Genomic DNA, 141831 nt, shown 5'->3' with positions numbered 1-141831 from the left:
CTTTCATAGGGGTCCCTAAAGGGCAATATCTGGGTGGGTGCCCTTTAAAAAAAATCTGAAAACTCTCCCATTCCCAGAGGGCAATTCTATATATTAACACAAAATCTCTCGAAATTAGCCTTAACCCCGACATTGAACCCCCTCTCCCCACCCCATTCTGGAAGTGCCTCTGGTATGTAGGTTTCTTGTAATTGTATTTTCTCTGCTTGTTAATGAACTCACTGAGGCAGTACTCCTGGAGAGAGAAAGATTTCATTTGTCTGGGGCTGAGAAGGGAGATGGGGGTTGCCAGAGCTAATGAGAAATCAATGCCTTGTAATTGCTAATTAAATGAGCTTGGCTCTCTCCTGGGGCTATTAGTTGGCTGGCTGGCCCTTGGGTGTCCACAAATTTAATTATACTCTTCAATAAACACCTGCAGCAACCATCACCCTATGGTATCCCTGTGGGGGAAACCGAGGAGAAGCAGGATCTTCATGTGTGTGCTGAAACCATCAATTCATTTATTGATTAATGCATTGTTTTATTCTCTGATGCCTTTATTGATTCAACCAATGTTTATTGAGCACCTGCTGCGTGCTAGGCCCCGGTTTAGGTGCCAGGGACACAGCTATGAAAGATACAAACACAGTCTCTGCCCTCATGGAGCTCGCAGTGTAATGGGGGTGACAGTCCTGTAAACAGTTAACAATAATTGAAGTAAGTGCTGGAGAGAAGATATCCCAGTTCTATGAGGGTGTATAATACAGACTTGGTAAGGATGGTGGTGAGGCACAAGGAAAGTTTCCCTTGATGAAACGAGGCTTGGATAAGAAGGCAGAGGGAGCCGTGGGGTGCTCTGGGAGGCAGAGTGTTCCAAGATGAGGGAGCAGCAAAGGCCAAGGTTCTGAAGTTGGAATGATCTCAATGTAAAGCCTGTGACTTGATTAGGATGTGGCAGAGAACTGGGGGTGAGCCTCCATGATGCCACAACTCACCTACCAGGCACAAGTTTACACTTGTCCTGTAGTTGGTCCATGGAACTGATGGCAGAGTGGGAAAGAAAATAAATTATTCCTGGAATTTTTATTGACAGGTCTCAGTAGAATGCTGGTATAAGGAGGGCTTCAAACACCATTTCCTCATTGATTCCCAAACCCTGGGTTCAGAGTCAGATATTTTGTATTTTAGGCCTGTGGGGGGGGAGGCATATGAGTGGCATGACCAACACCGTGCATGGCACATTGCTATGTAATCATGGAGTGCATGCCCCTATCTTACTCCCTCCCCTGCTCTTGTCTCATGGAATTAGCCAGGTCACCCCCCTGGGGGGAAGTGATTCCTCCCTGGCCCCCATCCCCCCACAGTTGCTTGTCCATCTCAGGTGGAGGTTGATGGGAGTCCACGCTATGAGGAAGCTGTGACTTGTTGTCATCATACACCAGAACAACAAAATCACTAGTCTTCCACGCAGCACTAGACCACAATTGCTCCAGTCTTCTTTGCTACACTCTACCCTGCATCTGAGACCTACCAACCCAGCTCTTTTCCCTCACCTGAGCCAAGTTGTAACACATGGGCTTCTTGCTTCTCCACTGCCTCCTGTCTTCCATTCCTTGTCCTCCCGGGGAGAGGAATGGTTTGATCTCCAAGGGCCCAGCTCCCACCCATGAAACATAGAATTTGGAGTTGGAAGGATGTGAGGTTGACTTGCAGGTTCACCCTTGGCCTGAGACCCCTTGGGCTGGTTATATACCTGTCCCTTTCTGGGTCTCAGTTTCCTCAATTGTCAAGTGGATGTAATAACTCCCATGTCCTGAGGTTGAAGATGGCATGATATAATATATGTAAAATGATTGACACACTGTTTCTCACGGAAGTCTAGAAAAAGCGCAATAGTGTCATCTTGGCAGGCACCCGTTCCCCCACAATCCTATGGATTGGTCATTTTCCCTGTTGGGTGTTATAGACTTCTGTGTGCGGTTTCATCTCATCTGGAAAATAATGCGTTGAAAAATCCATTAAATGAGGGGCAAGTCTCTAGAAGCGTCAGACCCCTCAGGCCACCCTCTGTTCCCCCTCACGGTACAGGGGCTCTCCTCAACCTGGGGAGCTGTCCGGCGTCCTGGCTGAAGTGAAGCCGGCCGGGAGCCCGCTCGGAGCTGTCCAGACCCTTGTGCTGAAGCGGATCTCGGGTCCCTTCCAGGACCCCGAGAGGCGCTGTCCCGAGCCTCAGTGCTGAAATAAGAGCAAATTTCCTCCGTGGTCATCGGAGAGCTGTCTTCAGCCTCGGTGCTGAAGAAAACTTAACTTTCCTCTCTTTTCCGGCTCAACACACTCCCCTCCGTTTTCCATTCCTCTGACTTTTGGGAACCCGGCCGCCAAAAATTGCTTTCCTCTCCGATCCTCTTCCCTGGGGCGCTTTAGCATTGCAAGCGGGGAGACTCGGGGAGGTCGCAACTGGGACTCAAACCGGCTCCTTACCTTGTGGCATGTCCCCAGAACTTACCTCCCAGGCAGTCAGCCAGGTTGGTCCCTGCTTTCTAGACCGTCAAACTTCTCCGTCTTTGTCGCTTTCTGGAAAGATGTCCATACGCTGACCTGCAAATCAGCCCCATCCCCGAGGTACTGGGTCCCCCAAACCATCCCTCCTTCCACGCAGCTGAGGTCCTTCCCTTGTGTGTCTCACCTGCTTCCAGTGTTGTGGGCAGATGCAGGTGTCCAGTGACTGCCGAGGCAGGGACTGCGCTTTTATGGGCTTTGGGGAAGGCGGGGCACCGGGAACCCAGGGAGGGGCTTTGCCAGCGGGCCAATGGGACTCCGCCTCGAATGCAGCTCCAAAGATTACCTCATAGGCTGTGGCCTCGGCTTCAGAATAAAAGGCTGGCATCTGCCCAAAATCTGGGTTCGGGTTTTCTGGAGGGGGAGGGGGCGCTCATTGTAGTCCCCAGGATCTCCCTACTCAGCCCAACCCCCTCCTGGGCCTCTGAGCTCCCTGTCAGCTTAGGAGCTCGAGCTCAGTTAGTACTTATTTCTCCAGCTTGTGCTATTGCTGGATCAGGAGAGAGAAAGCTGGTAAATTGTGATGGCGGGGGGGGGGGGGGGGGGGAGTGGGCAGGGCAGGTTCAGAATATTTAAGCCCAGTTTCAGGTTGGGAAACTGAATGTAGGGCTCACAGGAGCCTGGAGCAGAGGTGGGACTCAAGCCTAGACCTTCTGATTCTTTGACTTAAAACCTAACTCATAACTTAGTTTATTGTTTTGCTTTACTGAGTAGACTCTGAGCCAAAAAACTTCAAGTCCAGATTTTTCTCCTTGCTGTGGGACTTGGAGCACAGTTGAACCTCTCTGTGCTTCAGTTTCCTCGACTGTAAAATGGTGATAATCATAGTACCTTCTCAGAGCATTGTGATGAGGAATTAATGCTATGATGTAGATCAAAGGTTGGAAATAAGTAATCAGGGCCAGGACTAGGGTGAGGGAGGGACTTGCCTCAGTTACAAGATTTAAGGGGGCACCAAAAAAAACCTCAGTAACCAAAATAAATAATATTTCAATTCAGTGTTTTAAAAAAATCCACAATGAGCAAAATAGCAACTTTTAAAATATATATATATATCTTTATTGATTTCAGAGAGAAGAAGGGAGAGGGAGAGAGATAGAAACATCAGTGAGGAAAGTCATTGATTGGCTGCCTCCTGCACGCCCCCTACTGGGGATCGAGCCCACAACCCCGGCATGTGCCCTGACTGGAATCCAACCATGATCTCCTGGATCCTAGGTCAATGCTCAACCGCTGAGTCATGCCCAGCTGGGCTCAACATTTTAAATAAAGACAGGATCTGCATTCCTGATTTTTCCTTTTGCCTCACGCTCCAATGCAGCTTGGCATGACATTAGAAATAATGTCTGGACCTGGTAAGGTTTACAGTAATGCAGCTATTGTTATTCTCTGAGAGTTTCCATCCGTTTACTCAAAACACCTTTTACTATATTAGGCATCGCGAGGGAGGGGGCACATCTGTGAATTCAGCAGCTAACCTTCCTTTAGGGAGGGTGAAGACATGAGAAAGTAGCTCTTCTCAAATGTAGTTTGCATGACAGTAAAGGGGCTGGTGTCCCAGCTGGTGCTCTCCCCAGTATGAAAGTCCCCTAAAAGCTGCTTATCTTGTGGAATTCAAGCTCACGCCTGCAGATCACCCATGGATCCAGGAACATCAGATAAGGTTTGCCAACAAAGATACCCAAACCAAGGCTTAACTCCATCGATGCGCTGGGGGAAAGTTCAGTCAAACCCATGGGGAGGGGGCACAGAAGCTGTTCGGAATTCTGACACGTAGCAGGTACTCGACAAATTCCCTGTCAAGTGCATACTTGTTTGAAACGCTCGAACTCCAGCATAGTGCCTCCCACTCAGGGCTCGCTCTGGCCCCACAGTCCCAAAGGGGGGGCAGGGGGCTTGCTATGGAGGGAAGGGGAAACGGGGGCAGCCTGGAAGTGGCTGCTTGTGTATTTGTCCCCTCCTTTTCCCTTTAAGCTTTTTATTTTGGGAAATAAAGTCAAGCCCCCAGAAAAGGCGCGAGATTAGTGCAATGCACTTCCAAACGTGTCATCTTTACCTAGGTTCACCGGCCCACAGTCCACATTTTGCCACGTTCACTTTATCTTTGCCCTTTTTTTCTACATATGTCTTTGTCTGTCTTTGTAGCAACCATATGAGTGGCAGACACAACGCCCTTCACTCCTAAATACTTCAGCATGTGTCCCCCGAGGGCAAGGACAGTTTCCTATGTAACCATAATGTGATACAACCACGAAGTTAAAATTGTGCCAGCACTACTGTCTAAAACCTAGGCCACATTCCAGTTTCACAGCTGCCTCAATACTGTCCATTATGGCTCTTCGTCCCAGGGTGGCATCCAGCTCAGGATTGTGCAATGCGTTTCATTGTCCTGTGTTTCCCATCTCTTTGCGAAGATGCGGGTTTTGTAGCGACAAGATAACTCTGTCTTGTTAGACCCAGGATTCTCCTCTTCACTCAGAGATCTGACTCACTCACCCACTGTGTTCAACAGGAGTGTGCACCACACAGTGTCTGGGCCCCCTTTTTCCTACAACACAAGCTTATTTAGAGGATTTTTAAAAATATGTTTTTATTGATTTCAGAGAGGGAGAGAGAGCTAGAAACATCAATGAGAGAGAAACATGGGTCAGCTGCCTCCTGCACGCCCCCCACTGGGGTGGGAGCCCAGAACCCAGGCATGTGCCCTGACCAGGAATCAGACCATGACCTCCTAGTTCATGGGACAACTCTCAACCAACTGAGCCATACCGGCTGAGCTAGAGGATTTTTTAAGTCATTTCTCCCAACATTCTGGAAAGACATGGCCAGAAATACACTCCTCAAACCTACTTTATGCATTCCCTCTACAACAAAAATATTTTTGAATGCTTGCTATGTGCCAAGCACTGGGGATACAGCAGGGAACAGAGCTGATCTCAATTTTGTCCTGCATTTAGTGCAGAAGACAGTAAACAACTACATAAAGGAACAAAATAAGCTCACACAGTAATGACAGCTAGAAGGAAACAGACTGGGGGATGTGATAGAGCAGAAGTCTGCAAACTTTTTCTGTAAAGAGCCAGAAAATAAGTATTTTCTGCTTTGCAGGCCAGCTGGTTTCTCTCCTGGCTACTCCACTCTGCTGTTGTAGTTCAAAGGCAGCCTTGGAGAATATATAAATGAATGGGTGTGACTGTATGCCAATAGAACTTTGTTTTATTTTTTAAATATCTTTTTATTGATTTTTAGAGAGAGAGGAAGGGAGAAGGGAGAGAGAGAGAGAAATCTTGATGAGAGAGAAACATTGATTGGCTGCCTCCTGCACACCTCCTACTGGGGGTCGAGCCTGGGGATCAAGCCAGCGACCTCTTGGTGCATGGGTCGACGCTCAACCACTGAGCAACACTGGCTAGACCCAATAACACTTTATTTATAAAAATAGTGGCAGCTCACGCTGGCCGGTGGGCTCAGTGGTTAGAGCACCCGCCTACATACTGAAGGGTTGGAGGTTTAATTCCTGGTCAAGGGCACATACCTGGGTTGTAGGTTGGATTCCTGCCCTGGTCAGGGTGCATGCAGGAGGCAACCAATCCATGTGTCTCTCTCACATCAATGCTTCTCTCTCTCTCACCCTACTTCCCTCCCTTCTGCTCTCTCTAAAAATCAAGGGAAAAAATATCCTGGGGTGAAGGTTAACAACAACAAAAATAGTGGCAGCTCGTTTGGCCTGAGAGCCCTAGTTTTCTAGTCCCTGCCTAGAATGTGACTGACTGGTGAGAGATGCACAACTTTAGGCTGGGTGGTTGGGGATGGTCTCTCTGGGGTGGGCCCATTTGAGCTGAGACCTGAAAGATGAGAAGACAGCCATGGGAAAATTTAAGGACAAATATCAGGCTAAACGGTGAGTTCATTGGGTTACTGCTTGTAGGAACAGTTAGTTCCTAGAACCTGTGGGGGGGAGGCGGGGCAAGCCCTGAAGTGTGTCTTGGAGGGTGATCAGGGTGGAGGGCTTGTAGGAGATATAGTCAGAGAGAGGTGGCCAGGGACCTGGTCATTCAGGTCAGGAGCAGATCATACAGGAAAACCTTTCCCCTTTTTCCTTTCTCTCCCTTCTTGAGCTTTTACTTTGTGCCTGACTTCATGCCAAACACTGCACATGCCAGGTATTCCTAAGGCTTCAGGACAACCCCATAAGAGAGCTATCAAGTAGTCCCCATTTTGCAGATGAGGAAACTGAGGATCTAAATAACTAGTCCAAAGCCACCTGCAAAGCAAGAGGCAGAGCTGGGATTTAAACACAGCTCTGTCTCTTGACTCCAACGCTCATGCTCCGCACCACTCTCCCAGCCCCAACATTGCCTTCATTTGTGGTCTCCTTTGTACCTTCTGGAGAGCAGAGAAAGCCTTTACACCTGGGCTTAAAGATTCTCCTGTCAATCCACCTAAGCTGCAGAGCACGTGTGAAATGCCCTGTTTTACAGATGTGTCAGGGGCAGCCCCCTTCCTCATAGACCCCGGTGATCGGGGGCTGGAGCTGGGATGGGGACCCCTGTCTGCCGACTCTAAGATCTCAATTCTTGTCATCTGTCCATTCCTTCCCCTTCCCCTTCTAGAGTTCCTCATACATACATCATTCTCCCCACACAAAATCTTTTTTCTTTTTTTAAAACTTTTTGAAGAATTCAGTTTTAAAGCCAGGTATATTGAGGTATAATTTATATACAGTAGCATTCATATTTTTAGGTGTACAGTTCTATAATTCTTGACAAATGCAGTTATGTATCCAACACCATAGTAAAGATACAAAACAGTTCCCCCACCCCAAAGAAGTTCTCTTGTGCCCCCCATAGAGCCTGTCTCCACCCCCATCCCTAATCCCTGGTAACTGCTGATCTGATCTCCATCATTATAGTTTTGCCTTTTCCAGAACACCATCTAAATGGAATCACATGGTGTGCAGCTTTCGGGGTCTGGCTTCTTTCACTCTTCACAATGCATTGGAGCTTCATCCATGTTATTGTGTGTATCAGGTATTAGCTTCTTATTGCTGAGTAACATTCCATTATGTGGGTGGAGTACAGCTTGTTTAGTCATTCACTAGTGCAGGGACACTGGGTTCAGGGACATCTCTAGGTTTGGGGGATTATGAATAAAGCTGCTAGAAATATTCACCTACAGGTATTTGTGTGGACAATAGGTTTTCACTTCTCTTTGGAAACACCTAGGAGTGGGATGCCTGGGCCATATGGTAAGGGTATTTTTGACTTTTAAGAAACTGCCCAACTTTTTCCCCAAAGTGGCCGCACTACTTTGCGTTCCTGTGAGCAGAGGATAAACGTTTCTGTTGCTCTGCATTTTCATCAGCACTTAGTATTGTCGGCTGTTTTTTAGCCACCTAAGCAGTGTACAGTGTCTTCTTTTAATGCACAAGGTAGCATTCTATACATACCTTGCAGAACATGCTGTTTTTCACTTAACAGTACATATAGGAGAACACAATCCTACATAATCCTCAACAAAAAGTCTAGTTGGAAAGGCAGACACTCCCAGGCTATTACAGCTCAGAGTGAACAAAGGTGTGATGGAAGAGACTCAGGGTACTGTGGGAACCCAAGGGAGTCACCTGCTCCAGTCCAGGTAGAGGAAGATGGGGGACAAACCAAAGAGGGCTTCCTGGAAGAGGCGCCGCTGTATAAACTGAGACCTAAGGCTGAGAAGGAGTGAACTGGGTGAAGTTGCAAAAAGTGTGTTTCTGATAGAAGGAACATCATGTGCAAAGGCCAGGAGAAGACTCTGGATTTGGCACATTTAGACTCAGGACCACTTGGTTTCAGAGCCATTCCTCCTCTTGCCTCTTCTGCCTACCTTTGGGGCTAACTGGTCCATTTAAACAGAGGAAGTGACCTTCCCTTGCAAACACTGGCACCTTAGGAGGCTCCATTCTGCCTTCCAGAATAATCATAGTTGGTGTTTTTTAATCACTTACTGTGCCCTTGCTAACTTGAGCTCTGCCCTTGTCATCTCACTGAGAATCTCAGCTTCATAGACAGTACCCTTTGCTCCGTTTCCCCCCCTCTGGCCGGATTCCTAGGATCTGCAACATTTGCCTGTGTCCCAAGAGAAAGGCAGGTGCAGGTGGACAGAAATGAATGAGTCTCATTAGAGAATGTCCCCCACGAGGCTCCAGTTAGGAACAGTAGCTAATTATCTCCGGGGATAATATGCCAGCAATGAGCATTAATTAATAGCTCATCACAGTAGGAAAAAAGGTTTAGGAATAAGGGTCTTGGGTGATTCTTCCTACTTGTTCCTTGCCTGATACACACGCGTAGCCCCTTCCTCAACCGTTACTATAGAGACCTCTTTCCTGCCACCCTCATAAGCATTTATAAATCAAGACTGCACAGATGGTGGCCTCAGCAAGCCTGTTGTTCTCTCTTCTAAGGACAGTTTCTGGAGCCCTGAGGATTAAGGAAACAGGGCTACTCTAGACAACATCTGCCTAGGTCTGAAACCTGACTCTGCAGCCCAGGCAGGAGGAGATTAATGGAGGCATTTACTTGGAAGGGGCAGAACACACAAACAGGACCACACATAGGTCACCCTCCTCGCCTGAGGCCTCCAGGGAATCCCTAATGAAGGTCTCAGTCCCTGCCCCCAATGAGAATCACCCCAGGCACTTTAATACTTCAGGGAGAGAGGAGAGAATCTCACAGTGTGTATCCTAGAATTATTGCAATAATACCAGCTAGTGTTTCCTGAGCATCTATTTTGTGCCAAGCACTGCACATTTTATGTATAATAAGTACATACTGAAACACTATATATAATAATTATTATAATGCTGATGCTCATTTATTTGTCTAAAAGCTTTATGTATCATACAAGGGCAAGGACCTTGCCCGATTTTATCCCACTGTATCTCCCAATGCCCAGAATTGATAGTCACTGAATAAATGAATGAATGAATGATCTAACTTACTTCTCACAGCCACCCTGCAGCATAAGTACTAAATCCCATTTTTTTGGACATGGAAACCAAGGTTCAGAGAAGTGGAGATATTCCCCCAAGGACACTCAGCAAGTAGAGGGCAGAGGAGGAAGCTGAAAGGAGGTTTTCCTATTACAGAACTCCCTGACCCTCATTTGGATAAGGCCCAGAGAGGGAAAGTAACTTTCTCCAGTTCACAAAGCATGTCAGGACCCAGCCTGGACTAGAATATGGCTCTTCCATCCCTCTCTCCGGCACTCTTTTACTTGGCTCTCCCACATTCCCTTGCAGCCTTAGCAACAAGCACAGTGTCTCACAAACATTGGGTCCCAAGAGTAGATATTAATGGATGATGCTGTATGTACCAGGTTCAGGCCTTCCAGAACCTTCTGCAACCCTTTTCAGGTTGTCTGCGGCAATCTTACATCTGTCTAGGAGGCCAGGACATAGTTTTGTCCCTGAGGAGGAAAGGGGAGCACACAGAGGTCAGGCTGCTCGCCTAAGTTCACACCAAAGAGAGTCGCTGGCTGGGGCTGGATATTTCCCCCAAAGTCATCCTGCTGCTCCCTGAATGACTCCTCTCACACCTGCCTGTTTCCAAAACCAATTTTCTAGCTTTCCTGTTGGTACTCTCACCCTCACAAAATCTTCTCAATAAAATCCTTTTCTGTTTTTTGTTTGTTTTTTAATCTTAGTGGTTTCTTTTCTTTTTTCTTATTTTTAAACATGTCTTTATTGATTTCAGAGAGAGGAAGGGAGGGGGAGAGAGAGAGAGATAGAAACATCAATGATGAGAGTCATTGACCAGCTGCTTCCTGCACATCCCCTTCTGGGGATCGAGCCCACAACATGGGCATGTGCCCTGACCAGGAATCAAACCGCAATCTCCTGGTTCATAGCGATGCTCAACTGCTGAGCCAAGCCAGCCGGGCAAACCCTTTCTGTTTAAGTAATAATGCCAGCTACCATTTATTGAGCACCTGCTAGGTGAAGGCTCTCTCTACCTCGTCCCATCCTTACAGTAACTTCCCAAGCTTGGTGCTATTAGCCCCATTTCTCAGAGCTGGAAGTGGACACAGAGAGCTTGAGACACTTGCCCAGGCTCACACAGCAGGGAAGGGGGGAGAGCTGTTGTTCAAAACCAGAGCCCCCATTCGTAGCCACACTGTGTGGTTGGTGTGTGTGTTCTGCGTGGGACCAGCTCCCACTCTCCAAAGGGTGGCTCTCAGGCTGCAGAGTCGATGAGAAAAGCCAGGCCTCTGTAGACCTGGTTCCTGTCCAGCCCTGAGTCCAGGAAGAACCTTGAATGAACACTAAACAATGTGTTCTCCATTCTCAGCTTTCAGAGGTGCTTCATGTATTGACAAAATTCCTGGTACAACCCTTCCCAGCAGTGGTGCTTCCTTTGACTGCCCATCCTAGCAGTGGGGGAAGAGACAGGAGCAGAATTCTTGGCAGCCACCGTGGTGGGAGTAAGATGTGTGGGTGTCAGGGAGGCCACTCCTGCCATTTGTAGAGACAGGAGAGGTGGGGAAGAGGCAATCAGTGAATAGAGGCTGCCAGGCCCCCCTAATTATTATTACTCCCCCTAATAGTAGGTGCAAAGGGAACAGCAGTTGCAAAGGCCTGGAGGTGGGAGGCAGTTTTGGAGAACCTGAAAGAAGTTTAGATCCACCCTCTTGTCCACTGAGATCCTGAGCCACTTACTGTGATCAATGATGAAGTTGGTCCTCGGAGCCTGTGTTCTCTGTAAGGAGGCTGAGGACTCAGACCCACAGCAGGCCAGGTACACAGTAGGTGCTCAATTAATGTTTGTTGATGAAAGAATGAACAATGCAAAGAACTGGAAGGAATTTAAGAGATCAGCCAGCCTAGGAATAAAAAACTCAAATTCATGCAGGGGTGTTTCACATGAAAGTTCCCAGTTTGGGCTCCTTAAAAAATTTTATGATGATGATGATTATTATTATTATTGTTCACAGTATTACAGATGTCTCCCATTTTCTCCCTTTTTGCCCCCTTCCAACCACCCCAGCCCCCAATCTGGGCTCTTAAAAAAAAATCATGCAAGGAAATAAACTCCAGTGGCTGCCTATCCAATCTCTTCATTTCATCTGTGGAAAAAAACCGAGTTCAGAGCTATTAAATGACACTTGAAAGTCCCACAGCTCATAACTAAGAGCTGGGACCGTGATGATAACGAGCTCCTATTTATTTAATGCCTACTGTATGCTTCACATACAGTCTCTCAATAAATACTTACAACTCCTGGGGGGGAAATATTGAGATCCCCTATTGTTTTTGTTTTTTTAAAAAAAATTTTATTCATTCTAGAAAGAGAGGAAGGCGGGTAGAGAGAGACAGAGAGAGAGAAGGAGGGGGAGAGAGAGAAATGTCGATCTCCTTCCACTTATTCATGCACCCACCGGTGGTTCCTTCTATGCACCCTGTTCGCAGGCCCAACCCGACGCGAGCGTGGCGGATGCAGGCTGCGCTCTAACTAACCGGGCCGGGGCCTGTTCTGTTGTTTTGTTTTTTAACTGAGGAGGAAACATAGGCGCAGGGAGGGTAAAGGACTCATCTAAAGTCACCGGCGGTAAATGGCAGAGACTGGATTCGAACCCAGTTTCCTCAGAGCTAAGTCTTTTTATACACTCCCTTCAAGAGCATTTTCAGTAGTACTGTGCAGGAGGAAACTGAGACAAAGTGGAATGTGGGGTGTGTGTGTGTGTGTGTGTGTGTGTGTGTGCGCGTGCAATTCAATACAGCCAACAGCGACTGAGCCAGTTCTTTGAGACCCCAAATGTTAAGAATTAAACCCATTGATTTGATTCGCGCCCCCAAATCCAGATTTACCCACGCCGGAGGCTACGGTTTCCCACTGGCACTGCAAGTTCTCCACCCCTCCTGCTCTACAATAAGTGCACGCAGTAGGCGCTTAATGAGCTCTTTGAAGGAGGTTTTGGAAGCGGCGGCGAAGCTGCGGGCGGGAGAGGGTTCTGCTTCCCTTCCCTCCCCCCTCGGCTCCTCCGGGCCTGCCCAGCCCCCAGCCCCCAGCCCCAGCCCCAGCCCCGGCCCCGGCCCCAGCCCCAGCCCCAGCCCCAACCCCAGCGCACCCGGAGCTCTCCCACCGCAATTACGGTAATTAGCTCGAGCCTCTCGCCCGCCCTCCCGGGAGGAGGAAGGGAGGCGGACTTTGGCCCAGGCTGACCTGCTTCCAGGCTGGCCCTCTGATTGGTCCACTCTGAGCACGTGGTGCACGCGGTGGACTTGTTGCTGGGCATCCCTGCGTTGCCCGGGCAACGCCTGCCGCGTGTCCTCGCTGCCAAGTGCCGGAGAGAAGTGGCTGTGCAGAGGGTCTGGAGACTTGGCAGGAGAGAGAGGAGGGGGGATCGGGAGAGGGAGGCAAGCTGCTTCTCTCCCCTAGCTCTTCCCAGGCCCCAGGCCCCAGCCCCCAGCCCCCAGCCCCCAGCCCCCAACCCACTAGCCATGAGGCCCCCGTGGACCTGACATCCAGGTGGGTGTACACAGCAGGTTTAAGGTCACAGACCCCGCCAGGGGGCACGCACCCCGCCAACACAGACTGGACCCACGCTAGGGACTTCCCCATGCGCAGGCAGGGTACACAGACAGAACACATATATACAGATCTTGCTTTAACAAGCAGTTGCTGAAAAGCCCACCAGGCTCAGAGCCTGTGTTCAGAAAGGCAGAATGTCAGACAAGACAGAGATGAGACAGTCCCTGTCCCCGAAATCATCAGCCTCATCACAGTTGCCCCTACACCTGACCACTTCCACGTGCAGTGCCTCAGCCAAGCACTTTACTTGCATTTCATCTTCATTACACCCCATTTTATAGATGAGGAAACAGGCTCAGAATGGGGCCAGCTTAGAGGCAGGGACCTAGCTGGGAGGCAGGGACTCCACCCTCCAGGAGTGTCTATTAAAGCCCAAATACTAATTCACTTTATAAAACTTACTCTAATAATCATGATAATGATAATAATGTATTAGTTAGCTATGAACTAAATTACTACAAAACTTAATGGTTTAAAAACAACAATATTTAACATTTTAATATATACATCTTATTGTTGTCACCTTAAGAGACTTGACACCTCTGAGAAAAACGCTGATCTTTTACATAATTAGGATACAACAAATGCATAAAATTGAACATGGATTCAATGTTATTATCCAATATATAAAACATATTCAAATTTTGCTGACCATCCACATCATGTCCTTTATAGTATTTTTCTTTTTTGATCTGGGATATAATCAGAACCATATGTTGCATTTGGTGTTCCTGTCTGAATTTACTCTCTTTGTCTTCCATGACATTTGGAGAGAGCTGAGAAGTTATTTCACAGATGCTTTTGGTTTGGATTTGTCCTGTGGTCTCTCTAATTCATTTCATTCATTCAACAAACACTTATTGAGCTCCTACTGCATGTCAGATGCTGGCATCCCAGCAGCTAACAGGACTTCCTGGTTGTGTGATAAAACTATCAAATGGATGGGTGGCAGTGATGCCTTGATATGTGCAGCCCTTCCTGGCCAAACATCTGGCTCTATCATACACAGGCTGTGTGAACCTTGCATTGGACACTTTCCCTCTCTGGGCTTTAGTTTTGTCATTTGGAAAATGTGGCTGATGCTAGTCTTAACTACTTATAGGGGTTCTGAAAATTCAATGGCACCACACATGACTAGACTGGTAAATACTAAACGTACAATAAACAAAGTTAACTCTTATGATTTCTATTATCCTGTGAATCTAGTTCACAGTTTCTCCTCCTCCTTGGCACTGCTGACATTGGGGCCAGGTTGCTCTGTGTGTGTGTGTGTGGGGGGGGGGTCCTTCCTGTGCATTGTAGGATGCTGAGCACATCTCTAGCCACTTGATAACAGTAGCAGCCTCCCCTAAGTTGTGACAACCACAAATGTCTCCAGATATTGCCCAGTGTCCCTGGGGGAGGAGAATCACCCCTAGGTGAGGATATGTGATCTATGATATATGACTTTATAAAGAATGATGATGACTGTAGCAATCTAAAATTAGGAGATCAAACACTCCAAACCCACACAAGTAAGGGTTGAGAGATGCTAATGAGTCTGAAGTCCCTTTCTAAGCATCTTTGAGCTTAGGATGTCTAGTTTCACAAGGGTAAGATTTCCTAAGCTATGGTTGGACACTTCATTTGCCGCCCAGCCTGCCTGGGCCCCTGGAGCACCACCCTTGGCTCACTGGCTGTGTCTCCGTGGGTCTGTACGTCTACCCACCCAGCCTCTGACGCCAGCAGCCAGCCAGCTGCCGTGAGAACAGGGGCTCAGGTTTCTGCTCAGGGCAGCTGCTGGGACACCCTTCTAGGCAGGTGAGGGGCTTGGGAGTGAGTCCTTTCTGATGAAGACCGAGCCTGATAATCCTTGTGTCACTCTTGCCCCTTGCAGAGTGTCCTAGCTCACTTGTGACAGCCAGTTCAGGGGCCCAAGAAATGGAGATTCTGAGTGGGTAGCCTGTCATATAGAGTTGTGTTCCATGAGTCTACCTAAATCAGTGGTAGTCAACTGGGTATGGGGGCTTTGCCTCCCAGGAGACATTTGGCAATGCCTAGAGACATTTTTGGTTGGAGGTGCTACTGGCATATAATGGGTAGAGGCCAGGGATGCTGCTAATATTCTACAATGCACAGGATGGCCCAGCCACAAGCAAGACTCACCAGTCCCGAATGTCAATAGTGCTGAGGTAGAGAAACCCTGGTTTGTGTTAGGAAAGAGACTACATCTCTACACACATACCCATCTTCAGCCATGCACGCGCGCGCACACACACACACACACACACACAACCATTTACCATTGCATTTATTTCATCTTTTCAAAAACAATTTTATTTGTTGTCTTTTTCTTATTACATCAGTACATATTCCCTGTAGGCAGTTTAAAAATTAGAGAAAAATACCAATGAAAGTGAAAGTCACCCACAACGACTCCATGCAGACAAAATTGCTGCTAACAGTTTTTAATATCCTCCCCAGCCCTTTCCCCAATGTATCTGTGTTCTCACTCATATGTTTACAAAAATGGAATCATCCAGCACATTATTTCACTTAATAGATGGGAAACATCTTTTCATGTCTTGAAATTCTCTCCTACGTTAAATTTCCTAATACAGCTGCCCCACAGTTTTAGTAACAAGTGCCCCATCATTGGAAGTCCTGGTTGTTCGCAGTTTAGAACTAAAGCAACTTTGTGATAGAGCCCTTTGGAACTAAATGTCTGTGCACATTCACATTTATTTCCTTAAAATAACTGGTTAGAGGCAGAATTGCCATATCAGCAAGCGGGCTCATTTTAAAGTTGTTTGTTTTTTTTTTAATGAAAACTTATCTACTACCTACAACTGCAAGGCAGTTGATGATTGCATTATCAACTACAGTGCAATTTGAAAATGCAGTTTGTGAAAGAACTTAAAGAAGGACGTGAAGAGGAAAAGTAAATGTTTCAATTATTCCATCACTTAGTGCAATGTCTCTTGACAGTTTGGAGCACACCCTGCCAGAGGTTTTTCTATATGGACACAAACCTATGCTCATAAATTTCACTTCTATAAAATATGAGGTCACCTGTTCTTAACCATAAAATCCTCTTTAAAACGAGTAAAATCATCTTTGTTCCCTCTTTTTTCAGTCCTAATGACTTCAAAAGCCTGGGCCCACCTGATTCTCATTTTTCTGTTAGTTATGTGACCTCAGGGTTGAAAATGTCCTCATTCATTTGTTCATTCAGCACATATTTATTGAACACCTGCTGTGTGCCAGACATTGTTCTAGATGAGGGGTGAACAAGACAGACAAACATCCTTGCCCTTATGAAGTTTATAATCTAAAAAGAAAGGAAGACAGACACTAACTAAACAAGGAAGCATTCTAACACAGGGTGTTGGAGAATAGTATAGGGCAACATGAGTGAATGTATAACAGGTGACGATGGTAGGCTTTCCTACAGACATGTGAGCTGAGACCAAAGGATGGATTGACACAACTAAGAGACACAGAGAGGAAAGAATGTTCTGGGAAGCGGGCACAGCATGTGCAAAGGCCCTGAAGTATAAGGGAACACAGCCCATTCTAGGCACTGCAACCAGGTCTGTGTGGAAAAAAGTGAGAGATGGAGGATCCTGGTAGGAGATGCCCCTGGAAAGGTTCTGATTCTGATGCTGGCTGGAACTAAGCTGGGTGGGTGTGAGGAAGTGAGATTTGGGTTAGGAGCAGAGAAAGTGCCCACGGGATTCCCCAAGATTCTGGCCTGTGAGGCAGGATGGATGGTAGTGAGACTTGATGAGGGTCAGGTTTACAGGGGATGGATCATGAGTTCAGGTTTGGGTTCATCAAGGTATCTGTTAATGTTGGGGGTTTGAAGGGGGTCAAGAAGTCAGGTGAGAAGTGGTGAGGGCAGGCACAGGTAAGGGGAAAGGTATCCTAATGGCCCAAGCACCTGCTTTGAGACCTGGTAAACCAGCCCCAAGTTCCCCACCCCCGCCTCCAGGACCCCCTTCTCTTCTCCAATACTAGAATAAGGCAGAGCCTGGGGAGGGGTCTGTGAGGGTTACAATTGCAGGCAGACCTTGGTAAGCTCCTTTCTCTCCCTTTCCAGAACTTTGAATATATTTCTATGACTATTAAATCCAAAGCCAGAAAATCTTATACCAATGTAGCAAATGTTTTCTTCAGAGAGAGAGGGAGAGAAAAGAGAGGAGGGGAGGGAAGGGGGGGGGAGAGAGACTGGCAGGGGCAGACACATCCTCCTGAAACCATGGTGACCACTACGGCTTAGGAGGGGAGTGCTGATGATATTAATAATAATTCTCTGTGGATTTTTCCAGCATGAGTTATTATATGGGCAAGGCAGCATGTGCATGCATGGGTGTGGCTGTGTGTGTGTATATTTGCAGAGGTGTCTGAATATGTGTGTGTGTGACTGTGCATGCATGGGTTAGAGGTATGATTCTGCGTGTGTGTGTTGCGCATGGGTATGACTGCAGTTGTGTGCAATTTTCCACAGGAGTTTAGAGCTGTGTATGGGCAGGTGGTGAGTCCCATGTGTGTCCAAGTGTTCCTTTACATGCATTTGTGTAATCAGTTCTGTGCACCTGTGGACTTGTGCATGTGCCTGCATTTGTGTAGGTATTTGAGTCTGATTGTACATATATGTGCATGCAATGCTGTGTGTGAGCGACTCATGCACTTGGATACAGGTGAGTGTTCCCATGTGTGCATGTGTAGGTCATGTGTGTGTGATTCTAGAGTGTGTATGCACACATTTAGGTGCATGTGCATGATGGGAGTTTAAGGTAAAAATCAGGAAATGGCCCTGGGCGATTTGCTCAGTGGTTAGAGCGTCGGCCCTCAAACTGAAGTGTCTCAGGTTCAGTTCTGGTCAGGGGCATGTGCCTCAGTTGCAGGCTCAATATCCAGCACTGGCTGGGGCATGTGCAGGAGGCAATGGGTCAACGTGTCTCTCACATCGATGTCTCTCCCTCTCTCTCTCTCCCCCTTCCACTCTCTCTGAAAAGCACTGGAGCCCGGCCGGGCGTGGCTCAGTGGTTGAGCATCAACATAGGATCCAGGCGATCGGGGTTCGATCCCCAGTCAGGGGCGTGCAGGAGGCAGCCGATCAGTGACTCTCTCATCATTGATGTTTCTCTCTCTCTCTCCCTCTCCTTTCCTCTCTTTGAAATCAATAAAAATATATATTTTTAAAAAACAACCCAGTCTGAAAAGCACTGGAAAAAATGTCCTCGGGTGAGAATTTTTAAAAAATCAGGAAATGAAGATCTATAGTCTAAATAAAAATATTGTAACAATGTTAATCTCCTGATTCTGAGAATCTTTCTAGAGTTATGCAAGAGAGGGAGGGCACACAAGACGGCCTGTGCTTATTTGCAATTTCCTGTGGAACCTGTAATTATTGTTTAAATAAAACGTTTTAAAATCTGGAACTGAGAAACACAGATTTCACACATTTTTGTGTCTCCTTAAAACAAGCAGGAGAAAATGCAAAAAATCTAAGCAGCCAACCTATGATTTTTTTAAAAGTAAGATCTCTGAGAGTAGGGTTGATTTTTCTAAGTCTCCCAGGTTGGGGATGGAGACTCAGGCTCATGAGTGTTGGCGGACAGGGGGCTCGAGTGGGGGTGAGGAGACTCAGACCCAACCCAGGCAGGTGCAGCCATGTGGTGACTCAGGAGGACCTGGGAGGGGACTGGGGACATATGGAGTGAAGCACAGGATCAGGTGCATTAGCGAATGCGCGGGACTTCACAGGTAAAGATAGGAAATTTAATCAAGGTGGAGTGGAAAAGTCAGCGGCATTAAATATCTTGGGGTGTTAGGGGAGTAAGGGCAGAGCAGTTAATCCCTAGGGGTGTCAGGTTGTCTGACCACCTGCTGCTGTGGGGGTCCTCCCCAAACTCCAGGGTCTGGAGTTGAAGGGGGGGTGGGGAGGCAGAGACATGGAGATGCAGAAAGAGAATAAGACAGGGAGGGAGAGAGACAGAGGGAGAGAGAAACAGAAAAGCAGAGAGACAGAGGCAGAGAGACACAGAGACACACTCAGAGAGAGACTGAGACAGAGAGTGAGAGACAGAGAGACAGAGACTGAGATATAGAGACAGTGAGAGATACAGAGACAGACAGGCAGAGACAGACAGAACAACAAGAGAGAAACAGAGAGACAAAGGCAGACAAATAGAGACAGAGGAAGGGACATAAAATGATTTAAACTTTTGCCGCCTCTATTAGGCCATTGTCTGCTTGCTTAAAAGGATGGATCAATTAATTGGTCCATTCAAAGGTCTTCTCTCAGCAGGCCTGTAATGTGTCAGTTATGTACTGCTCTGGGACAAACTGCCCCAACACTTAAAGGCTTAAACACCTTATGATTTCTCATGGTTCTGTGGTTTGGCCGAGCTGTACTTGCCTGGGCACATTCATGCAGCTATATACACAGGGCAACTGAGCCGGTCTAGAAGGTCTAAGATGGTCACATCTACATGCCTGGGGCCTTGAGGGGTGGCCTGAAGGTGGGGATCTCTCTCTACATGCTGTACTGCTGGGGCTGGAAGCCTCAAAACCGCATTTTCCAGAATCCCTTGCAGCTAAGCTCTGGATGCAGTCAAGTTCTGTTAATGCAATATAGTCATACAGTGGTCTACGCAGAGGCTGTGTTTCTGGCACACCTGTGCTATATTTCTTGGCAAGCACGGTGGTGATATGGTATAAACAAAGGTGTGAGGGTCCAGGTATCATTTTTGGAGGGCATTAAAAGGCAGGGCATGAGGGAATCTAGTCTTGTTGCTATCCTTAGCAGTGGTTGACCAATTAAACCTGTTTGAGATCCATTTTCTGCTACTTGCAACCCAAAGAGCCCTAACCAAAGGTGAAGTCTTTATGGGTGGATGTTTTACACAGAAGAAAGCAAAAAGATTAAAGAACAGAATTTCTGTGAGATCAGGTTCCCAGCTCAATCAAAGCTAAAAAAGCAATAATGCTGGAGCAAGTGGAATAGCAGAACCAGAACGGCCCTCAGAAAAACAGTGCTTGAATCACAGCAGGTAAACTGAGTCCAGCAGGGGCAGAAGAGCTTGCCAAGGATCGCACAGTGCTTCCATATGAAGCTCTTCTCCTCCCAGTGGCTCAGGGGAAAGGTGTGGGAGGGATTGGGGGAAATTTCTGGGTGTGTAGACTTGCGACTAGAACAGGAATAAAAAAATGAGTCATCAGCAAGATGGTTGAGAGGCAGAGCCCTAAGTTGTCACTGGTCTGAAAAGGACCAGCTCTAAGAAAGGATGGAGAGATGTACAGACATCAGGGGAGATGGTGGACGATGCCTTTTTTCAAACCCACAACTCAGTCTGAGTTTCCGGATGAAGAGCACACAGTGGCTGATGTTGCCAGGGTCCCAGGGCACAAAAATTACCTCCGTGACGCCTACTTTGGGAGCATTAAGATTTTTTTACTCATCTTCATCCTATATTCACCACCCTTTTCCTGCTTTATTTATCTCCTTAATATTTAACACCATCTAATATGATATAGTTTATGTACTGACACTGTTTCCTAACTGCCTGTCCCACTACAGTGTAAACTACAGCAGGGCAGTGATTTTTAATTGCTTTGTGCTCTGCTGTATCCCTATAACAGTACCTGGTACAATGTAGGCACTCAATAAATATCAATTAAATGAGTGAGGGATTCATTTATTGATTATATGTGTATATATTTATATGTATAATTCGATATATATATCATTTAGCCATGAGAAAGAAGGAAAATCCTGCCATTTGTGACAACATGAATGGATCTTGAGGGCATTATGCTAAGTAAAATAAGACAGAGAGACAAACAATGTATCATCTCACTTATATGTAGAATCTAAAAAAGCTGAACTCAGGCCCTGGCTTGGTAGTGCAGTTGGTTAGAGCATTGCCCAATCACCAAGATTGTGGGTTCAATCCCCAGTTAGGGCTCATACAAGAATCTGTTTCTCTCCTCTCTCTCTCCTTTAAATCAATAAATTTTAAAAAGTTTTTTTAAATTAGAAAGCCTAACTCACAAAAACAGAGTAGAATGGTGGTTACTAAGGCCTGGGGGTGGGAGAGTCACAAATTTGCAGCCAGTGGATAAATAAGTCCTGCAGATCTAATGCACAGCAGAGTGATTATAGACAACAATACTGTATTGTAAACTTCAAAATTACTAAGAGAATAACTAGATCTTTTTAAAAAAAATTTTTTTGTTTTAATCCTTACCAGAGGATATTTTTTCCATTGCTTTTCAAAGAGAGTGGAAGGGTGGGGAGAGAGAGAGAAACATCGATGTGAGAGACACATCAATTGGCTGCCTCCTGCACTCGCCCTGACCAGGGCCGGGGATCAAGCCTGCAACTGTGGCACATGCCCTTGGCCAGAATCGAACCCCAGACCCATCAGCCCACAGGCAGATGCTCTAACCACTGAGCCAAACCTGCTAGGGCAAGACTAACTAGATCTTAATTGTTCTCAGCACAAAAAAGAAATGGTAATGATGGAGGTGGTAGCTAACCATGGTGGTCATCATACTGACACAATGTTACTTGTCAATTATATTGCAATAAAAAAAATTTTTAAAGACCTTATTTAAATTTCACTAATTGCTCTATTAATGTCTGGCACAATACATTTTAACTGAACTATATAGATCTAATTCAAATTTCACCAGTTTTTCCTCTTAATGAGATTAATATTATTGAATTATTAGCCCTTTTATTAAATTAAAATCATAAAATTAATCCTATTAAATATTAATGGGATTCTGGTCTAGGATTCCTCATAGTCTCCTCCAGTTTAAGACAGTTCCTCAGTCTTTCCCTGTCTTTCATGACCTTGACACTTTTGAAGAGAACTGGTGAGATATTTTGTAGAATATTCCTCAATTTATGTTTGTCTAATGTTTGCTCATAATTAGACGGAAGTTATGCATTTTGGGGAAGGAAACCACAGAAGTGACGTGTTTTCAGTGCAGGTATATGATAATATGTCTCATCATTGGTGATGTTAACCTTGATCCCTGGGTGATGGTGATGCAGACCAGGCCTCTCCACTGGGAAGCTACCATTTCCCCCTTTGTCATTCATAAGTATCTTGGGGAAGATACTTTGAGACCATGCATGTATGGGCATGCTCAAACTTCTGCTCACTGATTTTAGCATATGATAGATTTGGAAGGTCAAGCCCACAGAATGATTCTCAAGTTTCTAATTTAGGCACTGTGGGTACCCATCCATGTCCCCTCAGACCACCCCAGAAGTCACCTGCTATCAGTTCCTGAATCTTGGAAATTGAGGGTGTTCTCTGGTCAGGATACTGAGCTTGGCCAGCATGTGTGTTTGTGGGGGGGACCAATGCCCCAGCAGGGCTCCTCAACCAATGGGACATAGCAATTGATGCATAAAGGGAGGGACAACTCTGAGAACACACGATGTAGTCTCTCTGTCACCAGCAGGCATAAGCGTCTGTTGCTCACAGTGATCACTCCTGCATCACCCCTCCCCTGCCTGGTCTCATTCCCCACCTTCTCTAGGGGGGTTTCCTCTGCTCCCACTCAACTATTTGTTCCCAGACTCTGTCCCAGGGGCTCCTGCAAAGTGATCAGGGCACTCTCATAAGTTCCAGCTTGGATTTGGGGATTTTTAAAAATAGCTTTATTGAAATACAATTCACATACCATATAATTTACCCCTTTATTTTTTAAAAAATATATCTTTATTGATTTCAGAGAGAAGAAGGGAGAGGGAGAGAGAGAGATAAAAACATTAATGATGAGAGAGTCATTGATCAGCTGCAGCCCGAAACCCCAGGCCTGTGCCCTGACTGGGAATCAAACCTGGATCTCCTGGATCCTAGGTCGATGCTCAAACCCTGAGCCACACCCTGCTGGGCAATTCACCCCTTTAAAGTATGCAGTTTATACTGGTATTTTTTTCTGTTTTTAGTATAGTCACAGAGCAGTGCAACCATTGCCACAATCTAATTTAGAACATTTTCATCTCCCTGAAAGAGACCCTGTCCTCACTGGCAGCCATTTCCCCTCCCCCTCCCCCAGCCCCTGGCCACTTCTAACCCACTTCCTGTCTCTGTAAACTTGTCTGTTCTGGACATTTCATATAAATGAAATTATACACACACCGTGTGGCCTTTTGTGTCTGGCTGCTCCCAGTGAACATCATGTTTTTAAAGTTCATCCATGTTGTAGTAAGTGGTGGTGCTTCACTCCTTTTCATGACTGAGTAATATTCCAGTGTATAGATGGGCCACATCCATCTGTTGATAGGTATTTGGATTGCCTGCACTTTTTGGCTGTTGTGAATAGTGCTGCTGTGAACATGGGTGTCCACATTTTTGTGTAGGCTGGGGCTGCAGACACAGTCATTCCATGAGAAGTGCCTGAGGCCATGTGCAAAGGTCTTTGCACAGGACTTGACACAGAGGAGCAACACACATTTTCATTTGTCTTGGGTATAGACAGAGTGGAATTGCTGGAGCATGTGGCAACTTCACATTGAATTCATTGAGGAGGGGTACGCTCTCAGCTGCCCTGCCGGTTATGACCAATGTCTCTAATGGTCTATTTGTTACAGAATTGCTGGTTCGCCTTTCCCACCGGAAGGTTAGCGCCAGGAGGACAGGGACTTCTGTTTTTTCACTGCTGTACCCCCTGGGTCTAGCCCAGTGCTTGTCATACGGCAGGTGCTGGATAAATATTTCTTAAGTCAAAGAAAGGAAATGAGGCCTGAGGAGAGCTTAGCACAGTGCCTGGTACACCCAATACCTGTAACTACTGATTTTACTGCCAAATGCCCCGGGGGGGGGGGGGGGGATGCCTGGGCCTGGACCTGGACCTGGGCCTCTCTCTCTCTTTTAACTTTAAACCTTTTTATTGAGTTGTTATCTGGGTTTACATTATTATAGCAAGAACATTTAGCAATTTGGCCTATTTTTTAAAAATTTGTTCATGAAATAATATTTTTATTAAAATAAAAGAGTAGCTAAATGGATCTTTTCTTTCTACATTTAATGCGTTAGGTTGCTTCCAAGTCATGGGCCTCTTTCTCTTTTTATGCCTGGCTGTTTGGGTCTTTCTGCCTCTCTCTTTCCCTCTCCCTCCCTCTCCCTCCCTCTCTCTCTCCCATCTCTCCTATCTCTCCCTCCCACTGCCACCTTCCTTTATCTGTCTCAGCCCCTCTCTCTCATTGCTCTCTTCTCCCCCTGCCACCTCTCTTTCTCTGTCCTGTCTCAGTTCTCCCTGGCTCCGTGCCCATTCGTTATCTTTCACGGATCTCGTGCACGTGAATGACACACCCGCTCACATGCACACTGACTTGGCCACGGGCATTGCCCTCTCTCCCTCCTCTCTTGACTTTGTCTGTCTTGAGCTCCATCTTGTTCCCTCTGTCCTGCTTCTCTCTCTCCCTTTCTGTCCCCGTCTCTGCCTCTCTTGGGGTTCTCCCTCTGGGCTCCCTGCCCACCTCTGCGCCCTTTAAGTGGCAACAGGAGGGATCTGCAGCCCTGTAGGTCTGGGGACACCCCCCAGCCCTGCGCCCCAGCCCTCCCCACGGTTGCCAGGGCACGGGCGGGGCGGGGCTTCGGGTTCATTACCCTAATGTGTCTGCCAAGGGCACCCAGCTGGCCCTGGAAATGGGCCACTTAAGCCTTTTGGATCTAATGGCAGCCCATGGCCATTTCTCCTGACTGCTTTTCGGCTGGGCTGGGGGAGGGAAGGGAGGGGAGGAGAAGGGCAGATAGGGGAGGTGGGGGACTGGAAGTGAGAGGGGGAGGGAGGAGGAGAAGTGAGGGAGCGTAAAGTGGGAGCTGCAGCTCCATTTCGGGTCTGGGGCGTCTTGGGAAAATGCTCTGGGCTGGCTGGAAGGGGAGGGAGGCTGGATCCTGGACTTGTACACCTCAGGTCACCCCAGAGGCACACAGACCCTTGGTCACAGGAACCCCCATGCTGCTCAGGCACTTCTTGGGACCCCCCAGGCCCCTGGGACACTGTCCCACAGGGTCACATAGGTATACCCCAGAACCACAGACACGCAGGCTGGGGCCATGGACACAGTTGTCCCAGGAGAAGTGCCTGAGGCCACATACCAAGGTCTTTGCACAGGATCCAGCACAGAGGAGCAATATACACGAGACACAGCTCAGCCAAGCACACACACAGTCACAGACACAACGACACATGTCTACGCACACAGCATCACGGGCACACAAACATGTGTCCATACACATGTTCACATGCATGGTTACTTGGTCACAGGCACAGTACACATGAATACATGTTTACATGGACATCAGCATATGTTCTTATGTCCACACAGTGCTCTCACATTTGTGTGCAGACACAGGCACATGTCCACATGTCCACATATGTGATCACAGACACGTGTACACACATCCACACACATATGATCACAGAGACATGTTATAAGTACACAAAGGGACACATGCCCACTCGCACAGGTCACAGACACTCATCACAAATACAACCACACACATACTCACAGGCATATGTCCGCATGTCCACACTCAAGCACACATGGTTACCCATGGTCACATGTCCACACACACGATCACAGATGTCAGAAACACAACCACACACTGGGACACAGGCCCAGAACCCTCACCTATGGTAAGAGACGGGCAGGTCATAGCACATACACTCACACTCACACTCACACAAGGCATGAGCAAACTGCTTCATGCACACAGCACCAAGAGGCATGGAGAACTCCAAGGACACGCACTCACAGGTGAATAAATGGTCGCCCAGCCACGCGCACACTGACAGGCTGCATATGCATCGAGAGCACGTAGCTACCGAACCCCAATGCGTGTGGATTGGGAATTCACCTTCACACACACTTTCACACCCGTGGTCAGGCACAGACTGTCATGAGAACACACACAGACTCACAGATTTGCGGACTGGCAGGCTCACGCAGATACTGACACCACAGTTACAAATGACACACCCAGCCGCAGCCAGCCATGTTAGGGCCTCTCCGGCCTCCGCCCACGCTCATGGCCACGTGGTGCCGGCCAGGAAAGCCAGCCCAGCATGGCCCAAGCCACCAATTTTTCCCGGAGAAGCTGGCCATCTGACTTTTTATGTAAAGCCATTTACCAAAATAAAATAAAAATAAATAAAAAATAAAAGAAAGAAACTGTGCAGCCCAAACTAGCAGAACTGATGATCTAGACCCAGCCTCCAATTTGCAAAGAAACTCCAGCCACAAGTTGGGCAGCCCCTTGGCTCCTCTGAGCCTTCACCTTCTCGTCTAGAAAATTCGATCATAGCAGCCCTATTTGGAGAACTGCCGCATGATGCTGGCTCCTGCGCTCCCCATCCCCCCGTGCCTGCTGCCTCTGCCTGCCTCTGTCCCTGGATTTCCCTGTCCTCTGCTGCCGTCTTGCCCCATCTCAATCCTTCTGTCACATGGCACACACCGGCCAGGAGACGGCAGGGAGGCGCCTCTCGGCTGAACTGAGTTCTTGCAGTTGCTCTGGTTTTGAAGACTCAGAAGTGGTGTGTGTGTATGTGCGTGTCTGGGCATGTTTGCGTGCGCCTGTGGGTGTACTGGGTGTACTGGGGGGAGGGTTCTGGGTTTGAGACTAGCCTCCCCCATGCCAGGAAACTGAAGTCTTCATTTCTCTAAATGGCCTTTTGTGTTGAGCTAGAAGCCTCTTCATCCCCTTTCTGTTGGTGGAGCCCCCATCCAGGAGCCCCCTTCTGTCTTTTGGGGTCACACTGACTTGACTTCGAGTCCTGGCTGCAACTTCTTGTTCTGTGACTTTGGGCACATTGTTGGCTCTCAGTGCCTCAGTTTCCTCATCTGTATACTCTTAATAGTCCCTATCAGGCAGGGTGGTCCCCTTCCCCCCTCCCCCCCTCTTTTCTCTCCCCCCTCCCTCCTGTCACTTTAATTGGCTTTTATGGTCCTGAATTCACTGGGCCTCTGCACAGCCCTGCAAGGTGGGACTGGGCCACAGCTTCCCCCACCGCCTCCTGCCTGGTTAATTGGAGGGCTCCATTGTGGAGAGGTGGCCCCCCAGACCCTGCCCCCTTCCTGCCACTGCCAGCTTGCTCACGCAGACAATGCCTGGAGCCCATTGTCCTTAAGGGCTGCTGTAATTTTGTCTAATTCAGCCTGGGAGACAGCAATTAGAGCTAATAAACAGACCCCTACTCCGCTTAGTCTCACTGGCTCCCCAACCCTGCTTCCCTCCCTCCCTGTCACCCAGCTCCTCTACCTTCTCCTCAAACAGGGGAGGGCCAAAAGAACAGAAAGGCCCTCCAAGCCTCAGTTTTGCCCTCTAGGAAGTGATTATGAATTTGGTCCCAGACTGTGTCCACCTGTCTGCTCTGCAGTATTGGGCTGGGCAGCCTGACTCTCAAATCAGCCCCTTTCCCCATGTCCTTGAGATACCAACTGGCCCCCTCCCTCCCTCTGGTCGCCCTGCCTTCTCTCCTCCCAACCCACCTCCCTTTACTCTGCCTCAAATGCAAGGTCAAGTTTTGTGAGGAGGTTTGGGTGGGTGTTCCAGGGGGTCAGGGTCCTGGCAGGACAGAGCTGGCACATTCTAAATGGGGACTGGAAGAGAATTCCACACAGGGTTCATTGACTTAGGGGTGTGGGCAGGGCTAAGGGGAACCAACAACCCCCCACCTCCCCAGTCAGGGCCAGTAATGTATGAGGGTGGGGGTCATAGGGGTGAGAAGAGGGAGCAGATAAAGGATCTCCAGAGAGACTCCTAGGAAAAGTCTGCGTGTCACCAGATATCTGGGCACCCCGTGGCCCAGTCAAGCTGACACATAAGATTAATCCTCGCATAAAACCATTCTTCATGAGGAAGTAGCTCATTCAACCCTTCACGACACCCTGACTTCACAAACGAGAACCTGAAGCACAGAGAGGGCTAGTAGTTTATCTGATGTACAGCTATTAAGTGGCAAGCCTGAGGTTTGAACTCAGGTGCCAATGCCTGTATGCCTAACCACTAGGCTATAGTGCCTTATGGTATGACTACTGAGCAAATGTGTAGACTCTTGGGCAAGTCGGCCTTACTTCCTCAAACAAAGGAAAAATATTTCTAGAAGGAAGTCAAGATACTTTCATTCATTCATTCATTCATTCATTCATTCATTCATTCATGCAATTAATGTCTTTCCTGAACACCACAGGTTGTGTACCGTGGACAGACCAATGGCTAAAACACATGGACCTGGCAAGGGGAAAAGTAGAAATAGCAAGATTTCTAAAGGGACAGTCTGTATAAGTTAGTGTTTCTCTGCCCAAGTGGGGGCAGGTCAAAGGGCAGTTAGGGAGAGGGCCAGGGAGCAACAGGTGAAAGGGCAGGTCTTCAGCACCACTGACCTGCTAGGTGCCAGGCACCTGCCCTGAGAAACCCTTCCTGTGCATCATTGCCCATTTAGTGCTCACGACACCCCAGGGGGCAGGTGCTGTCATAACCCCACTTTGTAGATGAGAAAACTGAGGTCAGCACCGGACGCTGTGACACCGGCCCAGTATCACAGGTGGCGCCCAGCAAGCACCAGCTGTGATTGTTGGAATGCCTGTCTTCTATTTGCTACATGACCCTCCAATGATGTGGCAAGTGAAGGAGGGCAAGGAGCCATCTGGTGCACAGATATCGTGCAGCAAAGGAACTGGAAAGTTTGGCTGACGACTTATAACGTGAGTTGTCATGTGAGCGCTCAGCCTGGCCAGCGGTTGGAGTCTTTTTCATCCTGGACTCCAGGAGGGCATCAAGGGCGAGAATCCCCGTGTGGATCTGAAGCACTGAGATGTGTCCGTGGGATGACACAGTCAATAGCAGAACCCACACTGGTGTCCTCACCCAGAGGGGCCCCGGGGCCACATAAAACTCACCACGAATGCTCTGTATTGGGCCAACCCTGATGGTTAGCCCTTATATTGTTTAATTCTCCCATTCCCCTCCATGAGAAAGCACCGCTATCTCCATTTACAGGTGATGAAGTTAAGGCTCAGAGGGGGAAAGCCAGCTGCCTAGTGTCACACAGTGAGGCTGAGTTTACCAGGACAACCCAGAGAGAATGGGAGAGAAACCCAGTCCTGGGGCAATTCCAGTAGGTTCTGGAGCAGGGAGGGGGCGTGAGTGGTGGTGGAGACACCGATGTGGGGAATAAGAAGAGTTTTCTCCTATCCCCTCCCCCTCCACCACTCCCCCTCTGATGTCCCATCTCTCCCTACATTTAGCCTTGTGCAGAGCTAAGAATACTGTGCAAAGTGGCCTCGAGGTGCAGGGAGGTGAGCACCTGAGAGAGAAGGCAGGAGGCTGGCAGGGAGGAAGTGTCACCCCTCATGCATGGCCCCCAAGTCTCCCCTTTCTGTGGCTTCTGCCAGCTGCCTCCTTTACCATTCCTGCATCCACATGGCAGAAATAAAAAGACTGCTTTGTCGCCATCTCTTGATTGAGAAAGCCATTTCTGTATTTATAGGCACTGTGTATTTATAGACGCTGCTGACCTCAGTTTTCTCACTTACAAAGTGAGGTTTAGAAACCTGTGTTCTGGAGTCAAGCAGCTAGGGTTAAAATTCCCACATGCCTACCCTGGCCGGGGAGCTCAGTTGGTTGGAGCGTCGCCCCCATACACTAAGGTTGTGGGTTCAATCCTAGATCAGGGCACATAGAGGAATCAACCAATGAATGCATAAATAAGTGGAACAGCAAATTGATGTCTCTCTCTCTCTCTCTCTCTCTCTCTCTCTCACCCTTCCTCTCGCTCTGAAAGCTGTCAATCAATCAATAAAAAATTTAAAAAATAAAATAAAATTCCTGCTTTCACCGGCTATCCAGCTGTATGGCTTCACCTCTTTGGGCCTCAGTTTCACCATCTGTATAATGGAATTAATAATCACACCTCATAGGGTGGTTATGAGGATGAAATGCATTAGAAGAGTGCCCAGTGCCTAGCAGGTCTTCAATAAATGTTGTCTATTATTGTGGACATGGTGATTGAGGTATGTGAGATAGAATTTAAGGATCCACAAATGGCAAGAACTGGAGGTGGACTCCAGCATGGCCTCAGACAAAAGGTATTGTTTTGTAAATCAATGAAAATGACAAAGATGTGGTGGAGTTAGGAGTTTCCAGCTACTGCAAACCTCGCCTGGTAATCAATCAAAGAATTGTAACCATGGCATTGAGAATAAACATGATTACTGTCCTTTTGACACCAAGGGAACAACTAATTTAAGTTAAAGTGTTTGTCAATAGCAAAAATTACTCAGCTGACGTAGGGCTGTTGCAGAGGGCCAGTGAAGTTAGTGAGGTTGTTTAGTAAATCTCTCTTGCTCTCGCTCTCTCCAGCACACAGCTCCTAGAGTAACTGAAATCTGAGCCTAAGTTTCCCCAACTGCAAAATGGGCATGAGAGTCCCAACCCCCCTCGGCTCGGTTATAATAAAGAAGTGATTGAAACACCTAGTAGGGACCTGGCACCTTAACTGTCATTGTCTAACTACTAGTTAATTAACTCATTAACTATCATTATTTTCGGAGCTATTTTTTCTTTGGAAAAGTGATACCAGCTCACAGAAGACATCAACGATACAAGAAGTGCCTTATTTATTTTTTTTAAAAAGACTCAAAGCAGATATTCTATATTCTTACCATTTTCAATGGACTTTAATTATGAAACTAACATTTGGCTCATCCAAATTCAACAAGACAAAATGGTATATAATGGAAAAGCGAGCCTTCTCCTACCTGTTTGAAAAGATTCCATGGCCTTTTATTTTATTTTTAGTTATCTCGATGACTTCGAATATCATCTGTGTAGAAGGCAGTCTCATCTAGTTACTGCTGCAAATGACCTTCCTCGTGGTGTCTCCTATTTGACTCTAGCAATTTCCCAAATGTATTTTCACATGTCTTCCTGTGCAAAGAAAGAAGCCCCATCTGTTGTTTGCTTTTTTTTTTTTTTTAACTTTAAATGTCTTGTTTGGGGGTGCTCTTTCCACATCAGCACATTCCCCTTGCTCCCTCCCTAACTCCACCATGTTCCTGTTACCGGTTGGGGACCAGCTGGTAGTTTGTGGGCTCTTGACTTCGTGCAGGAAAGATTTCACAGTACGAGTCTAGGTGATTTTGAAAGTATGTTTATTAAAGCTGGGCACAGTGAAATGAAGGAAGGGCTTAGGATAGAAGCAGCGGCAACAGGAGAGAGCCTAGGCAGGGCTGCTTTGGCTTTTTTGAAACGTTATAGGAGAGAAGTGAGCCACACTGGGCTGCATGAACTCACTAAGAAGTAAAAGTAATAGTGACAGAAAGGAGCCGAGGCTGGGCTGCTGTTAGCTCACTGGAAAGTCAGAGAAGACGTGGCCTTGGAGTGGGGCTCAGGGGGTGAGCTTGGGAGGAGCTGCTGTTGCCCACTGCTCCCCTCGTTGCAAATCTCATGGGGATTCTTAGAGTTTAGGAGAAAGAGAGCAGAGATAAACACCTAAGGGAGAAAGGCGTGGGTGTGCTCTAGAGAGTGTGGGCTGGGTCTTTTGTCTGAAGGCTTTTTATCTTCCTTTAGCTGGTGGGAACCCTAGGGGAGGTCTCAGGGGAGGCTCTTAACAGAATATTCATTAGATTTCCAGGTGTGCCCTTCAATATGTTGATTAACCAAAATGTGTGTATAAAGGGGTCAGGGTTATTTCCTGGTTAAAAAAAAAAGTCATTGAAGAGGGACTGGGACCAAGGCTGGTCTGCCCCAGAAGGTCTTTAATGTGTAAACCATTTGCTCCTAAGTGCCCTTGGGAAGGGAAGATAAAACCTTGTAATTCATTAGCTGCCTGTAAGTTTCTTAAATTGTTTGGCATTTAGTTATTTTGTCTCAATTTCCCTTATTCCACTTGTCAAGGCTTCTTACTTTCCCTAGCTTCTTACTTTCCTGCCTCATTCGGGGTGTCATTCTTTATCTAAATGAATTGTAGAACAAAAGAGGTTTTGTTCTTAAATCCATGACTTTCTTTCCCCACATGCTTTTCTGTGTTTGGGATAGTTTAGAAAGTAGAAACTCAGCTTGTATAAAAGTGGATGAGTGGAAAGTCAGTCGTCCCTCCCCTGTGTTCCCATGCCCTAGCCCCAAGTTTCCTCACCCAAAGGTCATAGCCAGCCACCCCTGCTGCCCATGTCATGGATTCCTTCCAGAGATGCCAAGCCATCCATGTTTCTATCTATCTGTATATCTATCTATCTATCTATCTATCTATCATCTATCTATCTATCTATCTATCATCTATCTATCTATCTATCTATCTATCTATCTATCTATCTATCTATCTATCATCTATCTATCTCTCTATCTATCTATCTATCTATCATCTATCATCTATCTATCATCTATCTATCTATCTATCTATCTATCTATCTATCTATCTATCTATCTATCTATCTATCATCTATCTATCTATCTATCTATCTATCTATCTATCTATCTATCTATCATCTATCATCTATCTATCATCTATCTATCTATCTATCTATCTATCTATCTATCTATCTATCTATCTATCTATCATCTATCTATCATCTATCTATCATCTACTATCTACCTACCTATTTCCTTTTTGGGTCGTGATTTTTATAAATAACCACATATGACATACACCTCCCCAAATTGCCCCAGCTCAGAACACAAAAGGCCTCCCCACTCATTTTAAGGCCTCTCCAAACTGTAGGTGGAGATTTGGGATGTTTATGTTCTTTTGTCCAGAAACCAGTTGGGCTACTGTGTCTTAGTATACTCATGACCCAGAGTAGGCCCAGGCCGATGTTTTTTCTAATGGTTGGTTCTGATTCATGGCCTTTTATTTTACTTGTGGGGTGTCTTGATCACCTTGAACTTCACCTATGTACTAGGCAGTCTAGCCTTGTGCCATGGGTTTGGAGCCAGACCACTTGGCTTTGAATCTCGGTTCCGTTACTTATAAGCTATGTGACCTTGGCAAATTACTTAACTTCTCTATGGCTCCTTGAGCATGTTACTAACCTCTCCATACCTCAGTCTCCTCACCCATTAAAAGGGGATTGATGATGCTGATAGCACCTGTATCATGGGTGCTCAATGAGTTAAAAATGTGACATTTTCTTTAAACAGGTCCCAGCATGCATTTCCAGTATTCCATGCATGTTATTCTCAGACACACACAGGGATCTGATGCATCTAGCCTTTGTGAGAAAAGCTCCCCAGACTGGAATCATTGAAAATCTATGCATTGGCCGGCCAGTGTGGCTTAGTGGTTGAGCACCCACCCATGCACCAAGAGGTTGCCAGTTCAATTCCTGGTCAGGGCATGTGCCTGGGTTGCAGCTCCATCCCCAGTAGGGGACGTGCAGGAGGCAGCCTACAGATGTTTCTCTCTCTCCCCCTCCCTCACTATCTCTCTAAAATCAATAATAATAATAATAAAAAATATATTTTGAAAAGAAAGTCTATGCATTGACCTTCTTTCCTTCCCTTTTCCTCTTCCTCCTTCCCACATTTGCTGAAGACTCCAGATTGGCTTGACACCTGCTAGGACAAGCCAGCACCCCTGCCTGCCGAGGCATCCTGTTTGGGGACAGAGACACCTCTGCAAATACTGGGATGCGTGTTGGGGGAGGGAAGTGTCTGACTTTGAGATGCTGAGGTCTGGGGCTCAGAGTGGAGCTGGAAGGATGGGGTGGGCGGCAGGGAGGGGTAGTGTTGGGGATGGGGGCACTGCGGCCATGCTCCTGCTGACACCTAGTGGAAAGACAGAATTATCACCCTTTTCATGCAAGGTACCTCTCTGAGTGTGTAGCCTCCACCAGAAAATCTAACTGACCTCATGAGCCTCCACACTGTGTCCATCTGTGGGCTATCGTGAATCATGCTGCTGAATGTCTATGAACAAGTTTTTGTGTGGATGTATGTTGTCTATTTTCTTAGGTGGACACCTAGGAGTGGACCTGCTGGGTCAGGTGGTCATTCTATATGTAACTTTTTGCGGAATCACCAGATTGTTTTCTACAGCAACTGCACCATTCTACATTTCCACCAGCCATGCATGAGGGTTCCAGTTTCTCCATATCCTCACCAAAACTTATTGTCTGTCTTCTTGATTATAGTCATCCTGGAGGGTGTGAAATGATAAGTCTGGTCGATATTAGGTTCTAAATATCCCTCAGAACAGTCCCCTCATCACCAATCCCAGCTTGAACTTCTGCTCTTGTCTGTCCCTGCACCCCTCCCAAGTTCACAAAGTAGATGGTCAGTAAATACGTGTTCAATGAACAAATGGATGAATAGCTGGATGGACAGATGGGATAATATGTAGCTGTCAAAAATAATGTTACCAAAAAATAAATAAATAAAAACGTTACAGAAGGATGTTTAATGATGAGGGAAGTTGTGGTCAGCAGAATAATGCCACCTCCCCAAGTCCACATCCTAATCTCTTGAACCTGTGACTATGCTCCCTAATATGGAAAAAGGACCTTTGCAGATGGGATTAAGTTAAGGATCTTGAGATGGGGGATATTATTTTTTGCATAATCCGGGTGGGCCTGATGTAATCGTAGGGGTCCTTATAAGAGGAAGGCAAGAGAGTCAAAATCAAAGAATGAGATGTGACAACAGAACCAGAAGTTGGAGTTAGTGCACCACCATGAGCCAAGGAACGCAATGGCCTCTAGAAGCCGGAAAAAGTATGGGACTGAATTCTCCTCTAGAGCCTTCAGAAGGAGCCAGCCCTGCCCACACCTGGATTTTAGCTCAGAGCAATTTTTGGACTTCTGACCTCCAGAACTGTAAGATAATAAACTTATGTTGTTTCCAGCCAGTGTTTGTGGTACCTTGTCATAGCAGCAGTAAGAAACTAATACAGAAGTACTAGTATATATTGCTATGTGCCAATGCCCTCCTGGGCCATATTGGGCTCTGAGGCAAAAGGGAAAATGTGTGCCTCTCAATATATGCTTTATGTAATTTTTAATGGTTAATTTCCCCCCCAGAAGTAGATTTTGAACATGTTATAAAGTGTTAGCTTCCATTAAATGCAGGAAAGTAAAATTATAATAAGTTCTTAATGTTGTGAATTTCAATATACCTACTTTAGGTTTCAATACCTTTTTAATAATGTTCTGGGGGAAAAGAGCCATTAAAATAAAAACAGGCATAGAGAGGCGCAACTTTTTGCACTGAATCAGACTCCAGTATGGCTTGGCGAGGCATTGCTGAAACCCGTCTTGATTAAAATTTTTGGCATTTTATTCATTATGGAGTTATTTTGCCATTCATTTGACATTTTAGAATGGTACATTAAATATTTATCTTGATCACTGAGTTTTTTTGGAGCCCCCTTAATTTTTGTTCCTGAGGCCAGTGCCTTACTCCCCTCGTCCTAATTCTGGCCCTGTGGAGAGGCAGTTGGATACATTTTACAGCAGTCTGACCCGAAATTTTTGCCATAACCTCCCTACCCTCTACTATCTTAAAAAAGGAAGTGAAACTTGGTCTAAAATGCAAACAAGTTAGCTCTCGGTTATGAGATGAAAAGTCACTTTAATTATCTTCTATGTCTGACTTTTTTTTTCCTTCAGAATTTCCTGAGTGTAGTGTGTAGACAATAAAAGTACTTCACTGAAAGTTCTTGTAGAAAGTAGTCTGGGCTGAAGCAACATTGTAAATATCTGTATACACTTAGGTGATATTTTCAGTAAACATGCTAAGAGCCCGCCGGGCTGTGTGGCTCCATGGATAGAGCCTGGGTCTGCACCCTGAAGGGTCCCGGGTCCTTTCAGGTCAAGGGCACCTGCCTGGGTTTCGGGTTCACTCCCCACCCGGGGCGGGGGGTGTGCGGGAGCCAACTGGTCACGTGTCTCTGTCACACTGATATTTCTCTCTCTCCCCCACCTCCCTCCGTCCCGCTCTCTCTGGAAAGCAATGGAAAAATATCCTCCGGTGACGATTAGCAACAGCAACAACAAAAAGATTCCATGAGACAGAACTAACGAAATATGAGTTTTAGCGTGGGTTTGAGAACAGTTTTTGCCTTGGATTGTTTTAATGGGACGTGTGTTAGCGATAAAGTAATAAAGGTGTCTATTGGATGTTTTCCGCCCCCCAGCTTCCACTGCATCGAGCGGAGTGGTGAGTATTTAGGGAAAGCGGAAATCAGCTCCGACCGCAACCCAGCGATACAGTATTCATGTCGGAAACTATAATGTAACAATTTTTGTAACATCGCCTATGTAATCACAAAAGGTCTTGCCCCGATGGTTTCCGCACGGGGCCCGTTATCACGTTCACCTCACCCGCGAAAGGTCTCGTTCCACGCTCATTTTTTTTTTTTTATTACAGAACTTTAGGATTTACTTTAAAGTAAATTGTAATAGAAATTCCGGGTCAGTGATTTTTCTTTTTTCTTCCGTCTCCTGTCTTTTTAGAAATTATAGAATTCTAAAAGTCATTTCAAAGTCAATGTCATTGAAATTCTCGCTGGATTATTTTTACCAGAAAACTTCAGGAGGCGAGTAAAGGGAGAAAACTTAACCAGCCGGCTTGCGTTGGCCGGGAATCGAACCCGGGTCAACTGCTTGGAAGGCAGCTATGCTAACCACTATACCACCAACGCCCCGCCACCGGGCCTCGCCGAGCGACTTTACTAGAAAATGCCCCGGATTGGCTGGGTGACACCGCACCGCGTCGGGATGTCTCTGCCCCGCAGCCCCCGCGCGCGGCAGACGCCGCCCATGGGCTGCTCCTCGCCGCCCGCGAGGGCCGCGCCCGCGCCTCCCCACAGCGCCGCGCGAGCCTCGGAGCCGCGCCGCCGTGGCCAATCCCAGGCCGCCGCCTGGGCCGCTCGACTTCCGGGTCAAAGGGTCCCGAGCCTCCGAGTCCCGGGTGTCCGCCTCCTCCGCTGTCCCCCGCGCCCGCCACTTCCGGGGCCGCAGTCCCGGGCACGGAGCCGCGAGTCTGAGGCGCCTCCGGCTCCGGGACGTCCTGGCCGCCGCCCCGCGCCAGCCCCGAGCCTGGTGAGCACCGCCCGCGCGCCCCGTCCCGCCTCGGCCGCCACCCCGACCCCGCCGGTGACCCGCCGGTATCCCCGCCCGCGCCTCCCTGCGCCCCGGCCGCGCCGCGGCCTCTGCGGCCCCGCTGTGGGTTTCCTCTCCGCCCTGGCCACCTCGCAGCCTCTCCCTGGCCCGCCTCGCCTCGCCTCCCCACCCATCCCGTCGCTGCCCGAGCCTCCCGGCGCTGGCCCCTTCCGGGGTGGCCGCACCCGAGAACGCCCCCCTTCCCGTGCCGGCCGCGGAGCTGCTGCCTCCTCCGCCTCCCCTGCAGGTACACGCTCCCGCGCGAGGGCCGGGGCCCCGTCTCTGACCCGCGGGCCGCCGCTCCCCGGCGCGCGGCCTCTCCGCCTGCACATCCCCGCTGGGTCCAGCCCCTCCCCTCGGCTCCCCCGCCGCTCCCACCCCCGGGCCGGTCCAGCCGCCCCCCCCCCCCCCGCCTCCCGCACGGCCTCGGACCAGCCGTCACACTTCCCGACACCGGGGCCGCCGCCGAGCCCTCGGAAGCGGGCCGGTCCCTTCGCCTCTACCCCTGTCAGCCCGCCCATCCCCCACCGCGAGGGCGCCTCGGCCTCCGCGAAAGACCCAGCCTGCTTTCGAGGAGCGGGGACTAAAGCCCAGATGCGCCCTGTGGTCAGCCCGTTGTCCCTGGCCGAGTCCTGGGGGAACGGGGCCGGGAGAGCTTTCCTCCCTGGGGTGGTTCGGGCCATACAGACTGCACCCCAGGGCTGTGAGGCTGGCTGGACACCGCCCAGCGAGAATCGGGCACCGCGGCCGGTCGGGACTCCCCAGTAGGAGAGTGAGTGGTTTAGCCAGACCTTCCATTAACCCACCGCGTTAATGACACATTCACTCTGTCAAGGTCCTGTGTCCCACTCCTGCAGCTGGAATGGAGGCTTTCTGGACCCTTTAGAAGGTCAGTTGTGCTGGGGCTGGGTGTGGGCTGGTGGGATTCATTTGCCTGTTCCAGGATATAGAAGTTGGCAGGAAGTGGTTTTTCTACAACTCTGGGGTCACTGCCCACAGGGACAGTTGACTGGGACCCAGGCCAGTAGCTACAGCTTTGTGTACTTTTGCGGGAAACTTTTCTTTCCATCCACCATCCCCTTCCAGCTGCCCACGTATGTACCCCCAGAAAGACTGGGGGTTAAAAAGTGGAGAGTGCTGATCCCAGTTGGATTTGGCAGAGGTGTGGCTGCATCCTCCCACACCTAACACAGTGCCTGGTATTCGTTCAGCGAATGGTGTGAATTCTGGCTCCAAAAGGGACTTCGGTCCAATTTTCCCCTAGGTGGGATTTTAAATAGGTTGCTTAGTCAACAGTATTAGCTGTCATGTAGTTTCTACTGTTTCAGGCACTTTACCTGTACAATCTCATTTAATCCTCACAGTAGCCCTACTGCAGTCCCATTTTATAGTTGGGGAAAGTGAGGCACAGAGAAGTTAAGTGACTTCCCCAAGGTCACATAGCCTGGAAGTGGCAGGGCCAGGATTTGGACCCATACTTCTCTGACACCCAGAGCCCACTCTTTTCACCACTGCACTGAGAGTGAAGCAGGTGCTTCTTTCTGGTGACATGTTGCTTCCTCTCATGTGATCTCTGTTCTGCCCTTTTTTTTAAGCATCTGGGCACCTGCCTGTTTTCCTGGGACCTAGCTTGTTGAGAAGGTTGTTGGATGCGAGCCAAACCAGAGGTCCCTTTGACTTTAGACAGCGTTCAAGTGAGGACAGTGACAAGTTCTCAACCTAAAATGTTTATTGAGTGCTTCCTATGTGCTAGGTATGGCTCCGGGCTCAGGATACAGCAGGAACAGGACAGATGTGGGCCTGCCCTCGTGGAGCTGGCATCCCAGTAAGGAGTGCTCACTCACCCAGAGCAGCGGTTCTCAGCCTTAGAACTAGTGATATTTGGGTCCAGGTCATTCTTTGTGGGGTGGGGGGAGGGGGGCCATCCTGTGAGTTGTGGGATTGTGTCTCCACCAACCAGATTGCCAGTAACATGCCTTCCAATTGTGACAACCAAAAATGCCTCCTGGGAGCCAGAATCTGCCCTGGTTGAGACACCCTGGATTAGGGGATTCCATTTACCCCTCCCTCCAGGAGATACTGTTCTATAATCATGTGACTTACTGAGGTCCTAGGGTGCTGCACACATTTAAATACATGAATTGAGTGGGGAGGGAGAGAGAAAGTGGCTCACAGATACTGGGGGTCATTCTGGTTTATACCATCAGGGATTTATTCTGGTGTCTATTGCGAGCCTAAGGATTTAACTCAGGTTCTTTCCCCAAATAATGAATGCAGAGTTTTCCCCTCAGCACTGCTGACATTGGGACTGTATCATTCTCTGTTGTGGGGGACAGTCCTGGACACCATGGGGGTGTTGAGCATTATCCCTGACCTTTACCCACTTGATACCAGTAGCACCCCCACCCCAGTCAGTGATGACAACCAAAAATATCTGCAGACATCGCCAAGGGTTTCTTGAGGGTTTGTCTCCTTTGAGAACCACTGTCCTAGAGTGAGTGCTGTGGAGAAAGACCAGGTGTTGTGATGGGGGTGACAAGGTAGCAACTTTAGATTGGATGCCGGGAAAGACCTCTGAAGAGGTGATATTGGGACCCAAAGGATAAGGGAACAGGTCATACAAAAAGGGAAAGGGTGTCCCAGGCATAGGGACTGGCAAGTGCAAAGGCACTGGTGTAGGAATGAGTAGCATGGTTAGAGGAGTTTAAGGCCAGTGTGGTAGAGATCATGGTCAAGGGCAGGGGAGCAGGTGAGGTCAGGAAGGCCATCAGAGAATAGCCACAATGGAGAATTTGGTTTTTTTCCATTTGTGGCAAGTGTCTGTGGGTGGGATCCTCAGAGTCATTTGATACTCCCATCTTCTCAGGGACTTCTCACCTTGGGAGAACTGCTCAGCAAAAAGATGCTGGTTTCTGGCAAATGTCAGACACCCTCTCAAATTTCAGGGCAGGGCCTGAACCATCTACCTCATCAGAACAGCCTTGGCATTGAGTATTCCCCGGAGGAATGGAGGGCTGCCTAGGAAAGTGAGAAGGGGGAGAAGAGGGTGAGTGCTTGCACCCCTGCATTGCCTGCTTGGAGTTGCAGCCCTGTGGTCTCTCCCTTTGCAGGCTCCCCCACTCTCCTGATCAGCCAAGTGGTTAATGCGGACAGTTAAGAAGCTACGCCTAGACAACACGAACACAGGAAGTTGGAGGAGGTAAGAGATACAGCCTTAGGAGCCTTGATTGCTGGGGATGTCCCAGAGTCTTAGGTCTGGGAAGACTCCTTTGCTCCCCACCCCCTTACATTTCTGCATTTCCTTGAGGTGAAGTTCTGGCTATTTTGCGTGAGGCAGTGTGGGCTAGTGCAGGGTTTCGCAGCCTTGGCACTGCTGATAGTGAGGGCAGATCACTCTCGGTGGGGCCATCCGGGGCACTGTGGGGTGTTGAACAGCATTCCTAGCCCCTACCCACTTGATGTCAGGAGCACCCCCAGTCATGACAACCACATGTGTCCCCAGAGATCGCCCAGTATCCCCTAGGGATAGGGTCAACCCTGGTTGAACACTGCTGACCTGGTGGTTAGGATGTGAGTTTTGAGTCCAACAGACTTGGGCTCCCCTCCTTCTGGTGACATTGGTTGAGCCATTTGACCTCTCTGAGCCCACTCTCCGGTCTCCCACGTGGAGCTGACCCTGAAACTTACCTCTCAAGCTTACAGTGAGGATTAAAGGTAATTACACACACAAGATTCACACATTTGATAAATTCCACATCTGGGGTTTGGCATGAATTGAAGAGACTATAGAAATTTCTCAACCAGGTTGACCTAGGTCAGTATCAGTTTTTTAACAATCTCAGGCTCATTTGCTTTTAGTGAGCGCAAGCAGTTGGGGAGGTGGGAAGGGAATCAAAGATGATTCTGGAGGACAAGCATGATGTTAAACATGGTGATTGGTTCCCAAGACTCAGGCTCTGAGAACATGCAGCCCCCTTGGGTGAATGTGTCAGTGGGCGAGTTAGTGATGGGAACCCTTGTCTCTCTTCTTGCGTGCCTTAGGTCCCAGGTGGGCACAGGCTGGACTGCAAACTGACCCTGTGTAAGGCTGTTCATAAAAGCTGTAGGCCCCAGTAGTGCTGGGAGCAGCCCGCGTAGGGCAGAGGGTGGCCTGCTGTTTCCCAGGAATCCCCAGCTGCAGGGCCACAGCTAGTGTCCCGAAGGCCACTCCCTGAAGACCATGCCCCCCCCCCCCCCCCGGCTCCTCACCTCCCCTTGCCCAGCACCTCCCTTCCTTCCTGCTTTATCTGTGGTTAGCCTGAATTCTCCCAGACCTGCTGCCAGAGCTCAGAATCCAGTTTCTTCTTACCTTCCACATGCTTCCCTCATCACAGGCCCTGCTTGGGTCTCTGGTTGATGCCCCAGGGGTTGGTGGCCCCAGTGGGTTCTTGGAGTACCATTTTAGACAGAGATCATAGAACTCCCATCAGGCCTTCCTTGACAGTGACTTAACTGGGAGCTCCTGTGCTGTTTGCTGGTGGCATCTCAGGCTGTGAAGGTGCCCTACTGATTGGCAGAAAAAAAGTGGAGGTGGACTTGGCCTAAGAGGCTTGCAATCCACTTTCATTTCCCAGCTATGTAAACTCTTGACTCAAGAATCCCAGCACAGGCTGGTGCTGGATGGGAAAGAGCTGGCCAGACTTGCTTTACCAGGGCCCCATTTCGTACACCTGTCCCTCTTTCCCCAGCCTCTTCCTGCAGTCAGGGCTTTGCCACTGGGGAGAAGAGGAGTGGAGAGCCAGCCTAGCCTGTAGCACCAAGCTTTAGTCTGTCTGGAAGCTCAGGCTGCCCCGCTGCATCTAGAAGATTCTCAGAAATTTCTCACGATGTTTCATTTTATTTCTCATTTCCTGGATCGCATTTTTGCTCCTTGGGCTCTCTGTAGTGATTGGAGGCAAGATAATTTTTCTCACTCTTTGCTGCGGAAATAAGCCATGTGATTTTGTGAGTGCTTTCCCCAGGCTCTTTGCTTCTGGGGTCCCCTTTGGGGACTCTGGAGGTCATGATCTGTTTTTCTGCTGTGAACAAGGCTTAAATAGTGGTGGCAGAGTTTGGGAGGGTTAAGTGGTGAGAGGAGCTCCCCTGGCTTGGTTTTCAGGGCTTGCTGCTGGCAGTGCTTGGGGTTGTGTGGGTTCTAGAGTGCGTAGCCGGCCCCGCCTAACACCCCTCAGTGAGTCTCTCACCCTCTCTGGGCTTGGTTTATTTGACCCAAAGGCCCTGAAGGCTCTGCTGGCCTGTGGTCTGTGTCTTCAAAACCAGTGCAGGAGGAGCTGAACTGACTGTGCTCCTTCTGATAAGCCAGCTCATTGCGTACCCCCCAAGCTCCGGCAGGGTCATGTAGGACTGAGCAAGGGGAGGCATTTCTCCTCCTGTCTGAGTTAGAGAAGGAACTCGGAAAATCAGCCCACAATGGATGCTCAAAAGCCATGGGTAGCCTTCTTGTGCTGCTTTTTCCCCTTGCTTCTCGGAGCTGGCAGGGGTCCTTTTTCTTCCAGTGGTCATCCTGTGGGGTCTGCTACTGGCAGAGGTCAAAGCTTCCTGGGAATCGGAGGGCACCTGAGGGAAGGGTGGGAGGTCATAGATCTGCCTGTTACTTCTCTAAAGCCCTTGGCTCATGCTGTTCTGGCCCTGGGTGCAGCAATAGCTTGAAGTCCCACTGTGACAAGTGAACACAGGCTTCAGCTTGCAAAGCTGCTAATCCCTAAGCATGTGATTCCAGCATCCAGCAAGGCCCTCAGCCATTTCGTGCCCGTAGAAGAAAGCAGGGCCAGCCACTCACTTTGGATGGCTTCAGGAGATGACCCTGGTTCTTCCACAACTGGGTCACCATGGCTGTGTTTAGATTTCTCTAAAACAAATATTTGCCTGGCCAGTCCAGTCTGGTCAAGAAGTGTGCTCAGCAGTGAGGGTGGGAAAGGAGAGGGAGAGAGCCTTTGCACAGCTCCTGGAGTGGGATGGCCTCTGAGGGGGAAGGGTGTGCACATCCATGCTCTCACTTAGATTCCTCACGGTCCCAGTGAATACCTACTTGCTTCTCTGAGCGCCTCTGGTGAGGCACAAGTTTTCCTTTCTGGACAGCAGCTGATGGCACAGGTGATGAGGTTCAGTGTGATTAATTCTCTGTGCTCAGGCTTCCGTGCGTGGGCAAGTGGCCTTTCATGGCTCTCTGTAGAATGCCCCCTGTGACAGGGGCCACGTGTGGCTCTAGGGACACAGCCATGAACAAGACAGACACGGGGGAGACAGACAACCATTGTGACGAATTCTCTGAGGGTGGGGAGCCAGGTGGCATGTGAAAGATTAATGGAGAGACCAGCTTTGGTATGGATGGTCGTAGAAAGTTTCTAAGTACCTGACAGATATTTAAGCTGAGATATGATGAGATGTTTGTTGAGCAAAGAGAGGGGGAAAAAGTGTTCCAGGCAGAAGGGACAGCATGAGCAAAGGCCCTGGGGTGGGAAGGAGTCTGGCCTGTTTAAGGAGCTGAGAGAAGGCCAGTTCGCCTGGAGCATAGTGATGACAGGGAATGAGGTTCAAGAGTCTGGCAGAGGCAGTGGACAGATTGCTAAAGGCCAATGTGAGGATTGGTTTCCACCTAAGGGAAAACCAAGGAAGGGTTTTGAGTTGGTAGACAGTTGCCATCATTCAGCTGAGAGGTGATGGTGGCTTGGATCTTAGCAGTCATGGTGTTGGAGAGAAGTGTAACAATTTAAGAAATATTTAGAGGCCAAGAAAGGTTGCATAGTGTGGGGGTTGGCTGGGGGAATTGAAGTGTCTGATGAAGGGGCAGTTTGTATATGGAACTTGGGTACCACTTCCCTTTTCATTTTCTTCCTGCCTATCTTGTCCTCATAGCTTCTCACTGAATTCCGAGGGGACGGAGAGGATGGCCACTGGGACACCGACGTCCAACCCAGGTGACACAGTTGATATGGAAGACTCAGCATCCCGCTTCCAGGTGCAGAAGCACTCGTGGGAAGGGCTCCGGAACATCATCCACGGTAGCCGCAAGAACTCGGGCCTGATAGTCAACAAGGCTCCTCATGATTTCCAGTTTGTGCAGAAGACAGACGAGTCAAGCCCCCACTCCCACCGCCTCTACTATTTAGGTAAGCCCTCCAGTGTCCCCTCAGGCCCTCCAGGTTCACACAGATCCTCTAGGCTCCTGCAAACCCTTCAGGTTCCTTTGGGCCCAGTAGGCTGCCCTTGACCAGGGCAGTGTTTCTGGGATGGCTATTACTAAATCCTCTAGTTTCCAGAGGTCAGCTGGTCCTCTTAGTTAAAAGGTCCAAATAGATGGGTCTGACCCTGAGCAAACTATCATGCCACCCACGGTAACATCTGTTTACAATGAAGGTCTGGCCCAAGGGTACTCAAGAGGGTTAGATGTGCAGGTGAGGGAAGCATAGGGCAGTACCTCCCCATCTGTGTTGTACAGAGCTGTGGTTCAGGCCTGGTACGTGGGCCTGAGCCACTGAGACTGCTTTCAGTACCACTCAGTTGGGCCTGCCCCTGAGTCACTTCTCAGCCTCCTGGGCTGGGCATGTGAGCTTCAGGACGCCCTCAGCAGTGGGAGCCACAAGTAACTCCAGTAGGCTCTGACTGTGGAGTGAAGTGTTAAGAAGGCTCATGGAAAGCCCCGGCCGGGTAGCTTGGTTGGTTGGAGCATCGTCCCGTACACCAAAAAGGTTGCCAGTTTGATTCCCAGTCAGGGCACATACCTAGGTTGTGGGTTTGGTCCCTGGCTGGGGTGCATACAGGAGACAGACAATTGATGTCTGTCTGTCTCTCTCTCTCTAAAAATCAATAAAAACATATTCTTGAGTGAGGATTTTAAAAAATTAATAGAAATAAAAGGCTCGTGGAAATCTGCCATGATTGCACAGCTGTATGCCCTGTGGGCTAACAACAGAGGGTGATCTGCCACATTTTTGCTACGGTTGCCCTAGATACCTGGATAAGCGTGTTAATAGCTAATCACTTCTTCTTTCGGGTGTGTGTCCCTGGAGCAGCACTTTCTACACATCTGCAGTTGTTTATGTGTTTTTGTTCTCTGCCAGGCCATGTGAGAAACTTTAGGGCATAGTGTAGGCCTTGCACACCTGTGGCCTCCTGCGTTTGTACCCTTAGCAGCCCAGCCACCACCTGGCTCCTGGTAGGTGGACAGTCAGTATCTGCTGAGCGAGTGAATGTTGCCCTACTTTACCTAAAGTTTTCATAGAGCAGATAGGGACAGTTCCAAGCATGTTTGAAAGCAGCATGACACATGATTGTTCACCCAAGGCAGGTTTTCATTCTCAACTCTCTTGACTTCTGGGGCCCGGATCAGTCTCTCTGTATCCTCGACCCCTGGGGCAGTGCCTGTTCCTAGTCATGCCCTCAGTCAGTTTTGGAGTAAGTGATGGAATAATGAATAAAGACCATTCTGCCTGAGGCTAACCCCGCTACTATTTGTGACTGTGACTGAGATGAACACCAGATGGCTCTCCCCTGCCCACAGTCAGTACAGGCCCTCCTCATAAAGACCCACATGAAAACTAGATGGTGGTTGGGCATGCACAGAGTTAGAAAGAGGAATGGTCTAGAATAGGGGTCATCAAGCAACAACTGGCTATTTTTGGAAATCTAGTTTTACTGATGACCAGCATACCCACTTGTTTATTTCCATCAATGGCAACTTTTGAATATAGATGCAACAGAGGTCATATAGCCTGCAAAGTTGAAAATATTTACTATATGGCCCTTTACAGAAAACAGTTTGCCAGCTCTAGCCTAGGAGAGATTGGGGCTGGATGTGTGTGCTTTATTTATTTACCTATTTATTTAAAATATGTCTTTATTGATTTCAGAGAGGAAAGGAGAGGAGGAGAGAGAGAGATGAGTGAGCTATTGACTGGCTGCCTCCTGCATGCCCCCTACTGGGGATTGAGCCGCCACCTGGATATGTTGGCTGTTAGGACTGAAAGTGGCTAAGACTCATGGTGTCTGGTGAGCTGTTGCCTCTCGTTTTCCTGCAATTTCATGGCACCCCCAACCCCTTTTTCCCACTTTTTTTGGTCACTCACTCACTCAAGTTCAGGTTTCTGTCCTGGTCAAGGTACTTGTATGAGTTTCCTAGGGCTGATGCTATAACAATCACCACAACTAGGTGGCTTAAAACAGCCAAAATTTATTCTCTCACAGTTCAAAAAACCACAAGTCTGAAATCAGTTTCTCTGGGGTGAAATCAAGGTGTTGGCAGGTCCAGACTGTGCTCCCTCCATAGGCTTTAAGGGAGAATCAGTTTCTGGCCTCTCCCAGCTTCTGGTTGCTGCAGGCATTCCTTGGCTTGTAGCTATATCACTGCAGTCTTTGCCTCTGTGGTCACATCACTGCCTTCTCCTCTGTGTTTGAAATCTCTCTCTGCCTCTTTATAAGGGATGTGATTACATGTAGATAATCTACATTAATCTCCCCAGTTTAAGATCCTTAACTTAATCCCATCTGCAAAAATCCCTTTTGCTACATAAGATAACATATTCACAGGTTCTGGGTATTAGGATGTAGATATCTTTGAGAGCCACTGTTCAGCCATCTACAGAGCTGCTGGAAGGGACAGAAATCCTCTGAGCTCCTTTGAGCCACCAGGTGTACCTTGTAATAAGGTCACAGGGGCATCTCAGTGTACCTCCACCCTGGACCTCATGATATGGCACTCCAAGCCTTGTGGAGCCCAGGCAGCTGCCCTGCATATATTCTTCTCCATGGGTTCACTTTCATTGCCCTCCTACCATCTGCTCTCAAGGTTACTTGTGTAGGGTTCTAACCACCAGCAGAAATGGATGAGCTTTCTCCAAATTTCTGGGAGAAGGAATCAGATTGGCTCAACATAGGCCAGATGTCCGCTTGTCTAATTGACCGCGGCCTGTGTGTATGCCTACGGCTTGGGTGGATGGGTACCTGAAGTCCACAGGAGGCTCTAAGGGCCCATCCAAGTGAGTAGGGGCAGCTCCAGACAAGGGCTGTGGACCCGGCAAAGACTCTGAAGTGTGCCTAGAATAGTTCAAATCTGTGCTGCCTCTTTTGGGGTGACACTGCTCACCTCTGAGCTGATCCAGTCTTCATCACTCAACGCACTCAGGGTACCCATACTTATGTCCAAGTTTCTAGGGCAGCCCTTCCTGGAGCCCTTGAGTGTTTATAACAAGGCTTTGCACTAGCCCAGCACCTGAGTGAATGCTGGCAGCCAGCAACTTTGTGGATAGAACAAAAGGGGCCTCCAAGGGTGACGCCTAGCCTGCTGCTCTAAGAGTCACCCGCCCCCTGCTTTCCCTGGGACCCCTGCTTCCTTGGTGGGCACAGGCTTTGCCAGTCGGGGCACATGGAGCTAGTCACTGGGTCCTCAGTGAAGGTTCTTTCGGGTGTGCCTAATGAAGCCCAGTGCACTCAAGATGGAGCAGAGAAGAGACTTTGATGGCTGCTGCTGCCAGGAAGATGGGATGACGGCGGCTCAGGTTCCAGGGTTCAAACTGCAGCATCAGGAAAGCCTCTCCTTCTGACTTTCTTGCTCCTTCCCACTGCGCATGGGTGTCTCGTGTTGGACAGGGAGAACACAGGGCTCCAGACAGCTTTAGGGGCCCCTTAGATGGGACATACAAGACCACTGTGTCCTTGTGTCCTATGTCCAGATCCAGTGTCCCATGCCCCCACCAGGCCACTCACCCAGGCCCCAGCACATGGGGGTGGAGATGGTGCTTGCACTAGAGATGGGGGTGCTGTCCATAAAGATGGGGCAGAGCTGGAATAAGAAGGCAAAGGAAGGGCAGTGATGGCAGAAATCAGCAGTAGTCATTGGTCATCTCAGATCTCAGAATCCTGTCTTGTATGCCGATCATCACCATCACAGGTGCTGAGGGCGGCTCATCCAGGGAATGTGCTAACTTAGGCCATTGAGTGGCTTCTCTTACTAATCAACTGGGGAGAAGGTGGCTCCAATATCCTTGGCAAGGCCACACCCTTTTGGAAAGCTCCAGCTATCCCACAGAGCCCTCCCTGCTGACAGGCATGCAGACAGAGGATGTCCAGAGCACGCTGTGGGCAGTGTGGCCGGGTAGTTTCATGTCTGTACCTCTAGCTGAAAATGAGACAAATCAAAGCAGCTTAAAGATTGAATTGTGAGTGCTACCCAACTGCACATCTAAGTTAACTTTGCTTTTTTTTTTTTAAATCCTCACCTGTGGATATTTTTCCCATTGCTTTTCAGAGAGAGTGGGAGGGAAGAAGAGAGAGGATGGAGGGGGGAGAGAGAGATAAACATTGATGTGAGAGAAACATATAGATTGGTTGCCTCCCGCATGTGCCCCAACTGAGGATGGAGCCTGCAACCAAAGTATGTGCCCTTGGCCAGAATCGAACCCGGGACCCTTTAGTCCATGGGCCGACGCTCTAACCACTGAGCCAAATTGGCCAGGACTTAAGTCCACTTTTAATGGAATCCTTATTAACCTAATATTTTTCTTTAAATATGTTCTTATTTTGTTCTTGTTTTGCTAACTATGGTTCATGAGCAACTTTTTCATAAGTGGAAACCCCATGTCACTTGCCATATCGAGAAGCTATCTATAAAGATAACTGTTAGAGGAACGTATGTTATTATTATTATTTTCTTGGTTAATCCTCACCCAAGGATATTTTTTCCATTGATTTTTACAGAGAATGGAAGGAAGGGAGGCGGAGAGCAAGAGAGAAACATTGATGTGAGAGAGAGAGACACTGATTGTTTGCCTCCCACATGCACCCCAACCGAGACCAGGGATCAAACCTGCAACCCAGGTGCCCTTTACCGGGAATCAAAACTGAGACCCTTTGGTGTACCAGCTGATGCTCTAATCACTGAGCATACTGGCCAGGGCTCTGCTGTTAACTTTATTAACAGCTATTGTACTGTCATCCATCTAAAGATGCTACTGATTGAAAGATCTGCTGCCCGGCCGGGCGTGGCTCAGCGGTTGAGCATTGACCTAGGATCCAGGTGATTGGGGTTCGATTCCCGGTCAGGGCACATGCTCGGTTGTGGGCTTGATAAATGACTCTCTCATCATTGATGTTTCTCTCTCTCTCTCTCTCGCTCTTCCTTCCTCTTTCTGAAATCAATAAAGATATATTTAAAAAAAGAAGAAAGATGTGTTATTTTATTTGCTGCTAGAAACAGGACAGCCCGTTCAACAATAAGATACATCTCAACTTCAGAGATCTAAGACTGTGAAAAATTGCAACTTACTGGAATTAAGCTGATACCTCTTGAGTGACATATCCCAGGCATTGTGCTTAGTGCTTTGTATTTCTTACCTCATTTAATCCACACTGAATCCTCTCTGGGCAGCTGCTATCATTTTATAGTTAAGGTTAGATCAGTGGTTCTGTCAGGGAGGTTCTTCCCTCCAGGGACACTGGGCAACATCCCTGGCATTGAGTGGGAGGGGTCAGGGATGCTGTTCTACATGCTCTACATGCCACAGTGCCGAGGATGTTCTCCATAGCGAGTGACCGGGCCCCAATGTAACCAGTGCCAAGGGGAAGAGATGCTTGATTACACACATGTGCTCTAATCTTAGATTAATTCATGGCCTTTGCAAAAGCCTTTTAATAAAAAAGGACATTGAAGACTGGAGCCCCGCCTGTTGAGAGCTGGGTAGCCCTGACCACCCTTGTTTTGCTCTATTGTGTGCTGTTTCTTCAGTAATTTAGTCCAAGATAGTACAAACGCTTCAGTGGTGGAGGACCCTGTACTACTACTGCTCATGTGCTTAAACCTGGGGTTGTAGCTCCTCTGGGGAGGGGTATGCAGCAAGGATGTGCTGGCAGGATGACGTGGAAGCGGAAAGAACTAGCTGGTCCCAGCCATGAGGAGCCTGATATTGGCCCCCACCCTGTCCTGGGCTAGGTCACCCATTCTGTTTTTTCCCTCTTCCCCCAAGGGATGCCTTATGGCAGCCGAGAGAACTCTCTCCTCTACTCTGAGATCCCCAGGAAGGTCCGGAAAGAGGCTCTGTTGCTCCTGTCCTGGAAGCAGATGCTGGACCATTTCCAGGTGAGCTGCACCTGTCGGGTCATTGCCTGTGGGCGAGGGGTGTAGCCAGGTCATCTGGCTATACACCATTTCCCTGGGCCCTCAACTCCCAGAGGGCCCAGGCCAGCTGCACTGTTCACGCACACCCTGCAGTGAAAAGCTTCTGACTCACCACAGCCCTCCCCTCTCTCCCAGCCCGTGCTCCAGCCCCAGAGTCTGATAAGAATGCTTATCAAAACATCTTTTCCTTTTAAATGCCTCACCAAAGACTTGAACTGACTTGGGCTGGGCCTTTTTATGGAGATTTGGCTAATAATTAATGTCATCCAGAGTTGGCTTGGTTCCAGGGTGAAGGATGGTGGTGAAGGATGAGAGAGCCTTTTTCATTGGTTTGTGTTTATTTCTTTTTGACTGTAAAAGGAATATGACAGTAGCAGGGTGTGTGTGTGTGGGGGGGGGGGGCGGTGATGACACACTCTGAATTTCTCCATGCCAATGCAACAGCTCTCCCTTTTGCCTGCCCCATTTAGTCCCCAAGCTGAGGAGCTTGTATTCACATAGCTCCTCATGGAGGTAATTTTGCTTTGGGTTCTGCTTTTTTAAAATGTATTTCTTGTCATTAATGTTCCTCTGCATTTCCATATCATCTTCAGAATTCTCCTTGGGACAGCTGGCTAGTGGTGCCCACAATAGTTTAGCTGCCCAGACCCACCAGGGTTGTGTGTGTGGGTGGTCAGGTGATCCCAAATTTGCCCTGCCCCCACCTATCCAGAAAGTATGAATGTTTGGTGTTGGGTGGGTTCAGACCAAATGCTCTCGGCAGGAAGAAGTGGTTAAGAGGTGGGGGTGTCTGTAGGATTGACCTTGGGGACCAGGGAAGAGTAGTCCAGCAGTAACCCTCCATTCTGCGGGGCAGAGGACAGTCCTGTCTGCCTTGGAGAGATTCCGTGGGAAAGGGACATTGGGAAACCTAGAGATGGGCTGAGAAGGTAGGAGCTCCACGTAAGCCCTGAAAATCTGTCACCCAGCCCTGGTCAGGGGCTCTGCTACACGTTCTGCTCAGTACAACTCTGCTAATCAGAATGTTCTCTCTGGCATTGACCCAAGTAAGATAGTTAGGTCCCTCCCTGGAGTGCCCAGGTTGCCAGGGCCTCTGGCTATTGACACTGGCATCTGTCTCCCATGTGTCCCCAGGCCACTCCCCACCATGGGGTCTACTCTCGAGAGGAGGAGCTCCTTCGGGAGCGGAAGCGCCTGGGGGTCTTTGGCATCACCTCCTATGACTTTCATAGCGAGAGCGGCCTCTTCCTCTTCCAGGCCAGCAACAGCCTCTTCCACTGTCGGGATGGGGGCAAGAATGGCTTCATGGTAAGCTCTGGTCCCTGGCTGGGGGATGGGGAGGGCATGTGGGTGGCATCCTGTCCCCCTGAGCCAGGCCTCTCTGTCCCCAGATGTCCCCCATGAAGCCATTGGAAATCAAGACCCAATGTTCTGGGCCTCGGATGGACCCCAAGATATGCCCTGCCGACCCTGCCTTCTTTTCCTTCATCAACAACAGTGACCTGTGGGTGGCCAACATTGAGACAGGCGAAGAGCAGCGGCTAACCTTCTGCCACAGGGGTAAGCCGGGCAGAGGGTGCCAAGTCCTGGCCAAGGTGGACAGGAACCTGCACCCAGGGATGTGGTCTGTCGGGCCAGGCCAGACCAGCACTTTCCAGGCACAGCCATCAAAGTGATCAGTCTAGCTTCTAGAAAATACCCTGCCCCCACACCACTCACCCTGACCCCCAGGCACCTTCCTGAACCTTGCTCTCACAAGCCACCCTCCTTGTGTGGCCCTCTGTGGCCACCCTCTTTCAGATACTTATTCTGCACCTCTGCTCAGTTAGCCCCTCCTACCTCTACTCTCCTTTCTGACTCCATGGAGTCAAGCTCAGATCTCAGCTGCTCCCCAAGTTTTCCCTCATGCCTCTCCTTACTGGAAGTGACCTTCCCCTTCTGCAGATGTTTGCAGATCTGCACCCAGTGTGGCCTCAGACCTGCCTCCCTGTCCTGCCCTACAGCCCTGGTGCCCTAGCTCTAAACCTGAGTGGCTTGGCCAGGGCAACTCACACTGGCCATGTCATAGCTGGGTGAGGATGCTCCTGGGATCAAGTGGGTGGGGGTTCAGAGATGCTACTCAACACCCCACGGTGCCCAGGACAACCTCCCACAGAGAATGTGACAACCTCCCACAGAGAATTTGCCAACCCCAATGTTAGCAGTGCCAAGGGGGAGCGACCTGCTTTAAATTAGACTCTTATCTCTCATCCTGCTTTTTCCTCCTCCAGGTTTATCCAATGTTCTCGAGGACCCCAAATCTGCAGGCGTAGCTACCTTCGTCATCCAGGAAGAATTTGACCGCTTCACTGGCTACTGGTGGTGTCCCACAGCCTCCTGGGAAGGTAGGTCCCTTTCCATTTTTAAAAAAGGCTTCTTTGGCCCTGGCCAGTGTAGGTCAGTGGTTAGAGCATCAGGCCACGCACTGAAGGGTGATGGGTTCGACTCCTGGTGAAGGGCACTTACCTAGGTTGCAGGTATGATCCCCAGCCCTAATTGGGGCGTGTGTGGCATGTGGGAGGCAATCAATCGACGTGTCTCTCTTACATCGATGATTCTCTCTCTCTCTTTCTCTCTCCCTCCTCCCTCCCTCCTACTCTCTCTAAAAATCAATGGAAAAAATATCCTTGGGTGAGGATTAACCACAACAAAAAATGCCTCTATGCACACTTTTATTGATAGAGTCTATGTGCTTTTCTGCTCTTTGCACTTTTCACTGAAGGAAACCTCAGCAACCTTTCTATTGATATCAGTGTCTCAGTCCATTCTGGCTGCTATAACAGTATCACAGTTTGGGGGGCTTATACACTCTTCCTGGTTCATAGATGGCACCTTCTTGCTGTGTCATTGTGTTATGGGGTCTCTTTTATAAGGACATGAATCCCATTCATGAGGGCTCCACCCTCATGACCTAATCACCTCCCAAAGGCCCCATCATGTAAAGTCATTATATCGGGGGGTAAGATTTAACATTTGAATTTGGAAGGGACACAAATTCAATTCTTTGCAGTCAGCACACAAAGAACTCTTTAATAACTATAGTCAATCCTGGAGCACGAGTATGCCATGGCTTATTGAACTAGTTCCACACAGACTCTCTGGTTGTTCTTGTTGTGGGTTTTGGTGTCATAAACAGTACTCCAATGAACACCTTTATACATGGATCCTGGAGGGTGATCTGGGAGTGTATCAGCCGTTTTCAACTGGGGTGAACCTGCCTTTAGGGAACATTGCACAATGTCTGGAAACATCTGTGGTTGTCATAACTGAGTTGGAATCACATTGCTGCCACTCCCAAACCACATGGCATCAGACCAGCCACTCAGCCTCCTAGGCTTCCAGTGCTCCACCCGTAAAGCAGGTGTGGAGCAGGCTGGCTGTTTCTGGAGACATCTTTGGTCTGTCCACAGTGAGTCTTAGGTGAGGGTACAGAAAGGAACAGGAGAACCTTCTTAGTAGCTAAGGAAGGAAGGAGCTTGTTGAGGAAGGAATGTCCATGGGCTTTGCTTCTGTGATGTCAGCTTTACCAGTCACCCCACTCCTTTCTGAGCTGTTAACAGCCAGTGACTTACTTATTCTCATAATGATCTTTATTGTAATTCTTCTTGAGCCGTGTTAATTAGCTTGGGCTGCTGAACCAACTGCCACAGACTGAGGGCTTAACAACAGACATTTATTGTCTCAGTGCTGGAATCTGTTAGTCCAAGGTCAGGGTGTCAGCACCTTGGCCCTCTCTCCTTGGCTTATAGATGCCATCTTCTCCCTGTCTCCTCACATGATATCTCTGTGTGTGTGTGTCCTAATCTCATTTTGTAAGGACACCAGTCATATTGGATTAGGGCCCTCCCTAATGACCTCGGTTTACCTTAATCACCTGTTTAAAGACCTCATCTCCAAATACAGTCACATTCAGAGGTCCTGGGGGTTAGGGTTTCAACATAGGGGTTGACAGGGACATAGACAGTTCAGCTCATAGACCCCCCACATGGCCATCTCCCATGCCATTTTGCACTGGGAATAGCTCAGTTCTTGTCCCCATTGTGCAGGTAAGGGAGCTGAGCCTCCAAGAGGAGATGCAGCTGGCTGAAGGTCTAGTAAAGGCAGACTTGGGTTCCAGCCCAAAGGCTCATGCTCTTGTCTAGGCCCAGCTGTGGCAGAGCAGAGTCCCTCATGTGCACAGGATGGGGGTGGGACTCCCGGCACCCTCAGTGGTGTCCCTGCCCCCTCCCAGGTTCAGAAGGCCACAAGACACTGCGAATCCTGTACGAGGAAGTCGATGAGTCTGAGGTGGAGGTCATTCATGTGCCCTCTCCTGCACTAGAAGAAAGGAAGACAGACTCATACCGATACCCCCGGACAGGTGAGTGCCCAGGACAGGTTTGGGTGGCTGGGCAGTAGTCTGAGATCTCATAGAGCAAAGTGAGGCACCAACTAGGACAGGCCCACAGGACTCAGAGGAGCAGGCTGGGCTCAGGAGCAACAGCAGGGCCAGCACTGCCTCTGGGCCCAGAATACAGAAGGAGCTAGGGGAAGATTGTGAGTGCATCAGACATTCACCACCTTGTGAGAATACAGATTCGAGTTTGCCTGTTTCTCAAGAGAAACTGGAAATCCAGACTCATTTGAGAAATCTCCCAATTCTTAAGTGTTGCTTGAATTATTTAAAAATACTTAGTGAGCCAAACAAAATACACGATGGGCCAGGTTCAACCCGTAGGCCTCTTATTTGCCACCTCCATGGAAGCAAATGAGAGTCGTTCTCACTAACCTGCAGCAAGCACTTCTGTTTGCCATGCTGAACAGAGCCTTCCAGGAAGATATTTCCAATCCCCAATGCAAATAGGAAAAGTCAGTCTCCCCTCTCCCCATTTGATAAATGAGACCACTGAGGCTCAGAGACATTCCCTGCCTGGGGTGCTAGAGTCCTGAGTGCCAGAGTTGAGATTTGTCACAGAAATAACTGGAGCCTGAACCAAACTTCACCTCTGGAAGCACATCTTAGTCGTCTCAATCTATAAGCCACCTGCCTCCCAGTGGGTTGGAGCCCCAGATGTGTCACATGGGATGTGTGCCACCTTTCTGTATTATGGATATGTTCCATCTTCATAGCCACATTTTAAGCTCTCCAAAGGCAGCAGGTGTCTTCCTTGTGTGTGTTTCCTCCATGATCTCCCCATCAGCATAGAGTTTGTACATCACTCTCTGTCTGGAATGAGGTCCTGGCCCAAAGTCAGAAAGTCCTGCTTGAGGACTTTGTGCCTGCACCAGAGAGGGTGACATGCCCATGGAGAGACCTTTGGACACCCTTCCTCCCCCTCTCCCCATGCCAACTGTTTCCCCCTTCTGTAGGTATCACCCTGCACCCTCCACCCCAACACCTGCTCTTACCCTACATGGGCGACACCTGCCAGGCTCACCTCACTTTCATTTTTGTAGGTAGCAAGAATCCCAAGATCGCCTTGAAGCTGGCGGAGTTTCAGGCTGACAGTCAAGGCAAGGTAAGAGGAGCAGGAGAGCCCCAGAGAAGCTTCTGGATGAAAAGAGGGGCCGGGGTATGTGTTGCGAGCTGGGTAGATAGTTGGGCAGCATCAGCAGGCTGCTTGCCCTCTTCCCATGCCAGGTGCTTGTCTTGGCCAACTGAATGCAAAACAGTACTGTCCAGAGCTCTGCTTCCAGGCTGCCCTGCTGTACCCTGTCACTCTGCACCTCACTCTGAAATGACAAGAGGTCCTCATCACTTAGGGAGTTGTTGCTCAGGCCTCCATAGTCAGTAGGGCAAGAGAGGCTGTGGCTGAGAAGGGCTGTGGGGATGGGGACACCAGGCCCCACACATCAGAGATCAGAGTTCAGCCAAGCTGAGAAAGCCCTTGCATATTTTTCCAAAATGCATTCTTGTGTAATGTTTCAGAAAAAAGGGTACAATAAAATATACTTATTTCTGTAATTTAGGAGTCAGTTTTTGTTTTGGGCACAATTAGGCCCTAACCAGACCCCTTCTCCACTCTTGACCAGAGTATTCTTGCAGATTTGACACACATCAGCTCTAAGTGGCTTTGTTTTAAAAAGTCCCTGGCTCTGTCAGACGAACAGGGTTCTGCAGTGGTATGGATTATACCAACCGAACAGGCAGCTAGGAGATGTTGGGGGGGCAGGGGCCTACTGGGGTGTGGGACATGCTGAGGCCCTGCCTGCCTTTTCTCCCCTCAGTCCTCCTGGGGAGATGCCTTTCCAGCCAACAGCTATCATAATAAAGTCCCACAAACTGGGTGGCTTAAACAATACAGGTTTATCGTCCTGCAGTTATGGAGGCTAAAAGTCCGAAGTAAAGGTGTCTGCAGGGCTAGTTTCTCCTGAGGCCATAAGAAAGGACCTGTTTCAGGCCTCTCCCCTTGCCTTGTAGATGGCGCCGTCTCCCTGAGTCTTGTCACAAGACACTCTACCCATGTGATGCCTATGTCCACATTTCTCCCTTTTATAAGAATACTAGTCCTGTTAGATTGGGGCCACCCTACTCCTGTATCACCTTATCTTAACCAATTACATCTGTACCCACTTTATTTCCAAATAAGGCATCATTCTCAGGTACCAGGAGCGAGGACCTCAACATATGGATTTGAAGGGGGACACCGCGTTGCCCCTAACAGTGTCTGTCTATTCCTGGGTAGCACATGATCAGGCTGGAGTGTGACCCAAGTCTGTTTTCCCTTTAGATTGTCTCAACCCAAGAGAAGGAGTTGGTACAGCCCTTCAGCATGCTCTTCCCAAAGGTGGAATACATCGCCAGGGCCGGGTGGACCCGGGACGGCAAATAGTGAGTCTCTCTGACTGACAGGATCTAAGTCATTTACATTCAGAACCCTGGGTGGGCCCCTTCCCCCCCCCCCCCCAACACCGTCCCTCTTGCAAGAATCATAGAGTCACCAAATAGAAGGATTCCCATTTCACTTGCTTTCTAGCCTTTCTGCTCACGTCAGGGACAAATGTCTCTAACCAGGGCCGTAGAGCATGGCCTGAGGGCTAAATCCTCACCACCCACTTTTTTTGTGAGACCCAGGCACCAAGAATGGTTTTTACATTTTTTAATGATTGGGGTGGGGGGGAGAATCTAAAGAGTAATATTATTTTATCATACACGAAAGTGACATGAAATCCACATTACAGTGTGTGTAAATAAAGTTTTATTGGCACAGGGCCGCACTCATTCATCTACAGCTTGTCTGTGGTTGCTTTCACATTACAAGGGCAGGGTTGAATAGTTGTGAAGGACGTTTGTGACCCACAGAGTTGAAATACTGACTTGCTGGCCCCTTTACAGAAAGGGTGTGTTTCCTCTACTCTAAACACTTGCCAGACCCCCTTCATAACAGAAACAGCTAGAATCAGGCCACAGACTCTCACTGGAACCTCCCATCCCTGTGATGTTGCTCTTTGATTTGGTTTTAGTTGCTCCCTGTTTACGTTGAGATGCTGCCTTTCCACTTATAGTACTAGTAGGTCCCCATTTAAAATACATTTATGTTAAAAATTGTCAAGTTACAGCAAAATGTGAAATCAAGGATCGTGTGGGGGGTATTTGGCAGAAATTATGGCATTCTCAAAACACTGCTCTATGATTTAATGATGTGAGACATTTCCAGAAGTCAGGTTATGGAGTTCTGTCAGCCCTCCTGTCTTCCCCTGAGCAGGCATGCTAGCCAGGAAACTGTGTTGTGGGGTTACTTGGTCAGGTATTGGCGAGGTTGACAAAGGGGGGCGTTAGTCACCAGCTTCCCTCTGCTGGTTCCTGAGGCCCCTGGATTCTCTTCTGCCCTCTCAGTGCCTGGGCCATGCTCCTGGACCGACCCCAACAGCGACTTCAGCTCGTTCTTCTGCCCCCAGCCCTGTTCATCCCCACCACTGAGAATGAGGAGCAACGGGTGGCTTTCGCCAGAGCAGTGCCCAGGAATGTCCAGCCGTACGTGGTGTACGAGGAGGTCACCAACGTGTGGATCAATGTAAGGGTGGGGAGGTGCTGGGTGTGCACCCTGGGTCCCTGCATGGAGAAGTGAGCTCAGGCAGGCCTCCCTCTGGCCAGGGAGTGAGAGAGTCCACAGGGATTGGGTTTGGCCTCCACTAAACCCAGTCAAATGTCAGAGCTTCACCTTCCTCTGCAGGGTGTGCCCCCACCTCTTGACCCATCTTTTCTCTTCTGCCCGGACAGGTTCATGACATCTTCTATCCCTTCCCCCAGTCAGAGGGAGAGGATGAGCTCTGCTTCATCCGTGCCAACGAAAGCAAGACCGGCTTCTGCCACTTGTACAAGGTCACTACCGTGTTACAGCCTAGTGGCTACGACTGGAGCGAGCCCTTCAGCCCCGGGGAAGGTGAACAAAGTCTGACTAACACCATTGCTCATCAAGGCAACCGTCTGAGGTTCAATGCACCATTTGTTCACTGATCCCACCCTTTGACTAAGCCTCCCACAAGAAAGAAGTTAGCCTTTGCCACACATCATTCACACTTGGCAGAGGTTACCATAACTAGCTATTTATTCATTCAATCAGTGGTTGTTGAGCACCTACCAGGTGCCAGGCCGTTCTTATACCAAGGGTTGGCAAACTATAGCTGCAGGTCAATTCCAGCCTGCTGTCTGTTTCTGTAAAGTTTTATAGGCACATGATCGGTCACACCCATTCATTTATACATCCTCTGTGGCTGTTTTTGTGCCCCAATGGCAGAGTTGAGTAGTAATCCAAAAACAATGACAGATGCTGTCCTGAGAGTGATGAGCATGAAGAGGAAAATGCAGCAGGATAAGAGGTTAGAGAGTGAGGGGCTTTCTTTCTGGAATGGGTGGTCAGGAAGATGTCTCTGAATAATGTGCCATGGAGCAGGGACCTGGTGGATGTGGTAGAAGTTGTGGAGGCAGCCACAAAGAATGCTCCAGGCCTCAAGAGCAGCCCATGCAAAGGTCCTCCGGCAGGACCATGCCTGGCATGTTAGGGGAATAGCGAGGAGGCCCATGTGACTGGAGCAGAGTGAGTGAGGGGGAGAGAGGGAGGAGTTGAAGGCAGAGTGGGGCCGGGAAGGTTGTGCAGGCCTTGGAAGTCTCGGGGAGGACTTGAGCTTTTACCAGTGATCTTACAGCAGTTTAAAATGATGCCCAAGGTTGCTGTGTGGAATGTAACCTGAGGGGCGAGGAGAAGGAACAGGGATGGGGGTCAGGAAGTGGGACTGGCCTGACCCAGGTGATTCGATTCTGGATGCACTTTGACCACTGGACCGGCATGGTTAGTTGGTAGATTTTAGATGTGGAGCCCAAGAGAGAGAGAGGAAGGCACAGACACTATTTCCTCTGTCTCAGGTCTAGTCTGAAGTGGAAAGACTCTGAAAGGGACAATTTTAGGAGAGAAACATCCAGAGATGGGTTTTTGGACATGTTCAAGGTGAAGCGCTCAGTAGTGGGAATGCTGTGAGGGCAGGTTCACATGCTTGGAGTTCTGGGGAGCAGAATGTATTCATGATGGGAGTGTAGCTGTCCTTGCGCTTGGATGGCATCTCAGCCTCAGGACAGGACGGAGAACCAAAGGGCCGAGCCTGGGTAGAGAAGCAGTGTCGCCTGAGAGTTAAGCCCGGGCTCTTCAAGCTTGGAGCAGGGCCTCCCCCTGGGCACTGCTGACATCAGGGCCAGGTCATTCTTTGTGGGGGTCGTCCTGGGTCCTTTGGGGGTCTGGGAGTGGTGAGCGGCATCCCTGACCCCCACCCACTCCCCAGTCTCAACCACCATAGATGTTCACAGATGTCGCCCAGTGTACCCTGGGGCCAAGTCACCCCAGGATTGCCCTACAGGTTAGAGGTAGAGCCCACAAATGAGCCTCAAGCAGCCACCAGCACAGGGGACAGAGACCCGAGTGAGGGTGTGTTCAGGGTGCCAGGAGCCAGGGGGAACCCAAGCATCAAGAACATATGAAGCCACAAGCTATGAGGGGTTGGATAAGACTGAGAAGTGGCTGTCTCAGTATTGTCACTCGGGGTTTAACGCAGCCATCACATGCTGGCTGATCCATCTCCAAGGAGAGTTTTCTTTGGCTCATTGGTGTTGCTGCTTTTTGGTTTGTTGATTTAACTGACTCCACCTAGCCTTGGGAAATGTCACTTGAAAAGTCCTTATTTCTGCCTCTTGAAATGAACCAGCTGAGAGCTCAAATTTCTCCTGGTGGTTGGTTGAGTGGAGCTCGAAGCAGGTGCTTCTCAGGAGGCCTCCTACTTTTGAGTTGGGCACACCCGATTTCCCATCCACCCTGTCTGTGGGGCCCCCAGCTGTGTCCCCATCTCCCACTTCTTGTGACATGTCTCCCACCTGCTTGATCGCATTTGAACAGATGAGAAGGCACGACCTCAGTCACTTCAAATCAGAAGGAATGAGTTCCTTAAAGTCAACATCAAGGTGTCCTGGTGAAGTGGGGGTGAGGCCAGGATCCTGGAGGAATGCATGAGCAGCAGGGACAGTGATGGGGCTGGCGAGTGAAGTGTATCCATGTGACACAGTGCTTTTACAGAGGACAGTCCTGCTGGAGAGGGCCCAGCAGGTGTGGTTGTTAGGACCCTCTGGGCCAAGAGAAGCATGGGCTTGAATTTGGATGGCTGAGAAGACTCAAGATTGAGAGGGAGACACAGGGCTACAAATGGGTTGGAGCGACAAGACAGGGAGATCAGCCAGCTGAGCCATAGCCCATGCCTCATGGGCAGCAGGAGAATTGAAGAGGGGCGGGGCTGGCCTAGGACACAGAGGCTGTAGACTGGCATTGGGCAAGTTGGTGGGGGCTGATCTGGACAGTGTGGGCTCAGGGGTAAGCCTCCTGTGGTGGAGTTGGATCTCAGTGCTTTGTGTCCCATCACAGCTTCCTAGGGCCCCTTCAGCCGTTTTCCTTTTCTTACTTGCAGATGAATTTAAGTGCCCCGTCAAGGAGGAGATCGCACTGACCAGTGGTGAATGGGAGGTTTTGGCCAGACACGGCTCCAAGGTATTAGAGTGTCCATGCACACTTATACACGCACGCTTATAGACACTCACATTTGGGTCCCTCTCCAGACCTCTTGTGTTTGTGGCTCTCCTGCCCCCACCTGGCTACTCCTCTCTCCTGCTTTACTCCCTCCACAGCTCCAGCATACCCAGCGCCACAGGGACTGTGATTTTGACCAGCTAGGGACACCCTGGGTCAGGATACAGGACCTCTTCTGAGCACCCATTGATGGATCCCAGCAGTTGGGGCCTGGCCCATTCTCTGGGCCACTGGAGCTTTCTGTTATCCTCCTTCCACTGCATGAAACCACTTGTCCCTGGAAGAACAGTTTGTGGGACACTTGGGGTGTCCACCGTGTGATTGTCCTGCAGCTTCCAACCAGGACCCACCGTCATGCCTGCCCCTGGGGAGGTTTAGGAACAAAGGGAAGACCAGAGGTGTACCTTCCATTCCCCCAAATTCACCATCTTAAAAAACATGACATGCTTTTGCCTCTGGCTACATGTCTTCACCGGGATCCGGGTCTACAAAATTCTAGATTTTATGAAGGGTCCCCTTAATCAGATTTCTAGCTCCCTACCTCACACCAGCATAAATGCCTCCTCAACCAAAGACAGACATGTTAGCACATGCGTATGCCTAATAGTGCTCTGCATACGGTGAGAAATAGCAGTCAATAAATGCTTGAGTGAGTGAGCCAGGAGTCACACAGGTTGGTCCAGGCTGTGTAGATAACCGTGCTGATTACAGTGTAACCACACCTGATGGAAATCCCTGTCACCGACTTGTAAAGACATCACTACAAATTGTTGGGAAAGAAGCGAGTTATAAAACCATGGAGCACAGTCCCGATTCCTTCAGGTTTCACATTCACATCTTTATGTGCGATGCGAGAGGGCCAGAAGGTTGGGTGGTTGCCTATGCTTAGTGGAGACTCTCAGTGGCTATGTTGTAGTTGCAGCCTTACCTTTTTACCCAGAAATTAAAAAAACAAAAGCAGCAATAGCATTTTAAAAATTAAAAAGGGAAAGAGTGACCCTCTAAGGTTCCTGCCTGAGGCCATGTGCCCCCAGCCTGTTTCTGAGCTTCCTCTGGAAGGACAGTGGCCTTGGTGGGTCCTGCACCTGGAGAGTGCCAACTTCCCCATTTCTGCACCTTCTTACATTGTCCTTGAGACAGAACTGGCTCTTAACTCTGTGTGTTTGGAGTTTTCCAACAACATCTTCTGTTTCTAGAAAACCTTTATTTAAAAAGTATGATAACAACAAAGTGTTTGTTATAATAACTGAATCATTGTAGATAAGACTCAAGTCAGAATACCCTTCGATCCTCACCCTGGTCCCTGCAGCCTCTTCCCCTTCTTGGAGGTGACCACAGAGGGAAGTCACTGCAGACCTTTCTTACTTGCCCATGGATTGGGTCCCCATCAAATAACACTGGTTTTAGGGGATTTCTAGAGGTTTTTTAGAAAATACTTTTTTTGTGGACACGGAGAATTGTGCCATAATTATGGGACCAATCCCACCTTTTTGGGCATTCAAGTTGGGCATTTACCTTTCTTTAGTCTTAAGTGCTCTTTGAGCATCTTTGTTCCTCCATTTTGAAATCACCTGGGTGAAGTCCTTGGGAACAATTCCCAGCAGCCTAATTGCCAGATCAGAGGACACACATTTTTAAGCGTTTTGCTTCCATATTGCCAGGTTGGCCCCAGAAAGGCAGTGCCTGTTCCCATTCCCAGAGCAGGGTTTTTTCCTCTTCTCTTGAGGAGATCACCTAAGAACCAAACCAGGTCTGATGGGGATTCCCCCAGGAAATAGGTGGAGCAGGGAGTGCCACCTCTTAACTCCATGAATCTGAGTCACAGAGGTGGGCTGACTCCACTTGGGACCAGGGACCACAGCTGGCAGGCCCTTGGGCCCAGGATGGCCCCTCCCTCAGCTTCTGTGGGCGGAACTGGGCCCTCAGCTCTTACCAAGGCTCTGGGCATGCCCAGAGTAACTGTCCAGGGCTCAGATTCTAAGTGGCCCCAGAGTGTGCAGTTAGCCCAGCCAGATTGGGATCTGCTCCTGCCCCACAGGGTCTGAGAAGTGCATCTCTTCCTTGGGAGGTAACATGGGGGTCCCTTATCCACAGAACACTAGGCCCTCCCTGTGGGGGTAGGGAGAGGGGCAGGGGTCATGGGAAGGCAGGCATGGGAAGCATGGGGCAGCCTCACAAGGTGCCCGTGTCTCCACAGATCTGGGTCAACGAGGAGACGAAGCTGGTATACTTCCAAGGCACAAAGGACACACCCCTGGAGCACCACCTCTACGTGGTCAGCTACGAGTCAGCTAGTGAGATTGTGCGCCTCACCACACCCGGCTTCTCCCACAGCTGCTCCATGAGCCAGGTGGGCACTCCCCTGAGCCCTGATGCATTTGATGGCACTGTCCCTGCACTGGCCCTTAGCCTCTCAAAACATTCTAGAGCATCAGGCAGCAGCCAAGCACAGGGCTATTCCCTATCCAGGGCAAATACTTGGTAGCAGTTTGCTGACTGTAGAACCAGAGAGATGAGTGGGCTCTGGCATCGGAAGGATCTGGGTCTGACCACCTGGGGCCCTGGGCCAGAGGACAGACTCCTCTTAGTCTTAGTTTGCTTATCTGAAAAATGGGGGTAATGGTAATAGCAGCCACTTCACATAGGTGGAGTTTTGAGGTTTAAATGAGCACTCATACAGGGTAAAGGCGGTAAGTACCAGTAAGGTTGGTGGGTGATGGGACAAAGGGTGTAGGATTGAAGGTGGGGGAGAGATGCTCAGTGCCCCTGTCCTACCTGCAGAATTTCGACATGTTCATCAGCCACTACAGCAGTGTGGGTACACCGCCCTGCGTGCACGTCTACAAGCTGAGCGGCCCCGATGATGACCCTCTGCACAAGCAGCCTCAGTTCTGGGCCAGCATGATGGAGGCGGCCAGTGAGTAGCCCCAGATCCTACAGGACTTGACCGAGTCCTTACCCTTGGGAGCCTCAGCTTGCCCGTCTATATAATGGATTGGGGCCCCATCAAATAACACTGGTAAGAGGAGATTGTCCTGAGGGCATGAGGCAGTGAGCAGCCTGGAGCCCTGCCTGCTAGGCCTCCCCAGCACCTGCTGCCTCCCGGCAGCCCTGAGAGCTCATCATCAAATGTGACTACTGGCCCCAACTGTATTGTGGGCCCTGCCCCCTGGGACAGTCTCTCATTTCTGTGCTGCAATTAAGGACTGCACCTCACAGAGCAGGTTCAGTTCATGAACTGACTCTGCCTGACAGAGGGGTCCCTGTAGAGGGCATCCTTGTCCTTAGGGGCAGCTGTCTCCAGGGTGCAGAGAAGACACTTCGAAGCCTTTGTGGAAGAAGCACCTGGGGTCAGTCATGAGCAGAGCCTCAGGAAACAGGAGGAAGCTTCTCAGTTTGCCCAGGAGCCATGAGGGTGGCCCGAACTCTGCTGGGATGACCCCAGGTTCCAATTCTGGCTGTAAAACCATGGGCAAGTCAGCTTGTCTCCCTAAAATGTTCCTTTGTCTACAAAATGGTACAGTGTCTGTTCTTGGGACGAAAATCAAACCCTCAGTACACATAAGAATCTCTCCCTAAGAGCCCTGGCCTGTGTGACTCAGTGGTTAGAAACGTTCGCCCCTGCACTGAAAGGTTGTGGGTTTGATTCCCCGTCAAGGGTACGTATCTAGGTTGCAGGTTCAAACTCCAGCCCCAATCAGGGCGTGTGCAGGAGGCAACCAATGTCTCTCTCACATCAGTGTTTCTCTCCTCCTCTTCCTCCTCCCTCCCTCCCTACCACTCCCTCTAAAAATCAATGACGGGGGAAAAAAGAATCTCTCCCTAAGTAGAACACCCTTCAACCCCAGCCCTGCCACTTGCTAGGAAATAAGCCCTAGCATTTGAAGAGTATTTTATGGGCTAGAAAGCATCTTATTATATCATCACCCCCTGGAACCTCAATAGATAAAAGTCCTCTCCACCTAATAGCTCAGTCCATGACTTTCACATCACCATAGGACATGATGGAGCAGGACCTTCAGCGCTGGTTTTACAGATGAGGAAGGGTCTTGCTCTTACATAGCATTTGGGGAGCAGTGATGGGAACTTAGGTATCCTGATGCTTGGCCCTGGGTCTGCAGGCAGGTGGTCTAGGGCACTGTTTTCCAAAACTGCTTATCTTGCCATGTTTGCAGACAGCCTCTATGAGCAGTTGGCCAACTGTGGGCAAATCCCGCCGCACCGTCATTTGCGTTGTCTGTGTCTGCCTTAGGGCCACAACAGCAAAACTCTGTAGTTGTTACTACAGAGACACAGAATATCTCCTTCACACTTAAAGCCAAAAATACTCTTCACTCCTTTCCAGAAAACATTCCACAACCCCAGACCTACCTTACCACTTACTTATTGCGGTGGGAGAAAAATATCTATTGGTTGCCTTCCATACACAGCCCGACTGGAGACCAAACCCGCAACCTGGGCATGTGCCCTGACTGGGAATCAAACCGGTGACCTTTCATTGCACAGGATGACACTCAACCAACTGAACCACACTGGCCAGGGCAATTTATTTAACTTTTAAATCCGCACCATTTATCTGAGTAAAATTATGTTAGAGAAAGACTTTTCCTCGCCATCATGATCTGAACACTAGTGTTGCTTTGCAAAAATGAAAGTAATTAGAAAAATCAGAAGCAGACCATAAAATTGGCTGTTAGTCAAATCCCAGAAGTGTTGTCACCTCCATGGGGGAATCAGCTAGTGTCAGGGGCTGCTGGAGCTGGTTCTAGACCAGGCTGTAGCCCACAGAGTGCAGAATCACTTCTGGCCTTCTGATTTAAAAAAAAACCTTTGGAAAGCATAGGAAGGGGTGCCTCCAGCCCATCCTTGGTGGGTGGGGGCCAGGCAAGTAGAGTGTGGGTGTTAGCTAGCTATGGGCTCCTGTCAGGGTAGCCGCGGCTTCTCTGTCTCTGCAGGCTGCCCTCCCGATTACGTACCCCCGGAAATCTTCGACTTCCACACACGGTCTGATGTGCGGCTCTATGGCATGATCTATAAGCCACATGCTGTGCAACCAGGGAAGAAGCACCCCACTGTTCTCTTCGTGTATGGAGGTCCCCAGGTGAGTGCTGGCCCTGTTCCCCATACCCCCTCCCTCCATGCCAGGACTCAGGTGCCCTGCCCTACCTTCACTGACCACATAGCGCTCTGGGGTCCCTCAAGACTCTGGCCCTGGCTTTCTGTACACCTTATCCTCGCTGATAACCACCCTTTCCCCCTTCTCCTACTGATGCTTCCTTGTCCCTTTTGGAAGCCCTCCCTCATCTCCGTGTGTTCATTTGGGCCACCTGTCCAATAGTGATCCACTCTTACCCATGGTCACCAGCATGGGGACAAAGGTGTCCCTAAGCCCAGTTCTCTGAGAAGGGGACATGGCTAGGCCAGCAGGTACAACTAAGACAATCATTCTCACTTCGGGGTGTTCTGTCCTTCAGGGGACACTGGATGATATCTGTGGACACTTATAGTTGTCACAACTAAGAGAGAAGCACTTCTGGCATCAGTGGGTGGAGGCCAGGGATGCTGTCTACACTCTACACTCTCCAGTGCCCAGGACGCATGCCCCCCCCGCCCCCCCCCCCCCAGCTACACACAGGGAATGATAAAGTCCCAAAGAGTAACAGTGCTGAAGTGAGGAACTGGTTTAAGTCAAGTTCCTCAGAGAAAGCAACTGCTGCTGCCACCAGTCGCTCCCCCCACCAGCTTTCGTGTCTACTTTTTAGAGGTAACTGAAGGGTAGAAAAGAGGCAGAATATCGCTAAAGAAATAGAAGATTTCAGGGAGGGCCTAACTGAAAAGAGAGCTTGACTAGGGCCTTCCTCTCTTAGCACGTTGTAGGAACAAGGCCTAGTGCAGCATGGGCCCCTCTATCTTCCACTCCCTCAAGTCAGAACCCTTCTGGGCTGTTCATAGCCTTCACAATAAAGGACAGGGTCCTTGATTAGGCTATAAGAGCCCTGCCCCTGTCCATTGGCATCTGGGCCATCTAGCCCACCCTGTCTCACATTTCATGCTGGATTTCTTACCACTTGCCCAAAGCCCCACGTTCTCTCTTGGCCTTCCACCACAGGTGCAGCTGGTCAATAACTCCTTCAAGGGAATCAAGTATTTGCGGCTCAACACGCTGGCATCCCTGGGCTACGCTGTAGTTGTGATTGATGGCAGGGGCTCATGTCAGCGAGGGCTTCGGTTTGAAGGGGCCCTGAAAAACCAAATGGTAACTTCTCTTCCCAGTCTCTCTGGTCCTTTCCTGTGTAGTGAAAGCAGATCTGGGTTTTGTTGGCTCAGGGTTTAGGGTGGCTTTTGGGGTGGCTTCGGGGCACCTCCTTCAAGGACCGTCCTGGCCAGGATGCCAGTCATAAGTGGAGTGGCCCTTTGGAACCAAGGGAAACATCTGCTTTGCTGCTCAGCTCTGAGCTTCGCCCCATGGGGACACAGGTATACACCCATCTCATCTGGTGCCTGAAACTAGACAGCCAGACATTTCAGTATAGACCCAGTCAGCAGGAGGCACCAAGGGCTGGACCAGACAGGGACTGGTGGCTGCAAAAGTGGTGTTAACAGTGATGGTGGTGATAGTGCTGATGGTGGTGATGATGGTGATGGTGATGATGGTAATGATGGTAGTGATGATGGTGGTGATGGTGGTGATGATGATGGTGATGGTTGTGTTGATGGTGGAGATGATGATGGTGATGACACCACCTATTCATTGAGTCCTAGTATATGCCAGACCTCTGAGTGCAGGACACTCACCATCTCGTGTTACCCTCATGCCCACTGGAAAGTGGGTCCTATTCAGGTTAATACCCTCATTTTCAGGGTGGGAAAACTGAGGCCTAGACAGGGGATGTGACTTTCTCAGAGTCACTCAGCCAGGAGGTAGCAGGGCAGGGCTGGTACCAGGTCTGTCTGACCACTGTCCCAGAGTGCGAATGAAGCCTGGAGAAAGGGGTATCTTCCAGAAAGCTGCTTTGATCCAAGAGGGGAGGGCACCCCAAAAGGGAGAGAGTTGGGACAGCAGGCCACACACCTGGGAGGAGGCCACTGAGAGGTTCCTGGCCTCATCCCCCAGGGTCAGGTGGAGATTGAAGACCAGGTGGAGGGCCTGCAGTTTGTGGCCCAGAAGTACGGCTTCATCGACCTGAGCCGGGTGGCTATCCACGGCTGGTCCTACGGAGGCTTCCTCTCGCTCATGGGGCTGATCCACAAACCCCAAGTGTTCAAGGTGTGTCCTGCCTCCACCCCCTCCCTCTTGTCTGCCAGCACCCGCCCATACCCCTTGGAGCCCTTGGGGGAGGCATCTTGGCAGGGGCTTTGCCACGTGGCTGTTTCTCCCCGCAGCAGCCCCACGGGGCCGAGCCCCCCTCCTCATTGCCCGCCACTGCTGACCCCAGGATGGCATCCGGCTGCACAAAACCCCGCCAGCAGCTCTCTGTGGGAGGCTGAGCCTGGGACCCCGGCCTCGGATGGGCAGAGGTGGGGCATGGTGTGAAGAGCATCGGGGGAGGGGCCCCCAGGCCGGCGGCACTGTCCGGGCACCGCGGGGCGGCGATGAGGAGGAGGAGGCAGAAAGGCAGTGGGACCAGGGAGGAGCTGATCCTGGCCTAAACATGCCCGTTCAATTCACCCTCCCTCGACAGCACACGGTCCAGGGGGGACACACGGTCTGAGGGCCCCTCCCTGCCAGCCCCACCTTCCCGTGTGCATGCCCACTCCTCATGTCCTCTGGGGAGGCGCCGGGACAACCAATTGAGCAAGGACTCTTGGAACCTGACCTGTATGCATGTGTCTCTCCTCTCTCTCTCTTTTTTTCTCTGTCTCTCTGCCCTTTCCATCCACTGTGGCCCTCAGGTGGCCATCGCAGGTGCCCCAGTCACAGTCTGGATGGCCTATGACACAGGGTACACAGAACGCTATATGGATATCCCGGAGAACAACCAACTTGGCTATGAGGCAGGCTCCGTGGCCCTGCATGTGGAGAAGCTGCCCAATGAGTAAGGCTCCTCCCTGCTCTGGAAATTCTGAGTCACTGAGGCCCTCTTGCCTCTGACACTGCTCCTATGGCTTCTGCTCCTCTCTCTACTTGGGCCTCGGATGCCCTCCCACCACCCTGTCTCCTCTCTGCTCTTCCCTGGAGGTGGGCGCTTGGGTGCTCTGGGAGGGAGGCCCCTGGCCCTGCCCTCAAAAAGCCGTAAGGAAGGTTCTAGATTTGTGCCACTGCACACGGGAACTACCCTCACTACCGAGGCACATGGCCCGCCATAGGTCCATCAGTTGGTCTTCAGCCTGAACAGCTTTTGTCTTGTGGGTTTTGACACTCTGTGGTTCAGGGCCCAGGTCCTCATGGTTGTAACGTCAGATCCATTGGACCAGCTCAGATGTCCCATGTCATGCTTTTGGCATTGGCGTCTGATTCTCTGACTGAAGGAAATAACTTGCCACTTTCTGCTGTGGCTCTCTCTGAATGTATGCCAGGGTCCCATGCCTTTCATGCTGGGGTTCCCCTTACCATTTGACCCCGCCTGGGCCCCTCTCCTAGTGAGGCCGATCTCTTTGTCTGGAGTGTGGTCTGTACTCCCTGGGGATGCCAACATGCAGCCAAACTTGAAACCCCCAGTTCTAGACTTGTGCCATCCACTCAAATGTAAGTTCACATTCACTCACATCCACCGAAATAATAAACCCATTGAGACAGACATAGATTGTTGGTTGCCAGGGGATGGAAGTAACTACTGATGGGCATGGGGTTTTGCTTTGGGGTGTTGGAATGTTCTGGAACTAGATAGAGGTGATGATCTTGTGAATGCACAAAATGCCCCTCAAATGTTTGATTTAAAATGAGTTAACTTTAGGCTACATGAATTTCACCTCAATAAATTACTTTTTATTTTATTATTATTATTATTATTTTAAAATATATTTATTGATTTCAGAGAGAGGAAGGGAGAGGGAGAGAGAGAGATAGAAACATCAATGATGAGAGAGTCATTGATCAGCTGCCTCCTGCACTCCCCTGACTGGGGATTGAGCCCGCATCCTGGGCATGTGCCCTGACCGGCAATCGAACCTTGATCACCTGGATCCTAAGTCGATGCTCAACTGCTGAGCCACACCGGGCCAAGCAATAAATTACTTCTTAAAATCAAAAATTTAAAAAAATAGTTCCTCGGCCACTCTTGCTGCATTTCAGGTGCTCAGTAGCCAAGTGTGGTGGTGATGGTGGTGACTTTTGGGCTGGGCAGGTCTAGAACATTCCATCATCCCAGAGTGCCTCAGGTGGCACTGCCCTAAAAACTTTCCTGTAGCTCAGGCCATTATACACATAGCCGAAAACACCCTTCTCCCCTCTTTGCCTGGTAGGAAGTGAGGAGGTCTACCTGACCCACCAGTTGTGCCATCCCGCCGTTACTTTCAGTTTCGCCATCACCTGTTGCTTCCCACCTCGCTGCTCCTGGGCTGGAGAGGGACTAAGACTAACTGCTTCAGGGCAGGAGAGGAGGGTCCCGCCTCAGACCTTCACCTTATCTTGTCTTCCAGGCCCAACCGCCTGCTCATCCTGCACGGCTTCCTGGATGAGAATGTGCACTTTTTCCACACAAACTTTCTCGTATCCCAACTGATTCGAGCCGGAAAACCTTACCAGCTCCAGGTGGGTGCCTCCTGCGTGATTCGGGCCCCCCAGGAGCTGGCAGGGTGGGCAGTGGCAGTTGGGGTGGCATCATCTCTTCCTGCACTTGCCACTTCTCCCAAGGCGCCTGTAGTCACCCCGCGCTGCCCACCTCCACCCCACCCGAGGCTCCCTGTATCCAGGGTTCATTTGCCCTTTATTAAGTAATCATAGGTTGATTGCTCTGGGTCCATGCTGCCTTCAGCGCTGGGAACAGGGCCAGACCCACCCAAGCCTAGAGCCTGGTGGAGGAAGGTCAATGCTACTGAAATAATCACACATAAATTTTATTTTAAACCAAGAAACTTGCTTTTGGAGGAACTGCCCAGGGTTCTGAAAGCATCTAGGTGCAGTGTTACCTAAGTGGGGTGTTGACTGGGATGTCAGAGAATTCCCTGAGGAGGTGGCATTTAAGGGTACTAAAGTCTAAGAGGGGAGTCAACCAGGTCCCAGGGTGGAGTGTGTGTGTAGGACACCAGACACACGAAACCAGTTGGAGGGAGCAACTTGGGGACAGGAGACTAGGGTGACTGGTGGAGTAAGCTGAAGAGGAGCTGGAGACCAGGGTAGCCCAGCTGGCTAGGGCCTCAGATGAAAAGTGGGGTATTGGGAAAGGGGTGGTGCTTTAGTAGTACCCCTTGGTGGGGAGGCTAGACTTTGCCATTTAGGGGGTGGGTCTTGGTTGAGGGGGTGGAGCCTTACCTGAATTTTGTTCTAAGGAAGAAAAGAGGTGTCCAGCCCAGAGAGCAGGACTGTGACTCTTCTGCTTGCCATGTGTCTAGCATCCCTGCTACCCTGTAGACAGGGGCCAGTAGGACATGAGCCTTAGTCAGTTGTCCCAGCAGGAAAGGGGTCAACAGTGGAGAGCAAGAGGCATGGTGGATTGTGGAGGTATTCTGGAGGTGAGAGGGACAGATTTGATCACATGCTGTCACCACGATGTCTTTCTGCTTCCCAGATACCTCCATGAACGGTCCTGTCGGGGATGCTATAGCTGAGGGTCACAAGGCAGGAGGCACAGGCTTTAAAGACCTGTGACTGGGCACAAACTTATCAAACATGGCAAGAGGGAGGCAGGCAGAGCTTTTTTGTTTATATACTCACCCGAGGATATGTTTATTGATTTTAGAGAGAAAGGAAGGGAAGGAAAGAGAGAGAGAAATAGAAAGAAACATGGATCAGTTGCCTCCCTTACGTACCCTATCTGGGGATTGAACCCACAAACTAGGTATGTGCCCTAACCAGGAATCCAACCTGCAACCTTTTGTTGTACAGGATGATACTCCAACCAACTGAGCCACCTGGCCAGGGCAAGGCATAGCTTCTCTAGGGGTGAAGAGCTGTTGAAGTGCCCCTTGGCAACTCCACTCCCAACCGCACATGATTCTCACAAACAGGCCAGAGGCAGCTGCAGATCAGGGCAAAAGTCAGGCAGGACTAGGATGGACCTCAGTCCCTCTGAGCCTGAAATCATGAGCCAGGTAGCTGGGATAGCTGTTCCCTGCTATGTGGTCATAGGTGGCAGGTCTGTTAACCTGGGGCCTCACTTCCTCCCCTGTGAAATGGGCACGATACCCCTTGTTTCCCAGTGAGGCTGTGAGAGCCAAACAGATTCAGGGAAAGCATTTAGCACACAGGATTTTTCCTGAGCCCCTGCCTCCCCAGGAGAAACTGAAAGTGAGATAACACACTCTGTTGGGGATGGGAGCAGGACTGTGCGCTTCCTCCTTCATGCAAGAGGGGGTGGTGGCACAGGCCCCCAGGGGAGACGTCCTAAGCCAGAAAGTGGGAAGGGCTCTAGGGTGCAGGGGTAGGCCAGTGACTCCAACAGGGTCGCTTGGTGCTACCTTCCTTCTCTGTCCACCCAGATCTACCCAAACGAGAGACACAGTATCCGCTGCCCCGAGTCCGGCGAGCACTATGAAGTCACGCTGCTGCACTTTCTACAAGAATACCTCTGACGGCCTTGGGCACTCGGCTACACATTTAGAGCACAAGTGGCTTTGCTGCCGCTGCCACCACCACCGCCACCACGACCACCACCAGTGAGACCAGGCGGGAAGGACTGAGTGGCCTTGCAGCCCTTGCAGTGCCCTCTCTACAGTCCCTGCTGGACTGCCCCAGGCCCAAGAGCCACTGCCTTCGTATCCCGACGCCTTTTATCATTTTTTAAAAATGCTCCTGGATTCTTTGCCTGCTGCTTCTTGGTTGCCAAGACGGAGAGATAAGCCCGACACCCATGAGGCACTTCTTAAAGCCATCCCCTCCTCTCCCTATTGTCCGGAAGGGACGCCTGAACTCCGTGGGGCACTGGAGAGGCTGGGTCTGCCTCTGGGGCCCTGACCCTCCTCTGCACCCAGCACAGAAGCATGCGATTGCCTTTTCTCCTCACCCGCCCCATTTCCTATTTGTGTTTTGCTTTTGGGGACGTTTTTCATAATTATTTAAAAGACAGAAAGCAAGGGGTGCCTAAATCTAGAATTGGGGTCTGCTGCTGAGCAATGGAGTTCTGCTCAGCCAGCACCCAGTGAGCCCCTCCTCTTTCAAAGCCCTGAGTAGGGAGTGGTGGCCAGCAGGTATGGGCCATGCACATGGTGCAGGGCAGCCCTCCTGGGCCCGCCTCTCCGCAGCTTTCAGGCAGGCTCTGAACTCGTTCAGCATCGGTCCCTGCTGGCCAGCGGCTGCTGCCCGCTCCCCAGCCACATGTGTCTGCCTGGCCCGCACAGACCGGATTCCGGGGTTGGGAGTGGAACCATCCCCACCTCAGGGTTATCTTTACTCCTTCCTTTCCTTCCCTGCCAAGAGTTCTGCCAGGGGCTGGGGAAAAAAAGGAGGAGGAAAAAAACCCACCAGAAACAAACCACCTCTACATATTAAGGAAAGAAAATATTTTTGTCAATTCTTATTCTTTTATAATTATGTGTGTAAGAAGTAGGCTCATTAAACGATTCCAGATGGAAGCGTTGCCACCTGCCTGCGTTTCCTTCTAAGTACTGGGGATGGTGATGAGGGCCTTTCTGAATGTGCAGAGTCCAGGAAGTGACAGAGCCGAAAGCATGAGGCTCACTGCAGTCAGCCCTGGCTGCCTTGGCACAAAAGAGGGAGGGACACCGTGCCCTGGCTGGAAGATCCCCTGCCATCCTCATCAGTGTAGCCTAGTGAAGACAGTCCCCACAGTCCTGATGTGTCACTTGGGGACCCAGCATAGGATGTGGTGGGCAGCATAGATGGCCCCCAAGGCTTTTCCAGGGCAATAGCACAACCCAAGGTACAGCATCCTGGCTGAATGCTCTGTGGGCCACCATTGCTTCCTTTTGCAGCTGTGCTTGTCCAGAGGCTTGACTCTGGTTCAGGAAACTCCCCTTTTCATGTTTGTCTCAATAGCAGAGAGACCTAGGGAGACTGGAGACTGTGCCTGTGTAGATGGTATGCATGGTGCTTGAGTTTCTGACAGCAGGATGGCCTTGCTGAATGCAGTCACCCTCCATCCTTTTTGAAGGTCCACTTTTATTTTTAATGCCTTAAAAAAATAAACTTCAGTGCAAAAGGATACAGAGAGGAAAGACGCCCTCCCTCCCAAGAGGTAATCCCGCCTCAGTCTACTTTTAATAGCTGCATTCTATTTGGCTTTGTGAATGTTCCATCATTTATTTTGCCAGGCACCTATCAAGGGGATAATATGTTATTCTGGGCTTTTTGTATTAATCAGTATAAATCAGGTCAGCTGGCCTCCTCTGTAAAGAACCACACAGTAAATATTTTGGGCTTTGTGGGCCAGATAGTCTGTGTTCCAGCTACTCAGCTCTGCCCTTGTAGTTCAAAAGCAGCCACCAATGATATGTAAATGTGTAGGCATGGCTGTGTGCCAATAAAACTTTATTTACAAAACCAGGCAGCTGGCCAGATTTGGCCCACAGGCTGTAATTGGACAACCCCTGTGATACTGCAACAAATAGCCTTGACATATTTTGGACATAAGTTTGAGTTTATTGGGTAAATTCCTAGAATTATCAAAAGGCATATTCATTTTTAATTCTTAAAGAATACTGCCAAATTGCCTTCCAAAGAGAACGCCTCAATATACACTTGGCCAAGAGGGAAGAAGTGTGCCAGTTTCTCCCTTACTTCACCAGTATTACATGCTATCAAACATTTTTTATCTTCACCAATCTTAGAAGTGAAACATGGCATCTCACTGTAATTTGAACTAAAATTTCTTTTATGTGTGGAATATTTTCATGTTTTAAGACACTCATTTACTAGTAATAATTTGCCCACCTTTCTTTCGATCTATTGACCTCATTGAGTTGTAGACACTATATATGAAGGAAATTAGTCCATTGTCATACAGGTTGCAAACTGAACTATGTTGCTGATTTCAAAGTGTTTTATGGATAGAAAGCTCAGCCAATGAATGGTTAAAATCATCTCAGGAACAGATGTCTTTCACTTAACCCACTATGAAATAAAATGGAGAGGAAACTAGTCATAAGTCACAGAATGATAGAAACTGGTGAGAAAGGGGACACTGGGGTCGCCCCAGGAAGCTTGGCAGCTGGCAACCCTCAATCATGTCAAAGCAGGAACTCTTCTACCCCTGCTTCACTCAGTCAACACTCAGATTGCAATGAGACAGCATCCATTGGCCAAACTTCAATTAGTCACATTCCTGCCCCAATAACGAGGTCCGGAAAGGGAAGTGGGGTGCTAACAGGAAGGGAATGAATTATGCGCAGCTACAAAAGGACAAGTGTCTGCTGACAGGTCTCAGTATCTCAGAGGTGGCAGGTTAGATATGTCTGTTTCTTCCTGTTGATACATGGCCACTTGTTTCCTCTGTCACTGATGGGGATTCCATCAGCGGGAGAGTTCCTGATGCTGTTTGAGGTTCCCTGTGCACGTGCTTGATTCCTGGTAGAAGTGCTCATCTCCTCCCTAATTGGCAAGAACCCATATGTGGTAGACATAAAAACCTGTGTCATATCAGTTGCAGATATTTTCCTGGTTTGTCATCCTCCTTTCAAACATATTTATGGTATTAAAAAAAATAATTATAGACACTGGAAATTGCAAAAATAGCCCATAGAGTTCTGTGTACCTTTCACCCAGCTTATACTTACATCTTACTTAACCATAGTATATTGTCAAACCAGGAAACTGACAGTACAATGCAATTAACTAGATTCTAAACCTTATTCACATTTTATCAGCTTTTGCATGCACTCATTTCTCTGTGTATGTGTTCTGTTCCGCTTTGTCATCGGAACAGATTCCTGTAACCACCACAATCCCAAAACACAGAATTGTTTATTCACCACAACAGAGCTCCTTTGTGCAATCCCTTTATATACACACCTGCCCCATTGAAGGTGTCCTGCCTGACAGAGAAGTCCGTGATATTTGTGTGATAAGTTGGTTCTTTTAGGACTGCTAGATTTCATGTCATGATTAGAAAGCAGGATCTTTGGAATGATGGCTTGTTCTTTAAGTCCCTTCAGTGTGATTGTTTTTTTGGGGTTTTTTTTGAGGCAAAAAGGAAAAACGAGGCTTGGGACTCAGTCTTTCTGAACACACACACACACACCCCTACCCCTCTTCAGTAGGAGACTCACAATTGACATACATTATGTTGTTAACAACAGCTCTTGGCCACGAATTAAATTCTTCATAGTGACAGGCTGAAGGTCAGACACAGATGAGAATGGGAGACACGAATGGAACCATGTTGTGTAAAACACCAAAGAAACAGGACAGCACTCAAACTTATGGAGCCAATTTCCAATGAATCCAGAGAATCCAGTTGCAAGGAGGAAATTTCTTTTTTTAATTTCAGAGAGGAAGGGAGAGGGAGGGATAGAAACATCAATGATGAGAATCATCCATCAGCTGCCTCCTGCATGCCCCCTACTGGGGGATCGAGTTTGCAACCTGGGCATGTGCCCAGACGGGGAATCTAACCGTGATCTCCTGGTTCATGGGCCAACATTCAACCCCTGAGCCACAATGGCGGGGCAAGAGGAAATTTCTTAACACAAGCAGGTATCCCAATTTAGTACAGGCTACTACTGCCAAAAAGCATGAATTTTGAAATTAAGGTTATCTGTGGAGCAGTTAGCCTTCTGTAGGAGCCACCTGACCTCCCTGAAACTAATCTTCATCCTCTGTACATGTGTTGGGGGAGGTGGGCGATGCTGTAGAGAGATCTGAGTTCTTCAAAGAGTGTAATACAGCCCAGCTTAGGGGTTAACTGTGACATTTTCTCTCTGCATTCTGTTATTTCAAGTCAGGAAGGACTAGGAAAAGCGGCTTAATTCTAGACACTCCAGACCTGGCCATTGGTGTTTTCTTGAAACTAAGCAATTTGTGACAAAAAAAAAAAGATTCCTTCTGTAGTTGAAAATCTGGGATTTCTTCATTGGCATCTAATGCTAGTAACAGCTAGAATTTAGAGTTCTTACCTTCATTCCCTCAGTGAATCCTCCTGGCAACTCCTTAAGGTAAGGATTATTTTCTTTCTGATTTTTTAATTTTGAAATAGAGTTCCCTGATGTCCTTTGCTCATCTTCCCCTAATGTTAAGGCACACACCAGGTATTGAAGCCAGGAAATTAATATCAATACAATCTTATTATATACATATACAGACCTTATTTGAATGTCAACATTTCTCCCTGTAGTGTCATTTTTCTGGTCCAGGACTGTTATGGACTGAATATTTGTGTCTCCCCAAATTCGAGTTGAAACCTAACTTCCAGTGTGATAGTATTAGATGCGTATTTGGGGGCTGATTAGGTCATGAGGGTAAAGCCCCATGAATGGGATCAGTGCCCTTATAAAAGGGACCCAGAGAGTTCAGGCACCCCTTCCACCACGTGAGGACAGGCAGAAGAGAGCAGGCTGTGACAGGAAGTGAGCCCTCAATAGACTCGGAAATCTGCCAGAGCCTTGATCTTGTACTTCCCAGCCTCCAGAAGTGTGAGAAATAAATGTGTGATTTAAGGCCCCCAGTCTGATACTTTTGTTACAGCAGCGGGAACTCAGGCAGTATCCAGTCCAGGACCCCACCCTGCATTAAGTTGTCTTGGTCTCCTCATTCTGTAATGGTTCCTCAGCCTTTGTCTTTCATGACATTTTTGAAGAGTGCTGCTGGTTATTTTGTAAAACATCCTGCAATTTAGGTTGGTTTGTCTGATGTTTGCTTATAGATTGAGGTCGAGTATTTTGGGCAGGAATCCCAGAGATGCCAGGAGAAGTCTGTCCTTCTCAGTGCATCCTGTGGTGGCTCCATGATGTAGCAGTCTCATTTTTGGTGATGTTAACTTCCATCATTGGGCTAAGGTGATGTCTCCGTTGTAAATTACCCTTTTTCTCTTTGTAACTCATAAGTATCTTGGAGGAAAATACTTTGAGACTATGCAGATTATCCTGTTTCTCACCATACCTTTTCCACCACCAATTTTTAGTATCCATCAATGGATCTTGGCCGCAACAATTATGAGGTGATTGCCCATTGGTCATCTTGTATTTCCTTCATACAGTCTACACTCATTAATTTATTTAATTAATTAATTTATTTTTTACACTCAATTTAAATTTCAGTGGCGATCTCTTATTTCCCTAATTTCTTATACGTTCACTAACCGGAAGAACTGAATGGTCAGTCTCATAGTTTAGTTCGGGACGACAGAATTAAGACCACCCACGCCACGTACACTCCCAGGACCTCCAAGCCCCGCCCCAAGATGGCGGCCAGAGAGGGGCGGGTTGCTCCTGGTCACGTGGTCACAACGACACTTACGTGGCCTCCAGGGGACGCCCAACGTGTCCCTCGCCGCGCCCCGTTCGCCGTCCTAGCCCCTTGGACCCGATCCCAAGATGGCGGCGCCCAGCGGAAGGAAGAGTGGTGGCGACGGTGCGAGCTTATGGGCCGCGCTTCTCCTAGCGGCCGTGGCACTGAGACCAGCAGAAGCTGTGTCCGAGCCCACGACGGTGGCGTTTGACGTGCGGCCCGGCGGCGTCGTGCACACCTTCTCCCAGAACGTGGGCCCTGGGGTAACTGCCGCCGCGGAGCCGGAGGCTTGAGCCGGGCGCCCGCCGGGACCGGTCCTGGGTTGCTGCGGGAGGAGGAGGCTCGGACTTCGGGGGCGGGGCCGCAGTATGGGTGCGGACTTGGGGGCTGGCGACCCTGAGGAAGCTGGGTCACTGTCCTCAGTCCCAGTCTCCTCTCACATGCCCAGCGTCCCCAAGCAGCCCTGTCCCCTAGATCCAGGCGAGTTCCAGCCATTGGGCAGGGTGGACACAGAAGTGGGGAGAGGGAAGTTGGAGCCTGACAGATACGTGCCTCCAGGTCCCGAAGAAGGTTGACCCCCTTGCAGCTATGACTAGGAAGTGGACAGACGTTGCTCTTTCCTTCCATTGCACAAGGTCCCCCATCTTTTTCACTGAAGTGTGAGGCCAGACCCTCCTTTCCCGAGTCAGCAGGCCTACGTCTAGTTCAGCCTTGTCCCCAAGTTGTTGGAGAAGGCGCTGCCTCTTCCATCCTCCCTTTTCATATCTGTGACAATATCGATTGTTGCTATTTGTTGAATACTAACTTACAGCTGGGTACTGTGCGGAGCGCTTTGTATGTTAGGTTCCATTTTGCAGATGAGGGAAGAGAGAGATCAGAGAGGTTTGCACCTGTCCAAGAGCCACAGCAGTGCAGAGATGGGTTCCTGATGTGTCCGCTTCCAAAGTGGGTTTCTAACTGTCCCAAAGCCCTAGCTACTAGTAGGGTGGGTATTAGGGTTGGTGACCTACTCCTTCCTGTTCTTTATTCCCCAGAAGCCACATGGGTGGTTTGTCCCGACCCAGGAGCCCACTAGTAGGAAGGCAGGCAGGGAAACTCTAGGTTGTTAGCCACTAGGAGGCCTTGTGGGGCTGACTTCCAGGGACATCCGCCAGAGGTATCGGACTCTGCCTCCTTCCCCTTTAGTGCAGATGTTCAAAGGCAGGATCTTCTTAGAAAGACATCCTGAGACCCTACACTTGAACCACTAAGGATTATATCCTACCGAGCCTTTTTTCCATTCCATTTTCTAGGACAAATATACTTGTGTATTCACCTATGCTTCTCAAGGAGGGACCAATGAGGTGAGTTGTACAAAATTCCATGTAATTTAGTATGATAATATCTGTTGTCATACAGAGATGCTCTCCAGGGATAGTGGGATTGAGTCATGTGTGGGTTAACTTACATTCATTGAATGATTCTTCTTAACCAATAAAAGCAAGAGTGCTCAAGTTAAATAGTGGTGGTCGTTTCACTCATAATTCCACAGGGTGAACAAATGTCTGGACAGAAGGAGGGACGTGAGTTGTGAATCTGCCATTCCCAAGAGCCTCTATTACAGGTGTTGTATTTGTTTCCTGTGTTGAATGACATATCACCACAAACTTAGCAGCTTAAAACAATATCCATTTATTATCCCTCAGTTCTGGAGGTCAGAAGCCCTGGTGGCTCAGGTGGATGCTTCATAAGTCAAAATCAAGGTGTCAGGTGGTCCGGGCTTTCATCTTCCAGGCTCAATTTGTTGGCAGAAAATTCAGTTCCTTACAATGTAGGACTGAGGTCCCCATTTTCTCCATCTGGTGGCAGAAGAGGAAGTAAAATAGATTCCAAGCACCAGAAGGGACCATTGTACCATTGCCTGCTTTGAGGGAACCATGTGACAAGGAGTGCATGTGGCTTTTAGACAGTGAAAGCAGCCCCTGCTGGAAGCAAGGAAACAAGAACTTCAGTCCTACAGCCACAAAGAACTGATTCTGTCACCCACTAGAGTTGGAAGAAACCCCCAAGCTCTAATGGGAACAGTCTAACCTACACTTTGATTTTGCTTGTGAGACAGCAAAGGACCCAGCCCCACCATGCCCAGACTCCCCCCCTCCCCATCTACCTCATCTCCCCTTCGGTAACCATCAGCTCATTCTTTATATCTATGGGTCTGTTTCTGTTTTGCTTTATATATTCATTTGTTTTGTTTTTTTAGCTTGCACATATAAGTGAAACCATATGGTATTTGTCTTTCTCTTTCTGACTTATTTCACTTAGCATAATTACACTCTAGGTTTATCCATGTTGTTGCAAGTGGCAAGATTTCATTCCTTTTTAGTGCTGAATAATCCATTGTGTATACACACCACATCTTCTTTATTTACCTGTGGATAGACTTGTAGGTTGTTTCCATATCTTGGCTATTATTAGTGATGCTGCAGTGAACATAGGGATGCATGTATCTTTTTGAATTAATGTTTTTGTTTTCTTCTGATCCCAGAAGTGGAATTGCTAGATCTTTTGGTAGCTCTATTTTTAATTTTTTGAGGAATCTCCATACTGTTTTCCATAGCGGCCACAGCACTTTACAATCCTACAACAGCATACAAGGGTTTCCTTTTCTCTACCTCCTCACCAACACTTATTTGTTGATTTATTGGTGATGGCCATCTTGACAGGTGTGAGGTGATATCTCATAGTGCTTTTGATTTGCATTTCTGTGACAATTAGTGATTTGAGTATCTTTTTATATTTTTTTATCCTCACCCAAGGATATGTTTATTTATTTTAGAGAGAGTGGAAAGGGGAGAGAGACAGAGAAAGAGAAACATGCCAGTGAGAGAGAAACATCGATCAGTTGCCTCCTGCACATGTCTGGACAGGGATTGAACTCACAACTTGGGTATGTGCCCTGACCAGGAATAATCGAACCAGCAACCTTTTGATGCATGAGACAACTCTCAACCAAATGAGCCACACCAGCCAGGGATACTTTGAGTTTTTATTATTATTATTATTTTTTGGCTTACATGTAAAATTAGATTGTTTATTTGGGGTTTTTTCCCTGCTTTTTGAGGTAGTAGGACCTGCATAACTAAACTTATCTCTAAAAACTACTTTTGCTATATCCCAGATAGTTTGTAAAGATGTGTTTTCATTTTCTTTTGTCTCAAGGTAGTATTTGATTTCCTCTTTGATCCATTGGTTGTTCAGAAGCATGTTGTTTAATCTCCACGTATTTGTGTTTTTTCTAGTTTTCTTTCCATAGCTGATTTCTAGTTTCTTGCCATTGTTGTCAGAAAAGATGCTTGAGCTCCGCTGGTGTGGCTCAGTGGTTGAGTGTCGACCCATGAACCAAGACGTCACTGGTTTGATTCCTGGTCAGGGCACATGCCCAGGTTGCAGGCCTGATCCCCAGCCAGGGCGTACAAGAGGCCACCCCTCTATGTTAATGTTTCTCTCTCTTTGATGTCTCTATCTCTCTATTCCTCTCCCTTCCTCTCTCTCCAAAAAGCAATAAAACATATTAAAAAAGAAAAGAAAAGATACTTCATATAATTTCAAAGTTCTTAAATTTATTGAGACTGGTTTTGTGGCCTAGTATGTCATGTCTCCTGGAAAATGTTCAATGTGCACTTGAGAAAAAAGTGTTATCTGCAGTTTTTGGATAAAATGCTCTATAAATGTCTATGAAGTCAAACTGGTCTAATGTGACATTTAAGGCCATATTTCTTTGTTAACTTCCTGTCTGAATGATCTATCCATTGAGGTAAGTGGAGTATTAAAGTCCCCAACTATTACTGTTTTATATCCTCCTCTTGGATTGATCCCTTTAAAATTATGTAATGTCCTTCTTTGTCTCTTGCTAGAACCCTTCCTTTAAAGTCTGTTTTATCTGATATCAGCTTTCTTTTGTTCCTATTTGCATGGAATATCCCTTTCTCTCTCTTAACTTTCCGTCTGTTTCTTTCGATCTAAAGTGAGTCTCTTGTAAGCAGCATATAGATGAGTCTTTTATTCATTCACCATCCTATGTCCTTTTGGAGCATTTAGTTCATTTACATTTAAAGTAATTATTGATAACTCTGTGCTTATTGCCATTTTGTTAGTTGTTTTTGTTGTTCTTCTCTGTTCCTTTCTTCTCTTGATCTCTTTCCTTTTGATTTGTTAGTTTTCTTTAATGTTTTGATTGGGTTCCTTTCTCTTTATTTTTTGTGTATTGTTTGTATGTTTTTGGTTTTTGGTTATCACAAGGTTCATGTATATCCATCTATACCAATAACAGTTTATTTTAAGCTGATAGGTATTTAAGTTCAATTGCATTCTAAAAGCACTGCATTTTTAGTCCTCCCTCCACTTTGTTTTTGACATCATTTTTTATATCTTTTTATTTTGTGTATCCCAACTGTTTATTGTAGTTATAGTTAATTGTGCAACATTCATCTTTTAACCTTCATATTAACATTTTAAGTGGTTGATTCACTGTGGTTATTATGTATTTGCCTTTACCAGTGAGATTTTTTCCTTTCCTATATTTTATTATTTCTGGTTGTGGCCTTTTCTGCATAAAAAAGACCCTTTAACATTTCTTGTAAGGCCAGTTTAGTGGTGGTGAGCTCCTTTAGTTTTTTGTTTTGTTTGGTTGTTTTTAAATTTAATTTATTGATTTTAGAGGGAGACGTAGGGAGAAAGAGAAAGAAACATCAATTTGTTCTACTTATTTATGTATTTATTGGTTGACTCTTGTATGTGCCCTGACTGGGGAATCAAACCCTCAACCTTGGTGTATCAGGATGATACTTTTAACTGACTGAGCTACCTGGCCAGAGCCTGGTTTTTGCTTGTCTGGGAAACTCTTTACCTCTCTTTCAATTCTGAATAATAACCTTGCTGGATATAGTATTCTAAGTTGTAACTTTGCACTCTCCCCAGGGGTGGGAGGGGACCTCGGCATGCACACACAGCCCAGTGAGTACACAAAGTAACACCCTGCTGTATCTGCTGGATCAGTCTCAGGGTGGAGGGGCCCTTTGTATGCACCCTACAGCACCCTCCTATTCCTGCTGGATCTAGCTGGAACTGGCTGAGGACCTTCTCTATGTGGTTTCTCCTTCTTGGTTGTTGAGCAGAAGCTGTGTAATGGGCTCACAGTTGTCTCTCAGGAGGAAGTGTTCTAAATATTTCATGTGTTCTTGAGAGGGAGGCAAGCTCTGTGTCTACCTACACCACCATCTTGGGCCCTCCTTTGAACTGTACACTTTAAAAGGGTGAATTGTACAGTATGTGTAAGCTAATAATTTGTTCCTATGTCCGTGCTCCAGGCAAAAGACATCTAAGTGACCATTTACTCCCATTATAACTAACATAAAAGTGGCCTTGTTTCTATTAAAGAAAAAACTCTCATGTTAAACGTGAGTACCAGTAATCAGAGTCCATTATTACTCCTGGGAAGGGACTGTAAATTCATTTTACTAACAAACTGTCAAAATGCCTTAGGCAGCCTAGAAGGGAAAGAGTGGATTATCCATTTCCACTTGGCCTGGTTTTCAGAGGCCATGAAAATTACAATACATGGGTAGTGGTGTGTTTTGGAACCAGCTTAAAATTTTAATTTTTAAATAGCTGATACATTCACATCGTACAAAAAGAAAAACATATAAAATGTTTATAGTGCCTTCTACTAGTCCAGTTTCGGCCCATATCCTGTGGGTAACCACAATTACTAAAATCTTATGTCTTTCACCCTAGTCTGTTTGGTTCAGTGGTTAGAGCGTCAGCCTGCAGACTGCAGGAGGAACACAGGTTCAATTCCAGCCAAGGGCACATACCTCAGTTGCAGGCTCAATCCCCCACCCCATTCTGGTGCGTGTGGGAGGCAACCAATTGATGTGTCACATCGATGTTTCTCCTCCCCCACCCCCCAGTCTCTCTGAAAAGCAATGGAAAAAATATCCTCAGGAGGGAATAAAAAATAATAATTAAAAATAAATAAAATCTTGTGTCCTTTCCGAGGGCTTCTTTATCCTTCTGCAAGCAGGCATGAATGTACTGTCTTCCTTTCTTTTCTTTTTTTTAAAAATTTTTCTTAATAGACATTTTTTAGAGCAGTTTTAGATTCACAGCAAAATTTAGCGGAAGACCCTTGTTGGTGTGGCTCAGTTGGTTGAGCATTGTCCCGTGTAGCAAAAGGTCGCCAGTTGGATTCTGGTCAGGGCACATGCTTGGGTTGTGGGCTCAATCCCCAGTAGGGGGCATGAAGGAGGCAGATCATTGATATTTCTCTGTCTCTCTCCCTCTCCCTTCCTCTCTCTGAAATCAATGGGGGGGAAATTGAACAGAGGCATAGAGATTTTGATATATCTTCTTACCCCTCCGCAAATGCACAGTCTCCCCTATTATCAGCATCCCCCACCAGAATGGGACATTTGTTACAGTCAGCGAACCTATATTGACATATCATTGCCACCCCAAGTTCATAGTTTATGTTAGGGTTCACTCTTGGTGAGAATTTTGTGGGTTTGGTTGAATGTATAGAATGTATAATGATGTGTATCCACAATTGTAGTGTCACATAGAGTAGTTTCACTGCCCCTGAGCAGAGTGTGGGGGCACCTGGGGACCAGGCTCCAGCCAGGAGGCCCAGGAAAATTCCATTCATTTTGCAAACTGGAAGTCGAAGTTCTCAGAGCTAGCCTGTGCACGGCCAAAGTGTGTGTCCTGGACTGACCCATGTCTTTCTTCTCTCTCCAGAAGTGGCAGATGAGTCTGGGGACTAGTGAAGACCACCAGCACTTCACCTGCACCATCTGGAGGTGAGCTATGGGTCCCAGTGGTGGGGTCCCTGGGAGGAGTTGCCTTGGCTCAGGCTGCTGGGGCTGAGGGCACTGCTGCTCTGGGCAGAAGGGAAAGAAAGGGGCAGACAGACCAATAGGGTCCTGCACCCTTGGAGGGGCACACAGAGGGAGTGCCACACTGTGCTAGGATTTGGCAAGGGTTGGAGGGCTCCCCAGGGAAGCACACTGACACTGAGGCTAAGAGGAGGTTCTGGGGACTGGGGACGTACAGTTCAGGCAGTGGCCACAGCACCAGGAAGAAGGTTTGGGCTCCCCAGATACTTGCCTGCCACTGCCACCCTCAGTCACACTTCATGGTTCATGGGCTCAGTCTCCCTGCCAGGAACTGATGCCCTTCTTGTTACCCCACTACTGGCACCCAGCTTGATGAGGGAGGGGTGAGTGTGGGACGGGATGAAGGAGAGGGAGTACATGGCCCTGGGTGGGGAGGAGGGTGACAGGACTTCATGGAATCGTGTCCCTTCTCCCCTGGGCTCCTCTGCCTGGAATGTGTCGCCTCAAGCAGAACCGATTTCTCGAGCATTTATTGTGTGCCCAACAGAAAAAGTCTAAGCTGTGACTTCACCCTCAGGGGACCAGGGTCCACACAGGAGACAGATCAACAAATTGGACACAATGGGGAAGCAGGGACTTGACATTAATTAAAGGACACTGCATGTGTTTTTTCTTTTTTATTGAATTTATTGGGGTGACATTGGTTAATAAAATTACATAGGTTTCATGTGTACAATAAGGACACAGTGCACTTTTTGTTTGTTTTTTGTTAATCCTCACCTAAGGATGTTTTTTCCATTGCCTTTTCAGAGAGTGGGGGGGGTGGAGAGAAACATTGATATGAGGGGGCCACATCCACCACTGGTTACCTCCTACATGTGCCCCCGATTGGGGGTGAGGAGCGAACCTGCAACCCAGGTACATCCCCTTGACTGGGAATCAGACCCGAGACCCTTTGGTGTGCGGGCCAATGCTCCAGCCACTGAGCACACCGGCCAGGGCACACGGCGTGTTTTAATCATACCTGCAGGTGTCATCCCACAGTCTCCTACTCAGTGCTTTACAAACAGCAGGTGTTTACTAAGTGCTGTTGGGGAGAGTTGTGTCTTTCTGCTGGACTGCCCCAGGGGCCAGGATCCCAGCCTCCTCATCAGGCCAGACTGGGTCTGTGCCACCTCCCCTGGCCTCAGAGAGAAGCATCACAAAGGAAAGAGCCTGTGGTGCCCTTGTTACAGGGAAGGCTCATTACAGGGTGCATTTTACTGTGTGTAGATCGCTGCCTCTCAGGGCATGCGAGCACCAGCTCTTCGTGGGGTACAGACCCAGGCCATGTGGACACACCCAAGGAACTGACTCAGCCCCACACACCTGCTGACTATGGGGCCATCCGCTCAGCTGACGTGCGGCCTAAATGGGCCACCTCAAGGTTTTAGACATTGACTGACCCTCCATTCACTGAGGCTTAGAGAATCTGCAAGACTCCCTGGATGCTACTTTCCTGGCCTCCCTGCTGCCCTCTCTACTCCCACCCCTATTACTTTTTGCTTTCCACACATGGCCAGTTGGAGCTCTTCACACTGCAGACATCATCGTCCCCTTGCTGTCACCTGTCCTCTCTTGGCTCTTCTCTCTGCTTTGGCCATACTGACCTCATGTTTATTAAATGCCCCTACTTGCACCCTCTGAGGAACCATTTCCTCTGCCTGGGCCAGCCCTCCCCCTCCCCTTACTAGTTCACTCCTGTACTTCTCACCCTCAGGATGTTCCTGCAGCCCCCACTGCAATACCTGGATGTCGTTGGCACTTGATAAAAAGCATTCTGTGAATGAGCATGAGGGTCCTCTCCCTAGAACAGCTTGTTCCCAGAATGGGAAAGAGGCTTGTCAGTAAACAAGCCAGAAGAACATCCTGGCAAAGGAAAGAAGGGATGATGTTGCAGGGCCCCATGCATACTTCCCAGAGTCAGCAACACGTGGTCCTGGGATGACCCCTCACTTTTCTCTGCAGGCCCCAGGGCAAGTCCTACCTGTATTTCACACAGTTCAAGGCAGAGGTGCGGGGTGCCGAGATCGAGTACGGCATGGCCTACGTGAGTATCAGCCGTGCACATTGGGGTGTTCCACTGTGGACAGCACATTTCAGACCCCTGAGGGGATAGGCAAGATGAGGAGATGGACATAACTTGGAAGAACATGGGACACTGCAGAACCCTATGTCTGGAGGCACAGGGGGAGAGGCAGTGTTGGTGTCTGGAGCAGGACCCTGCTGACCTCTAGAGACCTGGCAGGTAGGTGGAACAGGAAGTGGACACCCTGGCATCACTCTCCTACTGCCTGCCAGTCTCCTGCTGGTGCCCCCCAATGGAAAAGCCAACAGGAAGCTAGAGGGCAGCATGGCCTGGATGCTCAGCTCTGGGAAAGGGACAGCAAGGGTGGCAGTGGCCCTGGAGGGAATGCAGTGTGGCTCACTGGTATGTGGGGGGCAGGGCACAGCCCTTTCCAGAGGCTGGCCATACTGCAGAGCCCACCCTGTTTCTGCATTTGAGTCAGAAAGTTTGAAAACCACTTGTATCAGTCCAAGATCAACCAAGAAGCAGAAACAGTAGACAGGCAGGCATATAGAGATTTATTGCCACGAATTGGCTTCTGCCACAGTGGACTAACCAAGCAGCTCTGGAGTCCACAGGCCAGGCAGGCTGGCACGCAGGGCTGGCACTCTTGGGCACAGACTGCCACCCTGGGGTGGGATTTCTTCTTCAGGGAAGCCACAGCTCTACTCTGAAGGCCCTTCCCAATGCTTGAGTCAGGCTCGCCCAGGTTATCAAGGAGAAGAATCGGCTCGGGATGGCCTTTAATTACATGCACAGAATACCTTCACAGCAGCACCTAGTGACAGGTTCATTCATAGCTGCAGATGTGGCTGCTCCAAGGTAACACATCAGATTGTCACACCTTTGAACTAATAACTCTCCAGGGTCCCTTCCCTTAAAACTCTTACTTTAGCTAATTTGAGAGAGCACAATTCTAATTTTTAAAAATTGTGTTCAGGAGACTGTTGTGCTTGTCCCATTTCCATAAATTAAGAAAAAAGTTGAATTAAATACCTCCTTCCTAGGATTTGCAGTGAAGTCGTGAAGTTTTAAGCCAGTTGACAATCTCTTAAGTGGATTAACCAGCCACTTCTGGATTCTCTTGTGTGCTCAGAAAAGTGTCACCCGGCTCTTTAGTAAAAGTTCGAGGCTTTAGTCTCTGCCTTTTGCAAACCAAATCGTGTTCTTTTCTGATTAGGAAAGTTTCCACTTTTTCCCTTTCAGTCTAAAGCTGCATTTGAAAGAGAGAGTGACGTTCCCCTGAAAAACGAGGAATTTGAAGTGACCAAAACAGCAGGTATGTAACAATAGATTGTGGACATGGAACTCAGCCTCTCCGGGGAGGTGAGTGAGAGTGACAACAGAGGGCCATCAGGGGGCCAGTTGGTGAAGGACTGTTGCAGGGCACACCCGGACTATAGGCCAGACTCCGCAAACTATTCCTATAAAGGGCCCCATAGTAAATGTTTTCAGTTTTGTAGGGCAAATGGCCTCTGTTGCAACTACTCAGCCTGCCCTCGTTGGGCAAAGGGCACACCATGTGTCAGTGAATGGATGTGGCTGCATTTGAGCAAAACTTTAATACTTCATGAACTTGGAAATGTGAATGTCATATCACTTTCCCATATCACAAATATCTTTTTTTTGTTTGTTAATCCTCATTCAAGGATATTTTTTCCATTGATTTTTAGAGAGAGTGGATGGGGGGGCAGGGCAGAAACATTGATGTGAGAAAGAAACATCGATTGATTGCCTCCCACATGTGCCTGGACCGGGGCCGGGGATCGAACCTGCAACCCAGCAGGTACATGACCTTAATCAGGAATCGAACCCGCAACCTTTTGGTGCACAGGCCAACACTCTAACCACTGAACCACACTGGTCAGGGCACAAAATTCTATTTAGATTTTTATTAAAATGCCCTTAGTTCAAGGGCCACACTGTGCCAATTCCTGATTGATAGTTCATGCTCTATGGGAGGGCTGTGACCTCCACACGGCCTGGCTGTCCTGGGCTCTGTGACAAGGAACAGCTTCATGATTGGGACCTCCTGAATTCCTGAGAGCCCCTACCCTAGTCCTCTTAGCCCCATTCAGCCACAAAGGGCAGATGCTGAACAGAAGGAGAGGTAGGGAGCTCTGGAGTTGGGGCTTGGTGTTCCAGAGCAAGGGAGGACAAATGAGTGGTTAGGACAATGGACATGGGAGTTAGCCAAGTGAGCGGAAGCCCTGAGGGTCCTGGGTTTCAGGGGAAAGATGAGGCGAAGGAATCCATGTGGCTGTGGATGTCACCAGGCATGAAACCCTGGGAAGGGATGGCATGGGCAGGGGCTTTAAGGAGGAGGAGCCTGGGTCTGGATGGAGCTCCAACTGTAGGACCTTGAGGGCACAGGGACCATTCAGACTAGAGGCCAAGGACAGTGAATGTTGGATTTCAGGCAGACCCTGAGCCCCAGGGCACACAGTAGAAGGTGTACAAGGAGTCAGGGTCTGGCTAGGTGTGGTGAATGGTGTTTGCAGATTCCCTGACCCTGCTGTAAAAGCATCTTATGGTGGTCAAGTTTGCCAGTGTGAGCAGGAAGTGACACAGCTTGGCCCCACCCCCATTTGTGCTCACTATGGCAAAAATGACCATAGTTGGTCCCACCTTGAATTTTCCTGTGGACTCCCACTGCCCTCAGGACAGCCCCACCAACCTCTCCACCTTTCTTCTGTCTCTCACCCATAAGACTTTTGGGGCTTGGGTCCTTTCCATGTGCAGTGCACATTGGGGACCTCTCTTCTCTGTCAGATCCTACCAGGCCCTACCCTGGCCCAGGAGCATCTGTGGAATCTCAAGGGCCCTACCATGCATTTCTTATTTTGCAGTGTCCCACAGGCCCGGGGTGTTCAAGGCTGAGCTGTCCAAGCTGGTGATTGTGGCCAAGGCGTCACGCAGTGAGCTGTGACCAGCAGCTCCATTGAGGGCGGCTTTCTCTCATCTCTACTAAAGGGGCTGTGCCCTGTGAGATCTGGCACATTATTGGTTTTCTAGGGGGCACTGCTGGTTTTCTTCCCTGGCTGATGTTGCCCTCCTTGGAGGGGTTCACAGGGTGGCTGAGGCCCTGGAACAAAGTCCAGCGGGCCAGGAGGTTGAGGGTGTGCTGGGCCCTTCCCCCAGCTCTCCACTTCCCCAGTCCCACTCCCCCCTTGCTCTTTTGAACACAGAGTATGAGTCTGAGCCCTGCTACTGCTCATCTTACTAGGAGAGGCATCAGCACAAGGTGAGGGGGGCTCGCAGCTTTTCTGAAGCCAGCTCGTCTCCCCTTGGGATCAGGTCTGACTCCAGATGCTCTGGGGAAGAGTTGCCCTGCTGTCCTCTGACCTCAAGCTGTTTTCTTACAATTTCCCCAGGAGACCACTTTCCAAACTAACTGGGAAGGAATGAAATGACCTTTTGTATTTAAATAAATGTTAAAAAGGAGCCACATAGACTGGGTGTCTGGTGCTGGTACCCGCCTGGCAGGGTATGAGGGGTTAGGGGCCCAGAGACAACCACAGGGGGCTGGCTGCCCTCACTTACCTTCTCTGTTGGAAACAGGCAGGCTGTGTCCCCGAGGACATGTGGAATCTTTAGGCATAACTTCTCTGCAGGTACAAAAGCAGCGGGTCCTGAGGCAGGCAGCCATGAGCCTGCTCCTAGGCCGGGGCACTGCAACTCCCTGAACACATGGGGCAGACCCTGCCACACCCAGCAGGTCACACAGGTGGCCCTGGTGAAGGGTGAGTGCTCCAGGGCAGATCTGCTCTTTTGACCCAGGTTGTGGACTTCCTTAGTTTTTTAAATCCAGGTTATAGTATGGTGATTAAAAAAAACACCCCAAAAAACAAAAATATCCACAGGCAAACAAAAATAAATGGAACCCAAATCAGAGGTGCCTTGGTCTCCCAGCAGTAGGGGTCTGGGAGTCTGACCTCCAACCTAACTCTGACCATGTCTTCACAAGCAAACAAGGGGAAAAGAAAGCGTGTGGCTGTGAAGCAGCGTCTTTCCTAATTGGAATCACCATGTTGGATCAACGAGGACTCTCTTTACCTTTCACTCACCTTGTGTCGACCTGAGGGCCTGGACACTGCTATGCCCCACTTGCTAGAGCAGCAGTGGGCCAAGGGCATTTGGGTTCCTGCCCAAAGTCTCACACTTGTAGGAAGCAGAGCAAGGCTCTCCCCTGTCCACAACCCCAGTGGATCCCACAGTCAGGCCAGTTTCGGACTGAGGTGCATGAGTGTGAAGAGTAACTGTTCTCAGAACAAATAACCATTGAAGAGGGACCTTGGGCCCCTAAGATGTTCAGGGGAAAGAATCAGCCAGCCTTAACTTATAAGTGCATTTTTCTGCCACTTCATGAGACAAGTTCTGAAGGCTCTATATGTCACAGGAAGGATCACTCTACTAAATGGCTCAGCTTCAAGGTCTGGTGAGCACAGCCAGCTGCAGGTGGCAACAAGGCCCAAGAGATGATCGCCCAGGGCCTCCTGCCAAACTGGGCAGGAGCCCTGAGGTGTCAGCGGAGGGAAGGGGATTTTTTCCACAGTCCGCCCAGAGTCATCACTACCAAATCCCTGGGTGTCACCAAGGATGCTATGCGCTAGGATACAGGAGGACATCTCTGGACACAAAGAAGCTTCTTCCCCTTTCCCCCACGTGACATGTGCGTTTATCTTTATGTAGCTTTCAGATACTTTCAAGAACAAAGCCATGCTGGCACCAGGACCTTCTGTCATAAGGAGCTGAACTAAACCCTAGTTTAAGTGTGCAGAGCCAAGCTCTGCCACTACACTAGACTATGTCACAGTGCCCGGTGCAGCAGAAATCAAGCCTCTCAGCAAGGACCACAGGTGTGTGATGTTCACCTCCAACCTCGATTTAAAAGGCAAAAACTGGCCCTGGCTGGTGTTGCTCAGTGGTTAGAGCGTTGGCTGCAGGTTTGATCCCTGGCCCTGGGTGGGGCACATGTGGGAGGCAACCAGCTGATGTCTCTCGCATCAATATTTCTCTCCCCTTGCTCCCTCCTTTCCATTCTCTAAAGTCAATGGAAAAAAAATATCTGGGTATTAACCTCCCCCCCAGAAAAGGCAAAAACTGGCCCTAGCCAGTGTGGCTCAGTTGGTAGGAGCTTCGTCCTGTACACCAAAAGGTGGTGGGTTCAATTCCTGGCCAGTACACATACCTGGGTTGTGGGTTTGATCCCCGGCCCCTATTGGGGCACGTGCTGGAGGCAACCAATCAATGTTTATCACATCAATGTTTCTCTTTCTCCCTTCCCCTCTCCAAAAATCAATGAAAATGTCCTTGGGTGAGGATTTAAAAAAAATGCAAAAACTGGTCAAAATTCTGATCAACATGGTGGAATAGGAAAACTGCTTACCTTCTCCCATGACCACATCAAAATTACAACCAAATTACTGAACCACCATTCTTGAGAACCACCTGAAGACTAGCTGAACGAAACTTCTATAACTAAAGATATTGAGACTGGTAGGAAGGCCAGAGACGAGGAATGGGCAGGTCCCACATTTGTGTGTGGTGATTAAGAATTGGGAGCGATGCCCAGCCAGTATGGCACAGTGGTTGAGCGTCGACCCATGAACCAGGAGGTCATGGTTTGATTCCCAGTCAGGGCACATGCCTGGGTTTCAGGCTGGATCTCCAGGAGAGGGGCTGTGCAGGAGGTAGCCGATCAGTGATTCTCATCATTGATGTCCCTCTCTCCCTCTTCCTTCATCTCTCTAAAATCAAAAAAATAAAAATTTTAAAAGAATTGGGAGGGATATCTCAACTGCAGGGGTGCCCCGTGAGGAGTGAGGGTTCCCAGCCTTACATGGGGGCAGGGGGCATCATATTTTCACATCTGGCTGTGAAAACCAGCAGGGATTGCCTAGGGGAGAGGCAAAGGGCTGCCAGAAACGGAGGTGCTGCTCTTAAAGGACTTGAGAACAGACTCAGTCGCTCACAAACTTACCCACTAAGCTCCAGTGCAGGGGTAGCAGCTCAGAAGGCACCAGGGACGTGTGGGAGAGAACTAAATTGATTAACTTCAGGCAAGGGCTGCAGGGAGTGGAGAAACTCTGGAGACAGAAGTGCTGGCAGACACCATTTGCTTCTTTGTTGAGCCCTCCCCCCAATTCATTGGCAGGCCCAGGCAGACACTGAATCTGTGTTCTCCATAAACCTGGCTAACACTGCCCCCCACCCCGGTAATATTCTGAGACTCCACCCTGCCCAACTCACTCACCCAGCCTGAGCTGCTTCCAGTGGCCTTTCCACACAAGCAGCCTACCTCAGCTAACTGCAGACTTCCCCCAAAATCCACAAACCTCACACGATCTCACTGACAAAGGCAAACAGTAAAAGCAATGGGTCAACCAATTATAAAGCTAGTACAAAGGTTAAAAGACAAAAGTAGGATTAGGTGGTGTAATTACAACAATAATTTAAGGGGATACACATAAAAGTAAGAAATAATGACAAAAATATAAATGTGGAGGGTTGAGTAAAAATGGTAGTGATTTTAGAATTTGTTCAAACTTAAGCGACCATCAACTTAAAATAGACTGCTGTAAACACATCTTGCTTTGTATAAGGCACATGGTAACTACAGATCAAAAATCTACGAGAGCCGGTTTGGTGTGGCTCAGCATTGAACATTGACCTGTGATCCAGGAGATCACGGCGAGATTCTGGGTCAGGGCACATGCCCGGGTTTCGGGCTCCATCCCCAGCAGGGGAAGTGCAGGAGGCAGCTGATCAATGACTGTCTCATCATTGATGTTTCTATCTCTCCCTCTCCCTTTCTCTCTCTGAAATCAATAAAGACATTAAAAAAAAAAAAATCTACAAGAGATACACACGAAATGAAGAGAAAGGAATCCAAACAACATTATAGAGAGCCATTAACACAAGAGAGCAAGAGAACAAAAAGGAACAGAGAACTACAAAAACAATCAGAAAATAATACAATGGCAATAACTGTGTACCTATCAATAGTTACTGTAAATGTAAATGTACTAAATGTTCCAATCAAAAGACATAGGGTAGTTGAATGGTTAAGAAAATAAGACCCTTACATATGCTGCCTACAAGAGACCTGCTTTAGATCAGAGCCAAACAGATTAGTAAAGGAATAGGAAAAGATATTTCAAGCAAATGGAAATGAAAAAAAGCTGGAGTATTAGCAGTACTTAGACAAAATAGACTTTAAAACAAGGACTTTAATGAGACAAGACCATTTCGTCATGATAAAGGGACCAATCCAACAAGAGGACATAACTTGTAAACATCTACACACCCAACACAGGAGCGCCTAAATATATAAAGTAAATATTAACAGACATAAGAGAGAGATCAACAGTAATACAATAATTGTAGGGACTTTAACAGCCCATTGTCATCAATGGATAGATCTTCCAGATAGAAAAATCAATGAGGAAACTGGCCTTAAGTCTCACATTAGATCAGATGGACTTAATTGATATTCATAGGACATTTCACCTCAAAACAGCAGAATATACATTCTTTTTAAGTGCACATGGAACATGTTTTAGGACAGGCAACGTTAGGCCACAAAACAGGCTGCAATAAATGTAAGATAGAAATCATCAATCACAATGGTATAAACCTAGAACTCGTACAACAACAAAAAGACTCAATCCAATTAAAAAATGGGCAGAGGACCTGAATAGACATTTCTCCAAAGAGGACATATGGATGGCCAACAGATATATGAAAAGATCCTCACCATCATTAATCATCAGGGAAATGTAAATCAAAACTACAATGAGATCTCATCTCACACCTGTCAGAATGGCCATCAATAAATCAACAAGAAGTGTTGGCAAGGATGTGGAGAAAGGAAACCCTCATGCACTGTTGATGGGACTGAAAATTGGTGCAGCCACTAGGGAAAATAGTATGGAGGCTCCTCAAGATTAAAAATAGAGCAGTCATACAATCTAGCAATTGCACTTCTGGGTATTTATCCAAAGAAAAAAACACTAAAAAGATATATGCACCCCTATGTTCACTGCAGCATTATTTACAGTAGCCAAGACATGGAAGCAGCCTAGGTGTCCTTTGACAGACAAGTGGATGAAGACGTGATAGATATACAGTGGAATATGACTCAGCCATAAAAAAGAATGAAGTTTTACCATTTACAACATGGATGGACCTAGAGGGAATTGTGCTAAGTGAAATAAGTCAGAGAAAGAAAATACTATATGATTTCACTTAAATGGAGAAAGAAAAAAACAAATGGCCCTGGCCAGTGTGGTTCAGTTGGTTGAACATAGTCCCGTGCACCAAAAGGTTGCCAATTTGATCCCCAGTCAGGGCACATACCCAGGTTGCAGGAGGCAACCGATAGGTTTTCTCTCTCCTTCTCTTTTCCTCTCTCTCAAATAAAAAAAAATTTTTAAAAACCTCATAGATACAGAAAACTGGTGGCTGCCAGATGGGAGGGGCTAGGAGGCCAGGTGAAAAACGTGAAGGGATTAAGAGATACATATTGGCAGTTACAGTGGTCACAGGGATGTAAAATACAGCATAGAGCATATAGTCATTTATATATATATATAATGTTTTAAATATATCTGTATTGATTTCAGAGAGAGGAAAGGAGAGGGAGAGAGAGAGCTAGAAACATCAATGATGAGAGTCATAATGATCGGCTGCCTCCTGCACACTCCTCACTGGGGATCGAGCCCGCAACCCGGGCATGTGCCCTGACCGAGAATCGAACCCCGATCTCCTGGATCCTAGATTGACGCTCAACCACTGAGCCACGCCCAGCCGGACTATAATCATAATATTGTAATAACTGTGTATGGTGCCAGGTGAGTACTAGACTTGTCAGAGTAATCACTCTATAAGTTAAATGACTAACCACTATGAAGTACACCTGAAACTAATATGTCAACTATAATTGAAAAAAAAATTTAAGATTTTTTTTCCTTCCAGTTCTCACCCGAGGACATGGCTATTGATTTGGGAGAGAGGGAGGGGAAGGGGGGGGGAGGGAGGGAGGGACAGCGATGTGAGAAACATCAATTGGTTGCCTCCCATACACTCCCCAACCAGGGATCAAACCCGCAAACCAGGTATGTGCCCTGACCTGGAATCGAACCCACAACCGTTAGCTGCACAGGCTGACGCCCCAACCAACTGAGCTACATCAGCCAGGGCTGGAAAAAAATTTTTTAAATTCGGTTTTTTTAAAAGACAAAAACCTCAAGAGAGAAAACTCATAGACAGCACCAAGCAATTCAAGCCAGTTTCACATAATGTCAGTGGAAAACATGTGCTTTTATTTAAATTGTTCTGTAGTGCTCTTTGGTTTTTCAAAATTAAATCCCCAATTTATGAAGAGTCAAGAGGCAGAACAGCCCATCCAGGAACCACGTACAAGCATTATGCAAATTGATAAATTCAGTCAGCAGAGTGGAGGGCAAAGGATTTCATCTGGGGCTTCTCAGGATACTCAAAATGCACGTTTGCTCTTGAATATGAAGATCGATCTCTTGACTGGAGAGATAAGCGAGAAAGTTGGCCTTGGAACCATGGAGTAGGAGGTAGGAACAGCTGGCTCTCAGGTGAAAGGCTTTGGCTTCTTCAGGGGAGCAGAAACCAAATTATAGAAAGACTGATCTGAATTTGGGATCATAATCTTACCAGCCAGCACAGCTGGCCAGGGAGAGGCAAAAGGGAGTGGTGGGAACTGTGGCAAAGCAGAGGGGCAACCTCTATGTAGCTTTACCAGCAGGAAATGCAGGCTTAGCTGGGTTTTTGAGAGAAACTCCAAATCTAAATTGGCACATGCAGTTCCCCAGTTTTAAATGTTGTCAACTGATTCCAGATGGCTCTAACACAGGATGGGAGCAAGCAAACCCATCTTTGTGCTGAATAAGGCCTGCAGGCTTCCTGTTTGCAACCTTTGCTACAGACAGACTAGACTGTTCTGTAAAACAATCATGGGACATCGTTCCCCCTCTCCCTTGAGCACCCAGAATAACTTTCCCAACCCTGACATGGCAAGACCTGTAGCCCTGTTTTGTAATCCATGCCCTCTTCTGACAAAATTTGCAAATACACTCCCACACCCCACATATCCATCCATGCCCTGAGCTGAGAATCACTGTATCTTTTGGGTGTCCCCAAAGCCAAGATTTGTTGATCTTTGCTTTCTGATATCTGAAAAACGTGTGTTTGTTTTCAAACATAAAATGATCATTGAAAAATGTGCATGCATCTCAGATGGCTTTACCCTGGTGCCCTGTATAGGGGATGTCCTCTGTCCCCTCCCACGTGGGAGCCAGAGCTAGGATTCCAACCAAATTAAGGTGTCCTCGCCTATACACCAGCACCCACTGCAACCCTCTTCACGGCTCCCTGTGCTCATTCATTCCCTGGGGCGGGCGGCTGAAATAAGAGACTTGTTTCCTCTAGGTTATGGAGGCCAGAAGTCTGAGATCAAGGTTTCGGCCAGGCTGGTTCCTTCTCAAGGCTGTTCCGGGCCTCTCTCCCAGCTGCTGCGGTTTGCTGGCAGTCCTTGATGTTCCTTGGTTTGTAGCACATCCAGTTTCTTCCTCCATGTCACATGGCATTCTTTTCTGTGTTCAAATTTCTCCCATTTAGACGTACCCTGGTCATATTGGGTTAGGGGCCCACCGTGCTCCACTGTGATCTCATCTGAACTAATTATGTCAGCAATGAGATACTTCCAATTTGGGTCACATTCGGAAGTCCTGGGGGGTTAGGATTTCAACAAAGGAATTGGGGGAGACACTGCTCACCCCAAAACTTTCTTCCAGTTCAGTATGACTCCTTTCTGAAGGAATTTAAAAGCCCAGGTTACAACATTAAGTGGGCAGCACCAGCTTTCAGATGACATCCAGTGATTTGAGGGGTGCCATCCAGTTATCGCAGTTCAGGACAGGTGGATCTAAGCAGGGAGCCATCTCGAGGTGCGTGGGGAGGCCCCTGGCCTCGCAGGCTGTGCCAGTTTCCACACTGAATTCCTCTCCCCAAGGGATGAGGTGGGAGGGGTGACATGGGTCCATAAAACTGCTGCTCTAAACTGTTCAGCAACCTCTGAAAGGGGACGAGTCATCTGTCTGGGGAGTTTGGCTAGAATCAGACTGGGGATGAAAGAGGTCATAAAAAAATAATAAGCCCACAAATCCCCAACCCCAGCAGGAAGCCCGGGGACGGGTCATATGCTGTCCTCATCCAGCATGCGGGTGAGCCCCTCGCAGATGCGGCGCAGGTGCGAGCAGTAGGGCTCGGCGGGGCCGTAGAGCGCGGCCAGGAAGTCACAGTTGGCAAAGTGGCCGAAGACATGGTTGATGCGGCCATGGGACTTGGCGGTGAGGTGCGGGCCCACGGCCTGGTGCAGCAGGTCCCGGCACTCGAGGAGGGCGGTGGCCAGCACACGCCTGTCGAAGGTGAAGGCCACCTGGTGGAAGCTGACGGCCGTCATGGCCAGGCGGCGCGCCCGCTGGCGGAAGCGCTGCAGGAGCCCCAGCTCCTCGCTGCCCAGCTGCCCGCTGCGGAGCAGGACGCCCAGCTTCACTGCCACCTTGATCAGGTTCTTGAGCACCTTCTGGGCCTCCTTGCGGCTGCGGGTGAACTCCTTGGTGGCGCGGTACAGTTCATCTAGCACCTCGCTGCTCGTGTCATCAATGAACACAGCCACTGTCGCCTTGGACGCCACCTTGCTCAGGAGCTTCTTCTGGGCCTGCAGGGCCAGGCTCTTGGTGCTGAAGGTGTCCATCTGCCCTGCCTCGGGAAAGACAGACCCAGCATCAGTTCCCACCGTGCCTGGGCCACAAGGGGCTTGCCTGGGAAGGCCACTTTTGTTTGCTCCCACTGTCTTCCCTGGTGAACTCCTGTACTTCCCCCCAAGTTTCCTCGTGGCCTTCTGTACATCCCCCAATGCCCTGGCCCCTCAGCACCTGCCTCTTCCCCTCACAGATTCATTCCTCAGCTCAGCCTAGATACCACCTCCTCCAGAAAGCCATCCCTGAACAGTCAAACTGATGGTGAGGTACTTCCTCTGGGCCACAGAGCTCCCCAGGCATCCCCCTCACTGCTCCGCTCCACTGCCCCTGGTTTGCTTCCCCACTGGTCTGCCTCACCCCAGGCCACAGCGGAGGCAATGGGCCTGATTCCTTACCTGCTGTGTCCTTGGAGACTCCAGAAACATCTGCTGAATGAGTGAGAGGAGCCCGAGACCCACCCCCAGTCCTCACCCGCTGCTCCAGGCCCTGGTCAGAATCCACCCCTACCCTGGCCCCAGGCTGGCCAGACCAGGAATGTCATGTGGGCGCCCACTCACACCCAGGGGCTCCTACAAAGCCCGTCTTTGTGGGAGCTCAGACCCTGGGAGAAGTCCCAACCTTCAGCCGTCCTCTTAGAGGTTAGGGCGGGCACAGGATTATGGGGGCAGCCTTCCCTGCCCCCCACACCAGTCACTGGACCTCAGGGCTACACAGGCTGGAGCCAGAGCTGGGGTACCATTGACTCGGCACCCTATGGCAGGCCCTGAGCTGGCAGCATGTGCCCGTTTTGTCATTTCCACCAGGTATCGCGCACGTTGCCTTTTGCAAAAGAAAACATGGGCTGAGCCACTTCTCCAAGGCCACATAGGGACGCAGTGTTCCCCCAACGCCTCACACGTCTACCTTTCCCAGCTGACACCTGCAAGTCACCCTGAGTCTTGGAACGTCAGGAGCTGTACCCCATGACAAAACTAGCCCCAATGTTCAGGGCCTGCTCCTGGCTCTGACCACTAGGTCAAGAAACATAACTGCTTGTGCCTCAGTTTCCCCATTTACAAAATGGGAAAGATTAGAACTAACTCTGCCCTGGGGCAGAAGCTCACCAATGCCAACCCCAATGCCCACCAGGCTGTGGCTGTCCCCTGGGCAAGAGGCTGGACCACTGCCTGGGATTCTGCCATTCAAGCTCTAAGCCATCCAGCAAACCTGGATGTGAAGGCCTCTGTGAGCAGCAGCAGCATCAGGCTTGCCACTTGGCACAAGTGCCTATGCATCCCAGATGCCCTTCCACCAGTTTCTCTAGAACATTCTATTCCATTCCCTTTACCTGAATCCCTCCAACCATTACTCATCCTATAAACTCCTGCTCATCCTTAAAGTCTCAGCATCACTGTCGCCTACTCCTGGAAGCCTTCCCAGATGTCCCAGGCTGGGCCAGGTGCCTCTAGGCTTCCACAGTGCCCTGGGTGTCATCCATTGTGGCCCCAAGCACCTTGCTTTCCATGTCCATCTCCCTGGGCCAATGGTATATGCAGGGGCTGTCTCTCCCTTGTTCACGCCTCGTCTCCAGTGGCCAACCCAGGGCCTGGTACACAGCAGGTGGCCCGTGTTTGTTGAATGCATAAGGGAAAGGATGTCTGCAAACACTGGAGATCAGAGGGCACTCCCAAGGTCTAATCTCCCCAGTTTACAGACAGGCACATTGAAGTTCAGAGAGAAACTTTCTCTGAGTCCAGGGATGAGGCCCAGGCCTCTGGACCCCAAGGGCCCTGAAGCCCAGTTCCTTCTGCCTATTTTGGTTGCTGTGTGAGCCCAGGCAGCACTCTGCCCCTCTCTGGCCTTCCCACCTGTAGGTCCTGAGGTTAGGCATGTTCGTTTTGGAGGAGAGTTGGGCCTATTTACAGTCTTTAGAAAGGACCTGGACCCCGAGCAGCACCCCGGTCCCCAAACCCAGAAGGAAAAGGGGTGGGAGTGGAGGCAGCTGCAGCCTCCCTCCCCGGCCTCCACACTCCTAGTCCCTCCGGCCAGTCCCCAGATCCGCAACACCTGGGCCGCCAGCTGCATGCCCCCCTCCTCCACGACCCATTGTTCTGCCAGAAATGCTCCCGTTCAAACAGGGAGAAGACTGCTCTCCCCGGGGAGCAGGTTGTGGACCAAAATAAACCCTGGCCTTCCTTCCTGCCCGCTGTGCTCTCAGGTCCGAGGGAGGACCAGCCAGGAGGTGGCCAGGCTGCGCCATGCCAGCCCTTCTGGAACAGCCCAGAGAGCTAATGTTCCTGGCCCCTGCCCAACAAATGCCAGCACCCCACTATTGTTATAAGCCAAAAAAAGCCCACTAAAGCTTGAGAGACTGCCAGGACATTCAGTCGCTCAGTGAGCATTTATGGAGCACAAACTGTGTACTAGGCACTGGGAATAAACCAAACACCAAAGGAGATCCGGTCCCTGCTCTCCAGGGGATCCCTACCCTCTAGACCCCATGCCAATTCCTTATTACAAAATAATTTGGGTGCTCCAGTACTACCCTGAAATGGAATCTGCAGGGACTATCATCTACCTCTACCCACCAGTTTAAAAGTAAAATTAATAGATGGCGATAAAGGCTGCCATCTGAGGGGACTGGGGATGGCGTCCGGAATGTCTCATGTTCTATTTAATCTGGGGCCATACGAATATAAAACATCATTGAGTTAGATGGCTGCACATCTCTGAATACACTAAAAACCAGCGAAGCGTACACTTTAAAAGGTGAATTTTACGGTATGTGAATTATATTTAAATAAAAGAATATCTAACATTTCTCCAAAAAAGATATGCAAATGGCCGATAAGCAGCTGAAAAGATGGTCCATGTCACTGACCACTAATGAGACGCAAGTCAAAATCATGATATATCACCTCACCCCCACCAGGATGGCTCTTATCAGAAAGACGGACAGTATTGTCCTGGCCGGTGCGGCTCAGCGGTCGGAGCGTCGGCCTGCACCCCAGAGGGCAGCAGGTCTGATTCCGGCCAAGGGCACACCTGGGTGTGGTCGGGGCCCCTGTGGGAGGCAACCAGTCGATGTGCCGCTCTCACATCGGATGTTCTCTCCCCTCCCTCCCTTCCACTCTCCAAAAATCGATGGGAAAAAATATCCTCAGGTGAGGATTAACCACAACAAAGACGGGGGACAGTATCCAGGGCTGGCGAGGATGTGGAGAAACGGGAGCCCCCCCCCCACGGATGGCATGGACAGTGGAAACTGGGGCAGCCGCTGTGGAAAACGGGTTTGGCAATTCCTCGAACACGCACAGTTACCACATGACCCAGACACTCCACTAACAACACCTGCCCGAAAGAAATGCAAACACATGTCCACACAAAAACAGGTACACACTTGTTCATAGCAGCACAATTCATGTGGCCAAAAAGTGGAAACAACCGCAATGGCCGTCAGCAAATGAATAAACAAAGTGTGGTCCACACACTGGAATATTACTCAGCCAGGAAAAGGAGGGAAGCGCTGAAGCTACAGTGCGGGGGCACCTGCAAACACGACTCTCAGTGAGAGCAGCCAGACCAAAAGGCCACACAGTGTGATTCCAGTTATGTGAAACGTCCGGGCCAGGCACAGCCACACACAGGAAGCAGGTTGCTAGGGGCTGGGGGAGGGGGTGCGGAGGGGCTGCTGATGGGGACAGGGCTTTTTGGGGTGGTGGGATGTTCTGGAATTTGAATACTTTAAAATGGTGAGTGTATATCTCATCAAGCAGAACACTTACTATCAATATTAACTGCATATATTGATACCTCTATGCCCCTTACTATATATATTTTATACCTCATTTTTATGTTAAATGAATTTAAAAATTTTAAAAACAAGATTTGGCCCACACTGTAATACAAACAGAAAATAAAATACTCCCACAAGATGAGATTTATGAATCACTTCCACCTTGACAGGCAGTCAGTGGGTACTCAAGACATGTTTGGTTTTTTTAAATTGATTTTAGCCCGGCCGGGCGTGGCTCAGCGGTTGAGCGTCGACCTAGGATCCAGGCGATCGGGGTTCGATTCCCGGTCAGGGCACATGCTCGGTTGTGGGCTTGATAAATGACTCTCTCATCATTGATGTTTCTATCTCTCTCCCTCTCCTTTCCTCTCTCTGAAATCAATAAAGATATATTTAAAAAAAAAAAAAAGATTTTAGAGAAAAAGGAAGAGGGGGAGAGGGAGGAATGGAGGGAAAGGGAAAGGGAGGAGGGGGAGGGGGAGGGGGAGGGGGGAGGGGGGAGGGGGGGAGGGGGAGGGGGGGAGGGGGAGGGGGGAGGGGGAGGGGGGAGAGAGACAGACATTGCTTTGTTGCTCCACTTATTGATGCATTCATTGGTTGATTCCTGTATGTGCCCTGATTGGGGATCAAACACACAACCTTGGCGTATTGGGACAATGTTCTAACCAACTGACTTACCAGGCCAGGGTGAGACATGTTTGATTAAAAATAATTTCCCTCCTTAAAAGCTCAAGCTCACTGCACTTGAGGATGTAGCGAATCTATCAGAGGTTTGCCCTTATGGTGAACATATAGCTATAAACGCCTATCAAAAAAGAGTTCCATCTCCATTCAGTTTACCCAGAAATATTCACTGAATATTAAAATGGTGCAACACCCCCCACATTCATCAGCTTACGTTTTTGGTGGGACATTAGGAAGTTGTGGAGGCCCAGGGCTGCCCTGAGCATGGCTGGACACCTCTGGTCTCTGGTCCCCACCCCCAAATGCCAGAACATCCGGCTATTTATCAGAAGCAAAAAGAAAAAAAAAATGTAGAAGCCCTCCAAATTTCCAAAACAACTCCCTAAGAGATGTTGCCCACACTAGAAGGAGGTCCCAGAAACCAATGAACTTGGAAATAAACAGGATAATTTCAGAGAGAGATAAGGGCCATGGGGGGAGGGAGGGGAGTGACAGCCAGGAACAGGCACATGACTTGGGCTGGGGTGGTTGGGAAGGTCTTTCCGAGGTGGATCCCCTGGAGCTGGGACTGAAAGGACAAAGTCTGGGGGAAGGTTGAGCCAGGCAGAGGGAACAGCCTGTACAAAGGCCCTGGGGCAGGATCATGCCTGATGTGTTAGAGGAACAGCAAGAAGGCCACAGGCCCATTCACAACCCCTCAAAGGCCACTGTCCATATCCTTCTACAGTGGCTCCAGACAAGCCCCATGCCCCTAGGGACAGCTTTCCCATCTGTGAAGTGGGTGTCCAGACACCTAGTGGCTCTGTCAGCTCCTCCCCCTTGTATTCTTCTCCAGAACACTGGAGCCCACACTTTGGACTTCTGCCCTCTGCCAACCCCATTTCATGTTTTGGACTCCTACCTTTGTCCCCTTTCCCATTTTGGACACTCCAACTCCCACTATTCCTGGGAATCACTCTCCATTTCCCTCTTTTAGCCCCAGACAACCACAGACCTACTTTTTGGCTCTGGATTTGCCTGTTCTGGACATTTCACATAACTGGAATCACACACTGCAAGGCCTTTTGTGTCTGGCTTCTCTCACTGAGCATCATTTTTTCAAGGTTCATCCATGTTGTAGCGAGTGTCAGGGCCTCGCTCCTTTTTATGGCTGAATATTATTCCATACCTTTGTTTCAAATATATATATTTAACTGTAAGTTCATAGTCTGTCATTTTTAATAATTACAAAAGTGGCAAAATTCCTGAAAATACAGTAAGTGGCTCTCGTGAGCTGGGTTGAGACAGCTCCAGCATGCCACTGGCCCACGAGCAGCCTGCCCCCACCACATGAATTCTTCATGCTCCACACAAAGGGTGTCAATAATTGATGGACCTACTCAACAGGTCTAAGACAGCCACTCCTCTCCTCTCTCCCTCATGGCTGCAAAGGCCCAGGGTGGCCTCAGGGGGCCCTCAGCTTCTGCCCATTGTGGCAAATGACCTCACAGTCCTTGTTCCCACACAACATCAGGCACCCACTACACTGAGCCCTTTATTAACCACTCAAGATTGCTCAGTGCCCATTAGAGATATGGCCAAAGGGAGAGGGGACTCTGCTTGCCTGAGGTTGGGGAGACACCAGTGGTTATCAAACTGGGTTTCCCAGAGCCCTTGGGGGGCCACCCCAAGAACAGGCAGGGTATGGCCACCTGCCAGGCTGCAGTGGGAGCCAGGACACTTTCAACTGTGGTCAGATTTCCAATGAAGAAAGAGTTTTGGGCCAGACATGAATGTTGGGAGATCATCGCCAAAACCTATGCAGGAAGTACAGGAAGGCTGGGACTCAGGCTGAGCAAAAGATGCTTAACAGCAAGTGGAGGCTTCAGGGTCACATGGCAAGAATGTGGATGCAGCCCCTAAATGAGCCCTGGCTCCACACAGTTCTCACCTACTCAAGGCCTAAGCCCTGGTCCCCTAGGATCTCATGCTGTCCTCCCCACAGCAGCCACCAGAGGGCGCCCATGAACACCTGAGTCAGGTCCCATCTCCCCTGAGCTCAGGTCCCTCCAGGCTATCTCCCCAGTCCTCTCCCTGCCCTCACCACCTCCTCCCCTCCCCCCTGCTCACTCAGCCCCAACACCAGGAAAAGTCCTGCCCTAGGGCTACAGCTCAGTCTGTGCCCTCTGCCTGGAATGCCCTCCCCCTCTGGGGTCTCCCATAGCTGTTTCTTTCTTGTCATTCATGGCTTAGATCAAAAGTCACCTACTCAGGAGGCCCTCTCAGAACCCCCATTTAAATTAACTTTCCCATCCATCTGACTCTCTATTATCTTCATGCAGTTACAACTAAGTGTAATGATTTTTCTGGCTGAAAGCACATCTCTTTTAACCCCCAAACTTGGCTCACAGTAGGTGCTCAAAACCTGTTGAGTAAATGACCTCTCAGGGTCACAGAGATCTTTCATGGGCCCCACTGTTCAGCCACGAAAACTTAAGACTCAGAGACAGATAGAGTTATTTCAAGGTTACACAGTAGCACAGCACCAGCCCCTCTGGAGGGAGGCTCCCCCAGGTGGACGCTCCCAACCTCCACCACACCACTGAACATAAGGGGAAACTGAGGCCTGCAGGACAGGGCCTTAGAAGATCTCAAGGACTCAGTCTGTGACCCCTCCGTGAAAGCTCAGGAGGGTGGGATTCCAGGGGAGGTCGTCTCATGGAGGGGTGTAGGGGGATCCCAAAGAAGGTGTGCACGTTGTGGAACTGGACCTAGTCCTGCCACTTCTAGGTTCCCATCTCTGTGTACAACACCTGGAATGAGTTATTATTCAGCAACTGCCTCTGAGTGAGGCTGTTTCCATGCCAGCACCTGGAGTTTTTCCTAAGCACCCTCTTGTGGCCCCATTTGACAGAGATGCTGAGGCCTCCTAAATCCACCTCATCAGACCACAAGCAACCAAAAGGCCTCTTACCTGCCTAGGCCTCAGAAGAGGAAGCTGAGGCTCAGGGGCTCAGACACACTCAAGACTACACAGCAGGAGGGGGCAGGAGGGAACACCACCAGGCCTCCAATCTGTACCTGCCTGACTAATCTCTTCTCTTAGAGAACCCCCTGCCCTCCTCCCCATCAGAATGGGATTCGAGACCCCCATGGGTCTGGGCACTCACCCACCACTGGTTACCAGGCCTGCCAAGTGGGAGAAACACAGCCCAGGTGTTTGTGTGGCTGGGGCTACAGCTCTTTGTTATGGTTTCCATAGGCACAGCGTCCTGGGCCAGCCCCTCCTTCACCCCTCCCAGCTGCCCAGCCCTTGCCTGGCAGTCCTTTGGCCCAGCCTATTTAGGCAACTTGTTATGTTTTAAAGTTGACATTGTGGACCTGGCATGGTGGTGGAAGAAACAGCTTATGCAAAGGCCCTGAGGCAAGACCATGCCTGGTGTGTGAATGTAGAGGCTGGTGTGGCTGGAACAGAATTAGCGAGAGGGAAAGTGGGAGGATATGAGGGCCAGGAAAGATGCAGGACCCACATCCCTGCATTTAATCCTGGAAGCAGCACTTACCCCTACGGAGTTATGTTCCTCCCATTATACAGACAGGAAACTGAGGCTGGGAGAACCAAATCATCTGTTCAAGGTACCATGGCGAGAGGCAGAGCGGGAACCCAGGTTTGTCACATTCCAAGATCTGAACTTCCTAACCACTTACTGAGCTGCCTTCACCCATCTGCAGCCTCTCAGGGTCTTCACCTCTTTCAGCTGGGCTCAGACATACTCAGGAGGTAACCATGGAGGCCTGTTTACACCTGGGGCTGCCCCTCCTCCAGGGGGGCCCCCAGGATAGAGGTAGTGGAGCCGGCAGATCTGGGTCAGCTCACCTGCCAATTACCTCAGTGGGTGGCAGTCCCAGTTCACAGCTGGCAAAACTGAGGCAAGGCTTCAGGCCACCGGGGAGCTCCTAGGTGACCCGTGTAGGTGGGCCTGGCCTTGGCTCTCCCAGCAGCCTGGCCCTGGCCCTAGCACCTGGCGCCAGGTGAACCAGGCAGAGACCGTCGGAGTCCCCACGGGGGCTGGGGGAGCTCTCTGGTCCCAGAGCACCGCTCCATGACTGGGGCACTTCAGATCCACTGTGCCTTCCTCTAACCCATACAGCTAAAGAGTGTCAGAGGCAGGGAAAGGGAAAGGAGCTCAGGCAGGAATGCGGGCGGCCGGGGAAGAGGGGTTTCCCGGGCATGGGGTGGCAGGAGAGACAGACAGAGGGCGGCCGGGTGGCCCCCGAAATGCGCCGAGATAGGGGGCGCCCCGGCATCGCTCTCTCACCTGCTCTTCGGGGCGCGCCGTGGGTCCGACCGCCGGGATCCCGTCCCGCCGCCTCCGAGGGGCCGACGAGCCCGCGGCGGAACTCGCGCCGGATAACCAAGCCCGGCGGGGCGGAAAGCTCTGCCCGCCCGCCCCTCGCCCCGCCCCTCGCCCGGGGCCCGCCCACTGGACAGGAGTGTAGAGGCCGGATTGGAGGGGATGGGCCAAAGGTATGGGCTCAGCCAATGGCAGTGCGGGCGGTGTACGAAGAAGCCAATAGGATCAGGTCCGGGGGCGGGGCCAGGAGGCTCTGGGGATTCCTCCCGAATCGCGAAAGGGGCCGGATGCTGGGGGCGCCGCGGACCCCGGCGCTTCCGAAGAAAAGGGAGGAAGGGGGCAGAGTCAGAAACAGGGACCCTGTTTTTCTTCAAAAAGAAAACAGACGAACCGTGCAGTCCTGAACAGGTCCCTTCCTCCCTGTGGGACTCAGTTTTCCGATCTGGGTAATAGAAATTTGGGTAGAAGCTTGTTTCTTAAAAGTACGACCAGGAACCCTTTATGTCAGAATCACCTGGGCGCCCCTAAAAAATGCAGATGCGAGTACCCCCAGGCGGGCTGAGTCTGCCCCAGGGTTGCTCATAGATTCTCAAGGTGAGGTCTGAGGCAGTCGCTGGGCAGACGGGCCCTGGAGACCCCACCAGGGGACTCCCAGATCCAGCCTCAGTTTCCGTGGGAATGAGCCTCCAGCCTCCAGCCTCCAGCCTCCAGCGGGTGGGGCGGCGGGGCCAGCTGGGCCCCCAGAGGATGCAGCTGTGAGTCCTGGGAACTGGGCCCTGGAGCGGCTCCCAGCTCCCCTGCTGCCCCGGTTTCCTCTCTGCAGCCCCAACCCAGGGTCCCAGCTACAGCTAGAGCCAGGGGAGGCCAAAGCAGGCAAATGCTTGGGAAGTGCCTGGTCCTGTCCTGCACAGTGGGAGGGACACAATTCTGGCACAGACCTCATGAGGCCCAAATAAATTAAATGTCTCTTTATCCCATTTTAGAGGGGGAAACTGAGGCCCAGAGAGGGGGAGTGAATTGCTTGAGGACATGTAGGCACAAGTGGCAGAGACATGATCCAAAACCGAGGGCTCCTGCCCTAGCCAGTTTGGCTCAGTGGTTAGAGTGCCGGACTGTGGACTGAAGGGTGCTGGGTTCCATTCTGACCAAGGGCACGGACCTCAGTTGCAGGCTCAATCCCCTAGCAAGCAGGAAGGCAACCAACCAGTGTCTCTCTCACATCTCCCTCCCCCGCCCCCAAAAGCACTGGAAAAAAATATCCTCTAGTGAGGATTAAAATAATAAAGTGCTTTCTTTCCTTTAAAAAAAGGAGTAGCACCCATGGTTAGGTCCTACTATCTCTCTCTAGTCCAGGCCTTATCATCCTCAGCGCTCTTGACGTTCGAGATGGTAATTCCCGCTTGTGAGGGCGGGAGGCCATCCTGTGCGCTGTGGAATGTTGAGCAGCATCCCTGGCTTCCACCCAATCAACGCCAAGGTAGCCCCCCCAAGTTGTGACACCCAAAAATGTCTCCAGTCATTGCCAAGTGTTCCCCGGGGTGTCATATTGGCCCCTGGTTGAGACCTAAATCCATCTTTTCATTTCTCCAAGCCCCAAATTATGGAGACCCCTTCTTTGGATCAGAGCAGCTAATGGGCATCACAGAGGCAGAGGGAGCTGTTTTTAGCACCTCATCAAACCACAGCAGGTTGTTTCAATGAATGCGGCATGGGCATGGCAGGTGTGGAGTGTCACCCAGGGGGGTTCAATCCCAGCTTTGTCAGTATCTGCCCACATGTGTTCATCTCTCTGAGCCTCAGTTTTCCACACCTGTGACATAGAATAATAAAGCCTACAGGTACACAAATAAGATAATGAATAAAAAATGCAGGTTGGGGTCCTAGTCAGGGCACATCCCTAGGCTGCGGGTTTGATTCCCCGGGCAGGTTGGGTAAGGGAGGCAACTGATCGATGTTTCTCTCTCACATCTATGTCTCTCTCTCTCTCTCTTCCCTGTTCCTCTCTCAAATCAGTAAACATATCCTCAGGTGAGAATTTTTTTTAAAATGCTCACAAAGATATGAAGAAATTAGAACCTTTCAATATTGATGGTGGTGGTGGGAATATAAAACGGTACAGCTGCTGTGGAAAAGTTGGATGGTTCCTTGCCCGGCCAATGTGGCTCAGTGGTTGGGCGTCATCCCATGCACCAAGAGGTCACTGGTTCAATTCCAGGTCAGGGCACATGCCTGGTTTGGAGGCTCAATTCCTAGTAGGGGGCTCGAAGGAGGCGGAGATCTATGTTTCTCTCTCATGGATATTTCTCTCTCTCTTTCCCTCTCCCTTCTCTCTCTCCAATAAAAAGAAAAGTTCGGCAGTTTCTTAAATTAATTCATAGAATTACCACATGACTGAGCAATTCCACTCCTAGGTATCTACCAAATGAAGTTGAAAGCAGGGACTCAAAAAAAAGTTTCATAGCAGTGTTATTCACAACAGTCAAAAGGTGGAAGCAACTCATGTCCATCAACAGATGGCCCAACACAACATGCCCATCCAGACAATGGGATATTATTATTCAGCCTTAAGAGGAAAGAAAATCGTGACACCTGCTACAACATGAATGAACCTCGAGGACCTTATACTGAGTGAAATGAGTCAGACACAAAAGGACAAGTACTGTGTGTTTGCACTCACAGGCAGTCCCTAGAGGAGCCAGATCCATAGAGACAGGAGGTAGATGGTGGGAGCCAGGGGCTGGGGGAGGGGGATAGTGTTTAATGGGGACAGAGTTTCAGTTTGGGAAGATGAGAAAGTTCTGGAGATGAATGGTGGTGACAATTACACAACAACATGAATGTATTTAATGCCACTGAACTGTACACTTAAAAATAGTGAAAGTGATTATTTATTTACCACAATTTTAGAAATGAGTAATGTAACACACCAAAACACTGAACTGTATGCTTTAGATGGGTGAATTGCATGGTATATGAATTATGTCTTAATAAAACTGTTTTGGTTTTTCTTATAAAGTGCCCAGCATCACATCTGGTCATAATAGCAATAATAGTATAGCTAATGTTTACTAAGCACCTATTATGTCACTATTAGCACTTTACATAAATTAGCTCACTGAATCCTCACAGCAACCTACCAGGGGCTACAAGTGGTGTTCCATTTCACAGATGATAAAATTAAGGCTCAGGAGAAGCAAGTGACCTGTCCCAGGCCACTCAGCCAGGTCATGACAGAGGTGGGATGAGAACCTGGGACAGTCTGAGTTGGGTGTAATGTTTACAGCTCTTCTGAGTGGACTGGACTGGACATCCTTGGAGTTGCCCCAGGTGGCCAAGGAACTGGGGGGCTCCTGAGCCTAGTGAAGAACAGACCGGAGACTCTACCGGGGGTTAGAGGCTCAGCTGGGAATTGGGGCTCAGCCGGGGGCCTTGGGGTCCTGGCTGTGCCCATCCCGGCCGTGCGCAGCAGGGGGCGTGCGTTGCCCACAGCGAGCCCAGTAGCGACTCCTCTTCGCCCGGAACGCGTGGCTGGAGCAGGCCGGATCTGCGTGCTGGGAAGGGTCCCAGGTACAAGTTACCCCAGACCCTAAACGCATCCAGCGTCACCTGCACCCCCAAACCAGGCCTTGCACCCTGCAGGACTGTGTAACCAGAGAAAGCGACCCTCTTCTCTGGGCCTCTGCCTCGTCCCTGCCGGTGTAGAGGATGGAGGGAGGGGGGAGCCTTTTCTCCCGGAGCCTCTGGGAGTCCCTTGCCTGGAGGCTTCCCCACTGCCCAGGAGCTTTGGGGGACCAGTAGTGGCGGTGGCCATAACAACCCCCTCCCATGTCCCAAGCCCAATGGTAACTCCCACGTGCCCTTAATCCATCCGTCCCCAGCCCACTTGTTTGTGGGGTGAGACTCCTCCCAAGGCCACTTAAAGACAGTGGGTGGGTGGACCCAGAGGGGGACAGGATGAGGGGGTCGGACCTTGCTGGAGCCCCCACTGGAGGCCAGGCCAGGACATCTCACAGAACTTCAGCAAGGGCAAGTTGGGGGGGGGGGGGGGGAGGCTGTCATCATCTCTGAGATCACTGGCTCAACCTGAGGTCAGGGTCAGAGGGCCTAGGTGACCCCTCTCCTCTCCTCCATAATCTTCTAATGGAGGCAGAAGAAAAGTGGAGTGGGAGGTCCTGGAATAACTTCAGTCCTTTGCCTCCATTGCCCCCTTTCCCCCCACCTTCCTCCCCGCTGAGCAAAGGAGCAAGCTGGCCTCAGTGGCAGGATGTATTTACAAGTGTCAGCTGAGCAGCCACCTGCTGGCTGTGTGTGGGAGGCACGTGTCTGCAGAGATAAAGTCCAGTTGTGGGCCTGTGTGCACAGGTGTATGTGGGTGTGTGGGCAGAATCTGCTGCTGCTTCTGAGTGTAGTGAGCCCCACATCATTCCTTGCAGGAGGAAACTTCACTTTTTGGAGCCTCAGTTCCTTCATCTGGAAAATGGGTGCAGTCACAGCACCAGATTCAGAGACTTGGACAACTCTGAGGACACAGCAAGCTCAGCAGAGGCCTGACACACGTGCACAGGCAGCAAAGTCAGGGCTGTGATGAGGAACACACAGGCAGCTGTGGGAACCCAGACGGGTCACGTCACCTCGCGTGGGCGCCCAGGGAGGCTTCCAGAGGGAGGTGACAACTGAGCTAAAATTTTAAGAGCGAGCAAAAGTCAACCATGGGAAGTAGCTTTCTATCTTGGCTTGCTGACCTTGATCAAATCACAGGACCACTCTGAGCCTGTTTCCTCATCTTTAAATCAGCCTCCACCTTTCTGGGCAGTTGCGAAGACTGAGAGGATGCAGGACAGTGTTTAACCAAGAGTGAGTGCCCGCATGAGGGCTGGTGATTATTATTTTGGGCCTTTTGTTTCCTGCTCCCAGGAGCCCCCAGCTTATGGGAAGGAGGCATAAGGACTCTGTGACAGGGCTGAAGTGTTGAATGAAAGGCATTCCAGGCAAGAGCAAAGGTGCAGAGGTTAGGAAGCTCTGGGGGCTGAAAGGAACAGTGTGTCCTGATCAGACCACGGGGACCCTCAGGACATCAGAGGCTGGATATAAAATTCTAGATTTCAGCCTGAGTCAGTGGGAAGCCACGGAGTGTGTCAGAGCCAGGAAGAGCTTAAAGTATTTGGAAAATCCCTCTAGGGGCCAGTGTCGGGTAGACAGCAGTACGCAGGACTGAAGCTGGAAGGTCAGGAAGAGGGGGTGTGGGGAAGGACAGGGGTGCCCGGCGAGGTCCTGTCCAATCGCACCCAGGGGGTAGAGAAGCTGTTGGGGTCCTGAGCAGGGTAGATGCAGGCAGGGCTGGGGGGTGGGAGGGCTGGCTGACCTGCCTTTCCCTGGGGGAGATAGTGGGGTGGGGGCAATTGGGGGGTGACTGACAAGGTACAGAATCCAACTGTTTGAGGATGTGACCGGAGTTGAGGACAAAAGAAGTGCAAAGAGAGAGTGAAGGTCAGAGTTAGGGACAGAGTTTGTGCTGAGCCACTGTTTTGATTGTGACTTTCCTACTCTCCTAGCCCCAGGCTCTGGAGATACCGAAGCCTCCAGTCTCTCCTGGTGAACCCATTCTTCTGGGTCCCCTTTGGCCACCTGCTTCCCTCTGGGGCTGCGTCACTGCCACCCTCAAAAGAGCTGCCTTCCTCCAGGGCCCAGACTGGCCCTCTTCAGGGAGAGGCTGAGAAACTCCCAAAGTCCCTGCTTCTTGCTCAGGTCAACACTTGCTCTAAAACCTGCAGTGGCTCTAACAGGCTCTGCCAGGCCATCCCGGAGTGCTCCACTCTCACCTCAACCCACCCAGCCGCCCCCATCACCCTCCCTCCTGATAAAGTGTTCTAGTTTGCTGTTCCCTCCACCTCAGAACCCTCCTTGCACTCTCAGACTCAACTGGTGAGATAGCTCCTTGAGGGAACAAGTCCAGCTCTGAATCAGTTTCCAGCTTGGGCCCAAGTGATTTTTCTGTGAGTCTCAGCTTCTTCTGTCTGTCAACTGGGGCTAAGTGTCCCCACCATGCTGAATTGCAGGGTACTGTGGTACTGGATGGGTCAACCCATGTGGACTGTTACTGTCACCTGTCCAAAGTCATCAGGTTTCCATGGAAACCCAGGCAAGGAATGCAGGGCTCTGGCCTGTCCCACCCCACGTACTCATGCATCCCACATGTATTTAGTGAGCACTTACTTTATAATAGGTACTGTTCCAGGCACTGAGGACCCATTGGGGAGCATAACAGACAAAATGCACGGCCTTCATGGAGCTGATTTTCCAGTGGAGCATGAAGCAGGAATTAGACATATTATTTAAAAATTACAATTGTGGCCCTAGCTGATTTGGCTCAGTGGTTAGAGTGTTGGCCCTTGGACTGAAAGGTCCCAGGTTCGATTCTGGCCAAGGGTGTATACCTTGGTTGCAGGTTCAGTCCCTAGCCCTGGTGGGGGCACGTGCAGGAAGCAACCAATCAATGTGTCCCTCCCACCTCTCCCTCTCCCCCTCCCTCTCCCCCTCCCTCCCTCTCTCTCCCTCTCCTCCACTCTCTCTGAAAAAGCAATAGAAAAAATATCCTCCAGTGAAGGTAAAAAAAAAAAAAAAAACTTACAGTTGTGCGATTCTTAAGGGCAGTGGACACTCAGAGCAAAGGGGGATCCTGGGTTGGACCCTGGAACAGAAAAAAGGGCATTAGTGGAAAAACAAGAGAAATCCATATCCTGAGTTGGAAATCAAACCCTCACCTGCCATCCTGTGTGTCCAACTCAGTGCTTTCCTTCACCCTAGGAGTACTTCTGTCCTCTTCTCTGACTGTCCTTCCCTCCCATAGCTCAGTTTTGTCAGCCTCTCTAGGGTCCCTGACTACTTCCCTAAGACCCTTCCTTCATCAGATTCCTGCAAGCCCCCAGAAAGTAAAGGCAATCTAGGAGGGCTTCTTGCAGGAGAGAGCTCCTAGGGAGCAAGGTGTGCTGAGGATTACCCCGCCACCCTGTGATTCCTGCTTGCTTTGCTCATCCTCACCTCTCCGCGAGGCCCTGGGCTCAGGTGAGAAATGTTTCCTCGCTGTCCTCACACCCGCCTGTCTGTCTTGATGACTTCATCTGGGCCTGAGCGGAGTGGGGGTGGGGGTGGGGTGGGGGGTGCTGCTGATGTCACCCTCCCACCTCGTGGAGGATGTGAGCCAAACCCTGACATGATAAAATAATAGCTCAGCAGCCCTCACCTGGCCAGAATCTGGAGCAACAAGCATCTCTTACACATTTCCTCAGAGTTCCTGCAGCAGCCCCTTGAGGAAGGCATTGTTACAGGCTCCCTTAAGCAGATAAAGAAACTTAACTCAGAGAAGGAATTCACTTGCCTGTGGACACACAGCGAATGAGAGACAGAGATGGGACTGGTCACCCCTCAGCCACTGCACTCTGCTTTCAATTCATTCTCCCTGTAGCAGCTAGAGGGTGCCTGTGAGCACCTGAGTCAGGTCAGGTCCCTCTCTGCCCACAGCCCTCCAGGGCTCCCACCTCCCCAGCAGTAAAAGCCCAAATTCTCCCCACAAAGTCCTATAGAACCTGCCCCTGTCCCCTCCCTGCCCTCACCTCCTCCCTCTCTCCCCTCTATCATGATCTCTGTTTCAGACATATGGGCATCTTTGATATTCCGTCAATACACTAGGCACTGTCCTGCCCCAGGGCCTTTGCATGGGCTGTTTCCTCTGCCTGGGATGCTGTTTCCTGAAGATCTTTATAGAAAATCTCCTTCACATCAGCTGATGGTGAGGAGGGTGGAGGAGATTCCTGCTCGCAAATGGGCGAGGGGTTGGAGATGATGGAATGCCTGCTGTTCCCTTCATACCTCCACCTTGGAGAAGGACCTCCAGCCCACCCAGTGGGTTATGGTCACCAGGAAGTCCTTCCCCTTACCTGGGCCTCTGTTCCCCATCTGTAAAATAAACAGGTAACATTTCCCAAATTTATGCCAGTGGTTTCTTACATTTTCCATTTCCCCCGTATCCATCATTGTTTACCATTTTCCTCTAAACCTGCTCGCTCACATTTGGAACATAATAAATGTACTAGTTTTTAAAGTCTTTTTTAAATCACAAAGGTGAAAAAAATCAGCATCTCATGTCATAGGTAGAAGGTTACTCAAAATACAATTTAATCTGAATTTCACTGGCTCCTGCTTCCTTCAGAAGCACTGATCCTGTAGCGTGTAGTGGGATTAGCGATGGAAAAGGTGTTACAGGCCCCCACCCAGGACCCAACTGAGACTTGAAAAAGATGGAAATGACATTTAAGAGGGTCTCTTTGCAACTGGAGTTCTATGTAATTTCCTTTCATGTCGATCATCATCTGAAGTCATGTTATTTCTGAACTAGAAGCACACAGTACCTCGGGCATCTTCGGCCACAGAGTCTAGGACCTGCTGAGACTCCAACCCCCCAGGCAGACCCTCCCTGACAGTCAACAGCAGATATTGTGCCTGTTTCATCAATTGTGTTTCCTGTCCTCTCGCTGACTATGCTCCACAAAGGCCAGAATATTGTCTACCTTGTTCCCTGCTGGGCCTCCAGCACCTAGAACAGCTCAGCATACAATAGGCACTCAATAAGTGTTTGCAGAATGAATGAGTATATCCATGTCTGCATCTCCTTGTGGTTGGCAGAATAATGATCTCCCCCCAAAAGATTTACATCCTAATCTCCAGAACCTGTGCACATGTCACCTTACATAACAGAACTGAATTTGCAGATGCGGTTAAGTTAAGGATTTTGAGATAGGAAGTCGCCCTGGATTATCTGGATGAGCGCAATGTCATCACAAGGGTTGTTACGAGAGGGAGGCATGAGCACCAGCATCTGAGATGTGGCAACAGAAGCCAAGAACCACAGTGATACATTGAGAAAAAGTTGACAAACCTTTGCTGGCTTTGAAATGGAGAAAGAGGCCGCAAGCTAAGTAATGCAGGAAGCCGGCCTCTAGGAGCTGAAAAAGGCAAGGAAACAGGTTCTCCCCTAGAGCCTCCAGGACTGCAATCTTGCTGACACCTTGATTGGAGCTCAGGGGAGCTCAGGATTGAATCCAAGGTGGAGAGTGGAGGTGACAGAACCCTGGAGAGCCCCGCCCAGACCTGATGCCCACTCTACCGATATTTACTGAATGCCTACTGTGTGTCAGGCACTGTTCTGGGTTCTGGGGATGCAACAGTGGAGAAAACAGAAAAAAATCCCTGCCCTCGCACTGACCAGTTTGGCTTAGTGGTTAGGGTGTCGGCCTTTGGACTGAAGGGTCTCCAGTTCAATTCTGGCCAAGGGCAGGTACCTCAGTTGCAGGCTCGATCCCTAGCCCCAGTGGGGGCTCAGGTGGGAAGCAACCAGTCTATGTGTCTCTCTCACATCAGTGTTTCTCTCTCCTTCTCTCTCTCTCTCCCCGCCCCCTTCCACTTTCTCTGAAAAGCAATGGAAAAAATATCCTCGGGTGAAGATTAAAACAAAAACAAACAAACAAAACCCCCTGCCCTTGTGGAACTGATATTACAGTGGAGAAGATGCACAATAAACAATTGAATAAAATGTATAATCTAATGGCAGGTGTAAATTCTCTCATCACAAATGAAGCAGGTTATCAGAGGAACAGGGTGTTCATAAAGGCATCTCTGAGGAGGTGACATTTGAGCAGAGACCTAAAGGAGGTGAGGAGGGAACTATGTGGATATCTGTAGGAAGAGTGTTCCAGAAAGAGGGAACAGTATGTGCAAAGACCCAGAGGCATTAACTCTGGTGAGCTGTTGTTTTGGGGACAGATGGAGAGACAATGGAGGAAGATTGATACTTCTGAGTGCGCATATCCAGTGCCCCAGCGATTCCATTTTTATCCATAATCCTTAGAGAAATACTTTGCCAAATGCATAAAGAGATGTGTAAAAGCTGTTCACAGCAGCAACGTTCATATAAAAAAAACAAGAATTGACCTAAAAATTCATCAACAAGAGAACAGATAAATAAATGAAGGCATATTCAAATGATGGAACAGTGTGGGAATTAATTAGATTAACACAATAATAATTTCTAACATTAATTGAGCACCTACTATGTGCCAGTTAAGCACTTTCCCTTATTTTGAAAGATTATTGATTTTTCAGAGAGAGGAAGGGAGAGGGAGAGAGAAAGAGAATCATCAATGTGAGTGTGAAACATCAGTCAGCTGCCTCCTACATGCCCCCTACCAGGGACTGAGCAGCAACCTGACCAGGAATGGAACCACCAACCTTTCAGTGCATGGGACGACACCCAACGAACTGAGCCACACCGGCCAGGGCTAAGCACTTTCATGTGATAACATACAGCATCCCTTGGAAAACCACCCTAAAAAGTAGGGAGGATTAGTATCTATGTTTTTCAAATATGGCAGCTTTAAAATATGTCCATGAATTCTTTGACAGTTTCTTCAACCAGTAACCTCTCCCTGAGGGTGGGCTGGACTTAATGACTTGCTTTTCCTGCACAGAATAAGACAGAAGTGACAATGTGTGCCTCCTAACACTAGGGCATAAAAGGCGCTCTGGCTTGTGGGCTGAAGGGTGCCGGGTTCGATTATGGCCAAGGGCACGTACCCCGGTTGCAGGCTGGATCCCTGGCCCCGGTTGGTACTCGTGTAGGAGGCAACCAGTCCATGTGTCTCTCTCACACTGATGTTTCTCTCTGTCTCTCTTGTGCGCCCTTCCACTCTCTCTGAAAAGCAATGGAAAAAATATCCTCAGGTGAGGATTTGGAAAAAAAAAAAAGGCACTGTCTTCCTCCTTGAGCACTCAATTGGGGTGAGGGGAGGTGGAGCCAGGTGCCGTATTGGGAGGTGTTCAAGCCTTTCTACGGCAAAGTCCACGTGGACAGGAACTGGGGCCTCCTGCCAACAGCCATGTGCATGGACTACCTTGGAAGTGGCTCCTCAAGACACAGTTGGGTTCCTGCCAATGTCTTTACTGCAGCCTCATGAGGGACCCTGAGTCAGAACCAACCAGATAAACCACTCTCAGATTTCTGACCCTGAGAAATTTTATGAGATAATAGATATTTGTTGTTTTAAACTGTTAAGTTTCACAATATTCTGTTATTCAGCAATAATAACTACTATACTAGATGAGGCAACTGAGGCACAGAGAGATTAAGTAACTTTCCCAAAGTTACAGAGCCTAAACGTGCCAGAGCTTGAATTTGAAAGCAAGTCTTACTGGCAAGACGATGAGACCTCGGCCAGCTCTTGTCTTCTTGAAGGAAAAGTTTCAGTCAAGAGGCAAAATGTAGCAAAGCAGGCATGAATTTATTGGCTGCAGCAAAAAACAAAAAACACTCAGGACAGTGGAACAAGGGAGGGCTTAGCATAGAAGGAGCAGCAGGAGAGCCCAGGGTGGGCTGCTCTGGCTCACTGGGAAATCAGAGAAAAGGGGGCCTTGGAGACAGGTTCAGGGGTTAGCCTGGGACAAGCTGCCACTGCCCATTGTTTCCCTGGTTGCAAGTCTTGTGGGGTGCCTTAGAGTTTAGGGGAGATGCATGCCTGTGGGGGAAGAAGAGGGGAAAGGGGAAGGGAGGGTGTGCTCCCCAGAGGGAGAGTACTCTCTTTTGCTTTGAGGGTATTTATCTCCTGGAGGCCAGAAGCTTAGGGGAGGTCTCAGGGGAGAATCTCAATAGAATGTTCATCAGCTTTCCAGCTCTGTCCTTTCAGGGTCACGGTCTCCACTGATTGGTCAGTGCCAGCGCAGAGGGGGTCATTAGTCAATGCAGCTGGTCCTGAGGCAGCCACAGGGTCACTTATCTGGTTTTGCTGCTTTTCTGGGCCTGGAGCTGAAATACAACTGAGGCCCAGATGCTACTTTAGGGAGGAAACCCTCAGGGGGTCCAAACCGACTGACCAGCGATATGCTGGGGGAGGATAGGTTTCCCTGGGGACAAGGTTCTTGTTTTCCCAGTTTTTCCCGTTGCTAGGCGCCCTGGGCTTTCCACCCTGGTGACCTTCTGTACCTGCCTCAATGTCTTTGCTCTGCTTACGTCTGTCTAACTGCCTGTTCCACAGGCAATGAAAATAAATATTGAGTGAGAAAAACAAGTTGCAGAATTACATATACCATATAAGTACGTTAATGAATATTTTTACACACAAAATAACCCTATTCGCTGTTCATGGGTATATGTGTTGAGAGTGTACGTATATAAACATACGGAAATGTGAGAATGAAGGTGGGGATCAAATGAGACTTCGCGTTTAGTTCTGATGTTTTGTTTCTTAAAAAATGAAAAAGACCTGAAGCAAAGCTGACAAGTGTTAACCATTCACGGTCAGTCTTGGGTGGAAGACACGCAGGTGTATGCTATATGTCTTTGCACTTTTCTTTCTTTCTTACTTTTCTTAAAATTAAAAATAAATAATCGCCCAGCGGGGCGTGGCTCAGCGGTTGAGCGTCGACCCAGGATCCAGGCGATCGGGGTTCGATTCCTGGTAAGGGCACGTGCCCGGATTGCGGGCTTGATCCCCAGTTGGGGCTGTGCAGGAGGCAGCCGATCAATGACTATCTCATTGATGTTTCTATCTCTCTATCCCTCTCCTTTTCTCTCTATGAAATCAATAAAGGTATATTAAAAAATAAATAAATAAATGATCATGACCAAGAAAGCCAGCTTCGGAGGACTTACGCAGGTAGAGAGAAAGCAGAAGGGCAGTCCAGGCAGAGCACCAGCTTCACAAGGGCCTGGAGGCAGCAGTGAGCTCGGTCTTTTGGGGAACTGAGGAACCTAGCAGTCATTCACGCTGCTGGCACATTCAAAGCCTGTACCCAGCCTCCAACTCCAGACCAGGTAAGACGTGGGGCAGAAGGTGGTGGTAGGAGCTAATAGCTCCCCAGGTGATTCTAATGCTATGCACACAGGGCTGGGAACTGTTGGGTACATGGTTCAGTGCAGTAGCCACTTAAAACGTATTTTCTAAGCGATAAATGAATTGTTTGCGGAGAATAATACTGAAGGTTAGGAGGATGGGCGCGTTCCTACAGGCCTGTAGTTTGGACTTGGGAGTGTTTGGGCAGCCAAGATCCAGTTCCCTTAATTGTACTTAATGAACTGCCATCACTAGCCTAAGTGAATTCCAGAGGACGACAAGCACTATAAAGAAAACGCAAGAGGGGGAGAAACAAGATGGCGGCGAAGGTAACCGCTGCACCCGCCGCCTCCCGCAACCACATCAAAATCACAACTAAACACAGAACCACCGTCACTCAGAGCCTCCTGAGACCTGGCTGCACAGAAGCCCCGCAACCAGGGAGCTGAAGCAGCACCGAGAGCGGGAGGAGGGGCACAGACGCGGGCGGGTCGGGGCTGAACCGCAGAGACGCGGCCGCGGGCCCACACCCGGTGCCGCGGGTTAAACCCAGGAGGGAATCTCGGGGTAGAGGTTTCCCGGAGGAGTGAGGGGTCCCAGCCCCCCATCAGGCCCCCAGCCCAGGGCTCCAGGGCTGGAAAGAGACGTCCCCACAACTCCGGGCTGTGAAACAAGTGGGGACTGTCCCTGAGGGTCGGGGAGGCTGCGGGAGCCCCAGCAGCTCCTCTAAAGGGCCCGGCACGGACTCACTCGGACGCTCCCTCTGAGCCCAGCGCCGGGCAGCAGCCTGAAAGGACCCGGGACACTCGGGGGGGAACTAACCTGCCTGAGATCCAGGCGAGAGGCGGAGGGCGGCTTCCTCCCAGGCAGAAGGGCTGGCGGAGGCCATGGCTCCTGTGGCGAGTCCTCCCCGTACACAGCCGCGAGGCAGGCGCCATGTTTGAATCGCCAGCACCTGACTCACCTTTGGCCCCGCCCCGTGATTCCCGGAGGCCCCGCCCCTCCCCACCTGCAGCTCATCCAGGCCATTTCCAGGGGCTTTTCTGTGCAAGTGGCCTCTGGAGCCTCATGCTTAGGACTTTCCTAAAATCTCTCAAACAGGCACCAGCGGGCCCCATACGGCTTGATAAGCAGCCCCAGGCCTGGCCCTAGCGGCAGCTGCATTGGCTCATAGCTGGGCCTCTCCTGGACACCTCCAAGCCCAGCACAAGTAGCAGCCAACTATGGTTTGCTGTGTAGCTCATGCTGGGTGGCCCTGGGCAAGGCACTGGCAGGGGCTGACTTTGAACCTCCCGGGAGGCCCCAGAGACCATGCACCTGGTGGTCAGACTCGACCACGCTGGATTACAACCCTGCCACGTCCACGAGTGACACACTCAAGGGGTGCACTTGGTGAACACTAAAGCCCCACTGAAGTAAATCCTGCTCCATAGGGGTGTCTCCAGCACAGCAGCTCTCTGACTGTAGTAGCAGCTGGTCCTCACAGGTGATTGGCCTGGGGGTCAATTCCTCCCAGTGACGCCAACAGCAACCAAGGCTCCCCTACAACAGGACAGTGCACACAGCCCAACAGGGTAGCACCTAGAAGGCCCAGCTCAGGTGACTGGGGAGGCTGAGCCACTGGACCCTACAGGACACCTACTACACAAAGCCACTACAAATACCAGGAGACATAGCAGCTCTGCCTAATACATAGAAACAAACACCAGGAAGCAGCCAAAACGTGGAGGCAAAGAAACATGTCACAAAGGAAAGAACAGAAGAAATCTCTAGAAGAGGAACTAAATGAAATAGATCCAAGCAAGCTAACAGATACAGAGTTCAAAATTACAGTTATAAGGATGTTTAAGCATACTATTAGGAAAATAACTGAGAAAATCGATGACATAATACAGTACCAATTTGAAACAAAGGCTACATGAACTGAAATGAAGAATAATTTACATGGAATCAATAGTAGAGTAGAGGATGCTGAGAATCAAATCAGCAATTTGGAACATGAGGAAACAAAAAACACCCAAACAGAAGAGCAAAAAGAATCCAGAAATATGAAGATAGTATAAGGAGCCTCTGGGACAAGTTCAAGAGGCCCAACATTCATATTATTGGGGTGCCAGAAGGGGAAGAAAGAGGCCAAGAAATTGAAAACCTATTTGAAAAAATAATTACAGAAAACTTCCCCTACCTGGGGAAAGAAATAGACTTACAAGTCCAGGAAGCACAGTGTCCCAAACAAGAGGAACCCAAAGAGGCCCACAGCAAGACACATCATAATTAAAATGCCAAAGGTTAAAGACAAAGAGAGAATCTTAAAAGCAGCAAGAGAAAAGCAATTAGTTACCTACAAGGGAGAACCCATACGAATGTCAGCTGATTTCTCAACAGAAACCTTGCAGGCCAGAAGGGAGTGGCAAGAAATATTCAAAGTGATGAAAAACATGGAACTACAACCAAGATTGCTCTACCCAGCAAAGCTATCATTTAGAATTGAAGGTCAGATAAAGAGCTTCACAGATAAGAAAAAGCTAAAGGAGTTCATCACCACCAGACCAGCACTACAGGAAAAGTTGAAGGGTCTTCTTTAAGAAGAAGATAATGAACAAAAGAATCTGACAAACTAAATAGATCCAGAGACACTGACGCATGCAACAGACGATCATATTTCAGAGGAAAGAGGGAAGGGGGTGGAGGGTGGGAAGAGATTAACCAAAGAAGTTATATGCATATATGCATAACCCATGAACACAGATAATAACGTGGTGAAGGCCTGTGGAGGGGGTGGGAGTGAAGTGGAGGGGGACAATTGGGGGGGGAAGTGGGACACCTGTAATACTCTCAACAATAAAGATTTAAAAAAAAGAAGAAAAAGAAAATGCAAGAGGATAATGGCACAGGAGCCACTGGGCAGCTTTTTGAGCTGGGGTGTTTGGGAGGGCTTCTCAGAGGAGGTGACATTTGAGCTGTGAACGAAAAGGGGCCACTTGTTAACCTGACAAGCTCAGGGAAGGCCTGTGTGGCAGCCTTGCAAACTCAGAGACCTAAAGTAACCACAAAGAGTGGTCTGAAGCGAAAACTTTTTAACTAACAGTAGTCTACAGTGGGGAGTCATGTCCTAGGCCAATATCTTCCCTGACAAAGGTCAATCTTTACCTTAACTGAGCCTGTCTATTGTCTTTTTGCATCTTTGATAACATATCTTTGGAATGTCAAAGTAATTTTCCTTTTTCCTCCCTGGACCCCTCAAAGCACAGTCACTGCTCTGTGAAGGCCACAGATCCCCTCATTTTTACTGAGTTAATTGTTGACTGCTAACTATCCTGCACCCACCTAAGTAAAAAAAGTGTCTATTACTTTTAAAATATATATATATCTTTATTGATTTCAGAGAGAGGAAGGGAGAGGGAGAGGGAGACACAGAATGATGAGTCATTGATAGGCCACCTCCTGCGCGGCCCCCACTGGGGATCGAGCCCGCAACCCAGGCATGTATCCTGACTGGGAATGGAACTGTGACCTCCTGGATCATAGGTCGATGCTCGACTACTGAGCCAAGCCCGGCCGGGCTATTATTTTACTTTTTATGCAATCCGGGAGATTTCCCTGCTTTGCTTTCTCCCGCCTCCCTAATCTATCACCAGTGGATTTCATGTAGCCAACTTCTGTCTCCTCTTTTGATTGTAACATATAAAACAAGGTGCAAAACTGCCATTCTCTGGAGCATTATCGCAATCTGTTGAGATTCTGCTTCCCGGCACGGTGTCGACAGTTTGGCTCAAATAAACTCACAAAAATTCTTCACAGGTTTGAATGTTTCTTATGTTAACAGAGCTGAGACCTGAAGGTTAAGCCAGCCCTAGATGCATGTGGGAAAGGTGTGCCAGGCAGGGGGAACAGCAAGAGTAAAGGCCCTGAGGAGGTGACAAGCCTGTAAACAGGTGGTTCCAGCACAGGGTGACCAGGCCTGTGGTGGGGGACCCCAGAGGTGGCTCAGATGGGGGCCAGGGTCAAGTTTCAGGGAGGAGCAACTGGGATCCAGGTATGAATTTTCCCAACTCAGTCTATCACCCCTCAGCAAAGTGCCCCCACCCCACCCCTGCATCCCTGAATGGAGGCGCATTTCCCCAAGGGCAGCGAGAGTGACCATCCATCTGATTTTAAATTTAGCTCACTGCACATGGATCGTGGTTCAGGAAAAACAAGAAGTTATTAAAATGTGATTCCATTCTCTGTCTCCAGCAGCAGAGGGAGCCAGCAGGGAAAGATGGGGGATTTAGAGGGTGGGGAAGATGGACAACTCACAGGGCCACCTACGGAGTCAGGACCACTGGGACAAGAGACCTCTGGGGTCCCAGACCTGGCCCCCCACCTCCTCCAGTCCTGCTCATCGACAGCTCGGTTCCCACACAGCCATGACCAGAGTGGCCAATCTAGAACCCAGATTCATCTCACCCCACCTGCCCCAGGCCTCTGGTTCCCCGCCGCCCAGCAAGCAGAGCCCAAGCTCCACTCTCCCGTCCCGTCCCACATGGTACCCCAGCCAGGGAACATCCGTCTCGCCTCTAAGCCTTTGCCCATGTCATGCCCTCTGCCTCTCTACCCTTTCTAGAAACAGACACAGAGGACGAGGTCACCCAGGCTGTCTTAGTCATCTCTGGCCGCGTGAGAAATGACCCTAAAATTAGAGGCTTCTAGGGACACACGTTACTACTCAGTTTCTGAGGAATTACAGCACAGGCACTGAGCGAGGCGCCCTGCTTCAGGGTCTCACGAGCCCACGTTCGTGGGGCAGCGGGTGGTGGTCTCGCCTCAAGGCCGGGCTTCCAAGTCTACTCAAGTGTGTGTTGGCGGCATTCGGCCCTTCAAGGGATGTTAGCCAGAGGCTGCCCTCAGCTCCCCCCAGGCGGCCTTCTTTATCAGGGCAAGCATGTGAGGTGAGCCCCAGGGAGAGAGAGAGAAGCCGCAAAACAGGAGTTACCATCTTATGTAACCGATTACTCTCGGAGGTAGCATTCCATCACTTGCTAAATGCCATTGGTTAGAAATGAGTCATTGGCCCCACTCGCACCGCATTGGAGGGGATGACACAGGATGTGGAATTGGGGCTTCATTAAAGATCACTTTATGCTCATGCCTGGAATACTACATAGCTGTTAAAAGTGATAGAGGAGCCCAGCCAGTGTTGCTCAGTGGTTTGACCATTGGCTCATGGAGGGAAGGGTCTCGGGTTTGATTTCAGCCAAGGACACATACCTGGGTTGCAGGCTCTATCCCCAGCCCCAGTTGGGGCTCATGCAGGAGGCAACCAACTGATGTGTCTCTCTCACACTGATGTTTCTCTGTCTCTCTGAAAAGCAATGGAAAAAATAACCTCAGGATTAAAAAAAAAAGTGGTAGGGGAGTTTCACTTTATACTATCCTGTTACTGTTGATGTTTATATATATAAACATCCCTCATAATCTAGTAATGCTCCTGCCTCAGGGCCTTTGCATGTGCTGTGCCCAATGCTTGAAATGCTCTTTCTACAGCTCTCTGTAGATTTCCTCCCTCATCTTCAGGTCAGTGTTCAAATGTCACCTCCTCAGAAGGGCCCTCCTTGCCCACTCTGTCTAAAATAGCCCATCTCCCTCCCTGACCCCCCCCACTTTGATTTGTCCACAGCACAGCTCCCCACTTCTACATTTATCTTATTACCCTTTTCCATTACTGGACTGTCAGCTCCAAGAGTGGGGACTTTTGTCTGTTTTGTTCACTGCTTTGTTTCCATTGCCTGGCACATAGTAGATGCTCAATAAAGATGGATTTACACACACACTCTTTAACTAATGTCTGGCTGCCCCCACCCCAGCAAAATTCTGAATGACAGCCCCCTTTTCTTTTTTTAAATAAAATAATTCAAATTTACTATTAAACATTTAGAAATTCACAGAATTATAAAGAAAGATCACACAAAATATCACTCAGAGACAAATATTTTAATCTGTTGATGTAGAAACTAGTTATTATTTACATGAATCAAAATATATTCGCTACATGATTTACAGCTTTTAAAAAAAGGAATTGTGTTTTTCCATTTTGTCCTTTAGCTTTTTTTCTGGCTTATTCCCTTTAAATACAGAGACAGTCGGCAAACTATTTCATCAAAGATTGTGTTAAATTCAGATCAACTAGAATTGAGCTTTCTCTAAACATGTATATCCATCCTATTTACTCTACCTGCTATTTGGAGATGATTTACAAGTCCTGCTATTACCAGTTTCCTTAAGTAGTTCATAAGAAAATTAGTTCTAAACACAAAGGCGTGTTAGTAGGCACAAGAGGAGGCATACGTTTTCTATAATACATTCAAAATTCTCCCAGTTCTCACTACCTAGCATTTACAAAGTGTTGAACACAGGCAGGTCATCTTCAGCATTTTTTCAAGCCATAATTTTAAGAGCATTCTTTTTTTAAAAAAAAAAAAAAATGTCTTTATTGATTTTAGAGAGAGGAAGGGAGAGGGAAAGAGAGAGAAACACCAATGATGAGAGAGAGCAATTGACCAGCTGCCTCCTGCAGGCCCCTGCTGGGGATCGAGCCCACAACCCGGGCATGTGCCCTGCCCTGGAATCTAACCTCGATCTCCTGGATCCCAGGTCAATGCTCAACCGCTGAGCCACGCGGGCTGGGCTAAGAGCATTCTTAAACATGTTCTAGAGATAAAGAGTGGACATTGATAAAAATTATAGAGGGTACAACCCCAGGACACCAGAATAGAAAGAATCACTTCGTGTAATCTGATCCACAGTTCACCCTGCTTTCCAACTGTTACTTTATTTCAGAAAATATAAAGCCAGAAAGCTGAATTCACTTGACCAGGTTCATCTATTCGTCAGTCCTGAGATCGGAGCCTGTGACTCAGTGTTGGACTCCCAGTCCCTGTGATCTCCATGGAACTGCAACGCTGCTTCAAGAACTCTTGGTTCAGGAGAGAGAGAAGATTATACTGATCGGCCTCAGGGGGGAAGTTAGCGCACAAAACCTTCCTCACAGAGGTAAGGCCTCAGTTGTCCAAGGCCAATTGTCTGCGGCTGATCTCCCAGGAAGCTGTCCATATCCAAGCCTTTGATGCAATCAGGGTTTCAGACGCCCTGGCAGGGGTGGCTCAGCTGGTTAAGCGTCGTCGTCCTGAGCACCGAAGTTCAGGGTTTGATCCCCGGTCAGGTCAAGTGCCATCGATGTTTCTCTCTCACACTGTTGTTTCTCTTTCTCCCTCTCCCTTCTTCTCTCTCTAAATTAAATTTTTTTAAAAATTAGAAAACAGAGAGAGTGTGTTAATCACAGGGTCAAGTAATACCAGCTGCAGCGGCAAGGCTCAGGCGCAGGTCCTGATCAGGCCAGCGGGCGGCTGCTACTGCTTCGGTCTTAGCGCTTCAGAGCCCCGGGGCCACGGACCGGGGCTCCCTCCTAGGCGCTGGCCTTGTCAGGTCCCCATGTACTGCCTGGAGAGCAGTGGACAAAGAGGATCTTGTAAATCTGCTCAACCATAAGGCCCACAGTCTGCCCTGTTAGGCCATTTGCCTTTATAGCCTGACACCCGCTATGGGAGCTCCCCACTCAACACTCCCAGCACTCCCTCCATGGCTCCCATCTATCAAGAAGGAACGAGCCCTGTCATAAAAAGCATGAAGTCACTACATCCCTTCTGGTTCTAATGGAATAGCCATAGTGAAATAAAAGAGCAAATCGTCTGGACACTGTGCTGGACATCCTCCATCCACCCTTCCCGCCCACTCTCTACAGTTCTCCACCCACGAACGTCTACCCCAAATCTTAAGGACACAAAGAGCTCACGTTCTCAGGCTTCAGGTTAGATTTGACCAATGGGGAGTTGACCAAAGAGAAGATGAAAGAGAACAAAGGGAGTGAAGAGAGAGGGTTTCTCCCCCCTACCCAAGTTTACCTCTTGCTGGTTGAATGTCCCCCGAAGGTCATTGCTCCTCTCAGCCTGACCTTCACTGAAGGACTCTCCTTCCACGTGTCAACAATCTCTCCCTCTTCCATACCTAACGGGGCAACGTGCTCTCTACTATATCCCTGCACTAACCTGCGTGTTCCTACCCTGACCCCTTACCTTGACACTGTGTCCTTTGTCGCTGACACACTTTCAATATATCTCAGTTTCCGTGTGCGGGTTATTGCCTCTTCACTGATACAGATGGCAACATTTTATGTCATTGTCTTTACTAGCGAAGGCTGAGGCCCATCAGTCTTCAGGTAGAACATAAGAATGTTTTGTGCTTGGTTCCTTGTTAGGAAGGTGGCCACCCCCCTTTTCTTTCTTTTTTTTAAAAATGATTTTTTAAAAAGATTTTTATTGATTTTTAGAGAGAGAAAGGGAGAGGGAGAATCATCCATGTGAGAGCAACACATCGATGGGCTGCCCCTCCACGCTCCCTGCACGCTCCCTGGCCCTACATGAGCCCGCAGCCCAGGCATGCGCCCCGGCTGGGAATCAAACCCTGGGAATGGAGCTGCCAATCCCTTGGCGCACGGGGGCCAAGGACCAACCAACTGAGCCACCCTGGCCAGCGCAGCCCCCTTTTCTTAAACGCTCCCCTCACCCCAGCCACTAGGAAGTCAGTGGTCTTGACCCTGTCAGTTTCATCCCTGTTGCTAGGCAACCCAATGCTCTTGACACAACCTCCCCCTCCCCCCCAGCCCCCAATGCATATTCCTTTCTCGAGTAGAACAGATAAGCTGTTCCCCCTCCCCCTCCCCCCTGCACATGCACCTCCCCCCCTTTCTGAACCAAACTAGTTCAGGGCCCCAAAGCAAGCTGGCCCCTCCCCGCCTCCCCACGCCCCTTGGGAACAGCCACGTCGGCAGCAGTCTCCTGGACTCCATCTTTCCCACGTTCTAAGGCCCTTCCCTGTGCTAGTGTGTTTAGCTGTCACCCAGTGAAGTGGCACTCTCGTCCCCACACAGATGAGGAAGTGCCCAGGTCATACAGCAAGTGGTGGCCTGATGGACTCACACCTGAAGCTGCAGGGGGTCCCAGGCTGGGTGCTGTGTGACTTTGGGGAGGCACCTTTCCCTCCCTGTACCCCCCACCCCCACCTCCACTCCCAGCCAGGCTGGGAGAGGTGAGGTCATAGGATACATTTCAGTTCTGCTTCCCAGCTCTAGGCTGAGTAGCTGGGGAAGCAGGGAGCAGATGGAGGGCCCAGAAATAGAGGGGCCCCACCCAGTAGAAAAGGAAACTGTGGAGCTCAGAGAAGGGCAGCGCTAGGGGAGGGCGCCCAGCACACCTTAGATTCCAGCTACCAAAGATGGAAATAGAAAGTCAGTGGGGAGAGGAGAGGTAAAGAGAGGCGGGTGGGGTGGGAAGTTGATGGGAGGGAGGGGTCAGGTAGGGGGCAGCTGATTGAGGGAGACGGTATAGCTGGGAGTGATGGAGGGAGGCCAGACCATTCCCTCCACCCTGGGACCAGTCCTAGAAGGATATGTGAGTCCACACAGTTTCATGGGGGAGGGGAGAAAAAAGAGGGGGAGAGGAGTGAAGGAAGTATAGTGGGGAGGAGAGTTAGGGGGAGAGGGCCAGGAAGTTGAGGGAGGAGGAGGGAGAGAGTAAATAAAGCAGGTGCCCCACTGGAGAAACAGAGACAAAAGGAGACCCAGACAGAGAGAGGGAGAGAAGTGCGGACACGGACACACAGGGGTCAGAGATGTGCACAGATAAGGAGAGACAGAGAACAATCACTGAGATCCAGGAAAGACCTCAGAGTGACATTCAGATCATAATTGTTTAAATTGCTGGTTTATGTTCTTTCAGCAGTTATCTTTGGGTACCTAGGAGATCTCCTGTAGGCCACCCCCTACCTCCTGTGGTCAGGCTAGGGTAGAAAGCGTGGAGCTAGTGGGGGAATTGTCCAGGGGGGAACAGGGAGGGGAGGTGCTGGTGTGGGTGGGGAATTAAGGCTGTACAGAAGAGGGGCTTGGAGCTGGGGCATTAAAGGATTAATAGGCAACCAGTCACTAGTAAGGAATGACTTTGAGGGAAAGGAATTCCAGGCAGTGGGCATAGCCTATGCAAAGGTCCTGGGGCAGGACTGTGCCTGGTGTGTTGGAGGAACAGCAGCGGGGCCCATGTAGCTGAAGCTGAGTGAGTAAGAGGGAGAGGAGGGCATGAGGGCAGGTGGGCCCCAGGGCAGGTTGGGCTGGGCTTTGTGGGAAGATTTGGGCTTTTACCCCTGAGGGAAGTGGAAGTCCTGGAGGGCTGTGGGCAGAAGAGGCATAGATTTTAAATCGATCATTCTGAATTCTTTCATATAAGAAGAAAAACAAAAATCTCAGGCAAAAGTGACAAAACAGTAACTGTGTCCATCAACTGAGGTTGGTCCTTATGTGGTATTATTCTCAGGACTTTGTTACTTAAAAATTTCTCCAAATATAAATGAACTAATAACTGAACAATGACAAGCTAAATCCAATTGGTGGGTCTCCAACTCCAGCCCCAGCTGAACCCTCTGACTTTGGGTCATCCAGGCCTCCCTCTAGCAGGCACCTTTAATCCTTTCCTGGGGCTGGGGACCCCATTGCTGCCGCCTCACCTTGAGCCTCCCTGACAGGGAGCCTGGCTTCTTCCCTGAGCTCATCCACGAATGCCTCAGCTCTGAAGGCCTAATTGTGTGTGAAATCCAATCGAATTATCAGGCCCCGATGAGCAATTTCCAAGATTATTTAGTTCAGTGAAGTAAATAACGACATTAGCGTTCTCCTGCAAGCTCCTGGAGACCCCCCTCATTTTAGTTCTGCAATCAAGTTGCCTGCACAGACTTTTGCCTGAGTGGTGGGAACAAAGGAGAGAGTGAGGGGCTCAAAATCCTCAGCTTTTAGCACCGGAGGGACTCTTTATGCTTTCCTACAGATGGGGAAACTGAGGCCCAAAGCAGGACCTGCCTGAAGCCACACAGAGTTAGGTCCTCTGGAGTCTATTTCCACTTCTGCGGCCGTTACTACAGGCAAATGATGACCGCACCCCCATCCTTGGGCGTGCCAAGGCAGAGCTCAAACACTAAACAAGAGTGACAAGCAGAGTGGTGATGAGGGGGTTCTGATGTGCACGAATCCTAAGATCTTGTCTTGTTAGGAGATGCAAAGAGATGTTGATTAACTTTCTGCCATCATAAGCTAAGTATGCATGTTAAAAAGTATAAGGGTGGCCCTGGTCATTGTAGCTCCATTGGTTGGGCGCTGTCCTGTGCACCGAAAGGTTGCCAGTTCGAATCATGGTCAGGGCACATGCCCAGGTTTGCTGGCGCAATCCTCGGGAGGCACCTGGTCAATGTTTCACTGTCACATCAATGTTTCTCTCTCCCTCTCTCTTCCCCTCTCTCTAAAAATAAATTAAAATTTTTTTTTAAAAGAATGGCCTACCTTATAAAAATTGCTTTTAAAAAAAAGTATGAGGGTGACTATTCAGCAGACAGAAATAGAATGAATAATTTTCAAATCACTGGAGGGAATAAGAAAGGAAAAAACAAAAATCTGACAAATTCAGCAGAAGACTGAAAAAGAGGTAAAAAGGAAGCAGTGGGAAACAATCACGTTGAACAGAAAATATAATAAAAGGTAATAGAAATATACCCAAATATATCTGTAAATACAATATATATAAATGGATTAAACTTACCACTTGAAAGACACAGAGCTCAGATTAGATGCGCAGAAACAAGAACAAACAAAACCCACCCCTACAGGCTGGGGCAAAAATAGATTTACAGTTGTTTGATTGGAAAATAATACAATAATTAATTAATTAATAATAATACAAGAATAAACTGTGTTTTGCATACTTACAACTGTAAACCTACTTTTGCCCCGCCCTGTATTATTTTCTCTACTTTTATATATGTTTGAAATTTTCCATAATAAAATGTGAAAAAATGGTGCAGATAAACTTAAAAGTCAAGGAATATAAAAAGATTTACCAGGTAAATATGAACCCCCAAAAGAGGCCTCAAAATAATTTACCAGACCTACCCCTGCATGGTGGACTCTTGCCAGCATTATTCACCTTCATATTCCCTTCTTCAGTTCTTAAAAAGAATCCTTTCTCTGGTTCTCGCCCCAGGCCCTTTGCATATGCTATTCCCCCTGCCTGGACCATGTTCTCTCACCTTACTATTCTCACTGGGCCTTCAAGGTCTCAACTTCAGTGGTCTCTGCTCTGAGAAGCCTTCTCTCTTCCCCAGATTGGGCCAGTTGCCTCGTCTACACCCCCAAACTTCCTGGGTGTCCCTCATCATGACCTTCATCACCCTAAGTTGTAACTGCCTGGTTTTGCCTCTGTCACTCCACGGGATTATAAGCCTCAGGAAGAGAGGGCCCCAAACGGCCTCTCCATTACAGTAAATCCAGAACCCCAGCATGGGGCCTGGCACACACAGTAGGTGCTCACTCCTTTTTATTGTGGGTGAACAAACCTATGCCCCTTGACAATCCCTCCCCATTTTTGGGCCTCAGTTCCCTCCGCTGTAAAATGGGGTGAAACCCTCCCACACAGGCTTGGGGTGAGTGGTGACAGAAGGCAGGGAAACTGCTGTGGTGGTTGCACACAGTGAGAGCATCATGAATGTGGGCTCCCATTCAGCTCGTGCCTCAGTGGTGTGGACATCCTCATTTCAGGAGGAATGTGCCACGGTCTCCAAGTTCCAGGGCTGAGCCCGGGATCTCTGTGGTGGGGAGACCCCATGTTAGGGACTGTGGCCCCTCAGGGTAGGGGTCTCAAGTACCAACTAGAGAAATGGGGAGGGGTCAGGATAGAGCCAGAGCCATAGAGCCTGGGGCACCCCGAGAGGACAAGTAGGGTATGGGCTGGGAGCCTCTCTCATAAACATCTCTCTCTATTGTTGTCTCTCTCTGGCTTAAAACAACATAAATTTACTATTTTAAAGCTCTGGAGGTCAGGAATCTGACATAGGTCTCACAGCGCTAGAATTCAGGAGTTGGCAAGGCTGACCCCTTCTGGAGGCTCCAGGGGAAAATCTTTTCAGTGCCTTTTCCAGCTTCTAGAGGGACAGGAGCCTCAGCTCATGGCCCTTCCTCCACAGCTGGCCATGGAGGGTCGAGTCCTTCTTGCATTGCATCACTCCAATTCTTTTTTTTTTTTTGGTTAATCCTCACCGAAGGATATTTTCCCATTGATTTTTAAAAATTAATTTCAGAGAGAGGAAGAGAGAGAGATAGAAACATTAATGATGAGAGTCATCGATCAGCTGCTTTCTACACACCCCCTACGGGGGATGGAGCCCACAACCCAGGCATGTGCCATGACTGGGAATAGAACTGTAATCTCCAGGTTCATAGGTCGACGCTGAACCACTGAGCCAAGCCAGTGGGCTCCACTGATTTTTAGAGGGAGTGGAAGAGAGGGAGGGAGGGAGAGAGAGAGAAACATCAATGTGAGAGAGATGCATCGATTGGTTGCCTCCTGCACGTGCCCTGACTGGGGCTGGGGACTGAACCTGCAACCCAGGTACGTGCCCTTAATCAGAAATCGAACCCAGAACCCTTTGGTGTGCAGGCTGACACTCTGGCCACTGAGCCACACTGGCCAGGGCTTGCTCCAATTCTTTGCCTCCCTTTTTACAAGGACCCCTGTAATTACACTTGGCTCACCTGGATAGTCCAACGGATTAGCAACCTTTAAACAACCAAACAGGTTGTTACCATGCCACCGTAGTCCTCTTCCCTCCCCTCCTCCTGGACTGGCTTCTATTCATCCTTCAGATCTCTGCTTGTGTATCACCTCCTTTAGGAAGCCCACCCTGATTCCCCTCTGGTCCCGTTGCTGTCTGTGTGTCCCCATCAGAGCCCTTACCACCCTGTGTGGGTTACCCCACACAGGGGTCTAGCACTCTGCTGGACTGCAAGGCCCTGGGAGGTGTGTCTTGTCCCTGCTGTGTCCTTGCAGCCAGCACAAGGCCTAGCACACTGTCGATGCCCAATAAATGCTTGTGGCAGCAGGAATTGAAGGCTGTTCTATTGGGTCTGTAAATAGCCAGCCTAATGATGATAAAATAATAAGATCAAACACAGGGACTCACCACCTAGGCAGCTGGGTGGGCACTAGTGGCCTGGGGAGGTCCCTTAGCCCTGGCCTGGCCTGGCTCAGCCCAGTGCCTGCCACCTGCAGCAGCTCCTTCTGGCATCATTAAAGCAGGCCTTTTACTTAGGCAGGTGCTGCTAATCCTAACTGACTACCTATATCCCAGGGGTCGGGGGCTTGGGGTGGAGGGTGGGAGGATGGACTCAAGTTCCCAGATCAAGAGCTGGGCCTGGGCCAGGCCAAGACAGGTGGAAGGGGTCACTCCAGGAGAGGGAAACAGGGCCAGCAGGCTGGACTCCACCTTGCTGGAGGGGGCCCTGCTGGCCATTTGCCCTCCCCTCTCCAGCCCCGGGGTCTGGGGCACCCTCCGACCTATAGGCACATGAACACATGCTGATGAACCCATAACCAACAGAGTAGGCAGAGAGGCAAAGTATCATGGTGGTGAGATGAGTGGGCACATAACAGCTCTGTGCCTTAGTCTTCCCACCTGCAAAATGGGATTATAACAGTACCCTCCACACACACACACACACCCATGGGGCTTCTGGAAGTATGAGATAATAGAAAATGCTTAACATGGGGCCCAGAATATACTCAGTGTTCTCCAATGCTTATTATTTACATATTTGGCAAGTATTGATTGCCTGCTGCATGCCAAACCTAGCGGTTACAGCAGTGAACAGGATATGCACAAATTCCTGTCCTGGGGAGCTGACATCTGAATGGGGAGGGACAGAGTAAGACTAATACCACACACACACACACACACACACACACACACCCCACCTGAAGAGGTAGTTTCTACAAGGTTCTGAGATTATTCCTGTTTCACAAATGGGGTAAATGAGGCTCTGAGATGAGGTGGAAATGGGCTTGTTTGTGGCCACACAGTTTCTGCAACATTCATGCTCTGTGTGGCCCCAGGGCCTTAGCTCCTGCTGGTGCATTGCCAGGCTCCCTTCCCTCTCCTCATCCTCTGTTCTCAGGTCAGGCATCACTTCCTTAAGGTATACTTTCTGTTCCCTCACTCACATGAAGTCTCTGATTCCGGGAAACACTCTGGGAGCTTCTTTCATTAACATCTGTTGCAGATGCCACTAAGTTCCCAGAGTCTAGAACACAGTGGGTGCTCAATAAATGCGTATTCACTGAAAGCACCAGCACTCAGGCCCAGCTCTGGGACTCAGCCCCTCCCAGACAACCTGCCAACTGGCATCTGGGGAAGGCCAGGCTGGGGTCCTCCCACCTCTCTGCCTTGATTTGGGCTCTTCCCACCTTGGCCACCACCCTTCTAGAAGCTGTTTCTAGCTTCTCATTCTCCCTGGAGACGTCTCATTACTGCTCCCTGACAGCCTGAGAGGCAGAAAGCTGCAGCCTCCTGGGCTTTGAAACCACACATTAAATCAAAATCAACGCCTCCTCCACGCCGACACCCTTGGGCTTAGACCTTGGGCTGTGAGCCCCTGGCAGCCTGCTGTCACTTTAAGCCCTTCCTTTGTGAGTTGAAGGGATGACAGACTTGGGAGCAGTTTGGGATTTGCCCGAAGCATCGGGACCTGGTAATAACTGTCATTAGGATAATGATTTTAATTATTATTTAATAAAAGTATATTTAGCAGCATCCATTTGGTGAGCGTTTACACTGTTCACGGCACTTTTTATAACCCCTTTGTTGATCCCACATGCCTCTCCAGTGACCACCAGGTTTTTCTGAGAGTCCTCTGTTCACAAGCACTGTCCTCACTTCCCCTTCTCCTGTTCCCTCCAGAATCTTTTCCAATGACTCTCTCTTGTCACCCCCTCCCCCCCACACACACCAGGACACTATGCACTGGGAAGGGGGCCCCTGGCAGGAGCACCCACCTTGGTGACTGCTGGGGCAGATGGAGAGGGCAGCTGGGCCACTTCTCTTCATAGGGGAAACCTGCCACCACCTCTGCTTGGAGGAGGAGAGCTGGGGAGCCTACCTGCCTCCCCTTGCACCCTGGAGAGTCACAATCGGGTGTATGGGGCGCTTTGCTCCCCACTCTCTAGAGACTATCCAGACAGGGTCAGAGTTGGGTGGGTCCCTCAACTTCAGGGGCTCTGGGTGGTCTTCACAACCCAGGCAGAGGAGATGGAGGGTGGGGTGGGGGAACCTGCTGTCACTCAAAGGCAAGGGGACCAGTCCCAGACACACCAACCCCAATCTGGGACTCCAAGCCTGGGTCCCACGGCCACCGCTCACTAACCTCTCGCCAACCTGAGACAGTCAGATCTGCCCCCTGCCTGAGCCCCCCCTTCCTCCGGGGTTCGTTCAACCTAATGCCCCTGGAGCTTCCCAGCAAACAGCGCTGCCTCTGTGTCCCGGGTCGAGGTTTGCCAGCGTTGCCCAGAGACGGGTGGGCAGCAGGCAGGCGACTGCCCCCGCGCGCAGACCCCGGCGGCCCAGCCCCCTGGAACCCAGGTCCCCGACAATAAGCAGGCCCCGCAGAGAGCGGGGTGGGCGGAGCTGGGGCCCTGGGGGCCTGGGAACACGGCGGCTGGGGGCTGGTGCGAGGGAGGGGCGCCTGAGATCAGACGGGGGCTCCGAGGGGGGTGGCGCTGGGGGGGGGCACAAGGGGGCTCCAGGAGGGCGGGGCCTCCGAGGGGCGGGGCCTCAGGGGCGGGGCCTGGGGGGGGAGGCACCTTAGTTCTCCGCTGCGGCTCCAGAAAGAGAGGCAGCCCACGGCCCCTGGCCCGCTCCAGGAACAGGTGTGAGGGGTTCTGAAGGCAGGATAAGGGACACAATCCATTTCGGAAGGGAAGTGACATGGGCAGCCCCGCTATAAATACGGACACAGCTGACTAGGGGGTGGAGGGGCGATGGCAGAGAACCTGGAGGACCCTAGAAGAAGGGGGTGGGGAGAGGGACGGAGCGCGACCCTGACATGCCGTCAGGTTTCTGGATGGACACGAAAGCCGGTGACAAGATACACTCGGGACCCTGGCGTCCTGGGGCCCCAGGGGAGGGCAGAAGGCAGGCGGGCCTCCAAGCTTCCTCAGCCTCCCTGAGCCCCGCGTCTGGCGGAGCCCCCCTGCTTCCTGAGCCCCGTCCTTTCTCGAGCCCCCTCCCTCTTCTGAGTCCCCTTCTCCCCCCCCCCCTTCCTGATCACCCCTCCCATCTTCCAGCCCCTTCAGAGGGGGTGGCCTGGACAGTCCTTTCCAGAGAGTCCAGATACAAATGTGACCCTTCAGCTGGTGGAGACCTCCCTGGCACCTCCTTAGCTGGGACAGCACCCTCATATTTTGTGATATGAAGACCAGCCAGAGGTTTTGAGGTTCAGCCCTTGGGCTCCCTGCAGCCTGGTTACCCAGCAGGTATCTGGAAACACCACCGACCTGGAATGCCCAGTCCTGGGCCGGGCTCCTCATTGGAAACCGTACGGGAAAGACTTTACCCACCCATCCCCTCCACACTTTCAAATCCCAGCACCGACCTCACCATCTCGCTTCCCAAGTAGGAGCCACTTTTGAAATAGGGAATGGGTAGAAATTCTGACATCATTCATTCATTCATTCATTCATTCATTCATTCATTCATTCATTCATATTATTCAACAAACATTTCATGAGCACCTACCGTCTGCAAGCCTGTGCTGTAGGTCCAGATATAGTCCCACAGTGAGAGGGCTCACAGTCCAGTGGGGTGATGGGGGTCAGAGGGCTGTGATGGGGGTACACAAGCAGCGATGGGGTCAGGGAGCTGGTGGGTCCAGGAAGACTTACTGTAGAAAGTGTTATCTAAACTGAGGGCTAAAGGCATTAGAGACTAAGGGAGGGTGTTTGTGGCAGAGAGAACAGCAAGTGCAAAGGCCCTGAGGCAGGAGCCCCTGCCTTTGGTTCCAGCTTTGCCATTTATTTGCTGTGTGATCTGGATAAGTGATTGCCTCTTTCTGAGCCTCAGTTTCACAATACTCAAGTTAAAAGCCCAAGTGGGCACCTGGAACACAGCAGGCACTCCATAACTAATTGCCAAATGTTGATGAAAAATTGAGGTTCTAGATGATTGTCCTGAAACAGAAGGCTCATGGCCCCTGTCTGGGGTGAGCAGGTTGGGGCAGCTTGTGACCTTTTTCTCGCCAAGGTGCCCCCTCCCGGTGGACCCCTCTCCCCTGGCCCACCAGTCCTCCACCAGCTGTCCCTCCATGTGTGAGCCGGTCTGTCAAGAGCAGGCGCCTGTTCCGGAACACCTGATGCCTCGCTTCCCAGGGATTTCAGGGTAGTAGCTGCACGGAAGTTCAGCTGCCACGCTGGCTTAACCCTGGAGCCTGGGCGCCGGGTCCTCAGAGGCCCAATGCGGTCCCTCTTGACCCCGTAGAGAACCCTGGCACTGCTCCCAACCTTTGCTGGAAAGACCCACTTCAACTCCTAACTCTGGCACTGCTGGGATGTGTGGCCTGGGGAGAGTCAGTCAACCTCTCTGGTCACCACCACAGTCAATAATAGTAACAGCCAACACATCTTCAGTGCATATATGTGCTGGGGGCCATGTTTAGAGCCTTTCTATAAATAAACTCTCTCTTATAGCAGGATTCTGAGTTCTCAAGTACTATTGACCCCATATCACAACATGTGGAAACTGAGGCACAGAGCGAGGTTCTATGATTCACAGGGTGAAATAATCCAATCAGTAATAACCAAAGTAACACATATTAGGTGCTCATTGTGTGCCTTCTCTACATGGATTAGTCCATTTAATTTTCCCCAAAACCAAATGAGGTTGTGGGAACCGTTAATAGAGGTCTCTTTTTATAGATGTGGAAACTGAAGCCTTGAGAGGCTAAGCAATCTGCCCCAAGTCACAAAGCTGTATAGGTGGGACCCACTGGGACTCCATGAATAGGGCTGTTACTATTATTGCTGCTGTTATGTTATTACTGCTCTACCTGTTAAGAAAACATATCTAAAACTTGAGAATGGAGAGACTGATTTTGAAGTTCTACTGCGGTGGTGACCACCACAGATTATTTCATTTTTACAACACCATTCAATATGGGACTACTAACTACCTGCGACTAGGTCGATTTGAATTTAAATCAATTAAAATGAAATAAAATTTAAAATCCTCATGCATACTAGCCACAGTGTAACTGCTCAGCGGCCTCATGGCTGGTGGCTGCTGTATCAAAAAGCACAGATTTTAAACATGTCCATCATTGCAGGAAAATCTATGGAACTGGGTTTCTCTAGGAGGACACATTTCTATTTGGCTTTGCTCTTTATCATGAGGTTAGAGCCCTGGCCCTGGAAAGTTACAGTTAGATTTTTGCCTGTACAAAAGAAAAGCCCTGTTAGTTTGTTACATGCAGGATATGCTGCAAGTTTGTATCTAGCCTAATCTTATTCTAACATTCTTAAAAAAGAAAAATCCTGATAAATAACCTAATTCGGCAAATGCTCTTAGAACCAGCTTGACCATTTACTGGTTCCCTGAATAAGTTAATTAATCATTGACACGTGTTTACTCTGTTGGGAGGAGTCATGTTTCAGCTTTCTGGAGAACTGTACACTGCAAGTGGGGAAACTGAGGCCAGCTCCCTACTTCCCCCTCCGCAGCCCAGGAGCCTAGTCATTGCACACCAGGCTCTGCACATCCAGGCACCTCCCGCCCAGCTCCAAGATGCAGCTCCGAGAACCTGCCTTCCTCCCATGGTGGCACAGAACCAGGTCAGCCAACCGCTGGGACATCAAAGGGAATCTATAAATACAGCTGCAGGAGGAAAAATAGACACTTTTCTAGCTCTTCTCAGCCTTGCCTCTCTCCCACTCTGAATCTTTCCTGGCTAGGTGCCCACTCCAGTAGTTGCTGGGTCAAAGCCCCCAACCCCAAGGACTCCTACTGGAAAATGGAGAGAGGAAGTAATTGACAGAGCCTCAGTTTCCCCCAATAAGTCAACTTCTGCCCTTGCCTCCCCCTGCCAGGTGTCTGGAAAAAGAAGGACATAGTTGGGACTGTCCCTGGGAGGTGCAGATGATATTTTAAGCCCAGAGGTGAGGATTACTGGCTTGTTAAAACTTTCAGATCCCCAAACTCTGGAATCTACCTTCTTTTTCTAAGGGAACACATAGGACTTTTCTGCATTATGCTGGGAGCTGGGAAACTGGCAGGACCAAGGCAGAGAGTTCAGACTTAGTCAGGGCAGTCAGGAAGGCTTCCTGGAGGTGGTGATATGAGCTGAGCCCAAAGGAGGAAGAGAGATGGGGAGTGAAGAGCCAGATTGGGGAGGGGGCTGAGGGGAAGGAGTTCCAAGTCCTTTTGGGTCCTTCCCTCTTCCTTACTCCCCAAGTCCTGTGTCTTTGTATCCACAATGTCTCTCCCA

At 49.5% G+C, this 141831-nt stretch overlaps 3 protein-coding genes and 1 non-coding gene across 7 annotated transcripts; 2 read left to right on the top strand and 2 right to left on the bottom strand.

The window, feature by feature from the left end:
- Positions 1-36692: 36692 nt before the first annotated feature.
- On the bottom strand, positions 36693-36764 carry TRNAG-UCC (transfer RNA glycine (anticodon UCC)). The gene has a single exon. It is a non-coding gene; the product is annotated as a tRNA-Gly (tRNA).
- Positions 36765-37338: 574 nt separating this feature from the next.
- On the top strand, positions 37339-74121 carry DPP9 (dipeptidyl peptidase 9). Of its 2 annotated transcripts, XM_087816670.1 has the most exons (23): positions 37339-37471; positions 38060-38113; positions 38978-39049; positions 40335-40423; positions 44119-44372; positions 50220-50332; positions 51506-51679; positions 51763-51931; positions 52642-52755; positions 54642-54770; positions 55847-55908; positions 57121-57221; positions 58227-58404; positions 58611-58773; positions 61334-61413; positions 63650-63802; positions 64234-64369; positions 66408-66553; positions 67562-67708; positions 68567-68719; positions 69346-69488; positions 71032-71143; positions 73030-74121. In XM_087816670.1, exons 4-23 carry the CDS (start codon positions 40368-40370, stop codon positions 73120-73122), a joined length of 2676 nt encoding a protein of 891 aa, XP_087672796.1. In that variant the 5' UTR covers positions 37339-37471; positions 38060-38113; positions 38978-39049; positions 40335-40367; the 3' UTR covers positions 73123-74121. The 2 variants fall into 2 exon arrangements, with proteins under 2 accessions (XP_087672796.1, XP_087672795.1); XM_087816669.1 differs by lacking the exon at positions 38978-39049.
- A 4717-nt stretch (positions 74122-78838) lies between these two features.
- MYDGF (myeloid derived growth factor) lies at positions 78839-100302 on the top strand. 2 transcript variants are annotated; one of them, XM_016197862.2, is made up of 6 exons: positions 78839-79212; positions 80242-80292; positions 85724-85785; positions 87829-87910; positions 89135-89207; positions 98393-100302. In XM_016197862.2, the coding sequence occupies exons 1-6, from the start codon at positions 79036-79038 to the stop codon at positions 98497-98499; spliced, it is 552 nt and encodes a 183-aa protein (XP_016053348.1). In that variant the 5' UTR covers positions 78839-79035; the 3' UTR covers positions 98500-100302. The 2 variants fall into 2 exon arrangements, with proteins under 2 accessions (XP_016053348.1, XP_016053349.1); XM_016197863.2 differs by lacking the exon at positions 98393-100302 and adding an exon at positions 90778-91372 and having other exon boundaries at positions 78997-79212.
- Positions 97234-108577, bottom strand: TIPE1 (TNF alpha induced protein 8 like 1). Of its 2 annotated transcripts, none has more exons than XM_016197860.2 (2): positions 108484-108577; positions 97234-99724 (listed from the first exon to the last, which is right to left on the bottom strand). In XM_016197860.2, exon 2 carries the CDS (start codon positions 99717-99719, stop codon positions 99159-99161), a length of 561 nt encoding a protein of 186 aa, XP_016053346.2. In that variant the 5' UTR covers positions 99720-99724; positions 108484-108577; the 3' UTR covers positions 97234-99158. The 2 variants fall into 2 exon arrangements, with proteins under 2 accessions (XP_016053346.2, XP_016053347.2); XM_016197861.2 differs by having other exon boundaries at positions 97234-99728; positions 108484-108563.
- Between the last annotated feature and the right edge of the window lie 33254 nt (positions 108578-141831).

This window comes from Miniopterus natalensis, chromosome 4, assembly GCF_054644295.1.
Source record: "Miniopterus natalensis isolate mMinNat1 chromosome 4, mMinNat1.hap1, whole genome shotgun sequence".
NCBI classification, from domain to species: domain Eukaryota; kingdom Metazoa; phylum Chordata; class Mammalia; order Chiroptera; family Miniopteridae; genus Miniopterus; species Miniopterus natalensis.
The sequence above is the reverse complement of the archived record's forward strand: the minus strand, read 5'-3'. Positions and strand labels throughout refer to the sequence as shown.

Coding starts and splice junctions, on each gene's coding strand:
- DPP9 (XM_087816669.1), top strand. CDS start 40,368: ATGCGGACAGTTAAGAAGCTACGCCTAGACAACACGAACACAGGAAGT. Junction 52,756..54,641: donor TCCCACAGCCTCCTGGGAAG/GTAGGTCCCTTT, acceptor GCCCCCTCCCAG/GTTCAGAAGGCCACAAGACA. Junction 67,709..68,566: donor GGGCCCTGAAAAACCAAATG/GTAACTTCTCTT, acceptor CTCATCCCCCAG/GGTCAGGTGGAGATTGAAGA.
- MYDGF (XM_016197862.2), top strand. CDS start 79,036: ATGGCGGCGCCCAGCGGAAGGAAGAGTGGTGGCGACGGTGCGAGCTTA. Junction 79,213..80,241: donor CCCAGAACGTGGGCCCTGGG/GTAACTGCCGCC, acceptor TCCATTTTCTAG/GACAAATATACTTGTGTATT. Junction 80,293..85,723: donor CTCAAGGAGGGACCAATGAG/GTGAGTTGTACA, acceptor TTCTCTCTCCAG/AAGTGGCAGATGAGTCTGGG.
- TIPE1 (XM_016197860.2), bottom strand. CDS start 99,719: ATGGACACCTTCAGCACCAAGAGCCTGGCCCTGCAGGCCCAGAAGAAG.